The sequence below is a fragment of the Pogoniulus pusillus genome, chromosome 13 (genome assembly GCF_015220805.1).
Source record: "Pogoniulus pusillus isolate bPogPus1 chromosome 13, bPogPus1.pri, whole genome shotgun sequence".
In the NCBI taxonomy this organism is placed as follows: Eukaryota; Metazoa; Chordata; class Aves; order Piciformes; family Lybiidae; genus Pogoniulus; species Pogoniulus pusillus.
Window position 1 is genome coordinate 21,952,092 of NC_087276.1, and position 109,503 is coordinate 22,061,594.

The following is a 109,503-nucleotide window of genomic DNA, read 5'->3' on the forward strand; positions in this document are numbered from 1 at the left end:
GAGCTTTGAGTCCTCTTTCTCCTACTTTGCTCTACCCAAGACCTCTGCCATCAGCCAGTCTCCACCAGAAAACCTGCTCTCCAAACTGCATGGCTGCTTCTTCAGCCTCAGCTGACCCCCAAGCCTCCATGGAGCTTCCCCTTCCTGTTGCACCATTTGGCCAAGTGTTCCCCACCTCCCCTCTTCTGCCTGAATCCCTGAAAGCAGCAAAACATGCCCAAGCCTTTGGAACTAGAAATTGGCAACCCCAAGGCTGTCTCCTGCTGTCCTTGCTTTCTCCACCACCTGCAGTACTTAAGACTTGCTCTGGCCATCTCCTGTGCCTACAGAGCTTGCAGCTCCTTCAAGCTCTTTATTGTCTTTGGTGTTTCCCCTCCAGGGTAAATATCTTGAAACCTTTGTGCTCTCAGATAGACTTTTGTGGGTTGTGTTTGCTCTGAGAGAGAGGAAACAATCACAATTGCTGTGTGGAGAGTCTTGGGTTCCACCTCTTTCGGAAAGCCACTCACTTAGAGAGCTTGGCTTTGGCTTGATTGCCAAGGAGGAGCCTCTGAATGGAGGTGAGATGAAGGAGTTTGCCACCTTGGAATCTGGTAGCTTCTAGATAAGGCTGATGATAAAGAATAAATTGCCTGCCTGAAATGACTTCCAGGCTCTTCCTTGTCAGGCCAAGTAGATTTTGCTGCCTGTGCCTTTGCTGGACCCTTGGTGAAGAGCAGAATGGAGGGTCCAAATCTGGGCTTGTCAAGAGCAGTCAGCTGCTTTGCGTGGCCACTCTGCAGGGCAGCTCCTGGCTGGCTTCAGGAGCCAGGAAGTGGCCTGGAGGTGCCATCAGAGGGGTTTTCCCACCACAGCTGTGCACAGGACTCAGGTGCTTACTGTCAAAATCTCCCTTCCCAAAGGCAGACAGGAAAAACAAAGCTGGTGAGGGGTCTGCAGAACAGGTCTGGTGAGGAGCAGCAGAGGGAACTGGGGGTGTGTAGTCTGGAGAAGAGGAGGCTGAGGAGAGGCCTCATTGTTCTCTACAACTCCCTGAAAGGAGGTTGGAGTGAGGTGGGGGGGTTGGTGTCTTCTCTCTGGCAACAAGTTATAGGACAAGAGGAAATGGGCTCAGGTTGTGCCAGGGGAGGCTTGGGTTGGGTATTAGGAAAAAAATCTTGGCTGCAAGAGCGGTCAGGGATTGGAACAGGCTGCCCAAGGAGGTGGTGGAGTCCCCATGCCTGAAGGTGGTCAAGAAGCCTGTGGCCATGGCACTTGGGGACGTGGTCTAATGGCCATGGTGGTGTCGGTTCCATGGTTGGATTATCTTAGAGGCCTTTTCCAACCCAAACAGTCCTCTAATTCTCTTCTATCCAGCAGCAAAGGACCCAGTTGCAAGGAAATCGTTGCCTTTGTCGCCCCAAACTGCTCCCTGCTGTGCAGGAGCAGCCTTACATCCTCATGAAACAAAGCAAGGTCTTGCTCATTGTATTTTCTGGCCATCTAGAAAGAATTTTGTTTGGCCTCTTCTTTGGGTTCTTGAGGGGGAAGCTGGTGAGTGTAGAGCCCTGCACGGTTCATTGCTGAGGGGTTTGAGAGGGCAGGTGTCACCGGGAAATGAAAGGGCAGGCAGGGCTGAGCCTCAGCATGTGGGCTCCAATCATGATCATGATTCCATTTAGGTTTCAACAGAGAAGAAAGAAAGAGGAGGATGGAGAAGGTGGTTTGATCACACGGAGCCCATCAGCCAAGCCAGAACCTGAGGCACACTAAAGGTTCAGAGAAAAGTCAGGCTCTCCAGGGCTCCAATTCCTGCACTGTCTCCAGGCAGCAGGAGCTGCTCTGAGGGAAGAGCTGCTGGTCCCCCTGGCTGGGGATGGACAGAGCACAGGGCACTGGGAGCTGAGTCTCCATCCTGTACTTCCAGCTGAGAAGCTTTGGGACTTCTTCAGTTGCAGGAATGTGTTTGCTCATCCTTTCCTCCAGCAGCAGGGGCATCAGCATCTCCCACTGATTTCTGAGCATGAAAAGATTGGTTAGCTACCAAAAATCCATGTAGTGTGAAGTGTTTTCTCAGAATCACAGGACTGTTTTGGTTGGAAAAGACTTTTAAGACCATCAAGGCCAACCATTCTCTAATCCTACCAAGGCTGGGGCTAAACCATTTCTCTCAGCACCACATCTCTGCAGCTGAGGAGATTTAACCATCTCCCTGGGCAGCCTGTTCCAGTTGTTGAGAACCCTTTAAGGGAAGAAATTTCTTCTAATGTCCAAACTAAACCTCCTCTCTTTCCTCTTGTCCTATCACTTGTGCCCTGGGAGAAGAGACCAACCCCCACGTGGCTCCAACCTCTTTTCAGGGAGTTGTAGAGAGCCCAGAAGGTCTCCCCTCAGCCTCCTCTTCTCCAGACTAAACAACCCCAGTTCCCTCAGCTGCTCCTCACCAGCCCTGTTCTCCAGACCCTTCACCAGCTTCATTGCCCTTCTCTGGACCTGCCTCAGTACCTCAGTGTCCTTCTTGTTCAGTAGGTGGGACAGAGCAGGGGTTGGTATTATCCAGCACATGTTAAGGTGCCTCATTTGTGCTTTAGCCATCATCAGGCTGAAAACATCATTTGTGCTTTAGTCTTCATCAGGTTTTGGAAGCAGTGTGATCTCAGCCCAAGCTGCAGGCAACTCCAACAAGCACCTCCATGCAGTATATAGTATATGTTCTCTTCATAGCATTGTTTCAGCTGGAAAAGGCCCCTAAGATCCCTGGCGGGGGGTTTGGAACTAAATGATGCTTGAGCTCCCTTCCAATCCTGACAATTCTGTGATTCTATGGTTCTGTGATCATCGAGTCTAACCCCACCATGGCCATTAAACCGTGTTCCAAAGTGCCATGGCTGCACATTTCTTGTACTCCTTCAGGGATGGTGACTCCACCACCTCCCTAGACATCCTGGTCCAACTCCTGAAACCCAACACAAGCATCCCTTAACTGCACTTCAGGTAGCAGCAAGTGACCCAGTGACCTCCCAAACACCCAGGGATGATAAACAGTGGGACCAGGCTGCTTTACCAGCATCATCCTAATAACGATATGATAAGAGTGTTCCTTTCCTCCCCAGCTGGCTGGACTCTGCCCTGGCCACCTGCACTGGGACTATTTGCATGTCAGAAGCAGCAAGGTAGGGAAAAGGCATGCGGTAGTTTGCCAAATTAGGCTCCTGCTCCTGGGCGGAGGAGGAAGCCCTGCAACGTCTGAGCCCTGCCTCCTGCTCCAGGCTATTTGAGCTGCGAGTCCTGGCAGGAGCCACATCTCTGCCCAGCAGCTCAAGGAGGAAGAAAGAGCAGGCTGGGGAAGATGAGCTGCTGCAGGTACCCCGTGGACGTGAAGGCTGTAGGCTTGATGCAGTGTGGGAAGCAGAAGGTACTTTAATGCTGCTGCTGCTTCTCCTTCCTCCTCTTCTTAGTTTTCTTCTTCTTAGTTTTCTTCTTCTTAGTTTTCTTATTATTATTGTTCTTCCTTTTATGTTTCTTCATTTTCTTTTACTTCTTTTTCTTATTTTTATCTTCCTTCTTTTCTTTCTCTTCTTTTTCTTTCTCTTCTTTTTCTTTCTCTTCTTTTTCTTTCTCTTCTTTTTCTTTCTCTTCTTTTTCTTTTTCTTCATCTTTTTCTTTCTCTTCTTTTTCTTCTTTATGTTAGTAATAATGATAATAACCATAATGATGAAAACAATAACTATAATGATGATCATGATTGTAATAATAGTAACTTCTCCTTAAACAAATCAGAAAACTCTGGAGCTCACTGAGTTGCTCTTGAGTCATGGAATCACAGAATCCAGGAATCATAGAATCACCCATGAAATCATGGAATGATAGAATGGTTTGGGTTGGAAGGGAATTTCTCCCTGGTCGCCAATCTCAGTCTCCCCTGCACTAGATTCAAACTGTTGTCCCTTGTCCTATCACCACTACCCTTACAGGAGTCTGTTTGCTCCTTTCCCCTCAGTGTTGGGATTAGAGTCTTGTGATCTAGCAGAGGACTCTTGGACTTGTTATTTAACAGTCTTAATGTCAGAATAAAATGGTTCTCTTGGATGTAGAGTTGGGAGCTGGCAGTGTTCAGCCTGGAGAAGAGAAGGCTTCAGGGAGACCTCAGAGCAGCCTGCCAGTACCTGAAGGGGGCTCCAAGAAGGCTGCAGAGGGACTGTTTGCAAAGGCCTGCAGGGACAGGATGAGGGCAATGGTTTGGAATGAGAGCAGAGCAGATTTAGATTGGATGTGAGGAACAAGTTCTGCAGCATGAGGCTGCTGGAACACTGCAAGAGGTTGCCCAGGGAGGGAGTTAAGGTCCCATGCCTGGAGCTATTGAAGGTGAGGCTGGAGAAGGCTCTGAGTAACCTGCTGTAGTGGAGGGTGTCCCTGCTGGTGGCAGGGAGATTAGACTGGATGACCTTTGGAGGTCCCTTCCAACCCAAACCATTTTATGGTTCTATGATCTTAAAGATCTTTTCCACTCAGTGACTCTGATCCTGTTGCCTTTCTCTTCAGTGATGTAATTTTCTTCTGGTTTCCACAACGATCATCTCTGTGGTGCCCTAAAACTAAGGAAATATTTGTGGAGTTCTAATGCTCTAATTAATATCAGTTGTGCAGCCTGAATCCAGAACCAAACCACAGGTCCTTTCAAAGCTGATTGCTTGAAAGCATCCAATATTGATCATTGTAATTAAAACCTCCACTTTCCCCCTTTTCTCTTCCCAGAGCTACATGATGGTTGTGTCCTGGTCAGATCAGAACAACATTCTCATCTACAGGACATTTGAAGACTTTAAGAAGTTCCATGTAAGTGAACACCTCCCTGAAAACAGGATTCTGAGGGTGGAGGGAATGGAACCCAGCTTTGTGTCAAGGTTGTGAAGCATCACTGATCTCTTCTCACCTTTAGAAGCAGCTGAAGAGAAGATTCCCCATTGAGAGCAGCTCAGTCAGGAAAATCCCCAAGTTTAAAGGTAAGGAGAGCACATCTCTGGTGGACTAACACAACAGAGCTGTTTGGGACAGCTGCAGCAGATGACACAGGCTCTGAATCTGACCTTGCTCCCACGACAGAGCTGTTGGGGACAGCTGCAGCAGATGACACAGGCTCTGAATCTGACCTTGCTCCCATGACAGACCTATTGGGGATAGTTGTAGCAAATGACTTAGGCTCTGAATCTGACCCTGCTCCCATGACAGAGCTGTTTGGGACAGCTGTAGCAGATGACATAAACCCTGAGCCTGACTTTATTCCTGCTCCCAGGGTGGTGCTGCTGGGTCACAGCAACGTGCTTGGGTCTGCCACATACTTAACCCAGAAAGGGGTTTTTAAATAGATAATTGCATCTTACACTTCAAACATTGACCCTGAGCTGCTGGCAACACTTAAAAGTGAATGAAGGTCAATTTTAGATATGAAAGACTTGTATCAGGTGCTGTTAAAAATGATAGGGAGGGAGAGGGAGCTGCTGTTGAGGCTTCTTACGGTGGGTTTGGACAGAGAAGGGAGGTAGGTAAGGGCACCTCTGTGTCCAGACAAGAGAAGCTGCTCCCAAGGCATCCAGATCTGTTGTAGCCTTACATCAGCTTTGCTCTTGTTACCTTCAAGATGCAAATGTGAAGCACAGAAAGAGTGGGAAGCCAAACAGGTGCCTGGAGGTACTGAAAGTGCTGGAAACTTATTCCCAGAAGCTGCTGAAAACAGACACTCAGATCTCTCAGGGTGAAGAGGTGATTCACTTCTTCAAGGCACAGACTCAAGACCTAGATCCCTCCTTTCCTGAAGACAGGTAAGAGACCACATCTGACATGAGATCACAGCCAGATCTTAGATAGCTCTGCTTTGTGTTTGTGCCTTGGTGAAGCAGAAATGGCTAGAAAAGAAAGGGTGGAAGAGCAGGGAAGCTCTGCTGAATGCTCCTGATCCCAAAGCTTTTCTTAGCCCCCCCCCAACCCAAGTCAACACTGAACTCAGCCTTCCCTGTGAGTTTTTCAGTGGGCTGATGTTTATCTTCACTTTTCCAGCCTTGTGATCATGCCTTCAGAAATGGGAGGAGGAAAGAAAGACCAGACCTGGCAGCAGCTCCCTCCCATCACACCCCCCCAGGCAACCCAGAGCTACAGGTGCATTGAAACCTTCGAAACCAAAGACACAAAGAACAAAACTTTCCAGGTCACCCAGAAGGAAATCGTTGAAGTGTTAATGAAGGACATGACTGGTAGGTGGGACAGGGAGGAAGAGTGAGTGGGAGTTTGGTAAATGGCAAGTTGGGAGCATCAGAGGTGGGGTGGGTGGCTGTTGTGTCAGCACAGCATGGGCCAGCTGCTCTGCAGAACACCTCTCCTGCCTCTTAGAGCTCAGCTGCCCCCACCCAGGGACTGCCAAGTGCTGGGTCACAACAGCCCTGTGAATACTCCAGGCTTGGGGCAGAGTGGCTGCAAACTGCCCAGCAGAAAAGGATTTGGGAGGGTTGGTTGGCAGCCAGCTGAAGATGTCAGTGTGTGCCTGGGTGGCCAAGAAGGTTACCAGCATCCTTGTTTGGATCAACAATGGTGTGGGCAGCAGGAGCAGGAAAGTGATTGTCTCCCTCTGCTTGGTGCTGCTGAGGCTGCAGCTTGAGTCCTGTGTTTGGTCTTGGCTCCTTATTGAGGACATTGAGGGGCTGGAGCTGGGCCCAGAGAAGGGCAGTGAAGCTGGGGAATGGTTTGGAGAACAGGGCTGGTGAGAAGCAGCTGAAGGAGCTGGGGCTGTTCAGCCTGGAGAAAAGGAGGCTGAGGGGAGACCTTCTGGCTCTCTACAACTCCCTGAAAGGAGGCTGGAGGGAAGTGCAGGTTGGTCTCTTCTTCTAAGAAAAACAAATGACAAGGTAAGAGGAAATGGCCTCAAGTTGCCCCAGGGGAGGTTTAGGTTGGATGTTACAAGAAAGTTCTTCCCTAGAACAGTTCTCAAAGACTGAAACAGGCTGCCTAGGGAGGTGGCTGGATCCCCATCCCTGGAAGGTTTTCAGAGCTGTAGAGATGTGGTGCTGAGGGCCATGGTTTAGCCCCAGCCTTGGCAGAGTGAGAGGTTGGTTGGACTGGCTGATCTTCAAGGTCTTTTCCAACTAAAATCGTTCCCTGTGACTCTTCTGTCTGCTTCCAGGCTCTCAGAAGCCTTTTTTTTCTTCCTACTGTTTGCTGCAGGGTGGTGGCTTGTGGAAAATGCAGACAAGCAGATTGCCTGGTTCCCAGCCTCCTACTTGGAAGAGATTGATGTCCACAGGGACATCCAGAATGCCTTGACCTCCAAGGAGGAGGGTAAGTCTGCTTCTGATCCCTAGGACACCAACACTGCTTCAAGAAATGAACTCTGAAAAGCCCCCATCCCTATAACCATTGCTGGGGGCTCCTGCCTGCAGCTCTTGCTGCAGCTCTCCCATTAGGGTCTGTGAGGAGCTGAGTCACAGGGACACTGCCCTGCTGCTGCTTGTTGCCCAGGGCTGCAGCCAAGATGCTCTGGCCCAGGGCTGCAGCCAAGCTGCCCTTTCTGTCTGCAGGCAGCCTGTACTACGTGGTACGAGCCTACGAGTCGCAGAAGGCAGATGAGCTCTCGCTCGGCTGCGGCGTGGTGGTGGAGGTGCTCAGGAGGTCTGACAATGGCTGGTGGCTCATCAGGTGAGGAGACTCTTCCAAAGAGAGAATAAGTATCTTTATTGATAATCTGGACCAGAGGATTGAGTCTATCATCAGTAAGTTTGCAGATGACATCAAGTTAGGAGCAGGTGTGGATCTGTTGCAGGGCAGGAGAGCCCTGCAGAGGGACCTTGACAGGCCAATGGGATGAGATTTAACAAGGCTAAGTGCAAGGTTCTTCACTTTGCCCACAACAACCCCAAGCAGCACTAGAGGCTGGGGACAGAGTGGCTGAGAGCAGCCAGGCAGAAACAGAGCTGGGGGTGCTAGGAGAGAGGAGCTGAAGATGAGCCAGCAGTGTGCCCAGGTGGAACAGTGTGGCCAGCAGGACAAGGGAGGTTATTCTGCCCCTGTACTCAGCAGTGTTCAGGCCACACCTTGAGTACTGTGTCCAGTTCTGGGCTCCTCAATTCAAGAGAGATGTTGAGGTGCTGGAACATGTCTAGAGAAGGGCGATGAAGCTGGTGAGGGGCCTGGAGCACAGCCCTGTGAGGAGAGGCTGAGGGAGCTGGGGGTGTGCAGCCTGCAGCAGAGGAGGCTCAGGGCAGACCTCACTGCTGTCTACAACTACCTGAAGGGAGGCTGTAGCCAGGTGGGGTTGGTCTCTTCTGCCAGACAACCAGCAACAGAACAAGGGGACACAGCCTCAAGTTGTGGCAGGGGAGGTCTAGGCTGGATGTTAGTAGGAAGTTGTTGGCAGAGAGAGTGATTGGCATTGGAATGGGCTGCCCAGGGAGGTGGTGGAGGCACCATCCCTGAAGGTGTTCAGGCAAAGCCTGGCTGAGGCACTTAGTGCCATGGTCTGGTTGACTGGACAGGGCTGGGTGCTAGGTTGGACTGGTTGATCTTGGAGGTCTCTTCCAACCTGATTGATTCTATTCTATTCATGCTCCCAGGGCAAGTCCTTATCTCCTTCCCCCAGCTGCTCTGCCCCTTCCCCTTGCTGTGAGCTGGGGGAAGGCTTCTCCTCACTCTTGCTTTTCATCCTTCCCCCTCAGATACAATGGCTGCACTGGCTACATGCCCTGCATGTGCCTTAAGCCCTACAAGAATCCTCACCACAAGCTCCAGACCGTCATTAACTGTGGCCTCAATGTCTCCACCCCAAACCTCTGCTCCTCCCCGGTGGCTCCCCAGCCCCAGGGTGAGGCTGCAGGACACCACAGGGTCCAGGTTTGCTCTTCCCTTGACCAAACTGAAGAGGATGTGAGCTCTCAAAGGGGCAGGTCAAAGTCTCTGCCCAGAGCCAGCTCCACCCCAGAGCTGGAGCTGGACAGCTTGTCCCTCAGCTCTGGGAGCAGCGAGCAGGACAACCGCCTCAGCTGGAAGCCCAGCTTGTCAAGATCTCTGCCTGAAGTGGAGCAGGCCAGGAGCTCTCCCCTGGGCCACATCTCAGCTGTGCACAGCAGCAAGTCCCCACGCCTCACCCACAGGGACAGGAACGATTCTGGCTTTGTGGAGTCGTCTGCAGCTGACCTGAGCTCTCCCCTCGCTGCCCCTGACTTGGCCACTTGCGTGCCCAAGGTGCCTGCGCGCCCCTCAGCCCACGAGATCCTCCAGAAGTGCAGCACTGTCACCAAGCGTGCCCTGCAGCAGTCCTCCTCCCCCCGGCCAGCCCTCCAGGCTCTGCTCCCTCTTCCCACCGTGCACTAGTGCCCCTCAGGTGGGCACGGGCCCAGCCCTGAGGCTCCACCGTGATGGAGAGCCGAGCACCCTCCTCAGCAATGCCCTGCAGGAGCCACGGGCAGCAGCATTGGGGAGCGTCAGGGCTTGGGGATGTCGCTTCTCAAGGCCATGGTTACATCCTGGTGGCACAAGGTGCAGGTGCTGGGGAACACCACTCGGTGCTGCAGCTCCACCTGGAGGTCTGGGAGGCAGGAGGGGTCTCACTGGAATTAGTGGTTTAACTTATGGGGGGGGGGGACACTACTCAGAGGTCACTTCAGGTGCAGCAAATTCTCCCTCGGGCAGGTTTTTATTCGCTCTGCAGTGTAGGATGTGAACATTTCAAGGTCATAGAATCATAGAATGGTTTGGGTTGGAAGGGACCTCCAAAGTCCATCCAGTCCAACTCCCTCTGCAGTCAGCAGGGACATCCTCCACTAGATCAGGTTGCCCAGAGCCATGTCCAGCCTCATCTTCAATAGCTCCAGGGATGGTGCCCCAACCACCTCCCTGGCCAATCTGTTCCAGTGGTCCACTGCTCTCCTGGTAAAGAACTGGTTCCTTGTGCTTGTCCTCATGCTGCTCCCCACATCCTGGACAGAGGGGCAGAAGCACCCCCAAATCCAGAGCTACAGTGGGGGATGGGGAAGGATGGGGCTGGACAGGGCCCACTCTAGTGCAATGTGTCCTCTTCACATGGCAGAGGGGTTGGAACTAGATGATCAAGATGCCTTCCAACTCCACCTATTCTAGGATCCCATGCCAAGGTCATGTATCTGAACCCCTTATTTCATAGATTTTTGTAAACTCTTTAATTTTGTAGCATTTCTTAGGGAGGGAGATGGTGAAGCTTCTGTTTTAAAGTTAGATCCAGTTGATGTTAGGCCAGATGATGTTTTTGATGACCACATCTGCTGGGAGAACCAAGGAACTAAGGCTAGAAGCTCTCAGCTCTGACCATTCCCTACCAGGATGTCAGTGTAGGTACAGAAACAAGAGCAGCTGTAGCACAAGCTCTCAGCTCTGACCATTCCCTACCAGCATGTCAGTGTAGGTACAGAAACAAGAGCAGCTGTAGCACAAGCTCTCAGCTCTGACCATTCCCTACCAGGATGCCAGTGTAGGTACAGAAACAAGAGCAGCTGTAGCACAAGCTCTCAGCTCTGACCATTCCCTACCAGGATGCCAGTGTAGGTACAGAAACAAGAGCAGCTGTAGCACAAGCTCTCAGCTCTGACCATTCCCTACCAGCATGTCAGTGTAGGTACAGAAACAAGAGCAGTTGTAGCACAAGCTCTGAGCTCTGACCATTCCCTACCAGCATGTCAGTGTAGGTACAGAAACAAGAGCAGTTGTAGCACAAGCTCTGAGCTCTGACCATTCCCTACCAGCATGTCAGTGTAGGTACAGAAACAAGAGCAGTTGTAGCACAGCTCATAATTATGGGGGCAAAAAGGGGCAGAGCTCCTTTTCAGTAGCAAAACAGCTCCCTGGAAGGAGGTCTGATAAAGCTCACAGCAACCCTTACCCTCAACTCAGTTGCAGAATTGAGTTAGGAGAAGTACTTCTGGGAAAACTTTTCTCTGGCTTGCTCACTTGTGTTGTTCTCCCAGATCTGTGAAGGTTATTTGTTGTTCCTTTGGTTTTTTGCACCAAGTTGGAGGTGCTGATGTTGTTCTGAATTTTATATACACTTAGGTCTTTTAAAATAAAAATCCACTGAAATATCTCCAAGACTGGAATCTGCAGTTCAAAAACCTCCTAACTAGAGAATTGGAATTGTCTTCATCTCCCTCCCTGGTGTTACCATTTGTGGTAGGCACAGGTGAAACCAACCTGGCTTGGCTCAAGTTATGTTTTGCTCAAGAAAGGGCAATACTGGGGCACGGTTCAATGGCCTTAGTGGTGTTGGGTTGATGGTTAGACTTGATGAGCTGAAGGGATCTTTTCCACTCAAAACAATTCTGTATTCAGCAACCAGGCCCTGGCTGGGCTTTGGGATGTGATAGGACCTTGTCAGTAGTGCCTCTCAACTCTAAGTTGTCTTTAAATCCCTATAAAACCCCAGTTGCCAGAGCCAGGTTCTTCATTTGGTTGGTCTCTTCTGCCAGGCAAGCAGCAACAGAACAAGGGGAGAGAGTCTGAAGTTGTGCTGGAGGAAGTCTGGGCTGGATGGTAGGAGGAAGTTGTTGGCAGAGAGAGTGATTGGCATTGGAAGGGGCTGCCCAGGGAGGTGGTGGAGTCACCATTCCTGGAGGTGTTGAAGCAAAGCCTGGCTGAGGCACTTAGTGCCATGGTCTGGTTGACTGGCTAGGGCTGGGTGCTAGGTTGGACTGGCTGAGCTTGGAGGTCTCTTCCAACCTGCTTGATTCTATGATTTTTTTTTTTTCTCCATAAGTGGTGTTTAAATGCCAGGGCTTGAAAATCCAGAGGGTGAAAATCTCAAGGGAATCCAGAGTTTGGCCAAAGAAAGGTCCCTCCCTCAAGTTAAACCCAAAGGAGACCAAATGTTGAACTTGTTTTACAAATTCAAGTGTTATAAATGTATTATAAAATACAGGAATAGTCCAGTTGGCACAGCTGGTTGCACAGCAGGTCACTGTCCCCTCTGGAAAAAGCAGCTGGTGGGAAGAGGGTCACAAAGTCATGTCTTCCTGCTGGGACACCTCAGCCAGCTTCATGTTCTGCCACATGAACTCGATGAACATGGAGGCCTGCAGCAAGCGGCTCAGCCTCTGGAAGTGGCGCTCTGCAAAGAGAGGAGTCGTGGAGTTACAGACTGGACCTTAAAGCACATCCTGTCCAACCCCCCTGCAGTCTGCAGGGACATCTGCAACTACAGCAGGGTGCTCAGAGCCTCATCCAACCTGACCTCGAATGGTTCCAGCAATGGGGCATCTCTCACCTCTCTGACGACCTTTGGCCACTCTCTTGCCACCCTCATGTCAAACATTTCTACCTTCCCTCCAGTCTCCATCTCCCTCTTTCAGCTCAAGCCATCACCCTTTGTCCTGTCACCACAGCCCTTGCTCCAAAGTCTGTGTCCAGCTTTCTCCTCAGCCCCTTGAAACACTGATAGGCCACCAGAAGGTGTCCCTGGAGCCTTTTCTTCTCCAGGCTGAACAATCCCAACTCTTTCAGCCTGGCTTCACAGCGGAGAGCTTCTACCCTTGCATCACTGCTGTGGTCTCCTCTGGCTATGCTCCAACAGGTCCCCATCTGTGCTGTGCTGGATTCCAGAGCTGGGCCCAGCACTGGAGTAGGGTCTCAGCAGAGCACAGCAGAAGGGCAGAATCCCCTCCCTGCCCCTGCTGCCCACAGTGCTGGGGATCAGCCCAGGACAGGCTGAGGCTGGGCTGGCAGTGCTCAGTGACAGCTCACCTCCAGCTTCTCACCCACCAACACTCACAAGTCCTTCTCCCCAGGCCTGCTCTCCAGCCTGGACTGATACCAGGGGTTGACCTAACTCAGATGCAGGACCTGGCACTTGGTCTTTTTGGACCTCATGAGGCTTACACAGGCTCACATTTCAAGGCTGCCCAGGTCCCTCTGGATGGCAGTGCCACAGTGAGTGTCACAGGAGAGACAGCTCAGCAGAATGGGGTGGGGTGGACAACCTCTCTGCTCTTTAGAGCAAGGCAGAGAGGGAACATTCCCAGCACAGGAGGACCATGACTCACCAGTGTAGGGCAGCAGGGACTCCACAGCAGATTTAATGCCAGAGTACTGCAGGAGGCTGTCAGGAGCTTCGTGCTTCAGCAGAGTCTCAATGACAGCCTGGGCCTCGTGGCAGTTCCTGGAGTTCGTGTTCCACGTCACCAGGAAGCTCAGCACTGCCTCTAGGGAGAGAGGAAGTTTGGAGACCACAGCTGTGCCACAGCTGCTTCCACACAGGAGACACCAAGTCAGAGAACATCTCTTGTGCCTTGCAGAGCAGGTCAGCTCCTGCACACTGCCAATGAGGAGCCGACAGGGGCAGAAAATCCATGGGCAGACCCATTTCTTGAGCTGTCACTAAAAGCTCCAAACCAATGGGGTGGTAAAGGCCAGAGAAAGCCAATCACAGAAGTACAGAGCAGTTACTGATGTGCACCAGCAGAAGCTGGCCCTGGGCAGCTTGAGGGTGGTGGGAGCTCAGCAGTAAGGGCTGAGCCTGGGGAGGATCAGCATCTAGCAGGGATGAGGAGAATGGGGACAGGCTCTTGTCAGTGGTGCTCAAGGACAGGACAAGGGGCAGAGGGCACAGACTGGAACCCAGGAGGTTCCAGCTTAACAGGAGGAGTAACTTGTTTGGTGTGAGGATGCTTGAGCCCTTAAGCAGGCTGCCCAGAGAGGTTGTGGAGTCTCTTTGTCTGGAGAGCCTCCAAACCCAGCTGGGCATTGTGACACTGGGCAAGCTGCTGTGGGTGCCCTGCTTTATCAGGGTGGGTTGGATTGGATGGGATGATCTCCAGAGGTGCCTCCCAACCCTCAGTATGCTGGGATTCTGTGAGAGTCTTCTTTTCATTTCAGCTGAAACCCAAGTCCCTAAGCTGAAAGATCTCAGCACTCAAACCACACTGCAACAAACCTTTCTGATCCTTCCGCAGCCGAACGATGTTCTCTTCCAGGTGCTTCTTCCCATCAGCTTCCTTGAGGATAGCTGTAGAAAGGAGAAGTGGAGAGACCATGGAGACCCCAGCCCACACAGCCAGGCTGACAGCAGGGAGAACATTTATCATCTGGGGGAGTTTTATTGGGGAAGACAGGGATCACAGAATGCCCTAAGTGGGAAGGGACCTTTAAAACCCATCCAGCCCAATGCCCCTGCAGTCAGCAGGAACATCTGCAACTATAGCAGGTTACTCAGAGCCCCAGACCACCTGACCTGGGATGGTTCCAGTCATAAGGGAAATCTGAGACTCTGAGGCAATCAGACTTTGCAAGTCTTTGTCTGCCTGGAAGAGAGGTTGTGGAAAGCAGAGGGGGCAGAAAAGCCCCTTCAGAGCCCATGCTGGACTCACCTTTGACCACCGTCAGCACCGTGTGTGGGCGATCCAGGGAGATGGCCAAGCCTAAAGCTTTGAGATACCTCTTCTCGTGAAGCAGGTTAGAAAGCTCTTGCTCTCTGGAAAACAAAAGAGGGTCAAGAGAGCAAGGCAGAAAGTTGGCTGATGTTAAAAAACCCCAAACACCATAAAGAAAGCAGCAGTGGCAATAGCAGCACGGAGTGGTCTGCCGAACGGGAGTTCAGCCTGGTGGCCAGTCAATGCCTCAGTGCCCAACTGCTCAGTGTTGGCTGAAGAAAAGTGAAAGCAGGTTTTGGTGCCTTGCTTTTGCTTGTTCTAGCAGTCAGTGAACACCAAAAGTGAGCAACTGTCAGCCTGACAGCGCCACTGCAAGGCTGCCACAGTCACAGGATGGCTTAGGCTGGGAAAGATGTTATAGATCAAGTCCATCCCTGACCCCAGCACTGCCAGGTCACCACTAAACTACAACCCTCAGCACCACATCTCTATGGCTTTGAAACTCCTCCAGGGATGGGGACTCCACCACTGCCCTGGGCAGCCTGGACCAGACCTTGACAACCCTCAACAGGAAGAAATTGTTCCTCATGTCCAACTTGAACCTGCCCTGGGGTTAACTTGAGGCCATTTCCTCTTGTCCTGTCACTTGTTCCTTGGGAGAAGAGACCAATTCCACCTGTCTCCAACCTCCTTTCAGGGAGTTGTAGAGAGACAGAAGGTCTCCCCTCTTCTCCAGACTAAACACTCCCAGTTCCCTCAGCTACTCCTCACCAGCCCTGTTCTCCAGACTCTTTACCAGCTTGGTTGCCCTTCTCTGGACCTGCTCCAGCCCATGTCCTTGGAGTGAGTGGCCCAAAACTGCATCAGGACTCAAGCTGCAGCCTTACTGGTGCCCAGTACAAGAGGACAATCACAGCCCTGCTCCTGCTGCCCACACTATTGCTGATCCAGGCCAGGATGCTGAAGGCCACCCGAGCACACCTTGGCTCAACTTCAGCTGCTGTCAACCAATAAGCCTCAGGTTCTTTTCCCTGGGCAGTTTCCAGCCACTCTGCCCCAAGCCTGAAGCAATCATGGGGCTGTTGTGACCCAAGTGCAGGACCCAGCACTTGGCCTTGTTGAACCTCATCCCATTGGACTCCTATGCCTTGACAGCCTCTCAGTAACTAAGTGATGTAATACCGAGATCAGACAGAGTTGGATGGTTCTGGGTGCAGAGAGCTTCCTCAGACACTTTACCTTTCACAGCTCACCACTGCACAAGATCAACTTACTTTAAGATCTGCTCCTCCTGTTTAGCTTGCTCCTCCTTCTCCTCAATTTCAGTGACATCCTAAAAAACACCCAAAAATAGAACTTTGGTCAGAACTTGCTTTAATAATTAGAGAAATGCCCTCAAGTGGTTAGGAGACCAGCAGCAAGATCTCTAAATCAAGTAATTTAAGTGTTAAACCCAGCAATTGTCAACTTCCTTTCCCAACCACCTTTAGAACACCAGCACTGGGCATCTCCCTCTGCAGAAACACAGGATCCCTCCCCCCTGCCAAGATCTGCCTTTTTGACCCAGCTTCAAAGTGGAAAAAACGAGGAGAGCCTGTGTCCTGCTGGATGGAACAGTGAGGAACAGGCTACTGAGCTCCTGAGCTCTCCAGCTGCACTCAGATATCCTACCCAGAGGGGAAATACAGAAAGACCTCACTTGGTACCTTCCAGATCGTGATGCAGGAGTCGCTGGATGCTGTCACCACCATATCATCTTGTTTGTTAGAGTGCAGACCCCAGATTTTATCCTCATGACCATCTAATGTCTTCACACACTCGTTTGTTTTAATTGTCCAGAGTTTTAAGAGGCCATCAGAGCCACTGTTGGAAGAGAAACACAACAAAGCATCACTGGATGAGGCTGTAGCCAGGTGGGGGTTGGTCTCTTCTGTCAGGCAACCAGCAATAGAACAAGGGGACACAGTCTCAAGTTGTGCCAGAGGAGGTCTAGGCTGGATGTTAGGAGGAAGTTCTTCACAGAGAGAGTGATTGGCATTGGAATGGGCTGCCCAGGGAGGTGGTGGAGTTACTGTCCCTGGAGGCGTTCAGAGGAGACTGGATGAGGCACTTAGTGCCATGGTCTGGTTGACTGGGCAGGGCTGGGAGCTAGGTTGGACTGGATGAGCTTGGAGGTCTCTTCCAACCTGGATGATTCTGTGATTCTATTCTATGGATAGATCCAGCCTCACTCTGGCCCACCTCAAAGATCAGATTGACTTGGCTTGTTCCAACCCCTTTCAACCAGGAGAAGAAAGGGCACTTCCCTACCTGCTTTCCCAATCTAAACCCACTGCACAAGACTCTTTCCCTCTCGCTGCTGGTATCAGCTAAGGTCTCTCTGTTGGGCAGGTTTTTGCACCTTCTGTGGTCTCCTGATGGAGGCCCTTACCCACTGAGCAGCTGCGTTCCTCGGCTGACAAAAATGACCTTCAGGATGGAGGCATCGTGGCCTTCAAAGGTCTGCAAACAGAAAGAAGGCTCCAAAGGGTTAGAACCACTCCAGCTATTTGGGTGAAGAGATCTTTCAGATCAGATCATCCACTCCAACCCTCATGGGCCAATGGCTGGACTCAATTTTAGAGGCCTTTTCCAACCCAAACAATTCTGTGATGCCATAGATGGTGGAGAACATGGCTAGACTTGGAGAGCTCTTCCTCCAGCACAGCCACACCCCTGCATTCCAGCTGCCCACCTTCATGAAGCAGCCTTCATCACTGCCCGCAGCACCCAGGGGCTGCCTGCAGCCAGGGGAGCTCTGAGCTCCTTACCTTGAGGCAGCTGAAGTCCCTAAGACCCCACAGCTTCAGGGTCCCATCTGCTGAAGAGGTGGCCAAGATCTGATCCACTGGGGAGAACTGCACACACCAGATGCCACGCTTGTGCCCAGCAAAGACACCCAAGAGAGAGCAGTCAGCAGAGGACCACAGCTTGGCCAGCCTGTCCTGCGAGCCCGTGGCGATCAGCTTGTCGTTGGGAGACACTGCCACACTGTTCACATCCTGCAGGCACAGAGTCAGGCAATGGCTGAGGTTGGAAGGGACCTCAGAGGTCATCCAGTTCCACTCCCCAGCCACAGGCAGGGACACCTCCCACTACAGCAGGTCACTCAAGGCTTCATCCAACCTGGTCTTGGACACCTCCAGGGAGGTTGTGGATCATAGATTCTGTGCTACACAACCTCCCTGGGCAGCCTGTGCCAGTGTCTCACCACCCTCACTGGAAAGAACTTCCTCCTAACATCCAGTTTAAACCTCCCCTCTGCCAATTTAAACCCATTCCTCCTCATCCTGTCATTACAAGATCTTGTCAATAGTCCCTCCCCAGCCCTCCTGTAGCCTCCTTCAGATACTGGAAGGCCACTCCAAGGTCTCCTGGAAGCCTTCTTTTCTCCAGGCTGCACAGCCCCAACTCTCATAGCCTGTCCTCACAGCAGAGCTGCTGCAGCCCTCTGAGCATCTTGGTGGCCTCCTCTGGACTCAGTCCAACAGTTCCATGTCCTTCTTGTGTTGCGGGCTCCAGAACTGCACACAGTAAAGTGTACACAGAAGGCCCACAGGGAGCAGAGCAGCTTCAACCCCTGTTCCAGAGGGCAGGCAGAGAAGAAATTAAGAGCACAGAGAAGAAATTAAGAGTGCAGAGGAGAAACAAAAAAAAAAACCTACAGCACTGAAAGCAACTTCAGCCTGGAGAAGGCTCCAGAGAGACCTTAGAGGAGACTTCCAGTACCTGAAGGAGGCTGCAGGAGAGCTGGGGAGGGATTGTGATAAGGGCTTGTAGTGACAGGATTAGAGGCAATGGATTTGAGCTGGAAGAGAGGAGATTGAGACTGACTGTAGAGAAGGAAGAAATCCTTTAGAGGGTGGTGAGTCACTGGCACAGGTTGCCCAGGGAGGCTGTGGCTGTCCCCTCCCTGGAAGTGTTCAAGGCCAGGTTGGATGAGGCCTTGAGCAACCTGCTCTGGTTGCCCATGGCAAGGGGTTGGAGCTAGGAAGGTCTCTGCTAACCCAGCCCATCGTAGGGCTCCAAGATGAGGTGGAGCTTTACCTTGTTATGACCTCGCTCTGTTACTTTTGCACGAAGGGTTTCTGGGCTGGAGATCAAAGCAGCTTTTGCTTTGGAAGTGAGGGATTCTGGGATGTCCCAGATCTTGATCGTGCAGTCCTGGCTGCTGGTTACCACGAAGCTTTCTTTCAGTCTGAAAGAAGAGGAATGCCAAGTGTAAGGAAGCAAAGCAGTGGCTTCCCCTGCACAGAAATGTCCTCTCCTTCCCTGCTGGGACCTACAGATGGTTGCTCACCCTGCTGGAGTGTGACCCAAAATGCTTTAGTGTATTTTTTTGAGGCTGTCTTTCACTTTATTTAGGTCCCTGGGATAGTTTCCAGCAAGTCAACCACATGCCAAGAGCACTGCCAACTCTTTCCATCCACAGCCACAGCTCTGCTGCAGCTCCTGAAGAGCCAAGCTGGGCTTCCAGGCTGTCATGCAGCACGAAGGAAGGAGAGCTGATAAACAATCTCTTCAAGCAGCACCTTAAAGAGACATTCCCTCTCCTCCCCTCTCTCCAGATTACTCAAGCTTTACCTGGCAACTTCTCTCTTCAGAGAGAACAGGAGTTAGACTGACAAAGACATGCAAACTGCACAGCTTCTGCACACACAGACATGTGGCCAGCAAAGCCAAATATCATCCTTCAGCCTCACAGCACCAGGGCAGGCTGCAACCAGGAGTGAGGAACAGCATGGCTCAGAGGCAGGCACCCAGCAAAAGACTCACCCTGAGGAGCAAAGCAGCACACTCAGCTGACTGTCATTACCTTGAGCAAGAGACAGCACCCACACCGTGTGCGTGGCCCAGGCCCTGGGCAACACAGGTCACCCTCCTGTCCTTGGTCATCCGCCAGATCCGCAGGCTCCTGTCCTGTCGTGGAAGACATCTCCTTTCAGGCTAACCAAACACAATCAATCTCACTTCCCAAGGGACAAGGGATAGTGGAAGGGACAGGAAAATCATCATGGGGCTGGAATACCTCTGCTATAAGGACAAACTGAGGGAGCTGGAGTTGTGCAGCTTGGAGAAGAGAAGGCTCTGGGGAGACCTTAGAGCAACCTTCCAGAACCTGAAGGCTACAGGAGAACTGGGGAGGGACTTATGACAAAGGCCTGCTGTGACAGGGTGAGGGCAATGGTTTGGAATGAGAGCAAAGCAGATTTGGATTGGATGTGAGGAACAAGGTCTGCAGCATGAGGCTGCTGGAACACTGCAACAGGTTGCCCAGGGAGGGAACTGAGGCCCCAACTCAAGGTGAGGCTGGACAAGGTTCTCAGCAGCCTGATCTACTAGATGTCCCTGCTGACTTCAGCGGGGGTTGAAGTGGATGGCCTTTGGAAGTCCCTTCTAACCCAACCCATTCTATGGTTCTCTGTGAGGGATGCAGCAGACAGAAAGCCCATCTGCCTGAAATGCCTTTCTGGATTGCCAAAAAAGGAGTACAACTGCCCAGGAAGATGACCAGAAATAAAGAGGGCCATTACATGAAGACAAACTACCAGACCTTAGCACAGCTGACAAACATCAGGCCTTTTCTGAAGACATCCAGAGCAAGAATTGATTCTAAAGGGAAGAAAAAAAACAGTTGAATGCAAACAAAGTACTGCTGCAATCAGACAACAGCAACCTGGGAATGGATGAGCCTGCTCACAACTGTCTGGGGGACACCTTCAGGACACAAAGAAGAAATGCCCATCCATGTCCCGCCCAAGCCAGAGCTGAGCACACACCTGTGTGGCCATAGAGGATCTGGCAGTGTGATGTGGCCAGTTCAAAGACTTTCAGCTGAGGGCTGTTGGTAGCCACAACGATGTGAGAATCACCTGGGCCAAGGAACTTCACATCTAGAACCTCATCGTTGTAACCTGCAAGCTGAGAATGGCAGAACAGGAATAATTGATCTGGTTAAAGAGAGACAGGGAACTGCTGCAGAGAGTCCAGTGGAGGCTCCAAAGATGCTGAGGGGCCTGGAGCAGCTCTGTGAGGAGCAAAGGCTGAGAGCCCTGGGGCTGTTGAGCCTGGAGAGGAACAGCCCCAGAGGGCATCTGATCAGTGCTCAGCAAGAGCTACAGGGTCAGGGGCAAGAGGACAGGGCCAGACTCTAGACAGTGGTGTTCAGGGACAGAACAAAGGGCAGTCAGCACAATCTGGAACCCAGAAGGTTCCATGTGAACTGGAGGAAAAACTTGTTTGGTGTGAGGGTGCTGGAGCCCTGGAGCAGGCTGCCCAGAGAGGTTGTGGGGTCTCCTTGTCTGGAGAGCTTCCAATCCCAGCTGGGCATTGTGACCCTGGGCAAGCTGCTGTGGGTGTCCTGCTTTAGCAGGGGGGTTGGACTGGCTGACTTGCAGAGGTCTCTTCCAACCCACACCACGCTGGGATTGTGTGAGGTGTACCAGATGGCCTCCTGCTCACTGAGGCTGCATTACTGCTGTTTCTTTTCATTTGATGCTGCATGTAAAGATGTTTTTTTTCTCTAACATGCAAGCTGGAGCACCTGGGGGATTTCTGGCCTGCTCTGCTTTCTTTTTTCCTGTTTCCTCCAAGCAGCCCCATCAGTGAAATTTGGTTTCTGGCTTGTAACCAGGGAACCATTCAAGTACAGGCAGGAGGCGTGGACATCCCATGGCAAAGCTTTCATGGATAAAGAAATAGGAAAATGGTGGTTAAAGGTTGTTACCTGCTTCTTGAGCTCAAGAGTTTGAGCATCATACAGAACAATGTTGTGCTCCACAGACACAGTGACAATTTCCTTTCTCTCAGGCACAAGCATGCACTGGGTGAGGCTGCGCTCGCTGGCCTCCTCCTTCAGCTCAAAGGGCACGGGCTGGGTGTACACACAAGCAGCTGTGGCAGCTTCCCAAACCTTCAGGATGCCTAAAAATGAGGATAGACATTGTCTGTCAGAGCTGTGATTGTCCTGAGGCTATCAACCAAACTCTGTCCTTGCCTCCTGGCAAAACTACGCAGCTTTAAGGCAGGACTGGGCAGAGATCCAAAGTGAAGTGACATGTAGGGCCAACAGGTTTTGTTTCTTCAGCTTAAATCAAACCTCACTGCAGTCTGAAAGCACAGAAAGCTCCACAGCACACCTGATCCATCCTGCTCATGCACTACTGGCAGAAGGACCAAGGAGAAGGCTCTGCTCTCCTGCCCCCAGAGTTCAGCCCAAGGCTTCCACCACACAAAGCACCCACACCCCAGAAATACATCTTAAGACCTGTCCTTCCTCAGCCTCCAGATGTGGCAGCAGCATGCCAGGACACTCACCTTTGCTGCCAGCTGTGACAAAGTGCAATCCTTGTTTCTTGACACCCAGATGAGAGAAATCTCCCTCCTGGGGCAACAAGACAGCAGCTTCCACGCTCTGCAAGAGAAGTTAGTCAAACACCAGCTGAGCCTGAGGGACTGCAGCCTCATTTCAGCACCCAGAGCTGTGCAAACTGACCAGGCAAGGAGAGGAAGACACCAAACAGCTGTAGACAGAGTTTTAAGCACTCTGGAAAGGAGAAGGAAGAGAAATGGGATTTCACAGTAGACAAGAACCTAAAGAAGGAGAGGTTCTGTAGGATCATGACCTAGAAACTGCCCCAAATCTCAAAGGAACACAGGAAATGCAGCTTCACCTCATAGATGGGCACAGTCCGTTTGCTCTCTCTGCTCTTCAGGTCCCACACCATGCAGACTTTGTCACGGCCAGAGCTGCAAGGTAAAAGAGCAGTTTCAATGCTCAATCCATCCAAGCTCTGAGAGCAGATTTGGAGCTGGGGAGTTCAGCACTTCTCTAGAGGCCCATGTGAAAGAAAGAACCATGTGGCAGCAGAAACACAGCTGCTGGCATCCTCAGTTACTCCCTTGCATGGTTAAACAGAGACTGAACACTTGCAGCAAACCCTCTCCTCCCAGCAGAACCTTCCCAGCCCCCAGTGAAACACCCAGGCTGTGGCAGGAGGCAGGGGAAGAGGAGAAAGGCAAAGCCTCTGCAAGGTTTTTACCTAAGGAGGGTGTTTCCATCTGCAAAGGCCAGGGAGGTGACAGCACTGAAGTGCCCATCCAGCATGGCCACACATTTGCTGGACTTCAGGTCCCAGATGCGGATTTTGTAGTCGATTGAGGAGGAGAAGAGTTGAAGACAGGAGATATCAGGGTGGAACTCGACCAGGCTAGACAGAAGGAGATGCACTTGAGCAGCACAGGAAGGAACCTTCTGGCATCAGCACAACATGTAAAAAAATACTCATTCTACACAGAGTTTTGACAGATTAACTGATGCTAACTTCTAAAAGGACTCTTTAGGTCTTCATTTTCTCATCTACAACTGACCCCCTGCCAGCCTTTCCATGTTCTTGAAGTACATCAGTGGGCAAGCAACAGAGTTCCTCACCATTAGAGTGGTGAAATACTGCAACAGGTTGCCCAGAGATGTGATTGAGGCCTCATCTCTGGAGCCATTCAAGATCAAACTTGATGGTGCCCTGAGCAACTTGCTCTAGTTGGTGGTGTTCCTGCTGACTGCAGGGGGGTTGGACTAGATGACCTTTGAGGGTCCCTTCCAACTTGAGGCATTCTGTGTGACTCCAATCCCAGCAAATTTCTTAACCAGTTTCCTCTCCAGCCTAAGGCTGCTCCTAGCCCTGCTCCTTTTCCAGACATCTCAAAAGTCAGGAAGCAGAAGAGCTCAGAACCTCCTCAGAATGGGCCTTCATATTGCATCAACTCAAGGTATTTCACATCAGTCTCAGCACCCAAAGACCACACTGGCAAAAATGACTAATCCTTACTGGACAACTCCTGAAGATCCTCTTAGGTTGTGTGTGCAGTACTGTTTGATCATATCCCAGATCTTAATGGTGCTATCACAGCCACCTGGGAAAAGAAAGACACTTAAGAACCACAGAGCAGGTAGAAACCAGATGTCCAACACATCAGCAACTCTAAAACTTCCTGGGCTGCTAAAGCAGCAGAAAGAAAAACTAATCCAGTCAAAACCTCATGCCAAGAGAAGCTCACAGAGCACTTTAGGTGTTGAAAGCTGGGCAAAATCCAACTGATCACAGTAAAACCTGAAGTACAGCTAAATTACAGGTCATGGCTGATGTCCATCTCGTGGACCAGGGTGGCTATGGCACAGTCTCTTCTGGGTACCTGACAGTTATCAGCACTTCATTAAGTGTATTTGAGGCAGAATGTTGAAAAGGATCACTTGTTGTCTGTCAAGATGTTGCTTCTATCTTAGTAAAACCTCTTCTGATGTTGTTTGAGCTCCACAGACCATCTCAGCCTAAGTTATTCAAGAGCAGGGCTGCTTGGTGTCATTCCCATTCCAGCAGTGGAATCTCAGCACAGTGGAGAGGACCTCTGGAGATCTTTAGATCTTGTTGAGCATTAAGATCTCCTCTCAGGCTGTTCTTCTCCAGGCTAAAGAGCCCCAGGGTCTCTCAGCCTTTCCTCCTCAGAGATGCTCCAGGCCCCTCAGCATCTTCATAGCCTCCACTGAACTCTTTCCACTAGTTCCCTGTCTCTCTTGAACTGGGGAGCCCAGAACTGGGCTCCAGCTATGGTCTCACTAGGGCAGAGCAGAGTGGGAGAAGAATGTCCCTCAGCCTGCTGGCCACACTCCTCTTAGAATCACAGAATCAACCAGGTTGGAAGAGACCTCCAAGCTCATCCAGTCCAACCTAGCACCCAGCCCTAGCCAGTCAACCAGACCATGGCACTCAGTGCCTCATCCAGGCTTTTCTTCAACACCTCCAGGGATGGTGACTCCACCACCTCCCTGGGCAGCCCATTCCAATGCCAATCACTCTCTCTGCTGAGAACTTTCTCCTAACATCCAGCCTAGACCTCCCCTGGCACAACTTGAGACTGTGTCCCCTTGGTCTATTGGTGGTTGCCTGGCAGAAGAGGCCACCCCCACCTGGCTACATCCTCCCTTCAGGTAGTTCTTAATGCACTCTAGGACATCACTGGCCTTCTTGGCCATGAGGGCACACTGCTGGCTCACAGGCAGCTTGAGCACCCACACTCCCAGGTTCTTCTACACAGAGCTGCTTCCCAGCAGGTCCTGTACCAGTGCAGGGAGTTATTCCTCCCCCACTTGTCCTTGTTGAACTAGGCCCATACCTGTGGCTAACAGGGTCGAGGTGGAGTCGAAGGCCATGCTGGCCACCGGCGCCGTGTGCACAGCTTTCCAGGTGCGGACACATTTCTCCTCTGGCCAGTTCCACTGCTTCAGCAGCAGGGCTCGGCTCCCTGTCACCAGCATCTGGGCAGCAGAGGAAGGGCAGCACCATCAACTACTCATTACATTTCATTCTCTTTCAGTGCACACACACAAACCACAGGCATGACAGCTCTGTGACACTCCTGAAGCTCAGTCTTTCAGCATTGCTCTGACTCAAACCCAAAAGGGGAGACAGATGGAAGCTCCAGAGAAGACCCCAACAGAGCTCTCTGGAAGTGCAACATAATTCCAGGTGAAACAGCTTTCACTGTTCACTGGCTTTACCAGAGAGCCTGACAGAGCAGCACAGAAAACCACAAAGCAAACATATACCTCATCATCAGGGCTGAGAGCAAAGGAAGTGATGTCCTCATCTTCATCCTATGCATGTGGAAAGCAAAAAGTCCACAGTTAAACCAGGCCTGGAGTGCTCTCAGAGCTCCCTCCTTGAACTTGAGTTCAGGGTACTGAACGTGGGTCAGGGACAGGACCAGGGTCAATGGCTTTAAACTAAAAGAGAGAGACTCAGCCCAGAGAGAAGGATGCTCTTCACTGAGGGTGGTGAGAGCCTGGCCCCTGGATTCTGTGATTCTTCAGGCGGTTTGCTGACACTGAGCGCAGGCAGCATCACTCATCATATAACACAAACAACACCTGACTGTGTTTGGAGCCACTCTCCTCCCTCCCTTCACTCCTCACTCACAGGAGCTCTCGAACAACAGCTGTAAAGTGCCCCAAGAGCCCTGGAACACCCTCAATAACTCCATTCCCAGTGAGCAGAGGGTGGCTGGCTGTCCTCACCTGCTGCAGGCTGCGCAGGGCTCCCGTCTCTACATCGATGATGTTCAGCTTGGTCCCGCAGGGGCAGAACATGAATTTTCCATCGCGGTTTAGCTGGAGAGAAAGGAAACGAAACCCAGGAACGCTGCAGAGCCGGGAGACGGGGCACCTCCGAGCCCGCTCTTCGCTGCCTGCAGCGGAGCATTACCTGCACTCTGCCTCCTTTGTAGAAGGGCTCGATTCTCCTCGACACGGCGTAGCTGGCAGGAACAGACAGACACGCGTGTACCGGCGGTTAAATCCCACCCGCCGTGGCCTGCTCGCTCCTGCAAGCGAAGCTGCAGGGCAGCGCGGCCCACGCTCACCCAGCCCCGTCGCTCCCTCATCCCCAGCCCGTCCCAGCCGCTCCTCACTTGCTCTTGAAGCGCACAGGGCTGGCCGCCGCCGCCGCCTCCATGGCTCACACCGCCGCGCTACGCGTGCCGCCCGCTTCCCCCTGCCGCAGGTCATGTGCGTCACTTCCGGCGCGGCCCAGTCACGCAGGAGACCCCCTTCTCCGCCATATTTACTACGGGCAGGACGGTGGCATCGGCGTGGCGGACGCACGCCGCCGGCCGCGCGGGAAAGATACTCCTGGTGGCTCTGCGCCGGCGGGGCCAGAACGAGTCCCCGCTGTGCTTCCAAGTGCTCCAGAGCGCCTGAGAATCACAGAATCAACCAGGTTGGAAGAGACCTCCAAGATATCCAGTCCAACCTAGCACCCAGCCCTAGCCAGTCAACCAGACCATGGCACTAAGTGCCTCATCCAGGCTTTGCTTCAACACCCCCAGGGACGGTGCCTCCACCACCTCCCTGGGCAGCCCATTCCAATGCCAATCACTCTCTCTGCCAACAACTTCCTCCTAACATCCAGCCTATACTTTCCCCTGGCACAACGAGACTGTGTCCCCTTGTTCTATTGCTGGTTGCCTGGCAGAAGAGGCTTCAGGCGGAGCATTCCCTCCCCTACATTGTTCACCGCAAAGGTGGGCTTTCCCAGCTCCAAACACCGGGAATTTCTAGCCAGCAGAAATGAAACCCAGAACTTGACCAACAGGCTTTCAAATCGTTAATCTTTATTGCATAGGAAAGCATAAAAAATTCAAAGCGTCCCAGCTGCGAATACTCCATTACCATCCATTGCAGCAGCTCCTTCGTCTGCTCGCTTTCAGCGCCACGGAAGAATCACTCAGGTGTAGCACAGGCACATGGCAGCTCTCACTCGGACAGGCGAGGCCGAGCCCTGCTGCCCGGGCGGATCAGCCCCACCAGACCGATTCTCTCCACACCAAGCACTCAGCATTCCCGGGCCGCGCTCAGTACCTGCTAACAAAGGGTAAAGGCAGCTTTGAGAGACAGCCTCAGCACGCACTGATCTCCACGACTCACCCCGCACAGGCGTTATAGGAACATGGGTTTCATTCCCCACACTTTCCGTGGGCAATAAGCTTAATGCTCCCGATGCTGTCGGCACAGTTATCTCACCAGGGACCACAGGAGACCCCAAGTGATTTTCAGACTGTGCCCGATACCCACAAGACGGCCGAAACCCCTTCCCGAGACCCTGTTCGCCACAAACACACAAAACCCCACCCCAGTATTGACCTTTGAAAGCTCAGAGAGCGCGTAAGGCCGCGGACAACAACACCCGCCCTCACTAACCAACACCCTCACTTACTGTCGCGCCGCTGCAGACGAACCCGCGCCGCTGCGCGCCCCTGATATAGCAAGCGGCCGGGCTGGCGGCGCACCCGCCCCGCAACCTGGATACGCCAGCAGAAAGCGCTCCCCTTCGCCGCTGTGTATTCGGCATTCAGCGCGCAGGGCTCTCCGGGAGCAACTCTCGCGATACTCACACACTATAAATAGACGAGCGCCGCCCAGGCGCGGCCTTTCACTACACAGGATCACGTAAGTGTGTCGTGTGGGAGCTATGGTGCAGCCGTGCGGCCTGCGCCCAATCCGTGCCCATCGGGGCTGCCGGGGGCCCGGACACGGGCGTTCCCGGCAGCGTGGGTGACAGTCCTGCCTGACGCGCCCCTCTTTGCTCTAGCAAATGGCGGATGACGCCGGTGCTGCGGGAGGTGCAGGAGCGGCCCGAGGGGGCTTCCGCGGAGGCTTCGGGACAGGGCTGCGGGGCCGCGGGCGTGGCCGCGGTAGGGGCCGAGGAAGAGGTCGCGGGGCCCGTGGAGGCAAGGCTGAAGATAAGGAAGTAAGTGCATCCCGGGGCTGTGAGGGCCTGTACTACCGTGCTGAAAACTGCAGTGGAAAGGGAGCTCGCTCCCGTAGGATGCTGGCAGCCTGTGCTGCCGGTGACCCTTCTGCGTGGGTTTCTTCCCTAGTGGATTCCTGTCACCAAACTTGGTCGCCTGGTCAAGGACATGAAGATCAAGTCTCTTGAGGAGATCTATCTCTTCTCCCTTCCCATCAAGGTAAGTGGCCGTGAGCGGCGGTGTGCAGCAGAACCCTCAGCTGAGCTGCAGAGCAGAGAGCAGTTGCGGTATTTACTGCTTGAAGAGTTCAGATCAAGTGTGCTTGAATTCGAATCGTTCGCTAGCAGAAGCTAAAGACAATGGAGTTACCTGTAGTGAAACTTGGTGGTCTTTGTGCGTTGCCCTCAGCCTCATGGGGAGATGGCAGCAGGGTATTGAAGAGTTTCCCTCATCAAGCAGGTTGAAAGAGACCTCCAAGCTCAGCCAGTCCAACCTAGCACCCAGCCCTATCCAGTCAACCAGACCATGGCACTAAGTGCCTCATCCAGGCTTTGCTTCAACACCTCCAGGGACGGTGCCTCCACCACCTCCCTGGGCAGCCCATTCCAATGCCAATCACTCTCTGTGAAGAGCTTCCTCTTAACATCCAGCCTATACTTTCCCCGGCATAACTTGAGACTGTGTCCCCTTGCTCTATTGCTGGTTGCCTGGGAGAAGAAACCAACCCCCACCTGGCTACAGTGTCTTGCTCTGTTGGGTTACTGAGTCACCTCGAGTAGATCTGTCTCTAAAATGAAACATTTAAGTGTTACTTTAAGTAGATGGGAGTAAGTTTGTTGTGTGAGCTTTCTGGGCTGCCTTGCTTTCACTTAATGTCCACATGTGGTGACCCAAGTGACTTCTGCAGGAGTCAGAGATCATCGACTTCTTCCTGGGTTCTTCCCTGAAAGATGAGGTTTTGAAGATCATGCCTGTCCAGAAACAGACTCGTGCAGGTCAGCGCACCAGGTTTAAGGTAACCATCTTCATCCGTTTCCTCAACGCTTGAAATTTGTGCTCTTTCCTGCTTTTCTTTTGGGTATCACAGCAAAAAAGTAGTCTGAAAATATTTATTTCCTAGAGTCCATTTAAAGTGCCTTGGTAGAGAGGTCAGTTTCTGTCCTGACAGAGAAACCGTTTTAACTGTGAAAGCAAAAACTGCGTCTGAAACAATGCCAGCACAGAATGAAGTTGTGCTTGTACAGCAGTTGGCTTCTCAGGGGTGATGGTGGAAAGAGAAGCTTGGGGTGTAAAGGAGGAGTTCTGCTTGGAGATCACCAGAACCTTCGGCCAGCCTGAGGCTGCAGAAGGGATTTGAATGCCAGTTCTTCCACAGTTACCTGGCTGGGACAGAAAGATGAGCTCTGAAAAATGGGTTTCCTGAATTAGGCCTGTTTGATGCTGTGGGATTCTCCTTGCTGAGGCCATGGTGGATGATCTCCTTTGAGGGTTCTACTCCATAACCGCTGAGGTCTTCTCTTTTAATCCTAGGCTTTCGTTGCCATTGGGGACTACAATGGCCACGTTGGCCTTGGTGTGAAGTGCTCTAAAGAAGTTGCCACTGCTATTCGTGGGGCAATCATTTTGGCCAAACTGTCCATCGTGCCAGTACGACGGGGCTACTGGGGGAACAAGATTGGCAAGCCCCACACCGTGCCTTGCAAGGTGAGGACACCTCTCTGGTGCAAATCTTGGTGGTCAGGTGGTGGTGGTGCTGCGTTGTGGGTAACCTGTTGTGTCCGTGCAGGTCACTGGCCGGTGTGGATCTGTTCTGGTGCGCCTGATCCCGGCCCCCCGTGGCACAGGGATTGTGTCAGCTCCTGTCCCCAAGAAGCTGCTGATGATGGCTGGTATTGATGACTGCTACACCTCGGCCAGGGGCTGCACTGCCACCCTTGGAAACTTTGGTGAGCCATGGGTTAAAACCTGAAAACCTAGGGTTTGGATTGGTAGTTTGGTTTCTGCAGGTGGAGGGAAGGACATCTGAGATCACACCTGTAGTGCTGGGGCTCTGGAGTCCTGAGGAGCACAGGAGACCCATGAACCTGTTGGAGTGGGGCTGGAGGAGGCCACAGCAGTGACTGGAGGGCTGCAAGCCTTCTGCTGTGAGGCCAGGCTGAGAATGTTGGGGTTGTTCAGTCTGGAAAAGAGAAGGTTTCAGGGAGACCTGGTGACTTTCCAGGAATTACAGAGGCCAATTGGAAAGCTAGAGACAGATTTTAGAGCAGGGCCAATTGTGACAGGATGAGGGGTGATGGCTTGAGTTAAAAGAGAGATTCAGATTGGAGATAGAAGGAATATTTTATGCTGAGGATGGTGAGACCCTGGCCCTGGTTGCCCAGAGAGGTGGGAGATGCCTTATCCCCAGAACTACTCCAGGTCAGGCTGTTTGGTGCTCTGAGCAACCTGCTGTACTTGGAGCTGTCCCAGCTGACTGCATGGGGCTTGGACTGGATGGGCTTTAAGATCCCTTCCCACCCAAAGCAGTCTGGGATTCTCTGATCACGCATTTTTGTCATCAGCTAGGGCACGATACCCATTTCCATAGGGCGTTTATCTGTGTTAGATCAGACCAAGAGTCATGCAGAAGCACACAGACTTCTGCTCATCTTTTTGCAGTGCACCTTAGTCCTGCTGCAGACGGTGCTGAAGCTCTGTGGTCGTTCTTTCCCTGCGTGTGTGCTATGCAATCTCCCTTTCTGCGCGATTGCACTTGGCTGAAGTAGTGCAATTGTCGTATATGGAGAGAGAGAGAAACTTGAATTTCAGGGGTGTATCAGAGAGACCTGATGTGGCCTCTCTGTGCCATCCTAAGTTCTACACTCCTGAAGCTGCCTGGGTGGGTCCTCATGAGTGGGTTTTCATAGCCAGGATGTAAATGTTCACCCTCTACTTGCAGCTAAAGCCACCTTTGATGCCATCTCCAAGACCTACAGTTACCTGACTCCAGACCTCTGGAAAGAGACTGTGTTCACCAAGTCTCCTTACCAGGTAAGAGCATTGCTGCCATCTGCAGCTCAATTCTTCCCCTTCCTCATCCTTCAAGCAGAAATTGAGAGGAGAGCTGCAGTTAGAGCAGGCCAGAGAAAGTGGCACTTTTGAGAGCATGGTTTGGCGTGATGCTTAGGAACAGCAAAGAAAATAAGAAAGCTTTGAAATAGGAAGTAAAAATGAGTTGAAATTGGCCTTTTGCAGGCACCAAAAAAAAAAAGAAAGCTTTGAAAATGAGTTGTCTGAACTCCAACCCCCGTGTAACTTGTGTTGGAACAGGAGCACTGAGTCTAACAAAAAGGAAACAACCATTTTTATTAATACTATTTTTTTTTTTCAGGAGTTCACTGATCATCTGGCCAAGACCCACACCAGAGTCTCTGTGCAGAGAACCCAGGCAGCTGCTGTGGCAACAACGTAAGTGGGTTTTGTACAAGAGAATAAAAGGATCAGTGAACAAGAAACTGGTGTGGTGAGATTCAATCTGCTGGGCACTTGGGTAGCTTCAGGTCTGTGGGCCAGTCTGAGCATCTGGAATGAAGTCATAGAAACGCTGGATTGGAAGGGACCTCTGAAGATCATCTAGTCCAACCCTGCAGTGTCTTATGGTGACCCTAAATCATGTATTGATGGGGTCCAGAAGCAGCTCTGAAGATGATGTGCTGTCCTACAGCGTGTTATCTTCACCATCACTGAGAGGGATCTCTGCTGGAGCTGGGCAGAGCAGTGTTTTTCTGTTGGTTTATTGAGCTGGGAGAAAGCAACAGGGAAAATCCTCGTTGCTGGAGCACTGGTCTGACTTTGGTTCAGAGGGTGGAATTCTTAGATAGAAAAAAGAACTCTCTCAAACCTCTCCAAAGAATGAATCTCAGAGTCTGGCTGCATGGCAGAATGTGGGGCAGCACATTTATTTAGAGGTACAACATGCAGTACTGGACACAGGCACCGTGGACGGAGATGCTGACTGCTTCCATCTACTGAGATTCACTTGCTTGTGCTTTCCTCTCCTCCATCATCCTGTGCTTCTGCTTCATCAGGCATGTCCTTGCGTTTCCATGGACACCAAGATCACCATCTAAAGAGAAATTAAAGGTCTAAAATCTCTTCTAAAAAGAACCTTTGGTTTCCATGTGGAGTTAGGGATGTGGCTCAAAACCATTCCCCACGTGCTGTCAGAGGTGCGTGGGCTGTTGTCCTACTCACATCTGTCCTGGTAGGCCTTGGTGACCTGTGCCAGCAGCTCCATCTCCTTGGCACAGTTCTGGAAATGGTTGGGTCCTTCCCTGTGCTTGCAGGCACCTACCCTTTCCCGGATGATCTCTACAATTTGCTGATCAACCAGCCTGTGGAAAGACGATAATGAATAACCATAGCTGAGGGATGCTAGAAAGCTGAACAAAGGGGTGATGATCCCCTGGTGAAGGTCAGCTCTCATTTTTTTACAGGACCTACAGCAGTGCAGAAAGATGTGCTTTAACCCCACCCTGCTCAGCTAAAGGGTTCTGAAATCGGTGTCCTGTAACAGGGTGGGCAGGAGGTGCTGCTACATCTCAAACCCCATGTTAAGTGCTGGGTTCAAGCCCGGGTTAAGGAGCAGCATGGCCTCGTCTGGGGACAGCCCTGTTGACAGCCATACCTGTCCCTCCTCCACTGTGCTTCAGCCTCAAAGTAGCAGAGATAATCCCCCTCCAGACACTCGCTCAGGTCGGGCACACGGCGGAACTTCTGGTGGTAGTAGTAGAACTTGTTCTTGGCTTGCTGGCGCTCGATCCACTCTGCAACGACAGCCTGCAGTCAGGCACGCCTGGCCCACAGCCAGCGCCTGCGTGCACCCAGTTCAGCGTTCCAGCCCCTGCACACCCTGCGTTCTTGTGTCCCACGTCCCTGTGTCCACTGTTCATTTTTGTCTGTCTGTCAATCTCTGCTTGTCCTGATGTCCACACTGGGGTCTTACCTGTGTCTTTGTGTCTGTCCCACACCCCCGTGTCTGTTTCCATGCTGCGTTCCTGTGTCCCATCTCCTTGTGTCCATCCCGGTATCCATGCTGTGTCCCACAGCCCTTTTTCCCAGTGCTCAGGTCGTGTCTGTGTCCCATCTCCCTGTCTGTCCCAGTGCCCATGCTGTGTCCCACAGCCCTTTTCCCCAGTGCCCGGGTTGTGTCTGTGTCCCATCTCCCTGTGTCCATCCCGGTATCCATGCTGTGTCCCACAGCAAGGGGACACAGTCTCAAGTTGTGCCAGGGTAGGTCTAGGCTGGATATTAGGAAGAAGTTCTTCACAGAGAGAGTGATTTCCCATTGGAATGGGCTGCCCAGGGAGGTGGTGGAGGCACCGTCCCTGGGGGTCTTCAAGAAAAGACTGGATGAGGCACTTAGTGCCATGGTCTAGTTGATTGGATAGGGCTGGGTGCTAGGTTGGACTGGATGATCTTGGAGGTCTCTTCCAACCTGGCTGATTCTATTCTATTCTATTCAAGCGCCTGGGTTGTGTCTGTCCCCCATCTCCCTGTGTCTGTCCCCCATCTCCCTGTGTCTGTCCCAGTGCCCATGCTCTGTCTCACATCCTTGTGTCCTGGCGTTGTCTGTATCCGTGCTGCGTCTGCGCCCTGCACCCCTGTGTCCCCGTCCCGGTGTCCGCACGGTGTTCTGTCCTGCCGGTGACCTCTGTCCCCGTGTCCTTGCGTGTCCCGGTGCCCAGGCTGTGTTGTTAGCTATGTCCCACACCCTCGCGTCTGTCCCAGCGCCCAGGCTGTGTCCCACATAGATGTTCCTGCCCGGGTGCCCGTACCTGTCTCGGTTCCCCACCCCCGCCCAGCGCTCCCGTGCCATGCCGGGGCCCGACTCCCGCAGCCGCCGCGGATCGGCGCTGCTGAGCGGCCCCGACCGCCCTGCCGGTACCTCGGACGAAGGTGATGGGCGCGTCGACCACATAGCTGAAGGCGGTCTGAATTAAGTCGACCGGGTTGGGCACCGATGTGATCCTGTCGGAGTGGGGGGTGCGGGTCGGGGGCAGCTTGTAGGCCTCCCGGTCCGAGTCCTCAGACATGGCTGCGGCTGCTGCGGGCCCGGCGGGCGGCGGGCACGGACAAGATGGAGGCGCCCGGGACACGCCGCGGGGTCAGACGGCGGCGCCGCTCTGCGCCTGCTCTGCCGCGCCCCGGTGCCTGCTGGGGGCTGTAGTCCCAGGCCCCTCGCCGGCAGCTGGCTGTGCCCGCGGACCGGCAGGGAGCGCGGCACGGCACCGCCCGCAGCCAGCCCCGGCACCGCCCGCAGCCAGCCCCGGCCCTGCCCGCACCCAGACCCGGCACCCGCGGCTCGCCCTCGGGCACAGTCACTGAGTCTTTGCCTGGGCTGTGTCCAGTTCTGGGCCCCCCAGTTTAGGAGGGACATTGAGATGCTTGAGCGTGTCCAGAGAAGGGCGACGAGGCTGGGGAGAGGCCTTGAGCACAGCCCTACGAGGAGAGGCTGAGGGAGCTGGGATTGGTTAGCCTGGAGAAGAGGAGGCTCAGGGGAGACCTCATTGCTGTCTGCAACTACCTGAGGGGTGGTTGTGGCCAGGAGGAGGTTGCTCTCTTCTCTCAGGTGGCCAGCAGCAGAACGAGAGGACACAGCCTCAGGCTGCGCCAGGGGAGATTTAGGCTGGAGGTGAGGAGAAAGTTCTTCACTGAGAGAGCCATTGGACACTGGAATGGGCTGCCCGGGGAGGTGGTGGAGTCGCCGTCCCTGGAGCTGTTCAAGGCAGGATTGGACGTGGCACTTGGTGCCATGGTCTAGCCTTGAGCTCTGTGGTAAAGGGTTGGACTTGATGATCTGTGAGGTCTCTTCCAACCTTGGTGATACTGTGATGCTGTGCTGCTGTGCTGCTGTGCTACTCTGGTACGTGCTTCCCAAACTGGCTGAGCCCAGTGGAGTGAGGTTCAGCAAGGCCTGGTGGTGAATTCTGCTCTTGGGTTGCAGCACCCCTGATGAATGTGCCAGATTTGTAACCAGGCAGTGGCTGGGAACTGCCTCGTGGGAAAAGCCCTGGGGGAGTTGGCCAACAGCAGCTGGAGATATGCCAGTGTGTGCCCAGGTGTCCAAGAAGACTGAGAACATCCTGGCCTGGATCAACAATGATGTACCCAGGAGGAGTAGGGAAGTGATTATCCCCTGTACTGGGCACTGGTGAGGCTGCACCCTGAGTTCTGGGTTCAGTTTTGGGTCCCTCATTCCGGGAAGGACATTGAGGGGTTGGGGCAGGTCGAGAAAAGGGCAATGAAGCTGGAGAAGGATCTGGAGAGCAGGTGTGGTGAGGAGCAGCTGAGGGAACTGAAGTTGTTCCACCTGGGGAAAATGAGGCTGAGGGGAGACCTCATTGCTCTCTACAAGTCCCTGAAAGGAGGTTGGAGCCAGGTGCAGGTTGGTTCCTGCTCCCAAGGAACAACTGATAGAATGAGAGGAGATGGCCTGAAGTTGTGCCATGGGAGGCAGATTGGATATGAGGAACAATTTTGTCACAGAAGGGCTTGTGAAGGCCTGGCCCAGGCTGCCCAGGGCAGCGGTGGAATCCCCACTCCTGGAGGTGTTTCAGAGCTGTGGACATGTGGTGGTGCTGAGGGCCATGATTCAGGGGTGACCTGGCAGTGCTGAGTTAAGGGTTGGACTGGATGATCTTACATGTCTCTTCCCACCACCTGTATTCTGTGATTGCCTGATGGAGGCATGTTCAGCCTGCCCCGGTGCAGAGCAGCGTCTGCCCTGAGCTCTGTCCCGAGCTGGTTGCCATATTCACAGCTCTGGGTGATCCTAATTGCTGCCATTCCCATTCGCTTTGTTTAGGAGGGAGAGCAGTAAACTGAAACTGAGAGCCACAGGCAACTGACCTTTATCGCCCCACAACCTGCCAGCTTGGCTGACTGGGATGAACATAGCAAGGGGTGAAGCTAGCAGCTAAATTTGTGTCTTCAGACTGATAGCCATCTCAAGTATTAGACAGGAGAGGCACTTAGCGACAGCCTCCTTCTGCAGCTGACCCTGGTGAAGACGGCCCATGGTTTGTACAGCTCTGCACCGCTACCTTTCCATTGTGTGCGGAGGGACAGTGAGCAGGGCTGGCTGCTGGTAACTGCAGCTGCAATGGGGTCCAGCTCTACTCAGCTCCACCTGGGCTGAGAAGTAAGCTTAGTGGAACGTGTAAGCAGGTGCTGGGACTGATCTTAGCAAGGAAGGAGCTGCAGTGGGTGTAGGTCTAACTCATTGCTGCTTGTGCTGACCCCCGTTTCCCCCTGCCTTGATGCCAGTTGTGTGAGATCTTGCCTCGTGTCTCTGAAGAGCTGTTGCTTTTCTCACTGCCTGGCTCAGCATGACCTTGCAATGGGGGTTTAATATATTTAGCTCTTCTAATTTGGTTTTCAAGGTGCGTTTTTAACCTGCCTATGTTCTTATTACTGATTCCTTTGGGCATCCTTTCCCGTTTCTTTCTTCTCTGCTTGTTTGGGGCCATTTGCCTTGATGATGCAAAGCCCACGAATTCTGAGCAGCCCTTTTTGGTGCAGCAGGATACAAAATAAGGCTTTATAAGTAAGATCACAGAAGGACAGGCTTATTAAAGAACATCTTTTCCCTTCAAAGTCTTCAAGCAGAAGGAAGAAGGTCTTGTTCCAGGTTTTTTTGTGTGTTTTGTTTGTTTGTTTGTGGGTTTTTTTGTTTGGGTTTGGTTTGGTTGGTTTTTATTGGCATAATTTGTCAAAAAGCTTATTAAATTCTTCCATGCACATGATGGGAACTTGAACAAAATCCAGCCCTATCTGTGTACCTCTTCTTGTGTTGGAATTCAAGGGACAATGGTCTGAAACTAGAGCAGGAGAGATTTAGATTGGATGTTAGGAAGGAGTTCTTTACTGTGAGGGTGGTGAGACACTGGAACAAATTGCCCAGAGAAGTTGTGGACTCCTCACCCCTGTTTAAGACCAGGCTGGATGGGACCTTAAGCAACGTGGTCCAGTGGGAGGTGTCCCTGCCCATGGCCCAGGGGTTAGAACTAAATCATCTTAAAGGTCTCTTCCAACCCAAACCTTTCTGCGGTTCTGTGGTAATTTAGGTCCAGAATTTCTCCAGCAGTCACTGATGTTAGAAGTGGACATTTCCAGTTGTCCTTTGGGCCTCAGCCTCTTCTAGGACCTGGAAGTGAAGCTGCTCTTTCTTGTTCTTCCTCTTTGCAGTCCCACCGCAAGTTCTCTGCTCCCAGGCATGGCCACCTGGGCTTCCTCCCCCACAAGAGGAGCCGTCGCCACCGAGGGAAGGTGAAGTCGTGGCCTAAGGATGATCCCAGCAAACCAGTCCACCTGACAGCTTTCCTGGGCTACAAAGCTGGCATGACACACACTGTGCGGGAGGTGCACAGGCCTGGGCTCAGTAAGGCTGATGGGAATTGGGAGCCAGATCCAGGAGGGAAATGAGGCTTACTGGTGGGAAAAAACTGCTCCTGGGAATGGGTGGTGGAGCACACAGCTTCCAAACTGTCTCCTGTCATGCCACGTGGATCTTGCATGGCCAAAGGCTACCATAAAAGGTGACTTTGGGGGTACCTGGTGTGGTGATTGGTGATTGGTTGGATCCTACAGGGAGATCACCTGGCAAGTCCTGGGCTTGGAGCATCTTGCTGGGCAAGTTTAAAACGTTACCCTCTGTGATAGTCACAGGATTAGAGCCAAACTCCAGGGCAAGAACCATCCCATGTGCTGGGGAAGTTGGGTTAAAGGCTGCTGGCCCACAAAGTCTGACTTGCTCAGTGCTTGGGGAATCAAACTCTGTGTGGTCCTTCAGCTGGTGGGAGATGATAGAGACTCCATCCCTGGAAGGATATAAAAGCTATGGAGGTGTGGTGCTGTGGTGAGCTGGCAGTGCTGGTTTGACTTGATCATCTTAGAGGCCTTTTCTAACCTAAATCACTCACTGAGGCTGGCTGTGAGTAGAGTCTGACCTTGCCCCCAGCACATTGCTGTGACAGTCCTGGACCATGAGTGATTCCAGGCAGTGATCCGATCCTAGACGATGCTGAGCACCATTTCCCTTCACTGTTTTGCAGAGCTCTCCAAGCGAGAGGAGGTGGAGGCTGTGACCATCGTTGAGACCCCCCCGATGGTGGTGGTGGGGGTGGTGGGCTACATAGAAACCCCAAAGGGCTTGAGGAACTTCAAGACTGTTTTTGCTGAGCACATCAGTGACGAGTGCCGGCGGCGCTTCTACAAGAACTGGTACGGACCTTGGAGGAGGGATCAGGGCTCTGCAGGGCCCTGCCAGGGTCTGTAGGGTCCATAGGGGATTGTAGGGGTCTGCCAGGGTCTTTGGTGGTCTGTAGGGGTCTGCTGGGGGCTCTAGAGGGCTCTAGGGGAGACTGAGGAGGATGGTTTGGGTTGGAAGGACCTTGGTGAGGACATACCTCGAGTACTGTGTTCGTTTTTGGGCACTGCAATACAAGAGAGATGTGGAGGTGCTGGACTGTGTCCAGAGGAGGGCAATGAAGCTGGGGAAGGGTCTAGAGAATAAATCTTATGAGGAGCAACTGAGGGAGCTGGGAATGGTTAGTCTGAAAAAGAGGAGATTGAGAGGAGACCTCATTGCTGTCTCCAGCTACCTGAAATGACAGTGCTGATCGCTCCTCACAGGTAATTGGAGAGAGAACAACGGGGAATGGCCTCAGGCTGAGGCTGGGGAGGTTTAGACTGGACATTAGGAAAAAGTTTTTTACAGAGAGAGTGGTCAGGGACTGGAATGAGCTGCCCAGGGACTGGAATGAGCTGCCCAGGAATGAGCTGCTGTAATTGGAGACAGAACAAAGGGGAATGGCCTCAAGCTGAGGCTGGGGAGGTTTAGACTGGACATTAGGAAGAAGTTTTTTACAGAGAGAGTGGTCAGGGAGTGGAATGAGCTGCCCAAGGAGGTGGTGGAGTCACCCACCTTGGATGTGTTTAAGGGTCATTTGTATGTGGTGCTTGGGGATATGGTTTAAGGTGAGTCTTGTAGAGTAGGGTTCTAGGTTGGACTTGGTGATCCTGAGGGGCTTTGCCAACCTGGGTGTTTCTGTGATTCTGTGATTAAAGATCATGCAGTTCCAGCTCCCCTGCCACACCTTCCACTAGACCCCATCCAACTTGGCCTTGAGCACCTCCAGAGAAGGGTCATCCACAGCCTCCCTGGACAAGATGTTCCAGGGTCCCTTTCAGATTCCCCCTGAGCTTCTGCAAACAGCTTAGGTGCCAGCAACTGGCTATGGGGTAGGGTGAAGCTGCTGCTTCTTTAGTCACACATGGAGATGCTGCAGACAGCTCAGTGCTGAGAAGCAGCACCTATGGATATGCAAATTTATTCTGATGGCTGAACTAAGTTACCACTCTCCAGGATATCATGTGGCAGTGGGTGCTGCAGGTTCATTTCTTGTGCTGCAGGTCAGACTCTCCACCTAATCCACTCTCTATTAAAGAGGAATACTTGAGCTGAGGCACCAAATTAAAGGACTAAACCCAGATTTGTCAGGGTGGTGACAAACTGATGCAGAATGTGACCTTGTGAACCTCAACAGCCCAAATCCCACACTGGTGGGGAAGAAAATGGAGATGTGAATTGCATAACTGCAGGAATCGTGTCTCCTGCCGTTGAGATCCACCCACCACACTCCTCTGATCCCTGCTGGAGCCTGTTTCCTCCTTTATCTCTTTAGCTCTGATTCTGTGCTTGTATTTTTGATGGCACTTGGCCAATTGGTGGGAGACAAATGGATTCCTCACACTAAAACATTTCAGTTGAATAAGGTCTGAGAGTCCTGGGTTTGTTCAGCTTGGAGGAGAGAAGGCTTAGGGGAGACCTTATCACCATGTCCCAGGACATGAAGGCTGACTACCAAGGGGATGGAGACTCCCTTTTTACATGATGGAGACAAGTTAGTGCTGGGGAAATTCCCATCCAGAAGAAAATGTTTCCCTGCTTAGACACTGGAATCATCTCCCAAGGGAAGTGATGATTCCCCTACACTGGACAGCCTGAAGACAGGGTGCTGGGCCAGCTTATTTCAACTTTACTATTACCTCCAACCTGACATTCTGTGATTCTGTGATTCCTCCTCTCACATCAAAATGTCCTGGCCCTAGAGTCAGGTGAGGTTCAGGTATCCACATGTTCCTTGTGCCCACAGGAAGGTGCCTGGTGGGGTGATCCCTCTCCTGACACTGCCCTGTCTTTGGGCACAGTAAGAGGCAGAACTCATCACCATTCAGCTCTGCTGCATGTTTCATAGATCTATAGATTCATAACATGGGATGGGTTTGAAGGGACCTTAAAGATCATCTAGTTCCACCCCCAGCCATGGTCAAGGACACCTCCCATTTGAGCAGGTTGCTCAAGTCCTCATCCAACCTGGCCTTGAACACCTCCAGGGAGGGAACATCCACAAGCTCCCTGGGCAACCTGTGCCAGTGTCTCACCACTCTCACTGCAGAGAATGTTCAACCCTTTTGTTGCAGGCACAAGAGCAAGAAGAAGGCCTTCACCAAGTACTGCAAGAAATGGCAGGATGAGCATGGCAAAAGGCAGCTGGAGAAGGACTTTGCAGCCATGAAGAAGTACTGCAAGGTCATCCGTGTCATCATGCACACACAGGTCAGAGCCTCACCGTGGGAGCTCAAGGAGCTACTCTGCTTGGGAGCATGGGAAGCACCTGTGAGCTAGGATCACAGGAGATTGAGCAGGCAGGTGCTTGTCAGAGGGTGTCAGACAGGGTGTGCAGGTAGTGGGACCTGCTGACTGACCTTTCTAACTCCCTCCTGCCACCTGCCCTGTCCCTTTGAGCTGGGGAAATGCTGCACGGGGCTGTGACTCAAGCACACTGAGGAGGCCACGCACCCATGGAGGAGAGCAGGCTGCCCAGAGCCTCAGCAGGTGGTGAGCCCTGTGTCAGCAGTGGACCTTAGGCCTCATGATCACCTCAAATTAGCAACTGGTGTCAAATGGGTTTGGGTAAAAATAACCCGGGGCAGGCACAGTGTTGCCAGATGCTGATTGCTGGATACACAGGGCTCCTTTTCATGCTGGTGCCTGGTCTTAAGGGCTGCTTTGGAGCATGGGGCAGAACTAAGGCTTCACTTGGAGCTGGCACACACCCTCAAACTTCTTCTGTGGTGATCTAGCAAGGAGTTGGGGCTGGGAGAGAGCAGAGGCACCTCTTGGAAGGACCTAGAAATAGCTGCTCAGTCTGGAAGCAGAGGTGGATCACAACCAAAGGACTCAAGCAGTGCTCTGGTGATGAGCTCCTCTGGATCGTTTACCATGACTAATAACCACAGTGCTTAACTCTTGGGGTAGGATAAGGCTGATCCTGTGCTCCTTGAAGGGAGGGTGTGCCTCAGCTCCTTCTTGGAATGGGAGCACTGGGAGATGGAAGAACAAGGAGATATGTAGGCATGCTGGCTGGTTATGAAAGAGGTTGGCAATGTGGTAGGAAGGGATGGTGAAGAGCTGGCCCTGCTCACCCCCTGAAGCCCTCACAAGTGGTGAATGATCTGTCTGATGTAGATGAAGCTGCTCCCACTGAGGCAGAAGAAGGCCCACGTGATGGAGATCCAGCTGAATGGAGGCACAGTGGCTGAGAAGGTCGACTGGGTTCGTGAGAGGCTGGAGAAGCAGATTTCTGTGCACAATGTCTTCAGCCAGAATGAGATGATTGATGTCATTGGTGTCACCAAAGGGCATGGGATGAAAGGTACAAAGCAGGGAATGTCTTGCAAGGGGCTTGTTTCTGTCCTTCTCATGTGGCAGTGTGGGAAGAGGAGTGTTAGCTGTGCTGAGAGCACACCAACCTACTGCACAGGGAGTAGCAGAGTGCCTCCAGAGCTGAACCACAATGCACAGTTCCATTGTGGCAGGCATTGGTTTCCTTAACCTTGGCAAAGACCACGGTGGGAGCTGTGCTGAGTCCTTCCATGAGGCTCAGAGGCACTGTGAGCAGTTGAAGCCACTGCACTTCTCGCAAGTGCCCTGTGTGTGCAGCTGTGGGGCTTGCAGTGCGTGGAAGCACTCAGCACAGTCATAGAACCATGGAATAGTTTGGGCTGGAAGGGACCTCCAGAGCTCATCCAGTCCAACCCCTCTGCAGAGAGCAGGGACATCCTCCACTAGAGCAGGTTGCCCAGGGCCTGGCCCACCCTCACCTTCAATAGCTCCAGACATGAGGCCTCAGCTCCCTCCCTGGGTAAACTGATGCAGTGTTCCAGCAGCCTCATGCTGCAGAACTTGTTCCTCACATCCAATCTAAATCTGCTCTGCTGTCATTCCAAACCATTGCCCTCATGCTGTCCCTGCAGACCTTTGCAAACAGTCCCTCTGCAGCCTTCTTGCAGCCCCTTTCAGGTACTGGCAGGCTGCTCTGAGGTCTCCCTGGAGCCTTCCCTTCTCCAGGCTGAATGCCCCCAGCTCCCTCAGCCTGTCCTCAGAGCAGAGGTGCTCCAACCCCCTGAGCATTTTCATGGCCCTGCTCTGGACCTGCTCCATCAGGTCCATATCTGTCTTCTGCTTTGATCTGCAAAGCTGACGCAGCACTGCAGGTGAGATCTCAGCAGAGCAGAGCAGAGAGGCAGAGTCACATCCCAGGCTGGTCAGATCCATGGGAAGTGAGAACAGTTCCCTGTTCTGGCCTCTCATGGTGTGACAGCCCTTGGTCTCCTTCCAACACGGTGTCTTCTGAGCACTGCAGAAGTGTGACGAGACTCTTCCCTCCCCAGCACTCAACACCAGCTGCAAATCTCATAGAGCCATAGGACGGTAGGGACTGGAAGGGACCTCCAGAGGTCATTGAGTCCAGCCCTGGGCCCAAACTGTTCTCGCTGTCCTCTCTGGTGACACGTGCAGGGGTGACCAGCCGTTGGCACACCAAGAAGCTGCCCAGGAAGACACACAAGGGCTTGCGCAAAGTCGCCTGCATCGGGGCCTGGCACCCGGCCCGGGTTGGCTACTCCATTGCTCGGGCTGGCCAGAAGGGCTACCACCACCGCACGGAGCTCAACAAGAAGGTATGGCCCAGCTGGGCTTCCTCACAGCACTGCTGCACCTTCCTGCCTGCCTTCCTCCTGTCCTGTCACCATTCTTCTCTGCAGGGTGCTCTCTGCTCCCTCCCAGATTCTCAGGTCTTTCCCAGCACTGATGTTCTCCATGTCTTTCCTGATGCTCCTTCCCTGCTTGAGGGACACTTCACACAGGGCATGTGGTAGAGAATCATGGAATAGTTTGGGCTGGAAAGAACCTCCAAAGGTCATCCAGTCCAACCCCACTGCAGGCATCCTCCACTACAGCAGGTTGTTCAGAGCCTTGTCCAGCCTCACCTTCAATACCTCCAGGGATGAGGCCTCAACTACCTCTGTGGGCAACCTGTTGCAGTGTTCCAGCAGCCTCATGCTGCAGAACTTGTTCCTCACATCCAATCTCAATCTGCTCTGCTCTCATTCCAAAGCATTACCCTTGCCCTGTCACTGCAGGCCTTTATCAGAAGTCTCTCTGCAACCTTCTTGCAGCCCCCTTCAGGTACTGTCAGGCTGCTCTGAGGTCTCCCTGGAGCCTTTTCTTCTCCAGGCTGAACACCCCCCAGCTCCCTCAGTACTCCAGCCCCCTGTATATTTTCATTGCCCTCCTCTGGACCTGCTCTATGTCCTTCTGTGTTGAAGGCTCCAGAGCTGCTGGTGAAAGCTATGTCATCCTGGTGACATCCCTCAGTCAGAGGACACAAAAGTCATCATCTTTGTTTCCTCTCTGCTCCTAGATTTACCGCATTGGTCGTGGGATCCACGTGGAAGATGGCAAGGTGGTGAGGAACAATGCCTCCACCAACTATGACATGACAGAGAAGACTATCACACCTCTGGTAAGGGCTGAGGAGACCATGGAGCCATGAATGGCCCTGCCCACAGGAATCTGAGCCAGGAAAGGAATTCCTTGGCTTGGAGGCAGCTGCACAGGAAATGATCTGAAGGAAACTCACTGAAAGGAATGGTCTCTCGTGTTGGACCTGGAATATCATCTCCATGAAGTGATTTTTCAGGCCCAAAACATTTAACTTCCAATTGATAACTTGGGCAGCAGCTGAGAACTTTGTTTGAAAAGCAAAGGAGGTCTGAATGGTACTAGAATCCTGGCACAGATAAATGTTTATCTGAAAAATTCATTTTTCTTATTAAAAACTCCTAACTGACAAGTCCAGCCAGCTCCTCTCTGTCACTCGTGTCCTACAGGGAAGGAAGCCCAGGCCTACTGCTTTCTCAGCTCTTAGGAGGTGCTCCTTAGCTAGGGTGGTGCACTCAGTGTGGTTGCCATCCTCTGATGGTCCTGAGAAGACAACCTTATGGGTGCAGAGTGCTGTTAGCTGGAAGGTCTGTCAGTCACAACCTTCTCCATCCTTAGATAATGCCACCTGAGGACATATCTGCTGCCACTCAGCTCTCCTGCCTGCCAACCCTCTCTCTGTCTCTCCCCACAGGGTGGCTTTCCTCACTATGGGGAGGTCAATAACGACTTCCTGATGCTGAAAGGCTGCGTGGTGGGCACGAAGAAGCGTGTGCTCACCCTCCGTAAGGTGAGAGCTCAGCTGGTGCTGGGGAGGGGTGGGCTGAGCTCTCCAGGAGCTGCTTTCACCACGTGGAGAACACTCCTGCCTCCAAATGCTGGCCAGGGATGCTGATTGGGTCCTTGTCACTTGTGGCCATGAGTGTGGTGCTCAGTGAGACCCTCTGCAGTGAGAACACAGAACTGTAGGGGTTGGAAGAGACCTTGAAAGATCATCTGGTCCAACTCCCATGCCAGAGCAGGATCACCTAGAGATGTTTTGTGGCAGTTGGATGTGCTTCTCTACAGACAGAAGCTGTGAGGGCTCAGGTAAGCGGTCCAGGACTGGAAATGAAGTCCATGAGGAAATGAAATGCTTAGTGGGGAGAGGTTCATGTTGGAGCTGCTCTGCAATCCAAGACATCACCTGAGCACCAGGGGGTTTCTTAGATAAGGCAGACTTTTGTCAAATGGATGCACCTAGGATATCTCTCCCTGCTTCCATCAGAGCAGAGAGACCTTCTCTCTGTCTACAACTCCCTGAAAGGAGACTAGAGCGAGGTGGGAGTTGGTTTCTTCTCCCAAAGAACAAATGATAGGGTAAGAGGAAACAGCCTCAAGTTGTACTGGGGAAGGTTTAGGTTGGACATGAGGAACAATTTCTTCCCATCGAGGGTTGTTAAGGCCTGGCCCAGGCTGCCTAGGGCAGTGCTGGAGTCCCCATGCTTGGAGGGCCTTTGAAGTTGTGTAGATATGGTGCTGAGGTCCGTGGTTTGGTGGTGACCTGGCAGTGCCAGGGTAAGGCTTGGACTGGCTGATCTTGGAGATCTTTTCTGACGTAGGTGATTTCATGAGGGACACCGTTTAGGACCAGACTTGGTAGTTAGATAATGGTTGGAGCAGATGATCCTCAAGGTCTTTTCCAACCCAAATGCTTCCCTGACTCCCTTCTCTGATTCCCTTTTCTGCTACAATAAGCCTGCTGCAGTGTGACTTTGCTTTTGCAGTCCCTCCTGGTCCATACGAGCCGCCGGTCGCAGGAAGCCATTGAACTCAAATTCATTGATACCACTTCCAAGTTTGGCCATGGCCGCTTCCAGACAGCTCAGGAGAAGAGAGCTTTCATGGTGAGTTATGCTCTGCACCAGCTCCAGCTCCCAGGGTGTGCTCCCAGCTGAAGATAAACCAAATGGTCAACTCCAACCAAGCACCTGCTTCTTAATTTCATGACAGCCAAAGGAAGGATCAGGACCATCCTGCATGAAAGACAGGCAGGAGTTCAAGTCATGAAATGGTAGGGGTTAGAAGTGCCCTCTGGAGATCACTGAATTCAACTCTCCTACCAAAGCAGGATCACCTAGGGCAGGTCACACAGGAAGGCATCCAAATGGGTCTTGAAAGTCTCCAAAGAAGGAGACTCCACCTCTCTGGGCAGCCTGCTCCAGGGCTCTGTCACCTTCCCACTGAATAGGTTTTTTCTTATGTTGAGGTGGAACTTCCTAGGTTCCATTTTGTGTCCATTGCCCCTTGTCCTATCACAGGACACAAATGAGAAGAGCCTGGCCCCTTCTCAGGCTGCCCAAGGTTAAACAGCCCCAGGTCTCTCAGCCTTTGTTCACCAGACAGATGCTCCAGCCCCTCCATCATCCTTGCAGCCTCCATTAGACACTCTCTAGTAGATCCTTGTCCCTCTTAAACTGGGGAGCACAAAACTGGACCCAGTACTCCAGATGTGGTCTTACCAGGGCAGAGTAGAGGGGGAAGAGAACCTCCCTTGATCTACTGGCCACACTCAGTGCACCCCACTGGCCTTCTTGGCCACAGGGGTACATTGCTGTCCCATGGGTAACTTATTTGCCATCAGGACTCCAAGGTCTTTCTCTATGAAGCTGCTTCCCAGTGGATCAGCCCCTGTATCTATGCTGGTGCTAACATGATGGTTGTGAGAGTGATCCAAGCCAATCCAACTAGCAAATAACCCACCAGATGGCCAACCAGTTCCCATTCCCCATGGGATTGTTTTCAACAAGCAGTTAACTTGGCAGGAGCTGCTTGGGGACATATGGTTCCTTTTACCCCTGAGCTTGCATGGCTGCTTTGATTTGTTTTAGAAGATTTGTAACTTTCATGTTCTTCAGAGGGAAAGTTTGGGTCAAACTGGTGGTTCTTCCACCAGGAAGCTTTCAGAGGCCAAGCAGGGTATTTTCCTTTAATCCAGGGTATAAATATACTCAGATAACTCCAACCCAAGCAGGCTTTCTTGAATAGTTTGGCAGCTCCACCAGGCTGGTGCATCAGCCTGGATGTGAAATGGAGGAAGCATTAAGTAAGCCAAAGCTTCACTTGGAAAGAAACAACTGCCTGGATACCATGCAGACCTAAAGTGGGTCTGCATCCGGCCTGTCAGCTAGAAATCCCACGTGGAACTGGCTAAGCCTCCTTAGCCTCGGGCAGGGGGATTGGCTCTGCAGTGCCTCTGCAGAGCTCTTTAGAGGTTAAGCTGATTTCCTTTATCTCAGGAGCTTGTACTGTCTTCTGCTCTTGCTGTCACTGCAAGTCCTGAGGAGCTCTGATGTGAATCTTAGTGACAGGAGGTGGTTTTACCTGCTTGCAGCTTTTTTCTTTGCCATTTCCTACTGCAGGGTGAGACTTTACCCTGCATGTGCTGTGTCTGTGAGTAGAGGGACAGAAGTAATTGTCGTTTGCTCCCATAGGACCCATTTGGTCTGGGGCAACTCCATGCCTTAGCTGTTGGAAACCCCTCAGGCTCTGCTGAGGTGGCTGATGAGCATCTGTGCCTTTGAGTGAGACCCCTCCTCTCTGCTCTCTTCCAGGGCCCTCAGAAGAAACACTTGGTGAAAGCAAAGCCAGGGCCACAGGAAGAGATGTAAGAACTGGGGTTTGCAAGGTTACCTAACTAAGCACCTTCAATAAAAGGGCTTCTCAAGCCATCCCTGCTGCCTGTCTTCCTTCTGGAGGGGCGTCCTACCTGTGCTCAGTGCTGCCTGTGCCACAGCAGCATGTCCTTGAGGCTCCTCAGCAGGTGGGGATGGGACAAATAGCACCTGGGGCTGGCCCATGTGGGACTAACTGGGCCAGCCACGTTTCTTCTATGCCCCCTGTCCCCTTTGCTTTACTCAGGGATTTTTTTTCCCCAATGCCTGCATTCACTCCAGTGAAGAGTCCTCTTCCAGAGGAGGTAGCAGTACTTTTGGTGTAGTTTCCACTGGCAACAGAGGACCTCCCAGACACCTGCCTCTGCCCAGTCTTACCCAGCATCTCTCCTTTCACCACCTCTCACACAGACGCCCAAACACGCCTTGTTTTGAACTGGAAGTGTGACCTGTGGGCTTCTCTCTAACCAGAGGTCCTCAGCAGATGTGGGGGCAGGTGTACAAGAAGATGGCTGCTAGGTAAGGCTGGGCAGGGATGGATTTATTCACACTTTGGACTCATTCCCACCCGTCTTTTCCTCGCAGTCCAGCTGCCTGTGATGTGCCTTGGAGCTATGATGTCTTGGATCAACAATGATCATGACTCCTCCAATGCAGAACCCATCTGGGCATCCTGCACCTGCTGTGGGAACCAGACAATGGGAAGCTCAGCCCTCCACTGATCCAGAGCTGCTCCCCTTGACCAGGAGTCCTGAGAACCTGGTAGGAAGGTGATGAAGTTCTTGAAGTCCAGCAGATCCTTTGCCCTGGGTCTGATTCTGCTCTGAATGTGTGCTTGCAGTATGTAAGGAGCAGGCTCATCTGCAGAAGCTCTGAGGATGAGATGACCCAAGAAGCTGAGATCCCACTTGTAGCCCTGGGTGCATTTACTGGCCAGGTCCTGGCTGTCCCCATGTCCCAGCGAGGTCCCTGAGCTCTCTGCAGCGTCTCTGTCCTGCCCATGGGGCTGCACTTTAGAGCCTCTTCTCTCCTTTGGCTGCTAGGTCCCTGGGCAGTCCCACTGTGGGTGGCTGAGGATCCAGGCCAGAGCTCATGATGGGAATGATGAGATCGTCCATGTTGGGCATCACCAAAATTTTCTGAAGAGAAGAATCACAAGAGAATGGTTTCAGAATGCCACTGCCTGCCTGGTGACACATCTCCTGGGAAGTGGCCTTGGCAGGAGCCGGAGGACCTGCAGTTAGAGGTCAGGATTGTGAGCAGAAGGCTCTGAGCTCACATCCTCTCGTCAGCAGCTGACTGCATCTAGTCCTAGAGGATCACCAGTTCTGGTTATCTCTGTGTGGAGACAAGCAGGACCAGCTCTTATTTGCCCTGCCTACATGAATGGCTTCAAGAGTGGTCATGGCACAGGGCAGGAACCAGACTTCAAATAGGGGGAATTTGGGTACCTAAATATCTGTGAGGACATTTCTGCCTTTTGACCAGAGGTTTGAGATGAGGCAGAAAACAAACCATCAGGTACTTTGGGATGAGAGGCTGCTGACCTTGGGATGGGAAGCTGCTGACCTTGGGATAGGAGGCTGCTGACCTTGGGATGGTGCATCTCCCAAGCTTGCTGATGCTCCTCATCCCCCTGCTTGGAGCTGCACTTACTGAGAGGAAACCACTTCTCCTCCAGTGCTCAAAGCACCAGTCCTCAGAAGTGGTTCTTTAGACTGTGTTTCTTCACTGTCCAAAGCTGGACAGACCAGACCATGTCAGGTGCTGGCTTTAAGCAGGGAGAACCCAAAGTGAGGTGTGGTTATGCTGTGCTTCAGCAGGTTTTGCTGAGCCCTTTAGCAGAGCAGGCACCTGGAATTCATGCTGCAGCTTCTTCTCGATCCACTCGGTGACGTGCAGGAAGGTCACCTCCCGCTCGCCCAGCTTTGGGCGCACCTTCAGCTCCAGCTGAGGTGGGACTCGGAAGCTGTACCTGTGAGGAAAAAGGGAAGGCAGAAAGCTTCATGTCCTGGAGGCCCAGAGCTGGCCTGGCTCCTTGGCTGAGCTTCAGGCAACAACAGGAGCTGGAGGGAGTACAGGAGGAAGAACAACTGGTACCAGACACGGTCCGTCGGTGGCGGTGGAATGTTCACAGCCAAGGTGCCTGCCAGCTCCTGCACCTCCACAGTCAGCAGCAGTGGTGTGTTGGAAACCTCCTCTATCTTCTTCTTGATGAACTCATTTTCAGTGGCCTTCTGGAAGTACTTGGACTTGGCAATTTTATCCACGAAGCGCAGGATCTTACGGCTCGTGCTGTTGCCGCTGACGTGGCTAAAGCAAGGAGACTCTCAGCCCTCACTGAGATTTGGTGTGCCACAGCACCCAGCAGGGAGAGTGGTCCCCTTTGAAGGTCTGTCACCATGTGCCTGGGGTTCCTGCGTGTGTCTCCCCAAGGCATCTATCCCCAAAGCCCTGCTCTGGGAACACTATGCCTCCCATAGTGTGATTTGAAAATAGAGCAGGGGAGATTTACATTGGACATTCTTCACTATAAGGGCAAATGCAGTGGGTTGCCCAGAGAAGCTGTGGTCACCTCATCCATGGAAGTGTTTAAGACCAGACTGGATGAGGCCTTGAGCAAGCTGATCTAGTGGGAGATGTTCCTACCTGTGGCAGGGGGGTTGGAACTGGATGATCTTTGAGGTGCCTTTCGACTCAAGCCCTTCTATGATCTCCCTGTACACCCCATGGCAGACCGCAAGCAGTCCCTTACCCCTCGGTGCCAGGTGGAGGGACCCTCTCCCCCAGGGCTCCCATGGGCTCTGCAGCAGCAACATCTTCCTCGTCAGAGGAGCCAGCGCTGGAGGACTCAGCGTCGCTGTCTGCCAGCAGGATCAGCCGTGGCCTGGCCCTGCGAGTGCCCAGGAGCATCACAGGGGTGCCGTGGGGTCAGCACCCTCTCACCTTGCTCGGCAAGAGAAGGAGGAGGATGGAATCTATCCAGGCAGAGTCTCCTCACCCCTCTCTGCCTGCCTCTGCTGGGCTGCTCTCCTCCGCAGCACTTTCCTTCCCCAGCTTGCAGAGGTTCATCTTTGTCTCCAGCGTCATCTGCAGTGAGCCGCTGTAGGTGACCTCCATGTCCACCCAGAGCCCTGCCAGGGAGAGGGATGGGACAAAGCCCTGTCAGCACCGCAGGGGCAGAGCGCTGCTCAGGGACCAGGGTGGCACCTTGATAACAGCTGGTGGGGAGCCAGCGCTGGGATCCCTGCTGCTCTGCAGGGCTCTTACCTCGGTCGTTGATGGTGGGGCCGGAGGCGCTGAGGACTGAGGGGATGGAGGTGCCCATGTCCAGCTCTGTCAGCGCCAGCTCATTCATAAAGTATGGGAGCTGATTGAGGGGAACCACAAAGGGATGGTCACCACAGCCTGACACCTGCCGTGGGGCCTCAGGGAAGGGGCTACGCTGGGTGCTTCGATGCTCCTGCCTCTCACCTTGATCTTGCTCAGCTTCTTCTGGATCTTGCTGGACACCTGCTCGGCCCAGTAGGGCTCCCGGAGGAAGTCCCAGAAGATGCGCCCCACCAGCGCGTTCATCCAGGCCAGGCAGCCCTCGCTGCGCCCCACCGTGTCCTCGCCCAGCTGTGGAGGGGCAGCAGCCACCAGCCCCTGCAGCGAGGTGGCCCCATCAGTGGTGGGAAGTGCTGGCTGGGTGCTCCCCTCCACCGTGGTATGGCTGTTCTGGGAGGAGATGAGCCACAGGAGTGGAAGTGGCTGCACACAAGGTCCATCAACCTCTGCTCAGCTCTTGTGTCCCTCTCCCAGTGCTGGATTTCTCCCACTCACCTTAGCGGGCGTGGGGCTGCTCAGTGCTGCGTGAGAGGGGCTCTGGTCCGGGCTGCTCCCTGCCTGTGCTGGCACGAATCGGGCCATGTAGTTGCTGTAATCCAGAAAGATCTCCTGCTGGATGCTTCCTGCCAGGTCCTTGGGTGGCACTTCAGAGGGAATGTCCTCAGTGCTCCCTCCACTGCTGCTGCCACTGCTCTGAAGAGCTGGTGCCATGCCTGGGGACATGAGTGGGTCAGGCTGGCATGATGGCAGTGACATGCCACCCACCTCGCCCTGGTAAGGGACACAGATTCTTAGAGTGGTTTGGGTTGGAAGGGACCTCAAAGATCATCCAGTTCCAACCCCCCTGCCATGGCCAGGGACATCTCCCACCAGACCAGGTTGCTCAAGGCCCTGTCCAACCTGGCCTTGAAGACCACCAGGGAGGGAGCATCCTCCAAGCTTTCCCTGCTGCTGCCAATGCTCTTGGCTCTGGGCTCCTCCATTGCCTGCCATGTTCACTGATGCTTACCGAGGGCTTGTCTGCCTGGCATACGTTCAGGTCCCACCCAGATCAACCCTGGCATAGAGCAGAGCTCATGGGAGCTGCTTCTCACCTGTCCTGGCTTCGCCGTGGCTGCTGCTGGGTGTCCTGCGGGAGGCTCGCACGAGGTGCTGGTACCACTCCTCCTTTTCCCTGCCTGTCCTCCCAAAGAGGTACAGACACCTCTCCCTGCTCTCCCCTGGCATGTCCTGCCCTGCCATTGGAGCCTTCTTCATCCCTTCATCCCTCTGCTGCTCCATGTCCTGCTCCTTGCTGCTTCTACACTCCACCTCTGCCCGATCAGAGAGGAGGACACAGATGGGGTATTTCTTGTTCCACGTCCGCTTTCGGGCCAGATTTGGGGGGCAAAGGAAGACCTACAACACCATGAGCAGTGGTGAGACCAAGGCTCCTGCAAGAGGAGAGCTGCCTTCTCCTGTGGGATGCTCCTTGGCACTGCTAGGCTCACCTTGGCATCGGTCAGGTCGTAGCAGCGGTGGCTGATGAAGGTGGTATCGAGAAGTTCCTCCTCGAAGGTGGCTCTCCGTGGGATGTTGCTCTTGGGGTAGGAGAGCTTGAGGGTGGCCCCATCCAGCGTGGCAAGCACCGAGTGCGTGAGCGAGGGGTGGAAAAGCTCGGGGTCGTAGACGTGCAGCTGGTTCATCCAGCCCTGGGTGGGAGGGATGGAGCTGGCTGCTTCCCACTGTGGGCTCAGCACCTCCTCAGTGCTGCCCAAACTTGGAACTCCACGCCAGCTGCCCCCCAGCACTCCATCCAGCCATCTCCTAACACCTTGTCCAGCTGCCCCCCAGCACCTCTTCCAGCTGCCCTCTAGGATTGCATCCAGTTGCCCCTCAGCACCCCATCAGGCTGCTCCCCAGCACCCCTTCCAGGTGTCCCTCAGCACTGCCAGCCCTCTCCTACCTGAAGGTGGTGGGTTTCCAGTGGCTCCCCCAGGAGCAGCTTGGGGCGGAGGCGGCCCCACGGTCCCCGTGCTGCTGAAGGAGCCCTTGGCAAGAGGAGGAGGATGGTGAAGAAGCCCAGCACCAGCCCACAGATGAGCCCCAGGCAGAGGCCAGCAGCATAGGGTGGCAGTGGCAGGATGAAGTAGCCATAGGCGAGGAGGGCGATGGAGGTGAGGGCTCTGCCCGGCACTGTACCTCCTGGGCGTGCCGGCGGTGGCTCCTCAGGGGGTGGCAGCGGAGGTTCAGCATCCTGTTGTGCCACCTCCACCACCTGGATCACGTCCCCGTAGGAGCAGATCTCGTAGCGGCAGTTCTGGGTGGGCTCCCAGGGGCTCCAGTCCCGTGCCTGGTGTCCCCCAGCCCCATGGCTCCCCACCTGCCCAGGGCTGCCCCCCACCTCCTGCCCCCCAGCACCCGCCTTCACCCAGGGCGCTGGGCTGCTCTCCTCGGCCATGAGGCGGCTGAGGCGGTGGAGAGGCTCCTGCATAGCCTCCGACAGCCTCCTCCTGGTGTCCTCCAGCCTGGCCTCCCGCAGCCGGAGCAGGGCGGCTCGGCTGTCGGATGGGGACACGCTGGGGGAAGACGGGGCCGTGCGGGACTTGGCCGGGCTCAGCCGGGGCTGGGGGGCCCAGGGGAGGTCAGCCAGGAGCATCCCCCCGGGTTGGGGTGAGGAGGGACGCTTTGTGTCCCCGTCCGTGGTGAAAACGAGTCCGCAGCCGTCCCGTCCAGCGCTGTCCTCTCTGGTGCCGGTGGAGCGGGACGTTAGGCCGTCGTTGTCCCCCTGCTGAGGTGAGCCTGGGCATGGTGCCACGGCTGGAGACGCCTCTGCTGCCACCGCAGCCTGGTCTGCCATGGCTCGCATCGCCCACGGGGCTGGCGCTGCCGAGAGAATGCAGGGAAGCAGCTCAGCTCCGCGTCCCCTCCGCGCACGGCACGTCCCTGCCGCCGCCCTGCCTTCCCCGCCGGCAGCACCGCGATGCATGCAGCCATGCAACTGATGGTTCTGTGGCCGAGGCACTGGAGTGGCTCCGGAGAAGGGCAAAGCTGGTGAAGGGTCTGGAGGACAGGGCTGGTGAGGAGCAGCTGAGGGACCTGGGGTTGTTCAGCCTGGAGAAGAGGAGGCTCAGGGGAGAGCTCCTTGCTCTCTACAACTCCCTGAAGGGAGTTTGGAGTAAAGTGGGGATTGGTCTCTTCTCCCTAGCAACAAGTGACAGGGTGAGAAGAAGTGGCCTCAGGTTGCACCAGGAGAGGTTTTGGGTTGGACATTAGAAGAAAGTTCTTAACTGGAAGTGTTCTCAAACACTGGAGCAGGCTGCCCAGGGAGGCATTCCCATCCCCAGAGCTGTTTAAAAGAGGCAGAGATGTGGTGCTGAGGGCCACGGTTTAGCACCAACCTTGGTAGAGCTAGAGATGGTTGGACTGGGTAATCTGAAAGGTCTTTTCCAACCAAAACAGTTCTTGAGACACTGAGCAGGGTGTCCCCAGGGACCCCATTACCCTCTGCTTGGCACCTTCCAGCCCATTTTGGGATGCCTTTGGGGCCATGCAGCTGCCAGCAGACTCCTGGCTCTCCCTTCACTTCCTGGCAGGGGTGGATGGAGAAGTGATTGCAGTGAGATGAGCTCAGTGGCAGCATGTGGGGAACCACCCATGTAAGGAAGGTGGACCTCAGCCAGACCATTATCAATGGTAGCTCCAGGAACCTGGAGCTGTGACTCAGGTCTTAAGCAAAACAGGGAAGGTCTTTCCCCAGCAGGAAGGTCCCAGTGCAAGTGTGGGGGTGTCAGTGCTCAGCAGGAGCTAAAGGGTGAGGGGTGAGAGGATGGGGCCAGACTCCAGGCAGTGGTGCTCAGGGACAGGACAAGGGGCAGAGGGCACAAACTGGAACCCAGGAGGTTCCACCTGAACAGGAGAAGAAACTCGTTTGGTGTGAGGGTGCTGGAGCCCTGGAGCAGGCTGCCCAGAGAGGTTGTGGAGTCTCCTTGTGTGGAGAGCTTCCAACCCCAGCTGGGCATTGTGATCCTGGGCAAGCTGCTGTGGGTGCCCTGCTTTAGCAGGGGGGTTGGACTGGATGATCCCAGAGGTCCCTTCCATGCTGGGATTCTATGTAATGCCAGTGGGCAGGATCCTGACTCCTCCGACTGTTCCTTGCTTAAGCAATAGAGATCTGACCCTCACTTGGTGCCTTGCCTGAGCCTGAAATGAAGCAAGCCCAGGCTGCAGCCTCCTTGCAGCGTGAGGATGCTCTGGAAGCAGGGGCTTGGGCATCTCTGCTTTTACTGGAGGAGCACAGAAGTTTTCTAATCACATCAAGCTTCCACAGCCCTGAGAGTGTTCCTGGCCACGGTAAAGTGTTTGTCCTGTCCCCAGCAGCCACTATGATCCCTCTGCTGCTGCTCTCCTGCCAACGCAGCAGGGCTGCATGATCCTGGGAGGGAGCATGGAGGCTGCAGGACAGGCTCTGCAGGGCCATTGCAGAGCTGAGCTCAGCACCCAGCAGGTTCGGGGTGGGGGTGGGGGGCTTAAGTTCCTCCATCATCCTCTTCCCCTCACAGCATCTCTGTGACAGGAGCAGGGGATCCGTGGCTGAGCAGGACCCTTCCTCCAGCAGGTGCTGCTGCTCAGGCTGTCTGACACCCAGATCCACATCACCCTGGATCTTCAAAGGGCTTCACTCCAGGAATTCGTCTCTGGGTTCAGCCCTGGCTGTGCCGCAGCTGCCGCCAGCACCCTTTACATAACTCCACACTTCCTGGCTTCCACTTTGCTTCTGACTTACACCAGCCACTTGTCAACCTCAGACTAGCCCGTGTGCTACCCAGCCCCCAGCAGCCACCCTGCTGTCATCCAGCCTGTGGGCAGGGCTGCTGGCACTGCTGGCACCTTGCAGCAGGCAGGGTGCTCCAGGGCACCAGGCAAAGCACCCAAACAGCTACAACAGAACAGGGCCTGAGACCCTTCCCCAACACCTCCCAGCCAAGCATGGCAAGAGGATGGATTTAGATGATCTTTAAGGTCCCTTCCAACCCCAACCATTCTGTGATGGCAGCCAAGAGCCCTGCTTGGCCCTCATCATGCAACTTTGTCAGTGGTCCCATGTCACAGCCATTCTCAGTGCTGCCCATTGCCCTCCCAGGCTTCTTGCCTGTGCCTACCAAACAGCCCTGGGGCTGGTCCTTGGATGGTCCTGCCTGGCTCCCACTCCCCACCCTAGCTGAATTAGGAGGATCCCAGCTCCCCAGAGCTTGGCAAGGGCTTGGGGTTCTGCTGTGCCTGGCTGTTCCTTGCCACCTCTCTGGGATCTGTGGGTTTTAACAGCTAAAAAAAAAAAAAGGAAGGGAAAAAAAACCCAACCCAGGAGACTGTTTCCTGAGAGACCATTAGCAGAGTGGAAGACAGAGATAAGAATAGCCTGGGTCTGTATGGGGGTTTTCATCTGGCAGGGATGCCAAGAACAGCAGGGGCTTTGGAGGTGCTGCTGAAGCTCAGCCACCACCTCTGGGCAGCGTGGGTGTCAGGGAGGATGGGAAGCACCGAGGGTGGACCCTCTTGGGTGGCACCAGCATCCCAAGATGGAGGGCTCCCCACAGAGCAGCCCTGCTGAAGACTTGGTAGCTGAGTCAAGTTTCAGAGAGCAAAGATCAAGGTTAGAGGTGGCCCCTGAGGTGGCTCTCAGGGTCAGCATGAACTCACCTTCCAACCCAGGGCTTGTGCCTAGCCTGTGCCCACAGGGATGTGCAGGGTCAGGGGCATCTTCCTGCTCTTTACAGGGTAAACTGAGTATGAAGGTCCTTGCAAGTAGCAGTGTGGGAATGGCCAAGTGATGGAGCAATGGGGATAACAATGGCTCCAGAGGCATGAGCAGACAGCTCTGAGGGGATGCTCCTCACAGCCTCCACGCAGCACCTGGCTTGCCCAGACCCAGTAGCACCCAGAAGGAACCAGTGCTGGGTGGGATGTCCTCCTGAGGACACCCAGTCTGGCAATCTATGCACAGCATTGAGAGCTGGGCAAGGGACATGAGGTCCCTTCTGACTGCTGCTCTTGGAAACACCAGAGCCAAGGATCTGGAGAAGAGCTCTTATGAGGAGCAGCTGAAGGAACTGAGGTTGTTCAGCTTGGAGAAAAGAAGGCTTAGGGGAGACCTTCTGGCTCTCTACAGCTCTCTGAAAGGAGGTTGGAGCCAGATGGAGGTTGGTCTCTTCTCCCTAGTAACAAGTGATAGAGGAAGAAGAAATGGCCTCAGATTGTGCCAGGGGAGGTTTGCATTGGACGTTAGAAGAAACTTCTTTGCTGAAAGGGTACTTGAAGGCTGGAGCAGGGTGCCCAGGGAGGTGGTTGAATCCCCATCCCTGGAGATGTGTAAAAGGCACAGAGATGTAGTGCTGAGGGACATGGTTTAGCAGCAGACTTGCCAGAGCTAGTTGGCCTCAATAATCTCAGAGGTCTTTCCCAACCAAAGTGCCTCTGTGACTCTTTAAACCTCAGACAGCATCTTGACTGTACACAGGCTTCAAATTCCCACTCCTTGCTCTCAGCTTGGGTTCAGACTCAGGGCTTGGAGCTGACCTGACACAAGGACAAGATGTGGACTGGACCAGGCTGGTGTCTTTGAGGATCTTTCCCCAAAATGCTCCTGAGGCAGCTAGAGCCTCCAGAGTGTGGTGTTAGCTCACCCTGGGGTGCAGTACCTACAAACCACCTGGCAAGAGAAAATGTCCCTGTGCCATGGGCCAAGTGCCTGGAGCCACCAGCTCCCAGGAGGGCACCACTCCTCTGCTCCTTGCTTTGGTTGTAAGATGAGGGAGACTTCATTCACAAATGAATTATCCAGCAGCCCTCTCCAGTTAATTAGGAGGTGTGGAAGGCTGGCACTGCTGGCAGGACTGGTGGCATGGCTCTGCCAGGGAGCAGAAGAGGCTTTCATCACTCAGCCAGATGAGATGGAAATCCCTCATCAACTGTCTCCAAAATGTATCACTGCAGAAACCTCATTGCTGGTTATCAGCACAGTAACTGGAGAGGTCTGGTTGGGCTGGGGTTGAGGAGCACTGGCTTGGTAGGAAGTCTCACTGTGACCTCCAAATATAGCTTTGGGTGATGGGTAGGGCAGCATGGGGTCACAGAAACCCAACATGGTGGGGCTGGGGGGCACCTGGGAGATCATCCAGTTCAACCTCTTCACTAAAGCAGGGCACCCACAGCAGCTTGTCCAGGATCACAATGACCCAGGGGGGTGGAGTAGAATATCTCCACAGAGGAAGACTCCACAACCTCTGTGGGCAGCCTGCTCCAGGGCTCCAACACTTCACACCAAACAAATTCCTTCTCCTATTCATGTGGAACCTCCTGGGTTCCACTTTGTTCCCACTGCCCTTTGTCCTGTCACTTGACACCACTGACCAGAGTCTGGCCCCATCCTCTTGTCCCACACCCTTCAGCTCTTGCTGAGCACTGATCAAGATGCCCTCTGGGGCTGCTCTTCTCCAGGCTCAACAGCCCCAGGGCTCCCAGCCTTTGCTCCTCACTGAGATGCTCCAGGCCCCTCAGCATCTCTGTGGCCTCTGTTGCACTCTGTCCAATAGTTCCCTGTCTGTACAGAACTGGACCCAGAACTCCAAATGTGGTCTCCCTAGGGCAGAGTAGAGGGGAGAAGAACCTCCCTCAACCTGCTTGGCCACACTCTTTTGCATGCATCCCAGGAGACCATTGGCCTTCTTGGCCACAGGTGGGATCCCAGCTCCATCCTCCACATCCACCCTTCTCTGAGGGTTTACCAGGAGATACTGGGGCCCCATCTCTTGCCACTGGGAGAGCAAGGAGCTTGAGTGTCTCTGGAGCACTTCCTGCTGCCTCGTTTGTCTGATCTGGTTGGATCTCTTCTCTCAGGTGGCCAGCGCCAGAACAAGAGGACACAGCCTCAGGCTGTGCCAGGGGAGATTTAGGCTGGAGGTGAGGAGAAAGTTCTTCCCTGAGAGAGTCATTGGACGCTGGAATGGGCTGCCCGGGGAGGTGGTGGAGTCGCCGTCCCTGGAGCTGTTCAAGGCAGGATTGGACGTGGCACTTGGTGCCATGGTCTGGCCTTGAGCTCTGTGGTGAAGGGTTGGACTTGATGATCTGTGAGGTCTCTTCCAACCCTGATGATACTGTGATACTGTGATCACAAAGGACACTTTCAAACCACCACATCCCCCATTCCATGCCCGGTGACACCCCGTGGTGACACAGTGTGTTCTCATCTCCCTGTCACCCCGTGGTGCTGCAGCCAGAGCTCTCCTCCTCCCCGTGCCCAGGCATCTGCCATGGATCATCAATCCCCAGGGCTGGAGCTGGGAGCTCAGCCCTGCCCGGGATGAAATCCTGACCTAATTCAAAGCGGCAGCGTCCAGCGGGCAGGAGTGCAGCCAGCACTGGCCTCACGCCGGGGGTTCCACACTGGGCACAGCCTCGGGCAGAGCTCCTGGCTGAGGGACAACAGGCAGCAGGGATGCACCGAGGGCTCTGCTGTGGGTCACTTCCTTGGGACAATCTCCAACTTGTGGTCAAAAGGCAGCAGCATTTTTTGCTCTCACACCATGGAAGGTGCAATTCCTGTGAGATCCCATTGGATGAGGGCTCATGGAATCATGGAATCAACCAGGTTGGAAGTGACCTCCAAGCTCAGCCAGTCCAACCTATCCCCCAGCCCTATCCAGTCAACCAGACCATGGCACTAAATGCCTCATCCAGGCTTTGCTTGAACACCTCCAGGTGACTCCACCACCTCCCTGGGCAGCCCATTCCAATGCCAATCACTCTCTCTGTGAAGGAGGCCCTCAGGTATAACTGGGGAAGAATCACAAAGTCAGTTTGGTTGAAAGAGACCTTTAAGATCATGAAGTCCAACCACTACCCCAGCGCTGTTAGGTCACCACTAAGCCGTGGCCCTCAGCGCATCTCCACAGCTCTGAAACCCCTCCAGGAATGGGGATTCCACCACCGCCCTGAGCAGCCTGGGCCAGACGTTGCCAACTCTTTTGGGGAAGGAATTGTTCCTCCTGGCCAACCCAAACCTCCTCTGGGGCAACTTGATGCCTGGATTTTTGGAAAGAAGCAGCTGCATGCAGCTCCTCTCCCCCTGGGGCTGCCTAGGAGCTGTCTGCCTGCGGTTCACCTTCAGAGCTCCTACCTTGCCACGTGCCAAGCTGCTGCCTCCTCCTCTTCCTCCTGCTCCCAGCCCCACACACCCCACAGAGCTCAGATCCCACATCGCCTCCCCGCACTGCCCTCCGTGGGGCAGTCCCCACGGATGTCCTCATCCCATCGCTGCCATGGTGGGATGGGTGGTCCCCACCGAGACCAAGCTTGTGCGTGGTGGAGACCTTCCTCCCTAGTTCACCCCCAGAGCTGCCCAGTCTCCATCAGCCCACCCCGGGCAGCACTGCCAGGGGTCCTTGCCCACTCCCGTGGTCCTCCCCACCCTGTTCCCGCAGTGCTGGTACCTGGGCCAGGAGAGCTGTCCGGGTGCACCGGGAAAAGGTTGGTCCCGATGCTGAGCAAGAACGAACGGTCCCGGTGCTACCGGGAAGATGGACTGGTCCCAGTGCCAGGGAAGAACTGGTGCTGGGGAGAACGACAGGAGGGGCAGTCCCGGTAGCGGGGGAGGAGCGGATCCTGCGCCGGCAAGGAAAAGCCAGTGCTGGGATCCAAGGAGAGATGCCGGTGCTAGGATCCGAGGAGAGATGCCGGTGCTGGGATCCAAGGAGAGATGCCGGTGCTGGGATCCAAGGAGAGATGCCGGTGCTGGGATCCAAGGAGGGATGCCGGTGCTGGGATCCAAGGAGAGATGCCGGTGCTAGGATCCGAGGAGGGATGCCGGTGCTGGGATCCAAGGAGGGATGCCGGTGCTAGGATCCGAGGAGGGATGCCGGTGCTGGGATCCAAGGAGGGATGCCGGTGCTAGGATCCAAGGAGGGATGCCGGTGCTGGGATCCAAGGAGGGATGCCGGTGCTAGGATCCAAGGAGGGATGCCGGTGCTGGGATCCAAGGAGGGATGCCGGTGCTGGGATCCAAGGAGGGATGCCGGTGCTAGGATCCAAGGAGGGATGCCGGTGCTGGGATCCAAAGAAAGATGTCAGTACTGGGATCCAAGGAAAGATGCCAGTGCTGGGATCAGAGGGTCTGTGCTGGTGCCGGTATGCAAGGAGTGATGCCGTTGCCAGGACCGGAGGGTTGGTGCCAGTGCCGGTGCTGGAGAAGAGGAGCCGGCACCGGTGCTGAAGGAGGCCGTCTGGTGCCAGTGCCTGTATCCAAGGACCGGTGCCGGTGCCGGGAAAGAAGGATCTGTGTTGGTGTAGGTGGTGAGGAGCCGGTGCTGGAGGCAGCGGCTTCGTCCTGATCCCGGTACCGGCTGCGGATAACCAATGCCGGGAGGGGAGAGTGTAGCTCACCCAGTTCCACCCGGAGATGCCGAAGCATCCGCAGCACCGCTCCGGGTCCCCCGCTCCGCCCCGCTCCTCCCCTCCCTCCCCCCGCTTCTCCCGCAGCACGCCGGGGCTGTCCCCGCCGCCTCTCCCCTCCCTTTACCGGGGGGACATCATCCGGGGTGGGGGCTGCGGGGACAAGTCCGGGGTGTCCCACGGGGGTGAGGTCTGTGTGTGTCCATTCCCTGTGTCCCGTGTCCCAGCTCCTCCTCCCCCCGTCACCTTTCACCGGTACCGGGCCCCCCCCAGACCGATGCCGGCTGTCCCACAGCGCCCCCTGTCGGCCGCGGGGAGGCGTCACGGAGGCGGGACCGGGGCAGGGCCAGGGCGGAGGCGGAACCGGGGAGGGCGAGCGGAACCGGGGAGGGCGAGCGGAACCGGGGAGGGCGAGCGGAACCGGGGAGGGCGAGCGGAACCGGGGAGGGCGAGCGGCACCGGGGAGGGCGAGCGGAACCGGGGAGGGAGCGGTGCGAGCGGCACCGGGGAGGGAGCGGTGCGAGCGGAACCGGGCCGGGGCGGCGGGTGCGGCGGGTGCGGCCATGTCTTTCTGCTCGTTCTTCGGGGGAGAGGTCTTCAAGGATCACTTCAAACCGGGTGAGCGGGGCCGGTGATGGCCCCGGCGGGGGGCTGTGAGTAGCCGGTGGGGTCGGGTCAGGGTGGGGTGGGCAGGAGGTGTCTCCCGAAAGAGAGGAGTTCCTCGTGGTGGGTAGGGAATGGGGGGGGGGGGGAGGTGGTGGTGGTCAGGAGGTGTTCCTCACGTGGGGCGTCCTCCAGCCGTGGGGACTGGGCTGGGGTCCTTGCTGGGGATCCCCTTTCTGGGGGGAGGGGGAGGTCGTGGGAGATTCCTCTCTCCATGGATCTCCTTTTTGAGGTCCTTATTGTGGTCCCCTTTCTAGAGATCACTTCTCTGGGGTCCTTGCTGGGGATCTCCTTTCTGAGATCTCTGCTCTGGGGTCCTTGCTGGTTAATTGACCTCTTCGAGATTTTTGGTAGAAGATCTGCTCTTTGGAGGTCTTCTTGCTGGGTGGGGGCCCTGTGAGGAGAGGCTGAGGGAGCTGGGGGTGTGCAGCCTGCAGAAGAGGAGGCTCAGGGCAGAGCTCATTGCTGTCTACAACCGCCTGAAGGGAGGCTGTAGCCAGGTGGGGTTGGGCTCTTCTGCCAGGCAACCAGCAACAGAACAAGGGGACACAGTCTCAAGTTGTGGCAGGGGAGGTCTAGGCTGGATGTTAGGAGGAAGTTGTTGTCAGAGAGAGTGATTGGCATTGGAATGGGCTGCCCAGGGAGGTGGTGGAGTTCCCATCCCTGGAGGTGTTTAAGAGGAGGCTGGATGAGGCACTTAGTGCCATGGTTTAGTTAATTAGAAGGGTTAGGTGATAGGTTGGACTTGATCCTAGAGGCCTTTGCCAGCCTGGTTAGTGGTGTGGTTCTGTGTGTGGCTCCTGCCCCACATTGCTAAAGCTCCTGCTCACCTGCCTGGCACTGAAGGTCTGGCAGCAGCAGCTGGCAGTGGCCCAATGGCACAAAGTCCAGCGTGGGTGGATCCCCTGACGCCCCCAGCACTGACCCTTCTCCTGCCCTCCCCAGGCATCTACGTCTGTGCCAAGTGTGGCCATGAGCTGTTCTCCAGCCGTTCCAAGTATGAGCACTCCTCCCCGTGGCCAGCGTTCACCGACACCATCCACCCGGACAGCGTGGCCAAGCGCCCGGACCGGCCCGGGGCTCTAAAGGTGCTGCTGCTGCTGCTGAAACCTCTGGGGAGCAGCAAAACCCCAAATGCTCCACCAGGCACTTGTTCCCTGAGCCTGTCTGCTGAGGGGGACCTCTTCAATCCTCTCCTCTTGCACTTCCAGGTGACTTGTGGCAAGTGTGGCAATGGCCTTGGCCATGAGTTCCTCAACGATGGGCCCCAGAGGGGGCAATCCCGCTTCTGAATATTCAGCAGCTCGCTGAAGTTCATCCCAAAAGGTACAGACTGCAGCTTGTTTGACCTCAGGTTGCACCAGGGCAGGTTTAGCTTGGAGATGAGGATCGTTGTCTTCACTGCAGGAGTGGTCAGGTGCTGGAACAGGCTGCTCAGGGAGGCGGTGGAGGCACCATCCCTGGAGCTGTACAAGAAATGTGTGGACACAGCACTTTGGGAGATGGTTTGATGGCCATGGTGGTGTTGGGTTAATGACCTCAGAGGTCTCTTTCAATCTCTATGACTGTGTGATTGCTTCAGCCCATGCAGTTGTTTTGGAGAAGCAGCTGACAGCCAGCCCAGGCTGTCTGTGAAGTGCTGCTTTGGGTGGGGTGTAGCTGGCTGTGCAGATAAGCCACATGCAGCCTAAATCAATCTCAGCCTGCCTCAATCTGCTCAGCTGGTGGTTTGGTGGCAGCTCCCTGCCCTCCCACGCTGAGATCTGGAGTGTGCAGCAGCTCCTGGGTGCATCCTTAGATCTCTGTGGATCTGGAAATTGTAGAATCATAGAATTGTTTAGGTTGGGAAAGACCTTTAAGATCATCAAGGCCAATTGTTGACCCAGAATGGATGAGTGTTGGTGCTGGTGGTACAGAGTGAAGGCTGGGAGCTCTTGTGGGTCATTCCATGGAGAAATAGCATGGGAGCTCTGGATATTGCAGATGCCCTATGAGCAGAGAGCAGGCCTGTGGGGAAAGGCAGGTCCTGTTGTCCTTGTTATCCTTCTGTCCTTGTAATCCTTCTGTCCTTGTTATCCTGCTGTTTGCTCCCCCCGAGTCAGCAAAATGCTTTGGGAGCTCAGGTTCAGAGCAGGACCCTAACCATGACTTGCTGTCCCACCTGCTGGACTGTAGTGGCTGTGAGATCTTCTTTGCACATAGCAAAATAACCCTAGGGAAGGGGCTTGGAGGGGTTTTGTGGCATGAAACATGAGCCCTGACTTCTCCTTCCCCCTTGCAGGCAAAGCAGACACGGACCTGAAGGAGAAGTAAGCGAGCTGCTTGACTCGGCACACTGCCCTTGGCCTCATCCTGCCTTCACACCTTGGGGTGCAGCATCTCTGGTCAAAGGGGCATCAGGAGCAAGAGATACCCCAAAGAAGCTCCTGGTTTCCCTGAGCTGGTTCCCTCTCAGGGCTGCTCTGGTTTGGGATGCTGGGAGGAGGACAGGGTAGGTGAGAGGCAAACAGCGGTGCTGAAGCTGTGTGCCTGCTGCCTGGGGGGTCGTGTGACCTATGCCTGCGGGTGTCTCACCCACCCTCACCCCCTCCCCAACCATCTCTTCTCCCCAGCATCCTCCTGCTGGGACCAGCTGCTCCTGAGCTGGATTTGACCTTTAAAAGCAGCTGCTGTGCCTGTGGCCCTGCCTCTGCTGAGCTCTGAGGGGGTTTTGCCGCTGACTTCAGCCGAGGCAGGACACTCTCCAGACGACAGCCAGGAGAGGGCGGTTCTGGCACGGCGCTGATGCCATCCAGAGTCACTCCACTGGCATTTCCAGGGAGCAGTGCTGGATTAGCTGAAGTCAAAGGCTGGGTTAATCTCTGGAGCTATTCTGGGCTCATGGTATGAATTGTCCTACATAAACCCTGCCAGGGTGCTAGGGCGACGATGATGTTATGACCCTGTTAGGCAGCGTCCAGGAATTTTCCCTCTCTGCCCATCTCTGCACGCAGTAGACACGGTTCTGGATTTCCCTCCAGGCTTCATTCTGACTTGGCCTTGCACCAGATTTATCACTGTGCTGTAAATCCAGTGGCACTGATGGTTCCTCCTTGCTCTGGTCTGGTGCAGGCATGGTCAGCATCAGGCCCGTGGGCTGCACTTTGCACAACTCACAGACTTCAGGAATCACTTCTGCGTTCCCTCCGTGCTCCTAAGGGTTCTGACACTGATTTACCCTCACTTCACCACCTGATCCATGGCCTTCCCTCTGTCCCACAAACCAAATCCTCCTCCAAATCAACCCACAGGGGTTTTTGATGATGATATCTCTGGTACAAGACAGGGAAGGGGTGGGTAAAGCTGTGCTGCTGGTGGAGGCTTTTCTCCATGTGCATTTTTGCCTCAACCCCACCAATTACAAGGACACCAACCAAAAGTGCCATGCACCAGCTGGTTACCTGGAGCTCACTGCTGGTCTGGTACCACTTCCAATGCTGAAAATAAAGCACTGATTCACTGTGCTGAAGAAGCAGCCTCTGTTTTTTAAAGCACTGGTGATGGCAGCTTGGTGCATCAGCTCTGGGATTCCTTCTTTGCTTGGTTCTCCTGGTTTTGGATGTGAGCATGAGGGGGCTGCCCTGGATGGGGTGTGTGTGAGGCAAGTACAACCACAGCATGGGTTTCTGTGTCTCTAAAGCTCTGGCCAGAAAGCTCAGAGCAGATCTCAGCTGATGTCTTTGTCTCCAGACCTGCATCCTTAGATGTGGGCCCACAGTGTCCTGCATCCAGCATGGTCTCACAGCCCAAGGGCTTGGCTTGAGGTTGCTGTGTGTGGAGTTTCATCTTCCATCTGTTCCTGTTACCCCAGGTTTTGCTGTGTGAAATGGGGATGCTGATGCCTGGGAGGCCTTTGGCCATTCCTAGGATCATTCTTTGAATCACAGAACTGTTGAGGCTGGAAGGGGTCCTTTGAGATCATCAAGTCCAATCACTTGCCTAGAGCTCACAGTCCCACCACTGCTGTTGAGCCACTACTGTGTCCCTCAGCACCACAGCCAAGTCTCTTGTGTCTTGCCCAGCTGAACCTGGGTTTAGCTTGTTCCATAGTGTGCCATTGGTACCTTCCAGGCTGGCAGGGCTTTCTGGGCAGAAGAGGTCTCAGTTAATCAGTGTCTCACCATAGTTACCCTCTTGCAGGCTGTGACAAAACTGGAAGCAGCCTTTGTCTGCCTCCCAGAGATCCCTTTGCCCTGTCAGGGTTGGTCACTGAGTTCATGGAGGCTGGAGACATGAGCTGGACTTTGCTGGGCTCCAGCTGCCTCCTCCAAGGAGGTAAAGTCCACTTTGGAGCACAGAAGCCAGCACCATGTCTCTACCCTGCTGCTTGCTCATGCCCTGTGGCATCTCCCTGCCCTATGCACAGATGGGTTGACCTTTGGCTCTAATTACTGAGCAGGCTCCAGGCTGAAGGTTGAAGCTGCTTTTCCACCAGTTAATCCCATGATCTGCTGCCTCGCCTCTGCTCTGATCACCTCCATACCAACCAAGGAGAGCAAGACCTGCTCCTTTGCATCCCACCTTGGAGTACCACAGGACCACCCATCCCTGGGACATCTCCTGCCCTGCTGCCCCTTACCCATTGCCAAGAAGAAAGGTGGGTTTAGGGTGGTTTTCCCTGAGATGCTGTGATGGAATAAAACCTCCTTGTGAGTGCCAGCAGTGAGGGGAGGGTGATGATTCCTCCCACTCGTGGGCTGTCCAGTATTACCCAGGCACACTTGCATGCTGCCTTGCAGTTCGTGGATGCAGACACAGGAGGGTGCAAGAGCTTTGCCTAACCCTTCTCCAGGCACTGCAAGGAGGGAAGGATGCTGCTGGGCTGGGCACGGCGTGGACTTGCCTTCCTGTGGGTCCACCCTGGAAGCAGCAAGAAGGGACATCACCTGGAGCCAAAACCCCCTCGGGATGGTTTAAATAGGAGTGGGGACTACTTCCTGGACATCTGGCTGGAGTCACCAGTGCCAACAGCTATTTTGCTGGAAGAACTCTTCCTAACTCTTTCCAGACACTTCAAGGAGGGAAGGATGCTGCTGGGCTGGGCACGGCGTGGACTTGCCTTCCTGTATGTCCACACTGGCAGCAATGAGAAAGAAAATTACCTGGAACCAAATTCCTCTCAAGATGGGATGTATTCCTGAAAGTCTGGCCAGAGCCACCCATGCCAGCGGGGATTTTGGGCAGGGATATTGGCAGTGCCTGGTGCTGAGGGTGCAAGGATGCAACCTTATAGTGCCAGATCCCAGCCCTGCTCCTTCCCAGCTGGCCAAGCACAGCCATCTCGGGACACTGGGGGTTGCTCAGGGTTGGATAGAACCATGGAGTCATAGACCTGCTGAGGTTGGAAGAAACCTTTGAGGTCATCAAGTCCAACTGCTTGCCTCAAAGCTCACAGTCCCACGACTACTGCTAAGCTGCTGCCACTAAACCACAGCCCTCAGCACCACACCCAGGCATCTTTTAAACACCTCCAGGGATGGTGACTCCAGCACCTCCCTGGCCAGCCTGTTCCACTGCCTGAGGACTCTTTATGGGAAAAAGTTGTTCCTGATATCCAACCTGAACCTCCTTAGTGCAGCCTAAGGCCATTTCCTCTTGTCCTGTCACTTGGTGCATGTGAGATGAGACCAAGCCTCACCTGGCTCCAGCCTCCTTTCGGTACAAAGTGAGAAGGTCTCCCCTCAGCCTCCTTTCCTGAAGATGAAACAACCCCAACTGCCTCACCTGCTCCTCACAAGACCGTGTTCAAAGCCCTCCACCAGCTTGGCTGCGTTCCAGCACCTCAATGTCCTTCTTGTAGTGAGAGGTCCAAAACCGAACGCCAAAGGATGAAGCCTGCCCTGCCGCTCCCTTCCTCCTTAGCCCCGGGCATCCCCATCACCTCCTCCCGCCCTTCCCTTCCCCCATCCATCCTCATCTGATGACTCCACTAACGACCATTCTGCCTTAATGAGAGGATTTTGCTTAGCTGGGCAAAGCCAGCCCCACGCCAGCCCCACGGCTCTAATGGCAGCAATCGAATTACCCTGGCAGGCTGGCGCAGACTTCCCGGGCTGTTCCAAAACTCATTCATTTCCTCCACCCTAGCCTCCAGCTGACCCCTGCTTTGCATTTGGTCATGTTTTGATTTGCATGCCACCAGGCAGAGCTGCCTCTTTGACCCTCCCCAGGATGGCTCCAGTGACCAGAGCACGGCGAGCTTTGGATTAATTCTCCTAATCAAGATGAGAAGCCCCTGGAGAAATTGTGTTATGGCAAGGGGGGGAAATAAGCAAGAGTCCTGGAGGCATCAGGGAGCTGGAGTTGAGTCTGTTCCTGGGGGCTAGTGCTGAGGGAAGAGCAAGCTTATAGTGGCCTTCCAGGATCTGAAGGGGGCCTACAAAAAAGCTGGGGAGGGACTTTTTAGGCTCTCAGGGAGTGACAGGTCTGGGGGGAATGGAGCAAAGCTGGAGATGGGTAGGTTCAGGCTGGATGTGAGGAGGAAGTTGTTGAGCAGGAGAGTGGTGAGAGCCTGGAATGGGTTGCCCAGGGAGGTGGTTGAGGCCCCATGGCTGGAGGTGTTTCAGGATGAGGCTGTGGGCAGCCTGCTGTAGGGTAGGGTGTCCCTGGCCATGGAAGGGGGGGTTGGAACTTAATGATCCTTATGATTCCTTCCAACCCTGACTGATTCTATGATTCTAAGCTGTCTGGGCACGCAGTGAGATACTCATTCATAGAACTATAGAATCATAGAAGTGCCTTGGTTGAAAAAGACCTCTGAGACCATCGAGTCCAACCAACAGCCTAACACCACCATGGCCATTAAACCATGTCCCCAGGTGCTGGGGCTACACATTCCTTGGAAACTTCCAGGGATGCTGACTCCACCACCTCCCTGGGCAGCCTGCTCCAATGCCTGACCGCTATTGCATCAAAGAAATCAGCCAATCCAAGCCCTCTGCTAAAGCAGGGCACCCACAGCAGCTTGCCTGGGGTCACAATGCCCAGCTGAGGTTGGAATCTTTCCAGACAAGGAGACTCCACAGCCTCTTTGGGCAGCCTGCTCCAGGCTTCCAGCACCCTCACAGCAAAGGGTTTCTCCTCTTGTTCAGGTGGAACCTCCTGGATTCCAGTTTGTGCACTCTGCCCCTTGTCTGGCCCCATCCTCTCACCCCTCACCCTTTATCTCTTGCTGAGCATTGCTCAGATGCCCTCTGGGGCTGCTCTTCTCCAGGCTCAACAGCCCCAGGGCTCTCAGCTCTTACCCTTCACAGAGCTGCTCCAGGCCCCTCAGTGTCTTTGTAGCCTCCACTGAACTCTCTCCAGTATTTGCCTGTGCATGCACCAAGACACCAAAGCAGCTCTTGCTGTAGTCTCACCTTGGGGCAGGGAGCACAGCCTGATTTGCAGGTGTTCTTGCAGTCTGCTTGCAGCAAATGAGTGCCTTCAGCCCTAGCTGTGCCAGGCTCCCATCACTGTGAGGGGCTTTGGAGCCTCAGTTTGCTTGCAAGGGATTATTTAGTTCATTTTTTTGCAGCTGGTTTTGTGTCAACTGAAACAAACAAACAACCAATTGGAGCGATGCTAAATAAATAACAGCTCCACGCCCCTAATTTGCCCAAGATGCAGGGGGTGAGGAACACCCCCAGGAGTTCACCTGTCCCTCAGCACATCCACTGGCAGCTGGAGGAAATTAAAGGCTTATTCCACTCCAGTCACCAGCAAAAGCTTCATCTCCCCCCATTCCAAGCTGCATCCCACTCTGGGACACCATGCCGAGGGTGGGGAGCAATCAGTGACCTTCTTCCTGGGGTTGGTTTATTCCCTTGGCAGGAGGTGGGGAGAATTGTTGGTTCGTGGTGGGTGTTAATTAGGCAGATAATGACTGCAATGGTTCGGGGCAAGTCTGAGCAGGCCTGAAAAATGCTTAGCCCAGGGAAAATTTAAATCTTTCCTTTTCTTCCTCCTTCCCTGCCCGTTGAGATCTGAGGGGTTTTTAAAGGCAATTAGTGAGGGTTTGTTTGCTAATCAGACTCACTTCTGTCCTTGCTTTGGGGCCTTATCTCACACTCCCCAACTGGACACTGCTTCTCATCATGACTTTTGGTTTTCATGTGGGAGATACTTAGAGTCATAGAATTGTTTTGGTTAGAAGAGACCTCTGAGATCATCAACTCCAAACAGTGACCCAACTCCTCCATGGCCATTAAACCATGTCCCCAACTGCCATGGCCACAGGTTTTTTTACATCTCCAGGGATGATGACTCCACCACCTCCTTGGGCAGCCTGTTCCAGTCTCTGCTGTCATAGTCCAGCCCTGCACCAGCCTCCCTCCAGTCCTGTGAGCATTGGTCACAGGATGTTAGGGGTGGAAGGGACCCAAAGAGATCATCAAGTCCAACCTCCATGTCAGAGCAGGGGGTCCAGCCATGACAGCATCACTCTAACCCTGCAGCAGAATCAGTCCAGCTCTGTCAGTGCCTGTCACTCCAGCTCCACACCAGCACTGCTCCAGCACTGGTCCAGCCCTAAGTGTGTTGGTCCAGCCATGCACCATGACTCCAGCCCTGTCAGCATCACTCCAGCCCTGCACCAGTGTCACTCCCATTCTGTATCAGCATCACTCCAGTTCTGTACCAGCATCATTCCAGCCCTGCAGCAGCATCACTCCAGTTCTGCAGCAGTATCACTCCAGCCCTGCAGCAACATCACTCCAGCTCTGCAGCAGTATCACTCCAGTTCTGCAGCAGCATCACTCCAGTTCTGCAGCAGTATCACTCCAGCCCTGTAGCAACATCACTCCAGTTCTGCAGCAGTATCACTCCCATTCTGCATCAGCATCAATCCAGTTCTGTACCAGTGTCACTCCAGTTCTGTACCAGTGTCACTCCAGTTCTGTACCTGCATCACTCCAATTCCATACCAGCATCACTCCAGTTCTGCAGCAGTATCACTCCAGCTTTGCAGCAGTATCACTCCAGCTTTGCAGCAGTATCACTCCAGTTCTGTACCTGCATCACTCCAATCCCATACCAGCATCACTCCAGTTCTGCAGCAGCATCACTCCAGTTCTGCAGCAGTATCACTCCCATTCTGCATCAGCATCAATCCAGTTCTGTACCTGCATCACTCCAATCCCATACCAGCATCACTCCAGTTCTGCAGCAGCATCACTCCAGCTCTGCAGCAGTATCACTCCAGTTCTGTACAAGCATCACTCCAATCCCGGACCAGCATCGCTCCAACCCTGCACCAGCATCTCTCCAGTTCTGCACTAGCATCACTCCAGCCCTGTCAGCACCACTCCAGCACCATAGCAGCTCCTGTGACCACCCCAATGGGCCACAACCCCACCACTGACCCACGGCAGGTGATGCCAGGCCAGGTCTCTCCTCTCGATGATCCTCATGCTGAGCTCTTTTAAGCTCTCCCCATTGCTGTCTCCAAAAATGATTTGTTGCCTGTAAACCCACCATGATTAAGTACAGTTTAGCCTCCTGGTTTCATGTCTTATCATGTTTCATCTCACACAAAAGACATTTACAGTCTATTTTCAACTTCAAAGCAAATGCTCCTTGCGTGAGCATTAAGGAAGGCAAATATTTAAGCAGAACCTGTATGGAATTAGTGTCTCTTGATGTTCCCTGCTGAGTGAGGATTGATGGCTGCCTCCAAAGGCAGGTTTTTCCTATTGTTTTATGCACTGGTGATTAATATTTCATGTTCTCACTGTTATATATTTGCTGGCTGGCTCTGGTCTACCCTGACAGTGCTCTCTTCATGTCTCCCATGTCCAGCTTTTATGCACCTCGATGTAGGAAGTGTGACTCTTGGCAGAGTCCTTTGGTCTTATTGAAGCCTCCTGCTTGAGTTTTTCCTATTTAAGTTCAGCTTGATGGTGTTAGGGCTGGTGGTACCTTCTCCTCCTCCATCAATACCTCTGTCCTGTCGTCTCACACAGAATTGCCTGGTTGGAAAACACCTTAGGATGATTGAGTCCAACCAGAACCTGTACACAACTCAGGCTGTACACAACTCTTAGACAATGTCCTCAAGCTCCTCAGACTATGTCCCCAAGCTCCTCATCCAAACATCTTTGAAGGGATGAAGACTCTACCAGTGCCCTGGGCAGCCTGGGTCAGTGCCCCATGACCCTTTAGGGGAAGAGATTCTTCCTAACATCCAACTTAAACCTCCCCTGGTCCAGGTTGAGGCCATTTGCTCTCCTCCTGTCACTTGTTACTTGAGAGAAGAGGCTGGCCCTCGCCTGGCTCCAATCTCCTTTCAGGGAGTTGTAGAGAGCCAGAAGGTCTCCCCTCAGCCTCCTTTTCTCCTGGCTGAACAGCCCCAGGTTGTAAATGGTTTGGGTGGGAAGGGATCTGTAAAGTCCACCCAGTCCAACCCCCTGCAGTCAGCAGGGACAGCTGCAGCTGCAGCAGGTTGCTCACAGCCCCATCAGATTTGACCCTGAATGTCTCCAGAGATGGGGACTCCACCACTTCCCTAGGCAGCCTGTTCCAAGGCTTGACAGCCCTTCTGGGGAACAAATTGTTCCTCCTGTCCAACCTCACCCCCCATCCTGGTGCAACTTGAGGCTGTTTTTTCTTGTCCTTCTTTTTTTCCCTTGAGGGAACAGACCAGTCCTCACTGGGCTCCAACCTTCTTTCAGGGAGGTGTAGAGAGCCAGAAGGTCTCCTCTCAGCCTCCTTTTCTCCAGCCTGAACACCCCCAAGTCCCTCAGCTGCTCCTCCTAGGACTTGTGTTCAACACCTTTCACCTCATGGTGCTCTGCCCATGCCTGGACCCCTTTGTTGCCCCGGTTTTTAGGTGGCTGTTGCAGGCTGTGTCCCTCCTGACCTGGATGGGGATGGTGAGGATGACACCACAGGGATCAGATCACAGAATCATAGCCCTCCAGAAAGGAGAAGATGTGGACTAGGTCTTTGGTGCCATCTTCTGCACAGTGCCCATGTGGCACCAGCTTTACCCTGAACTCATCCCAGCACTGCCAGACCCATCCAGCACCAGCTGTGCCATCACAGTACAGCTTCCACTCCTCTTCCTCTGTCCCACAATCCCTGAGGGTCCCTTGGATTCCTCAGCCAGCCTTGCCAGGGCAGGGTGAAAGCAGCCCAGCAGCAAATTCCTCTGCTTTGGAGGCTATGCCACCCATGTGTGCTGGCCTGAGCACTAAACATATTAAGAGCAGGAACTGTGAGGGACCTCTCTGCTGATCCTCCAGCTGGGGCTTAATGTAACTCAATTAGGCTGAGCAGTAAATAGAGCTCTATTTAACTGGGCTGGGAGGGGCTGCTGTGGCTGCAGCCTTTCAGACCAGGAGCAGGGAGGCTGTGGGAGCACTGCCAAGAGTAAGTCTCTGCAAACTCCACATCTCCAGGGCTTCAAATTCTCACTGTGGGTGCTCACAGAGGATGCTACTGAGAAGATCATGTGTTTGGAGAAAGCAGCTGGTGAGAGGATCCCCAAACAGGCCTGGGAGGATCTGATGGGTTTGAGCTATAACCTTTTTAGGTACAAAACTTGTATGTCTGTGTGGGCCCTCAGCCAGTTTGCTGATGGTACCAAACTGGGAGCAGTGGTTGACACCCAGACAGGCTGTGCTGCCATTCAGTGAGACCTGGACAGGCTGCAGAGCTGGGCAGAGGGCAGCCTCAGGGAATTCAACATGTCCTGCACCTGGGGAGGAACAACCTCCTACACCAGCACAGGGTACAGGGTGACCTGCTGGGAAGCAGCTCTGGGGAGAAGGACCTGGGAGTGCTGGGGGGCAACAGGTTCGCCATGAGCCATCAATGTGTTCTCATGGCCAAGAAGGCAAATGGGAAAATCCCAAGGAAGGGATCAAATGAGTTATCTTGGATGAACTGAAGCCAGTGGCTCCATTGGGTGGAGCACTAAGGTGAAGGCAGGGGTGTAATGCAGGCAGGAGGTGGTGGATCTCCCAGCCATGGCCCATGTCCATCCATCTGTCTGTCCTGGCATGGGGACATGGCATGCTGCTCAGTGGCTGCCTGGTTGAGCCCATGAGGAGTGGTGGGGCCTGGCTGCTTGCTCCCATGATGGATGGTGGATTCCATGGTGAAGCCTCTCAGCAGGGCTCATCCATGACCTGCCCAATGCACACCTGGGGTGGTTTATGGGTACGCAGGCTGACAGAGAGCTGTGAGCCTGAACAGGACTTTGCTGGGAAACCTCTTTACTGGAGCTTGTGTCCAGCCTTGCTGAAAGTCACATGGATAGGGATGGGCTGGCAGCAGCTGTTGAAGAGGGGGCTGCAGCAGAAGAGACCTTCTGGCTCTCTACAACTGTCTGAAAGGAGGTTGGAGCCAGGTGGGGGTTGGTCTCTTCTTCTTAGTATCAATCACACAGTATCACAGTATTATCAGGGTTGGAAGAGACCTCACAGATCATCAAGTCCAACCCTTCACCACAGAGCTCAAGGCTAGACCATGGCACCAAGTGCCACGTCCAGTCCTGCCTTGAACAGCTCCAGGGACGGTGACTCCACCACCTCCCCGGGCAGCCCATTCCAGTGTCCAATGACTCTCTCAGTGACAAACTTTCTCCTCACCTCAAGGCTAAATTTCCCCTGGTGCAGCCTGAGGCTGTGTTCCTCTCGTTCTGGTGCTGGCCACCTGAGAGAAGAGAGCAACCTCCTCCTGGCCACAACCTCCCCTCAGGTAGTTGTAGACAGCAATAAGGTCTCCCCTGAGCCAGGGTCAGGAGGAAATGGCCTCATGTTGCACCAGGAGAGGCTTAGGTTGGCCACGAGGAACAAATTCTCCCCCAAAAAGCTTCTTAAGACCTGTCCCAGGCTGCCCAGGGCAGTGGTGGAGTCCCCATCCCCGGAGGGGTTTCAAAGCCATGGAGATGTGGTGCTGAGTGCCACAGTTTAGTGGTGACCTGGCAGTGCTGGGGTAAGGGTTGGACTCATTGACCTTAAAGGTCTCTTCCAACCCAAACAATTGAACAGTCCTGGAGCATTTCTTGTTTCTGAGGCATCTGTTGGCAACTGGGTGGACACCTCTGCTCCAGCACAGGTTAAAGTGGGAGAAACAACCCAAGGCTGTAGCTGCCAGCAGGCTCTGAGGGGCGAGACAGATCCTGCCTTCAATTACCGCCGCTCACGTGTGCCGGTCGCCAAAATATGCTAAGCATTCACTTAACTCCTGCATCTGAGCCCAGCGCCGTGTCCTGATGCTTATCAAACCCCTGCCTCGGATGGAGGCTCAGGGGAGGAAACATGCTCCTGCAGACAGCCCTTGTCAAGCCAAGATGCTGCTGAAATCCCCCCAGCCCAGATTGAGCCCAGACTAAAAGAGGGAGGTTTGGACTGGACAGAAGGAAAGAATTTGTGATGTTGAGGGTGGTGACATCCTGGTCCAGGTTGTCCAGAGGGGTGGCAGATGTCTCATCCCTGGAACCAGTCCAGGTCAGGTTGTTTGGGGCTCTGGGCAACCTGCTCTAGGTGCAGATGTTGGAGTAGATGATGACCTTTGAGGTCCCTTCCCACCCAAAGCAGGCTGTGGTTCGGTGATGCTCTGCATGGCTTTGGGCAGGTTGCTGTTGGAGCAGGATCGTTTTTAGCCAGGATCTGAATTCCTGCCCTGCATGACACCACTGGGGGAAATTCCAGATCCCAGCATCCTGGGGAGGTGGGAGCACCCGAGGGAAACTGTGACCATCCAGAGCTTGACCTCATTCAGGCTACAAATGCTTCTTTGATGCTGTCTCCAGCATCCTGGGGTTGGCGTCAGGCATCCTGCTCCACTTCTAGCCCTGCTGCTTGGCATTCCCGTGGGATCTGCTGCAGAGCCATCCTGGTGCCCACTAGGAGAGCTCTGCCTGCAGGGATCCAGCCTATGAGGAAGGTGAAATCACTGCCAACCATAGAGAAGTCTATAAAATTAGCAGCCCCCACGAGAGTGCATCCTGCCACGCTGCAGGCATGGGTGCATGTGTGACACTGCTTTGCTCCCCAGCCTGAGGCTTTCTGCTTGGAGCCCAGAGCTACTGTCTTGGAACTGCAAAATTAGGGCAACCCAAGTGATTTGTTGCTCCAAACGTTGAGAACAGATGGAAACAACTCCCAACAGAGCTCTGGCACAGCAGGACCTCTGCCTCCTGGTGCTGTGGTTTGCAGGGGTGCGTGGCAGGAGCACGGCCACGGCCCTGGCTCCAGGAGTTGGCAAAACCAAACCCAGATCTCTGCTATCTTGCTGCATGTGTGGAGTGCAACACATAGGGAGGGAGGGATGGATGTGGGCTGGTGCATGGCCTGGTGTCCTCTACCACAAAGCTTTCTGTCCCTTGCATGGAGTGATGAACTGGCACAGACCCCAGTGAAGGCTCTCAGTGCCTCTGCTTGGCTGCTGGTCAAACATGAGTTGGTGGGGTGGGTGAAGTGGGTTTGCAGGGTTGGTGTTTCCTCTTCCCACTGCTCTGATTGCAGACAGCCCCAAGCTGCTGAGTCCAGGACTGCAAAGCATTTGCTGTAGAATCTGAAGAATTTGGAGTGAAACCTCCAAAGAAATTAAGGACAGATGACTTACAGGGGGGGAAGAAGAAACCCAAATTCTTTCTGTTGCTCAGTGCCTGCCTCTGAGGCAGCTCCTTAATACTGCTGTGGCTCTGTGCTGCCCACAGTGCTGGTTGGGCATCCCTCTGCATATTGGGAGAGGATGCAGAAGGATGCCCCTCTTGTCTCCCTGGGGTTGGAGCTCTTACAGCAGCGAGGACCATCCCCATAGCTGACTTTTGCTGCTACCCTGGTGGTGATCCAGGAGGACTTGAGGCTTCTATGTCTCTCCTGTGATGAGGTCTCCAGAGCTGGACCCACCTGCTGTGCTGGGTCCAGCTTTGGAGGTCCCCAGCACAGTAGAGACATGGACCTGTTGGAGCAGGGCCAGAGGAGGCTACAGGATCAAGTTTGTTTGGGGCTCTGACCAACCTGCCTTAGTTGCAGATGTCCCTGCTGACTGCAGGGGGGTTGGACTGGATGGGCTTTAAAGGCCCCTTCCAACTCAATCCCTTCTGTCACCCCTCTGGAGAGCCCCCGTATTGCCACCCTGCAGCAGAGCAGAGCCCTCAGGGAAGCATCTTGGAGGAGCAAAGTGCAGTGAGAGACACGTGGCAGGAATTAACCTCCTCTGCCCTAATTAGCAGCTCCTGGAGAAGCTCCAGGGCAAAGCCAAACCCGCCAGCTCCAGCAGCCTAGGGCGTGAGCCCCATCCCCACGTTTATGGGCCGTGATTGCTGGGATTGGGAGTGTTCTGCTCGGGCTGGTGCTGGCACCGTGCCGGGCACCGCGTCAGCTCCAACACCTGGTGCTGACTTCAGCACCTCGCCGAGCTCTGATGCAACTGTTTTTCCTGAGCGAGCTCAGCGCTGCCGAACGTGTTAATGGGCAGAGATGAAGCATAATTGGTCCTTTGTGCCAGCAGAGCAGCAGCTTGGCTGCGAAAACAGCAACTGCAAACAGGTTGGGGTGTGACCCGCCTGGGCTTCGCTCCGTGCTCATCGAGGGGGCAAACCCTCCTCCCGGGAGAGCAAACCTTCTCCTATGGCACAGAAGTTGCCCCAGAGGAGGTTTGGGTGGGACGTAAGGAACGTTTGCGTCCCCGAAAGGGCTGCCAAGGTTGCCTGGGGCGGCGATGGAGTCTTCATGGCTGGAGGGACTGAAAAGATGTGTCGATGTGGTGCCCAGCTCCTCCTTCCCTGCTCTCTCCCTCCTCCAAAGAACGGGAGCTCAGGACCTGGTTCCATCCCTCTCCCACGGAAGGTGCTGCGGGTGGTTGCTCTTGTGCAGGGCTCCGTTTCTCAGGCTGTTGGATACTTTCCTCTGCACCAAGCCATGGCAAACAAGATGCAGCTGAAGCCAGTGCTGGCACTAAACCGCAGCCAGGCTGAGAAGGGGAAGGAGGAGGAGTGTGTGGATGCGGCTCCCCAGATGCAAACAATAAGGCCAACGGATCTTGATTTCATCTGTCAAGTAATTGGGCTGGAAGCCTCTGCATGCTAATGACTCCACATCAAGCAGCTCGCTGCTCAGATGTGACCCATCCCGCTCCGCGGGGCGGGTGGGGGGCTGCAGCCCGCGGTGGCCCTGATGAATAGCCCCCAGATGTTATCCCAGAGGGGAAGCCAGATCCACATGGATGTTATTAATAATGCCAAAGATCTGAGGTTAAAAATGCCCGCGGGGCGCTCACAGCAGCCCCAGGAGGCTGGGTCCTGCGGGCTGGTCCTGCCGCGGGGGGCAGTGGCTTGTGAAGGGAGGTCTGGCCTCACGTCTTGGCTCTCTGCTCTGGATGGGGTGGGTGAGTACTCCCAGCACCCAAGTGCTCCCTGGCTTCCGAGTTGCTCCAACAGCTGCAGGAGGTAGAGGTGGAGGTGACACCAGGGATGCAGGGAGGCTCCAGAAGACAGAGTCAGGCTGGAGCCAGCAGCCTCCTGAATTTCTTCTTCAGTGAAGAAATTGTTCCTAATATCTGGCAACCTGAGCCTGTTTCCTCTTGTTCCATCACTTGTTACTTGCTTGAACAGACCAGCCCCCACCTCTCCACAATCTCTGGCATTGCAGTATCTGAAGGGGGCCTACAAAAAAGCTGGGGAGGGACTTTTTAGGCTATTGAGAAGTGACAGGACTAGGGGGAATGGAGCAAAGCTGGAGGTGGGGAGAGTCAGAGTGGAGGTGAGATGGAAGTTGTTGAGCATGAGAGTGGTGAGAGGCTGGAATGGGTTGCCCAGGGAGGTGGTTGAGGCCCCATCCCTGGAGGTGTTTAAGGCCAGGCTGGATGAGGCTGTGGCCAGCCTGATCTAGAGTAGGGTGTCCCTGCCCATGGCAGGGGGGTTGGAATTGGCTGATCCTTGTGGTCCCTTCCAACCCTGACAGATTCTAATCTCCTCTCACCATACTTTACAAATTAGCTGTAGTTTGATGGAGAGGCATATTCTTCTGCTCCTTATTGCTTCATCCATCAGGTCTTCAAACTGAATATTCTTGGGGCACTACTGGCTTCTGTTTGCCACAGAACCATAGAATTGCCTGGTTGGGGAAGACTTTAAGTTGATTGAGTCCAATGCAAGTGTTGAAGTTCATTGAGTCCAATCACAACCTGTCATGTCCCTGAACACAGCTCTTAGACCATGTCTCTAAGCCCCTCATCCAAAGGGCTTTTAAATGCCTCCAAGGATGGCAACTCCACACTTCCCTGCTGTGTGTGTGTGAGCTGGGAAGGAGCTGAGGGAGGCAAGCTCCAAACCCCACTGGGACGCGTGGGCAAGTGCTTGCAGTGCCCCAGCACCTGCGCTCCGCTGGTGCGGGAGGCAGCACAGCCCCAGGGCAGTGGGAACACTGCTGCACCCTCTCCCAGTCTGGAGCCTTTCCAGCCTTTCCCCACCGATCACTTCAACATCTGCATTGCAGATGATGAGAGATGAGTGGGATCAACCCTTGCCTGCTGGGCAAGGCACGGCAGGCAGGGCTGGACCCTGCCCCTACACCGGCAGCAGCAGCTCCTGGCAGCAAGCGATGCTCACTCACCTCTCCTTGCTCCCCAGATCCTACTGGCAAACAGGGATTTTGCACCCAGTGAGCTCCCCATGCCTCTGATCCACTCACCTCTCCTTGCTCCCAAAATCCTGATGGCAAACAGGGATTTTCCACCCAGTGAGCTCCCCATGGCTCTGATCCACTCACCTCTCCTTGCTCCCAAAATCCTACTGGCAAACAGGGATTTTCCACCCAGAGAGCTCCCCATGGCTCCACTCCACTCACCTCTCCTTGCTCCCCAAATCCTACCAGCAAACAGGGATTGGGTTTTACCTGGAAAATGTTTGGGGATTGATTGGTTTGGTTTTACCTGGAAATTGTTTGGGGTTTTTGTTGTTGTTGTTTGGTTTTACCTGGAAATTGTTTGGGGGTTTTGTTTTGGTTTGATTTGGTTTGGTTGAGTTTTATCTGGACAATGTTTGGAGTTTGTTTGCTTTGATTGAGTTTCACCTGGACAGTGTTTGGGTTTATTTTGTTTGGTTTGGTTATGTTTGGTTTTACCTGGAAAATGTTTGGAGTTTTTTGGTTTGGTTTGGTTTTACCTGGAAAATGTTTGGAGTTTTTTGGTTTGGTTGAGTCTTACCTGGAATATGTTTGGAGTTTTTTGGTTTGGTTGAGTCTTACCTGGAATATGTTTGGAGTTTTTTGGTTTGGTTGAGTTTTACCTGGAAAATGTTTGGAGTTGTTTGGTTTGGTTGAGTTTTACCTGGAATATGTTTGGTTTGTTTGTTTGGTTTGGTTGAGTTTTACCTGGAAAATGTTTGGAGTTTTTTGGTTTGGATGAGTTTTACCTGGAATATGTTTGGTTTGTTTGTTTGGTTTGGTTGAGTTTTACCTGGACAATGTTTGGGTTTATTTTGTTTGGTTTGGTTATGTTTGGTTTTACCTGCAAAAAGTTTGGGGTTTCTTTGATTTGGTTTGGTTGAGTTTTACCTGGAAAAAAATGTTTGGGTTTTTTTTTGTTTGATTTGATTTGGATTGGTTGAGTTTTACCTGGAATACATTTGGAGTTTGTTTTGGTTTGGTTTTACCTGGAAAATGTTTGGATTTGTTTGATTTGATTTGATTTGGTTAAGTTTCACCTGGAAAATGTCTGGTGTTGGTTTGGTTTGGTTTTACCTGGACAGTGTTTGGGGGTTGTTTGGTTTGGTTTGGTTTTACCTGGAAAATGTCTGGTGTTGGTTTGTTATTACCTGGGCAATGTTTGGAGTTTGTTTGGTTTGTTTGGATTTTACCTGGAAAATGTCTGAGGCTTTTTTGTTTGGTTTGATTTGGTTTGGCCCAGGAAGCAGGCTCATAGCACCCTTGAAACAGACAGCTCTGGAGTGCCCTGCTGGCTGCTCAGGCTTTGCTTTTTGGCAGCTGTGATTCAGGAGTGAAGGTGAAGCATGCTGGGGTGGGGGAAGGAGAGTATTAGCTCCTTATGCTCATTACCCCATTCATTATCTGTTAATTAGCTGCTCTTAATGGTGCAATATTTTGCTGTCGTTAGGGTTTTGCAGAGTTAAGGCTGGAACTGATAATGAAAAGAGACAAAGAAAGTGCATCCTCCCTGGAGATGACTTAAATAGCCTTGGTGGGGGCCATTTGGGAGCCAGTCAGACGGGGGCACCTCTGCCCCGCTGCCCCACACCAAGGGCTGTCAGATATCACCCTGGGGATGCAGGGGAGACATCTGGGCTGGTCCAGGTACCATCCCTATCTTGTAGGGGCTAAAAGTCAGGATTCTGGCCCCAAGTCACAGCCTGATCCCTGTGCTGCTGCTGCAAACGCTTGGGGTTTGCCCTGTTGAGCTCTGAGATCCGCACAGCTTGCAGCAGAGCAGCAGGTTTGCTGCGGGTGTAGCTGCCCAGGGTTTCATCCAGTGCTTGGTTTTATCAACACCCTGTTGTTTTTTCCCCTCCCTGTTTCCAAACCCAAATATCTGACAGAAAGACACTCTTATCTCCCTCCTTGCTGGGAGCTCTTTGAACTCCCACTGCCCCCCCCCCCCGCAGCTCTCCATCCCTTTTCTTTCAAAGGTTGCTTTGCCTTATTGCTCAGCTCTGCTCCAGATGTTTCAATCCCTGAGCCCACACCTTCTTCTCCCTTTGGCCACCAAATATTTGGCTGAACCAGAGCCAAATACAAGCAGCCCCCCTACCTGTGCATGGAATTAGCTAGAGCTTCAGAGACTCATAAATGTGACCATCTGCACCCCATGACAGTATTCTCTTTAGAGCAGGTGCCCCCCTTCCCCCTTTCCCAAATGGTTTTGGACTTCTTTTGTGTGTGTGTTTTAAGAGAGAGGAAACTTGTAAATGGGTTTGCTTGGACAAAAAATGGCTCCTGCAGAGCCTGTGGAGCTCACTGGTTGTGACTCAGGGAATCACAGAATGGCTTTGACTTGGGAGGGACCATGAAGGTCATCCAGTTTCAACCCTCCTGCCACAGGCAGGGACACCACTCACTAATTCAGGTTGCTCAAGGCCTCACCAGCCTGATCTTAAAGGATGAGAGGCCAATGGGATGAGACTGAACAAGGCCAAGTGCAGGGTTCTGCACTTTGGCCACAACAACCCCAAGCAGTGCTACCGGCTGGGAACAGAGTGGCTGAGAGCAGCCAGGAGGAAAGGGACCTGGGGGTACTGGTAGACAGTAGCTGAAGATGAGCCAGCAGTGTGCCCAGGTGGGCAGGAGAGCCAATGGTGCTGTGTCCAGTTCTGGGCTCCTCAATTCAAGAGAGATGTTGAGGTGCTGGAACATGTCCAGTGAAGGGTGACAAAGCTGGTGAGGGGCCTGGAGCACAGCCCTGTAAGGAGAAGCTGAGGGAGCTGGGGGTGTGCAGGGTGAATTTAGGGGCCCAGAACTGGACACAGCACTCAAGGTGTGGCCTGACCAGTGCTGAGCACAGGGGCAGAATAACCTCCCTTGTCCTGCTGGCCACACTGTTCCTGATCCAGCCCAGGATGCCATTGGCTCTCCTGGCCACCTGGGCACACTGCTGGCTCATCTTCAGCTACTATCTACTGGCACCCCCAGGTCTCTTTCTTCCTGGCTGCTCTCCAGAGAGTTAGGACCACACATTTCTTGAACACCTCCAGGGATGGGGACTTCATCACCTCCCTGGGCTCCCTGCTCCAATGCCTGACCAGGCTGCTGGTACAACCTTCCAGGCTCCTCAGTCCCACAGCAGTGCTGTCCTGCCACCTTTGGTGTGGATCTCAGGTCAACAGTGGGGAAGATGCAATGGGGACACAACCTGAAGGTAGTCAGCTCCATGACCAGGCTGAAAAAGTGGAATTAAACCATGTAGTGACCCTGCTGTAGGTGCACTTTAAAACAGAAGTCTGAGCCTGGTGCCTATTTTATCTGCCAGACTGACCCCATCCTAACTGTGTTGCTACTGGGGCTGATGGATTTGGAGCTGCTGGTGGTACCATGAGTCAAGTCTCACCTACTGTGTCCAGGAGAGGTTGCCCCATGTTTCCCCCCCTCCCTTGAAGCTGCATCTTCCCCCATCCCAAATGGATTGATGCTATTGATTTAGACCTTCAGCTGAGCACTGGATGGTGAAACTCTGGGCAGGAGGAATGGCTGTGCTCACGTAGATATTGATGGGCTGCTCAGGGCCTTTACTGGGATGCTTCCAAGCAAATTAGAGATACATCTGCTTGGCATGTAATTAACTCCAAACGAGATCAGCAATGAACATGTGATGATGGTTCCACTGAGCTTGTAAAGAGCAGGTAAGGAGCTGTCAGGATAGCCCTGGCTGGTCACTCAACCACTTGACCTGCAGACGGATGGAGCAGAGATGCAGAAATTACTGCAAGAGGTGTGAGGAGTGTCAGGGAGGCTGATAACGAGGTAGAAACTCAGACCTTGCTCCCTCCCTGCCCAGGAAAGGCAAAGCTGCTGCCAGGTCACCTTCAGGCCACGGTGCTGGTAAACCTGTAGGGACTTCGCCACCTCCACAGCACCGAACCCACTTTCTCCTCAGGCCTTTTGTTGTGCAAACCCTTCTCTCCCCGGAGCAGAGCTGTCTCCAGCCCTCTGGTATTGTCACAGCTCTGGGTAGCTCTCCCAAGTTCTGCAAAGCCATATTAAGAAACATCTCGCCCGGGCGCTGCTGGCTCTGCTCCAGGCTGGAAATTGCATTCCCCCTGCTTGAAATTCCTCCCGGAGTTTCAGATGGAGAATGTACAACTTCACTTTCCATCTCGAGTTGCTTGTCACACATTTTAATAACAGAGGAGCTGTGCTACACCCCAGAGGTGGCCACGTGCCAGGAGTTTGAAGCTGAACCCGTTGGAGCGGTTGCGGTGAGGGTTTGGATGGACGCGGTGGTGCTGGGGCTGTGGCTCAGCTCCAGCCTTGGCCCTTCCTGCTCTACCTCCCCCCCCCCCCCCCCCCCCCCCAAGCCTGGCTCAGTCTCTTGGACCAAGGATGGAGTTTGGGTTCATTTTTCATCCCCTGCATGAGTGAGGTGATGAGTTTGCTGGTGTTTGTTTTGCCCTAGGTGATGGGAAAGCTGGTCTGGAGGGGAGCAGCTCCACCACAGCACCCATGATCCCAATTGGAGAGGGACAGCACAGGATGTTAGGGGTTGGAAGGGACCCAAAGTCCAACCCCCCTGCCAGAGCAGGACAATCCTATCTAGCACAGATCACAGAGGAGCACATCCAGACAGGCCTTGAAAGTCTCCAGAGAAGGAGACTCCACAACCTCTCTGGGGAGCCTGTGCCAGTGCTCTGTGACCCTTACAGTAAAGAAGCTCCCTCTTGTCTTGAGGCAGAGCCTCTTTTGCTGCAGCTTACACCCATTGCTCCTTGTCCTATCGCAGTGAGCAGAGCCTGTCCCCCCCTCCTAGCAGCCTTCAGATACTTATAAACGTTTATCAAATCCCCTCTCAGTCTTCTCTTCTCCAGACTAAACAGCCCCAGGTCCCTCAGCCTCTCCTCATAAGCCATGCCCTCCTGCCCCCTAGTCACCCTCCTAGCCCTCTGCCCGACCCTCTCCAGCAGATCTCTGCCCCTCTTCAACTGGGGAGCCCAAAACTGAGTGCAGCATTCAGGATGAGGTCTCAGCAGGGCAGAACAGAGGGGCAGGAGAACCTCTCTTGATCTGCTGGACACACTCCTCCTAATACACCCCAGGAGCCCATTGGCCTTCTTGGCCACAAGGGCACATTGCTGTGCCATGGGGAACTTGTTATGCACCAGGATTTGTTTCTCCTCCTCTCTGCTCAAATGCAGCTTGGCTGCTCCAGGCCCCTCAGCTTCTTTGGAGCCTCCACTGGACTCTCTGCAGCAGTTCCCTGTCTCTCTTTAACCAGCTGAGTTATTCCTGCTCTGCCATTCTCAGCTTGCAGGTTACAACGATGAGGTTCTGGATGTGAAGTTCCTTGGCCCAGGTGATTCTCACATCGTTGTGGCTACCAACAGCCCTCAGCTGAAAGTCTTTGAACTGGCCACATCACACTGCCAGCTCCTCTATGGCCACACAGGTGTGTGCTCAGCTCTGGCTTGGGTGGGACTTGGATGGGCATTTCTTCTTTCTGCTGGCCTCTCCCCGGTGGTTCTCTGTCTCTCTTGAACTGGGGAGCCCAGAACTGGACCTAGGACTCCAAATGTGGTATCCCTAGGGTAGGATAGAGAGGCAGGACAGCCTCTCTCTACTTGCTGGCCACACTCTTCTTCATGCACTCCAGTGGACCTTGGTCACAAGGGCATGTTGCCAGTGTATGGGGAACTCGTTGTCCCCCAGCAGTCCCAGGTCCCTCTCCCCAGAGCTGCTTTCCAGCAGGTCACCCTCTGAGCTGTGCTAATGCAGGAGGTTGTTCCTGCATCCTGAGGGATGGGGAGGTGTGGTTTGCCTCCTTGCTTCTTCCCCAGGTCCCTTTTCATGGCTTGCTCTTTGAGCTCGAGGAGTTGTGCTGGATTTGTAGGACACAGCTCCCTAATCAGGCAACAGCTTCCCTAATTGGATTGGGCTGGCTGGGGGGAAGTGACAGGTTGGGAGCAGCCGTTTCAAATCATTCCTGGAGAGCTTCACTTTGCACAGCCAGCTCTGGAGGTGACCTCTTCAACAATCTCCCATGTTTCTAAAGGGGGTTGTTTTTTCCATCCCCACTGATCCCTTGAGCCCCTTTTTCTTGCCTGCTTCTTTGCAATAACAAACCTGGGCAAGTCTCACAGCCTTCCTGCTGCAGCTCCTGCCTGTGGTGGGCAGAGGGAAGGGCTCTGCAGGAGGGGCTGGGGTTGGCTGGTCAGGATGTTCTGCTCATGAATAGTTTGGGAAGGGATCTGTAAAGTCCACCCAGTCCAACCCCCTGCAGTCAGCAGGGACATCTGCAGCTGCAGCAGGCTGCTCACAGCCCCATCGGGTTTGACCTTGAATGTCTCCAGAGATGGGGACTCCACCACTTCCCTGGGCAGCCTGTTCCAGGGCTTGACAGCCCTTCTGGGGAACAAATTGTTCCTCCCATCCAAACTAAACTTCCCCTGGTGCAACTTGAGGCTGCTTTTTATTGTCCTGTCTTTCTTTCCCTTGAGGGAAGAGACCAACCCTCACTGGGCTCCAACCTTCTTTCAGCGAGGTGTAAAGAGCCAGAAGGTCTCCTCTCAGGCTCCTTTTCTCCAGCCTGAGCACCCCCAGGTTCCTCAGCTGCTCCTCCTAGGACTTGTGCTCAATACCTTTCACCTCATGGTGCTCTGCCCATGCCTGGACTCCACTGTGGCCCCAGCTTTTCGGTGGCTGTTGCAGGCTGTGTCCCTCCTTTTCTCCAGGCTGAACACCCCCAGTTCCCTCAGCTGCTCCTCACAAGACCTGTGCTCTAGACCACCAAGAAGAGCCTGGCCCCATCCTCCTGCTCTCTACCCTTTAGCTATTGATCAGCATTGAGGAGATCCCCTCTTGGTCAGCTCTTCTCCAGGCTAAACAGACACAGCTGGGAGAGGGGGAAGGGGTTAGCAGATCCCAGGGCATCCCCAGCATTGAGGATGAGGAGGGTGGTTGGGCTGTGCTGCCCTCTCCACCCTCCCTGCCCCAGCCCAGACTGGGAGCTGGAGCTGTTCCCAGGAAACCCGACAGGAGCTGGCAGGTTGCATGCGGCAGAGTTGGGAGGAGTTTAGCAAACTGCCCCTGAGAACAGATTGCCTTCTTCCATGTGGTCCTTCCTCCTCCTCCTTGTTCCCTGGGGATCCTTCCCAAGCCGCCGGGATCGCTTGGCTCCTCTCCTGGAAGAGCTCCTGTGTAGCTCGGGCTTGCAAGCACCAGCCACGAGAGGGCACAAAGCCCCATCCTGCTGCCACCCTGCAGCCTTGCTACCCTGCAGATCTGCCAACCTGGAGCTGTGTCACCCTGCAGCCCTGTCACCATGTATCTGTGCCACTCTGCAGCTGGGCTACGCTGCAGCCCTGCCCCCCTGAATTCCAGCAGCCACACAACCATGTACCTGTGCCATCCTGCCACCCTGCCAGCTTGCAGCCATGCTAGGGTGTAAGCATGCACTGGTGCAGCCTTGGCAGCTCTGCTCTGGTCTCAGACCATGGATCTTCTCCTCCTCCCCACTAGGGACTCCAGGGATCTAATTATAAAAAGAGCTAATTACATTAATTGGTTAATTAAGGCACTGATGCTTCCAGATAGAAAGAGGAAAGCTTTAGCACAGGAGTGGGAAGCATCCTCAGTGTTTGGAGGCGTGGGGCAGGGGAGGTGAGGGATGGACCTCGGAGAGCCAACGATGTGCCCTGGTGGCCAAGAAGGCAAATGGTCTGCTGGGGTACATGAAGAAAAGTGTGAGCAGCAGGCTGAAGGAGCTGCTTCTGCCCCTCTTCTATGCCCTGGTGAGGCCACAGCTGGAGTCCTGGGTCTAATTGTGGGCTCCCAGCTCATGAGAGACAGGGAAGTACTGGGGAGAGTCCAGTGGAGGCTCCAAAGATGCTGAGGGGCCTGGAGCAGCTCTGTGAGGAGCAAAGGCTGAGAGCCCTGGGGCTGTTGAGCCTGGAGAAGAGCAGCCCCAGAGGGGATCTGATCAATGCTCAGCAAAACCTAAATGGTGGGGGGCAAGAGGATGGGGCCAGACTCCAGGCAGTGGTGGACAGGACAAGGGGCAGAGGGCACAAACTGGAACTCAGGAGGTTCCACCTGAACAGGAGGAGAAACTTGTTTGGTGTGAGGGTGCTGGAGCCCTGGAGCAGGCTGCCCAGAGAGGCTGTGGAGTCTCCTTGTCTGGGGAGCTTCCAACCCCAGCTGGGCATTGTGATGCTGGGCAAGCTGCTGCGGGTGCCCTGCTTTAGCAGGAGGCTTGGTCTGGATGATGCCCAGAGGCCCCCTGCAGCCTCACCATGCTGGGGTTCTTTAAAACTGCTGCTTTGGGGGTTAATTTGGGAAGGTGCAGAGGAATGGAATCCAAGAACTGTCCTTCCAATCTCAAAGGATAAATCCCTGCGTGTGGGGATCGTTTCCACGCTTGCAGCAGGATCTTGAGCAGCCTAATTAGCGCTGCCTCTCCATTTGCTAATTGCATGGCGCTGGTGATGTTCATTAGCCCCAGCCCAGTGCCCGCCCGGGATCCCTGCAGCCTCCCTTGCAAGCCACCAATGAGAGCTCTGGGAACTGTGAAAAGAAGAGGGAAAAGAGCAAATTAGGTGAGAAAAGCTGGGAAAATGTGGACAAATACGTAAAAACGTGGGAGGACATGGAGGAGAATACCAAAAAATGTGGGAAAATCCAGGGAAACACAGGGAAATGCAGGGAAACATGAAAAAGCATGGGAATGCCTGGAAATGATTGGGAAAAGGGGAGAAAAGGTGGGAAAATGTGGAATTGTGGAATAACATGGGACAAAAGTGTCACACAATGGGAAAACATGAGGGGATTGGGGAAAACACAGGAAAATATGGGGAAGATACTTTGGAAAAACATGGGGGAAATATAGCAAGACATAGGAAAACACAAGAAAAGCTGGGAAATGCAGGGAAATGGGGGAAAGCAGGGTTAAGGTATATGGAAAAACATGGGGAAATGTGGGAAGATGAAGAAACAAATGTGGGAATATGGGAAAACATGGGAAGACACAGGAAAAATGTGGGAAAACATGGGGATACAGAGGGAAATGTAGGAAAACACAATAAAGTGTGGGAAATATACTTTATGGCATCAGGGAAGAGACCTTCAAGCTCATCCAGTCCAACCCTGAGCCCAGCACTGGACACTAAACCGTGCCCCTAAGTGCCAGGTCCACACACTGCTTAGAACATCTCCAGGGGTGGTGACTCCAGCGCTGCCCTGGGCAGCCTGCTCCGATGTTTGAGAACCCTCTCTGTGAAGAAACATTTCCTAGCATCCAGCCTGAACCTCCCCTGGTGCAGCTTGAAACCATTTCCTCTGGTCCTGTCGCTTGCCACCAAAGAGAAAAAACGTGGGAAACCAACGCGAAAATGCGGGAAAACTGTGGAAAAAACGTGGGAAAAGGTGAGAAAAGATGGAGAAATACAGGGAAGTGTTGGAAAATGGGGAAGAAGGGGGGGGGGGGGGGTGGGGGCCGTAGGAAACATGCGAAAATATGGGACAATAAGCGAAAAACACGGGAAAACTCATCACCCCCACCCCGGCTGCGCTGAGGTGCCTGGTCCGGGCTGGGGTCCGGGCAGAGGCTGCCCCGGGGTACCGAGGGAGGATGGCGCAGGGATGCCCTCTTCTCCCAGGGGTATTCCGGCAGTGCTTTCCCCCCGCACACTCCCCACATCCCTTCCCAAATTCTCCACCCCCTCCATCGCCCCCCCTCCCCATCGGGGCGTTGCCGGGGGTGTGGAGCGGGAGGGGGCGGTGCGGTGCGGACGGGCCTGGGTGGGCTCGGGGAGGGGTCGGGGCGGCGGAAGGGAGCGGAGAGGAGCCGGGGGTTGAGTTGGGGGTGGGTTGTTTTTTTTTGGGGGGGGGTAGGTGGGTGGTGTTGCAGGGATGCTGTGCCCGGCGGGGCCGGGAGCGGCCCCCGATGGGATGTAGCGGGCGGTTGGTGGGACCCGTCGGGGGCCGCCGCGCCTCGTTGCTCCTCACCATGATCTTCTTCTTCACCTACTTCTTCTACTGCCTGCCGGGACCTTGCGAGCCGCTGCCCCCCCACCCTGCTGCTGCCGCCTCCCGCTGCTCTTCCCGACGGCTCCGAAATGGGGCTGGGGTTACCCGGAGGGGACCCGGGGGTGTCAGGAGGAAGCAGAAGGTTCCCCCAAGCCATCATCGTAGGGGTGAAGAAAGGTGGGACCCGAGCGCTGCTGGAGTTCCTGCGGGCGCACCCCGGGGTGCGGGCGGTGGGCGCTGAGCCCCATTTCTTCGATAGGTGCTATGAGAAGGGACTGCGATGGTACAGGTAAGGATGGGATGGCTTGGGGGGGTGGCTCCTGTAATTAAACCCTAAGCTGTGTTAATTGCCTCCCGTGGTCCTAATGAGGTTGTTCCGCAGCAAGCGTGTCTCCGGGGGGAGGAAATGGAGTTTTAGTGGTGGGGCTAAGGTGATGGAGGAGGATGAATGAAGGGTGGGGGGGGTCGTTGGGAGCAAAGCTGGAGGTGGCCGAAGTTCGGGGGCGGCCAGCTCCGAGCGTGTGTCCGGCCAGGGAGTGGGGCTGGTGGCCGGTTTGGTGGGGCCGCTGCTGAAGTCGGGAGAGGTAGGAGCTGGTTCTTGTGGTCTCCGTGCCCCGTGCGTTCCGCGTCCCCGTGTCTCCGCGTCCTCCTTGTCCCGCGTGTCCCCACCGTGTCTCTGTGTCCCCTCTGTCGCTGTGTCACTCTGGCCTCCTCCCTATCTCTTTGTGTCTCCCCACGTCCCTTGTCCATCCTGTCCTCTATGTCCCGTCTGTCTCTTGTCTCCCCGAGTCCTCCTTGTTCCTCTGTTCTCTCGTTGCCTGTGTCCCCGTGTCCTCCCTGTCTCCATATCCACCCGTGTCTCTGCATGTCCCAGTGTTCCTCTTTTCCCACCGTGTTCCCCATTCCCTCTCTATCTACCCCCGCTTTGCCATGTCCCTTATGTCTTCCCTATCCTCAAATCCCCATCTTCCTGTTGCCCCTGTCCCCACATCCCCCATCCCAGCCTGTTGTGGACAGGTGGCCAGCAGCAGAAATTCCCTTCCCCCCCCCCATTACCCAATCTTTGCAATTTTAACCTTTAGGATTCTTTTCCCCACTGTTTCTCCCCTCTCTCTGGGTTTCCTTAGGCATTATTTTAGTTGAGTGGCTTATGAAAATGAGAGGAGCTCAGCTTGTGGGGCTGGATCCTGGCTCTGAGCTGGTGCAGGGAAGGGCAGGGAGATATCTTTGGATCCCTCAAAGTGGGTTTGTGTCAAAGGGCAGAGCCGTATTGATCTGGGGAGAGGGGGAGTTGTTTAGTTTTGAGGGTTTCAGTGGGATTGAACTCTTGAGGCCATAAAGCATTCGGAAGAGCAGCTACTGTGCATGTGGTGTCTATTAAACCCCCATCTCCCGGCCAACTCCGGCACGGCTGGGCCAAACGGAGCCGGGAACGTCAGGAGCGCCGAGTCCCTCGGAGGCAAGGGAAGGAATCTGCTCTGGGAGTTTGAAGAGAATCCAAATGTGTGGATTTCTCAAAGCTCTGCGGTGTTCTTAGGGGAAACATCTGAAAATAATAAAGGGAGCAGCCCTCCCTGTCCTTCCCTGCTCCCCATCCCCGCGGGAATACTGCGTTTCTGACGCGCTCCTCCTGCTTCCTGATGTCTGGCTTGGTTGGTGGGGGGATGCTGAGATCGTGTCTATCCTGCCCGTGGCCACCTGTGAAAAATCAGAGCCTTCAGTGGGAGGTGGCACTTTGAGTGGTAATTTAACCCGTGGAGTTGCAGCTCCTTGAGCCCACATTTGGCCTCTCCACTTATTTTCTTAAGGCACCTTCCAAGGCAGTAAGTCAGAGTTCTTCTTCTGGCTACATCCATCCCACCATGATTTATTGGCTCAGCTCTCTAGAATCATAGAATCGCTTCCTTTGGAAAAGACCTCTCAGATCATCTCTCAGCTCCCCTCTGTAGCTGCCCTGCTCTAAAACTGTAGATTCATAGAACCGTTTCAGCTGGAAAAGACCTCTAAGGTCATCAAGTCCAACCAGCAACAAGAACGATGATAACTACAGGGTTATTTTTTCCCCCTCCTTGAGATGTGGATTCCAGTCGAGATCTCCCTTGGCCAAATGGGAGTTTAATGACTGTGAGCACATAATTAAAGCCTGGAAAGATTGAACGTTTTCATCTCTCTCGCCCGAGCCCGGCGAGACCCTGGCGGGGTTGGACCACAGCGAGAGCAGGAGGAATAAATCTCGGGTTTAGGTTTGCTGTGTTGTGACTTTTTAGTGCTCTGTAAGTGTTCGTGGAGAGTACCAGGGAGATGTTTAAAGATGGTTCTGGTGGATTTGGAGGAAAGGAGCAGGGAAGGGGTTTGGTGAGGCCGGGTGGAGCCTTCGCTGTGCTGAGAAGCTGCTTCCTCTTTAGTGAGAGGAGGGGGGAATCAGTAGATGCTTTGCTTCAGCTCTGTGTAAAGGGTGTTTTCAATCACACACACAACTCTCCTCCTTAGTTTCCTCTTCTTGCTTCTTGTTTTGTCTTGTTACCAAGCCCTTGCTACACCGAGGGACTTCTATCGTAGGAAAGCCAGACAGATCTAAATGTTTAAAGTTGGGGGGGGGGGGGGGGGGGGGGTGTGCTGGAGTGGAGGAGGGGGAGAAAAAAAAAGAAGCTAGACCAAAATTGAGGCTTTTCCAAGAAATATCTCACAGTGATGTAAACATTTTTGAGATAGTTGAACTTGCTGGGAAACTAAAATGACACCAAGTGGATCTCACGCCAAGATATTTGGCCTGGAGGCACCTGCAGGTCGTAGCTTGTCTTAAGTCAACCTGGAAGGGGGGGGTGGGTGGGGGGAGAAAAATCCAACTCCCTTGGAAATGTCATCACAGAATTATTTTGGGGGTTGCAGTTAAGTCCTGTAGTGATTCTGTTGGTGCAGTAGGAGTTTCTGCTGGTGTGGATGTTGTGTTGATGCTGCAGAGTATCTGCCGAGTAGTTTACCCTGTGATGCGAGTCACTGGCTATAGAACCACTTACTAGGGAGTGTTTCATTCAGGAGTTGGACTTGATCTTAAAGAGCTTTTCTAGCCTAAAGGATTCTTTGATTCTGTTTAAATCTGAAATAGCCTAAAATCCCTTTTCTTTCTTTCTTTCTTTCTTTTTGAGTAGCTCATTTTTGCTAGTGAAATCAAACCCCCTTCTGCCAAAGCAGCAAGGACCTCATACACAGTTCTTTGGGTTGCTACAGGTTTAGCTAATTATAAGGAGATTAAACACCTCTTGTAGGCTGCACCATAAATTACCTAATGGAGGAGCCAAGCCTCAGGTGATATTTTTATCCCAAAGCCAAACTCTAATATTTTAATTGATTTTGTTGTTGTTGTTTGTTTTGGCACTTGCTGCTGCTCGAAAGTAAAAAGCTCAAGAGAATGAAGGGGTGGTGATGGTGTCTCTGCTCTGCTCCTGCCATGCAAGTGTCCTGCTTGTGTGTCTGTCTGTCTGTCATCACAGTATGGCTTGAGTTGGATGAGGCACTTAGTGCCATGGTCTGGTTGACTGGACAGGGCTCGGTGCTAGGTTGGACTGGATGATCCTGGAGGTCTCTTCCAACCTGGTTGATTCTATGACCTTAAAGATCAGCCAGTTTCAAACCCCCTGCCTTGGGCAGGGACACCTTGCACTAGACCAGGTTGCTCAGGGCCTCACCCAGCCTGCTCTTTAAACACTTCCAGGGATGAGGTGTCTAGCTGTGTGCTTTATGGGATGCAGATGAAGCCAAAGGTGAAGAACTTAACTGAATCTGAAGTGTTTGCTGGTGATCTTTAGAACTTCATCAGCAAAATGTGAGGAGATGCTCTTCAACATGATGGTGTGAGGCCAAGTCACAGAATCCTGCCCTTTGCTTATGTGAGATCACAGAATGGCAGGGGCTGGAAGTGACCTCCAAAGCTCATCCTGTCCTAACCCCCTGCCAGAGCAGGATCTCCTATACCAGACCACACAGGAAAGCATCCAGATAGGTTTTGAGTGTCTCCAGAGAGGGAGACTCCACAGCTCCCCCTGGGCAGCCTGTTCCAGGGTTCTGTCACCCTCACAGGGAAAAAATTCCTCCTCATGTTTACATGAAACTTCCTTTGCCTCAGCTGCCACCCATTGCCCCTTGTCCTGTCATCAGGCAGCACCTGGTTGAGAAGGACTGAGTTGCTGTGGGGTGTAAGGGTGTAACCTTACTGTGGCTGCAGAGCAGCACCTGCTAGAAGGTGAAGTGCAGAACTGGGGTCACATCTGGGGTGCTCAAGAGGTTTGGATAAGCCCAGGGAGGTGTTGGAGTCACTTTCCTTGGGGTTGGTCTCTTCTGCCAAGCAACTAGGAACAGAACAAGGGGACACAGTCTCAAGTTGTGCCAATGGAGGTCTAGGCTGGATGTTAGGAGGAAGTTGTTGGCAGAGAGAGTGATTGGCATTGGAATGGGCTGCCCAGGGAGGTGGTGGAGTCGCTGTCCCTGGAGGTGTTTAAGAGGATGCTGGATGAGGCACTTAGTGCCATGGTCTGGTTGACTGGACAGGGCTGGGTGATAGATTGGACTGGGTGAGCTTGGAGGTCTCTTCCAACCTGCTTGATTCTGTGATTCTATGAAATGTGTGGATGTGACACTTCAGACTGTGGTTTAATGGCCATAGTGGTGTTGCCTTGATGGTTGGACTTGGTGATCTTAGAGGTCTTGTTGGACTCAGTGATCTTTGAGGTCTTTCCCAACCATGATTCTGTGTTATAGAGTGCCTGTGTAAATGAAGCTGTGGGCTCAGGACTGGGGTTGCTGCTGCTCTGTGGGTGATGTTTCAGGAGTGTAGCTGAGGTCTTTGCATGGGTTGCTCCCTTTTTGGTTGCCAGAGCTGGGCTGTATTCCCACCCAGTCACCTGATGTTCCTCAAAGCTTCAAACTACTCCACCTTAACTCAGTGCAGCCTTAGCATGCTGGTGCTGGTGAGAAAAGGGATGGGGAAACTTTGAATAATGGTGGCTTTGGAGCAAGGTGATGCAGGGAAGAGTCTCTTGCCTTGCATGAGAGGGAGTTTGGGAGAGTAGAGCTTCTGCAAGTTTCCTTGTCTCTATCCCCTGAAACTTTGCAGTGACACCAGCTCAATGTGCCACTGTTCCTCTTGTATTTCCTTCTCTGAGCCATGACCTGAGCCTATGTTTTCTATCTCCTCTTCCTGCTTTTTTTCCAGTAGAGTTGCCCAGGAATGGGGCTGAGCCAAGGCTTCCAGCCACCTTTCACATCCTTGAGCAGCTGTGAGAAGGCAGCTGCTGGCATTGTGCTCTGTGAGCCATCCCCTGGGTGATGCTGCACATGGGGTTTGGGGGGAATTGTAAAGAATTCCTTATTTTCTTACAGTTTAGGATGGGGGGGGGGGGGGAAGTTTGGAATGACTCCTGGGCCAATGCTTCCTGGCGAGAGGCTGGGCTGGAGCCCTGCAGAGCATCACCACTAAGCATCTTCCAGCGCTGCAGAGCCAAACCAGGACTCTGAATCCCATCAGAGGCTGAGTTTAGCTTTTTTATTGTCATTTCCCTTTTCTAGGCAGGTTTGCATGTGAGGAGGGGGGAAACTTTTCCTGTGGCTCCTCATGCATTGCACAGCTCTTGAGTTCATGAAGGAAATGATACTGGGGTGGGAAGCAGGGGGGCAGTATCCCTGTTTGGGAGCATCTGTGGGTGCCCAGAGAAGGGGGAATGATTAGCAGTGAGTTGCTAGACACCATGTATTTGCAGGTTGGTTGTTTTTGTTCCCCCTCTTTCCCCTCCTTCAAACCCATTCAGGAGGGCTAATAACGTTCTTGAAAGGCATCCAGGATTTCTTGAGCCAGACTTTATTATCTCCCAACCTCGCAAGCCCAAAGCCTTTGAGCGGCAGGGAAAGGGACGCGGCTTCGGCGCTGCTCTTTTGACTTCTGCTGGGAGCGTTATTGGCAGTTGAAAAGGTAGAGCTAAGTCGATGCCTTGAGGGTTTTGGGTGGGTTGTTTTGGGTATTTTTTTTTTTGAAGGGGTGAGTTGTTTCTGGTTTGTGGTTTTTGTTTCTTTCTTGTTATTGTGTGTGTACAGCCAGCTCAAGACACTCTATAGCCCCTGAAAGCCGCTGAATAAAACCCGACGTTTTCAGCTACCCCCGGGCTGCATTTTGGCACCCAGCTCCTATCCCCTTCCAGGGAGAGCTTTTCACAGCCTCCTTTAAAGAAACACATAGGTGAGGGAGGAAAAAAAACCACCCAACAACCAACAAAACCAACCCAACAAAACTAACAAGCCACAAAAGCCTCTTTGCCAGGAGTCAGATGGCGATGCACCCAGACCTGCTGCTCCGGGACCTTATCTTTATTCATTGACACCAGCTAATCTCTTCTCCTGATGGCCTCGAGTTTCAGCTCTCCACGCCTGAGAGCAGCCCTTGTTTTGCTTGGTGCATTTGCAGAAACTCAAGTCCTGCAGCCTGCCTCTTGAGTTTAGTGCTTCACAATCTCCTTGCTGGTTTGTTTTCTTACCTTGCGTGAAGGTTTGGGTGTTACCTGCCCCCCCCCCCCCCCAACAAAAAACTCAGACTAGACTCAGCTGAGATGGAAATTGAAGAATGAAGCTTTATATTTACAGCTTAGCACAATATACAGGTGTGATGGTTTGGGGGTTACCCCGCCCCTCCCACACTTTTGAATTTGCCCCAGCTAACTCAGACGGACCCTGGGAATATAGATGAAGCAATTTATTTACAGCTAGCAGAATTTACAAGCAGCTATTTACAATATATACAGTTATATACAATTATATACAGAAATATACAAAGGATAAACAATACAAAAGCACAACTCCCCTCCCAGAAACCTGAGTCCCCAGGAGGGGCTCTCAAACCACCCCAACACCTCCCCCCGTCCCTCTCAACCTTACCCCAGTCCTCAGGAAGAAGAGAGGTGCAGCCAAGAGGTTAGGGAGCAAGGTTAGTAGGAGCAGGGTTAATGAGATGTGACCAGGTCTAAGGCAAAAGCAAGAGTGAGAAACAAAATGGAGAAAAAGTCTTTCTTCTTCCCAAAGTTCTCAGCGTGACTGTGAGAGAAGTAGACACAATTGTTTTTCATTTCACTGCCCGTTATCTAGTTCTTGTACCAAAACATTCTAGCTTGCTTCAAACTAGCACAATCCACCCCTGTCTACTTCGCTCAGAGTATCGCTGAGAATTATCCAATCTAACCTAAATCAATATTTACACTAAAACAATATATACAAGTTCAGTTCACACTTCAACCAGATGTAGGTGATTCAAAAGCTCAGAACAGGGACTCCCAGGTGATGTTGGGTTCGTGCTCACGTACTGTAGATTCTATCGTAGATTCTCTCAGTGTTGGGCGCCGATGTTACCTGGAATAGAAAACTCCTAACAGCTTGAATTTAAACTCTTTCAGCTAAAGTTAAATTTCTCTGTGGAATACACTGGATTTCACCATTCTCCTGCATTACCCAATATGTATGACCAGGACCTTCAGCAGAAACCACCCCTCGGACAGGTTTCCCTTCGCCCGAAGGAGAAAATACCCAAACAGTTTTCCCTAACAGATTCTTTTCACGTACAACAGGAACTTTATCACCGTCTACTGTTTGGACCAAATCTGATTGTGCAGGTCCTGCTCTGTTTACTGAACCTCTACTATTTACCAACCAGGTAGCTTCTGCTAAATGTTTGTCCCAGTTTTTCAGAGTTCCACCCCCCATGGCTTTTAGGGTGGTTTTCAGCAAACCGTTGTAGCGTTCAATCTTCCCTGAAGCTGGTGCATAGTAGGGTATGTGATAGATCCATTCAATACCATGCTCTTTGGCCCAGTTTTTCACAAGATTGTTCTTGAAATGAGTGCCATTGTCTGACTCGATTCTCTCTGGAGTTCCATGTCTCCACAAGATCTGTCTCTCCAAACCAACAATGGTGTTACGTGCAGTAGCATGTGGAACTGGATAGGTTTCCAACCATCCAGTGCTGGCTTCTACCATCGTTAACACATACTGCTTGCCAGAACGAGATCGAGGTAAAGTGATGTAGTCAATCTGCCAGGCTTCACCATACTTGTACTTTGACCATCTCTCACCATACCATAAGGGCTTGATTCGCTTAGCCTGCTTAATAGCAGCACAAATGTCACAGTCATAGATGACTTGGGTGATAGCGTCCATGGACAAGTCAATTGACCTATCACGAGCCCATCGGTATGTTCCATCTCTGCCTTGATGTCCAGATGAGTCATGGGCCCACCGAGCTAAGAACAGCTCACCTCGGTGTTTCCAATCAAGGTCAATGTCAAGTTCAGAGTTGGTATCAACTTGAGCAATCTTAGCAGCTTGATTAGCTTCATCTTAATTCCCAGAGCTAATTTCCACTCACTGAAATATCTAGCCCCACGTTGGGAAAGCCAATTAAAAATGTGATGGTTTGGGGGTTACCCCGCCCCTCCCACACTTTTGAATTTGCCCCAGCTAACTCAGACGGACCCTGGGAATATAGATGAAGCAATTTATTTACAGCTAGCAGAATTTACAAGCAGCTATTTACAATATATACAGTTATATACAATTATATACAGAAATATACAAAGGATAAACAATACAAAAGCACAACTCCCCTCCCAGAAACCTGAGTCCCCAGGAGGGGCTCTCAAACCACCCCAACACCTCCCCCCGTCCCTCTCAACCTTACCCCAGTCCTCAGGAAGAAGAGAGGTGCAGCCAAGAGGTTAGGGAGCAAGGTTAGTAGGAGCAGGGTTAATGAGATGTGACCAGGTCTAAGGCAAAAGCAAGAGTGAGAAACAAAATGGAGAAAAAGTCTTTCTTCTTCCCAAAGTTCTCAGCGTGACTGTGAGAGAAGTAGACACAATTGTTTTTCATTTCACTGCCCGTTATCTAGTTCTTGTACCAAAACATTCTAGCTTGCTTCAAACTAGCACAACAGGCAGGCATTTACAGCTATGGGCAAGTTCAAAAGCAATACAGAAACACAACAGCCCTCCCAGAAACCAGAGTCCCCAAGAGGGACTCCCAAACACCCTTCCACTCCTTCCACCTTCTCCCCACCTCTCTACCTTACCCCAGACTTTGCCTTATGTTCAAGGTGAGTTTGGAGAATCAGCCAGGGAGGTTAGGAAGCAGACAGGTTAGTCACAGAGTGTGCTAGTTTGAAGTGAGCTAGAATGTTTTGGTGAGAGGGATTAGATGACAGGCTGTGAAAAGGAAAGAGGTGATGGCTGCTTCACTCAGAGGCTTGCTGAGATGGATAAGAACAAGAATACAAACACAGATAACTGAGTCTCTCTCTTTCTGGCTTTTGGGGCTGCATGAACTTCTCTCTCCCTAATGTGGGGCCACAAAGATGCTCAGAGGGCTGGAGCACCTCTGCTTATGAGGACAGGCTATGAGAGTTGGGGCTCTTCAGTCTGGAGAAGAGAAGGATTTGAGGAGACCTTATAGTGGCCTTCCAGTGTCTGAAGGGGGCTACAGGAGGGCTGGGGAGGGACTATTGACAAAGTCTTGTAATGACAGGACGAGGAGGAATGGGTTTAAACTGGCAGAGGGGAGGTTTAAACTGGATGTTAGGAGGAAGTTCTTTCCAGTGAGGGTGGTGAGACACTGGCACAGGTTGCCCAGGGAGGTTGTGGCTGCTCCCTCCCTGGAGGTGTTCAAGGTCAGGTTGGATGAAGCCTTGAGTGACCTGTTCTAGTGGGAGGTGTCCCTGCCTATGGCTGGGGGGTTGGATCCTTGAGGTCCCTTCCAACCTGGACCATTTTATGATTCTATGATTCTAACTTGCTGCCTGACTAATCCATCTGCTTCCTAACCCCCCTGGCTGACCCTCCAAACTCACCTTGAACATAAGGCAAAGTCTGGGGTAAGGCAGAAGGGTGGGAGGAAGGTGGAAGGGTGGTTGGGAGCCCCTCCTGGGGACTCTGGTTTCTGGGAGGGCTGCTGTGTTTCTGTATTGCTTTTGAACTTGTCTATGTCTGTCTGTAGCTGTAGATACTGTAAATATCTGCCTGTGTCCTGTGCTAAGCTCTAAGTATAAAGCTCCATTCAATTTTCCAACTCAGCTGAGTCTAGTCTGGGTGATTTTTCTTAAGTGGGGGGAACAGGACAGGTAACACTCAAACCATCACACACAGTAAGAGAGAGAAATGCATGCAGCCAAAGCCCAAGAGCAACTGTGTTTTCTGTATTTATGTTCTTAGACACCTCAGCAAGCCTCTGAGTGAGGCATCACCATCACCATTGTCTCCTTTTCACAGCCTGTCATCTAATTCTTCTCACCAGAACATCCCAGCTAGGCTCAAACTAGCACACCTTGCCCTTTCTCTACCACTTCCCTTCTTTTACCTCCAACTCGTTTGGGGAAGAAAACCTGACACACAAAAGACCAAAAAAGAAGCAGGAAACCTGAATTTGTCATTGAGAAGAGGATCTCCTGATGCTTTATTTAATGCATCATGCTTTGGGCTTGCTGTTAAAGACAGAAAAAAATGTGTCCATGCATAGAGGTGCTCCATGTGCCACTTGTACCACTGCCTGCTTATGCAACGTTTCAGTCCCAGCTTTATGTTTAGGACAGGGTCTAGGTGCTCTGTGTGCTCCCCTCTACACCAGCCAGCCAGGCCTGCCCCAGGGGGTGTGCCCCCATTAGAATCATAGAACCAACCAGCTAGGAAGAGACCTCCAAGCTCATCCAGTCCAACCTAGCACCCAGCCCTAGCCAGTTAACCAGACCATGGCACTAAGTGCCCCATCCAGGCTTTGCTTCAACACCCCCAGGGACAGTGACTCCACCACCTCCCTGGGCAGCCCCTTCCAATACCAATCACTCTCTCTGCCAACAACTTCCTCATCACATCCAGCCTAGACCTGCCCTGGCACAACTTGAGACTGTGTCCCCTTGTTCTGTTGCTGCTTGCCTGGCAGAAGAGCCCAACCCCACCTGGCTACAGCCTCCCTTCAGGTAGTTGCAGACAGCAATGAGCTCTGCCCTGAGCCTCCTCTTCTGCAGGCTGCACACCCCCAGCTCCCTCAGCCTCTCCTCACAGGGCTGTGCTCCAGGCCCCTCACCAGCTTTGTTGCCCTTCTCTGGACATGTTCCAGCACCTCAACATCTCTCTTGAATTGAGGAGCCCAGAACTGGACACAGCACTCAAGGTGTGGCCTGAGCAGTGCTGAGTACATTTCACAGCTCCCCACCCACAGCAGCACCCATCTGCAGTGTGCTGTGCAGAGTTTGGTCTTCTGCAAACTGCTTTCACGTGGGATTAAAAATAGCTTTTACTGCCACAATGAGGAATTAACATTTGAAACCATTTAAAGGGCTCCTGGGGAGATGTGATGGAGGGCAGAGAGAGAGAGAGAGGCTGTGCCTGCCTTATTCTTTTTTTTGGGGGGGGGGGGGGGGGGGCGGGGGAAGCACTGAGTCTGCAATGGGGCAAAGAGCACGACTTGGCCCTCCTGCCTCAAAATTCCTGCTGATGTTTTTCCCCTCTCTCCCATGTGGCAGCTCCTGAGTTTTGTTCTGCAGCCAAAGCCCCACCCCTCCCCCCCCCCACCCCATGCTTCTTGCTGATCCAAGCAGGTTTGGGAGGAGGGTGGATTTTTAAGCCCAGCTCAGCTGCAAGGCAAACCCAAGCTGGGTTATTCCGTGCGTTGTTCTGCAGAGAGCATCAGGCTGGTAAGTGATTAAAGCTGCCTGTTGGTGTTGGCTGTGAGGTTTTGGGGATGGAAAGCTGTGATTTGTGGAGTGGAATGAGTCAAGGGCTGCCAGGCTGAGGAAGGATTTCTGTGTTGCTGTCTCTTCAGTAAATGCTGGCTCTGTACACAGGCTGTGCAGTGAGGTGTGCAGAAGTAACCTGAGTTAGAATCATAGAATCAGTCAGAGTTGGAAGGGACCATAAGGATCAGCCAGTTCCAACCCCCCCTGCCATGGGGAAATCCTACCCTAGAGCAGGCTGCCCACAGCCCCATCCAGACTGGCCTTAAACACCTCCAGCCATGGGGCTTCAACCACCTCCCTGAGCAACCCAGTCCAGCCTCTCACCACTCTCATGCTCAACAACTTCCTCCCCACATCCAGTCTGAATCTCCCCACCTCCAGCTTTGCTCCATTCCCCTCAGTCCTGGCACTCCCTGACAGCCTAAAAAGTCCCTCCCCAGCTTCTTTGTAGGCCCCCTTCAGGTACTGGAAGGCCACAAGAAGGTCACCTGGGAGCCTCCTCTTCTCCAGACTGAACAGCCCCAACTCTTCCAGTCTCTTTCAGTTCCTAAAGGCTTTCCAGCAAGCCCAGACTGCTTACATCAGAGACTCGACCACAGAGCAGTTTGGGTTGGAATGGACCTTAAAGATCATCTAGTTCCAACCCCCTCTGCCATGTGCAGGGACACCTCCCACTAGAGCAGGTCACTCAAATGATGGCATACTAGGTTGGAAGGGACCTCAAGGATCATCTGGCCCACTCTGTCGAGGTGAGAAAATAAATCCATGAATCTGGGCATGTAGGGATCAGGAGGCTGGCTTAAAAGTGATCAATAGGATGCAAGTCGATACCTTTGGAAACGCTTTAGCCGTGGCCTTTGAATCATCCCTGCAGCCTCAGGGATTTAACCATCTCAACCTGGACAGATTTGCATCACTTCCATGGGGCTCCAGCATTCCTGAAATCATTACATTAGAGAATTGTTTTGGCTGCAAAAGCCTTCTAAGAGCAGTGAATCCAACCATCAGTCCAGCACCTGCATGCCCACTAAACCATGCCCCCAGGTGCCATGGCCACAGGTTGCTCGAACACCTCCAAGGATGGGGACTCCATACAAACCTTGCTGGTCTGTATTAACTGGGACCATTCTGGGTGGCAAACTGGGAGCGTGTGAGTGCATGGATGGCTGTGTGGGGATGATGGCTCTGCTTTGGAAGCCACTTGGTCTGTGGGGCATGTGGCCAGGGGGTTCTTGTTTCATCAAACTTGGGGTTTGAGGGCTGGCAGCATGGGGTGGGTGAGGCTGACCAAAGAGCAGAACCCAAGGGTGAGGTGTGTGCTGCAGACAGAAAATGGTCTGCAGGAGTTTCCAGGTTCAGAAAGACTCAACCCCCACAAATGCCAACAGCAGGTTTGAATCAGAGAGTCATAGAATTTTTTGGGTTAGAAAAGACCTCTGAGATCATTGACTTCAACCAGCAACCCAACACCACCGTGGCCATTAAACCATGTCTCAAAGTGCCATGGCCACAGGTTTCTTGAACACCTCTGGGGATGGGGACTCCACCACCTCCCTGGGCAGCCTGTTCCAATCCCTGACCACTCTTGCACCAAAGAAATTGTTCCTAATCTCCAACCTAACCCTCCCCTGGCACGATTTCAGGCTATTTCCTCTCCATCACCTGATACTATTGAGAAGAGACCAACTCCCACCTGGCTCCAACCTCCTCTCAGGGAGTTATGGAGAGCAGTGAGGTCCCCCCTCAGCCTAATAGCACTTAGGCTAATTAGCATCCTTCCTCCAGGCTAAACAACCCCAGTTCCCTCAGCTGCTCCTCCCCAGCCCTATTCTCTAGACCTTTCCCCAGCTTCATTGCCCTTCTCTGGACCTGCTCCAGCCTTACAATGTCCTTCTCGGAGTAGGTGGCTCAAAAATGATGTCAGATATCAGGAGAAGGTTCCAAATAGCAGCAAAAGCTGCAGGGTTCCTGTTTGTTGGATTCTTGAGGAGCTGTAAAGAAAAAATAATCACAGAATGGAAGAGAGTTTGGGCTTCTCTTCTTGGTAGTATGATGGTTGGGTTGGGTTTTGGCAGGGTGTAGGGATTTTTTTTTCCCCTTCCTCTAGATTATTTTTAGCTGCAGACAGTGACAGAAGGTGGAAAAGGCTGGTGGATTTAGAGGGTGCTTTTATGCAGGGAGAGACTATTAGTTAAAGGAGTTCAAAGCTTATTTATAAAACAGTAATTACCCTCCCCTGAGCGGGATGTGGGCAGCTCACGTCGGGTCGAGGAGGGGGATCCAAGAGTTAATTGGCAAATATGCTTAAAAGCTTCTTCCTGACCTTTTAAACAAACTTGCTGCTGAAACAGGCTGGGGCAGAGATTGCAAAGCTGAGTAATGAAAGGCCAGGTTTAATACCAGGACTTAGCTCTAAATGGCTTTTCAAAGGGCTTTGGAAATCCTCCTGCTTAGGGAGCTGGCTGGCGTCGGAGGGATGCGCCCATCTCCTGTAGGATCGCACTTTGCCCTACAGCAAGAGCTGGAGGAGCTGGGTGAGCTCCCAGCCTGGTGGCCTCTGTCCCACATCCCCAGGTTTTGGCATAGCCAAGAAGGCTTGGCCAGGCTGGCATCACCTGGTCATCAGCCTGGAGCACCTCAAGATGGTCTGCAACCTGGACCCCTGCGCAGACAGCAGGATCAGGGCTGAACAGTGTGGCCAGTAGGACAAGGGAGGTTATTCTGCCCCTGTACTCAGCACTGCTCAGGCCACACCTTGAGTGCTGTGTCCAGTTCTGGGCTCCTCAATTCAAGAAAGATGTTGAGGTGCTGGAACATGTCCAGAGAAGGGCAACAAAGCTGGTGAGGGGCCTGGAGCACAAATCCTATGAGGAGAGGTTAAAGGATCTGGATGAGGGCATCGAGTCAGTCATCAGCAAGTTTGCAGATGACACTAAGCTGGGGGCAGATGTGACTGAGCTGGAGGGCAGAAGGGCTCTGCAGCGGGACCTTGACCGCCTGTACAGATGGGCAGAGTCCAATGGGATGGGGTTCAATAGCTCCAAGTGCAGGGTGCTGCACTTTGGCCACAACAACCCCATGCAGAGATACAGGCTGGGGTCGGAGTGGCTGGAGAGCAGCCAGACAGAGAGGGATCTGGGGGTACTGATTGATACCCGCCTGAACATGAGCCAGCAGTGTGCCCAGGTGGCCAAGAGAGCCAGTGGCATCCTGGCCTGCATCAGGAGTGGTGTGGTCAGCAGGAGCAGGGAGGTCATTCTGCCCCTGTACTCTGCACTGGTCAGACCACACCTCGAGTACTGTGTTCAGTTCTGGGCCCCCCAGTTTAGGAAGGACACTGAGATGCTTGAGCGTGTCCAGAGAAGGGCGACGAGGCTGGGGAGAGGCCTTGAGCACAGCCCTACGAGGAGAGGCTGAGGGAGCTGGGGTTGTTTAGCCTGGAGGAGGCTCAGGGGTGACCTTATTGCTGTCTACAACTACCTGAAGGGTGGTTGTGGCCAGGAGGAGGTTGCTCTCTTCTCTCAGGTGGCCAGCTCCAGAACAAGAGGACACAGCCTCAGGCTGCACCAGGGGAGATTTAGGCTGGAGGTGAGGAGAAAGTTCTTCCCTGAGAGAGTCATTGGGCACTGGAATGGGCTGCCTGGGGAGGTGGTGGAGTCGTCGTCCCTGGGGCAGTTCAAGGCAAGGTTGGATGTGGCACTTGGTGCCATGGTCTAGCCTTGGGCACTGTGGTAAAGGGTTGGACTTGATGATCTGTGAGGTCTCTTCCAACCTTGGTGATACTGTGATACTGTGATACTGTGAGCTGGGGGTGTGCAGCCTGGAGAAGAGGAGGCTCAGGGGTGATCTTATTACTGTCTACAACTACCTGAAGGAGCATTGTAGCCAGGTAACCAGCAGTAGAACAAGGGGACACAGTCTCAAGTTGTGCCAGGGGAGGTCTAGGCTGGATGTTAGGAAGAAGTTCTTCACAGAGAGAGTGATTGGCATTGGAATGGGCTGCCCAGGGAGGTGGTGGAGGCACTGTCCCTGGGGGTCATCAAGCAAAGCCTGGCTGAGGCACTTAGTGCCATGGTCTGGTTGATTGGATAGGGCTGGGTGCTAGGTTGGACTGGATGATCTTGGAGGTCTCTTCCAACCTGGTTGATTCTATGATTCTATGATTGTCCCCCTGGACTAGGCACTGGTGAGGCTTCACCTCGAATGCTGTTTTCAGTTTTGGGCCTTTCACTCCAAGAAGGACATTGAAAGGGTGGAGCAGATCCAGAGAAAGGCAATGAAGCTGGGAAAGGGTCTGGAGAAAAGGGCTGGGGAGGAGCAGCTGAGGGAGCTGGAGGTGTCCAGCCTGGAGAAATGCAGGCTGAGGAGAGACCTTGCTGCTCTCCATAACTCCCTGAGAGGAGGCTGGAGCCAGGTGGGAGTTGGTCTCTTCTTCCTTGTGTCAGGTGATAGAAGGAGATAGCCTGAAATTGTGCCGGGGAGGGTTAGGTTGGAGATTGGGAACAATTTCTTTGGTGCAAGAGTGGTCAGGGATTGGAACAGGCTGCCCAGGGAGGTGGTGGAGTCAGCATCCCCGGAGGTGTTCAAGAAACCTGTGGCCATGGCACTTGGGGGCATGGTTTAGTGGGCACGGAGGTGCTGGGCTGATGGTTGGACTTCATCTGAAAAGGCTTTTCCAACCAAAACAACTCTATGATTCTCTGGCCTCAGCTCAGCTTCCTTCCTGCCCCTGTTCTCATGCTGTATTTCAGCCTGTCAGTGAGGACCATGGTAGGGACCAGGATGCTCCAGATCCCCCCCCAGCACTAAGCAAGCAAAGCAGAGCTGGTTGCCCCCACCTGTGAGCCCTGCCTGTGGCACAGAGCCATGCCAGGCACCTCTGCCAGCTGTGCCCTCCTTGGACATCTCATCTACCTGAGGATGGATGTTTGGGCAGCCAGCAGAGCTCTTGCCTTCTCCCTCTGCACCTCCCACCAGGTTTTTCTGCTGGGTTTGTTTGGAAATGCATTGAAGTGAGGAGCAGAGGGATGCTCGGGGTGGATTACTCCAAGTCTTTGACAAGCAAGCCTGGGAGGTACAGGGTGGAGGCTGCCTGGCCAGGTCTTGGCCAGCCCAGGTGATGGTTTAAGATGAGTCTCTCATTGCAAGAGGAGGTAGGGGCTGGATTTGGAATCAGTGATGGGGGCCTGTGGGGGGTGTTGTGTGTTGTTTTCACAAGTCAGGGTTTGTAGGAGCCAGCTGGGATCTCTCTAGCAGGTTGTCTCACCCTGAGCTTGTCCATCTTAGACCCCAAGCACGAGGTGGAGAGGCCAGCTGTGCTCAGTGGCAAGGCACTGGCTGATGTTCAGTGCTGGCACACCAGAAGCACAACACAGCTGTCTGCAGATGTGCTGAGAGGCCAGAGAAGTGCAGGTCTGATCCTGCACCGCCCCAGTTAGTCACTGAGGCTCTGCCGTGTGGCTGGCACTGTGTGTCCTGGGCTAGAGGAGGAAACTCATCTGGGCTGGGCTGGAGCTGACCCCCTCAGCAGAGTTGGTGCTCAGGGCATGAAGTTTTGCATGCTGCTCTGTGGTGGGGATGGTCCTGGGTGGGAAAACCCTAGCAGCTGGAGGAGGAAACTCATCTGGGCTGGGCTGGAGCTGACCCCCTCAGCAGAGCTGGTGCTCAGGGCATGAAGTTTTGCATGCTGCTCTGTGGTGGGGATGGTCCTGGGTGGGAAACCCGTGGCAGCTCCTTTGCTTTCACCTCCTTTTCCTCTCTGCTCTGAGACAGCTGGCAGATCACAGAAGTCTTCAGAATTCTTCATGCATCTCCTAAGTGAGTCACTCTGGAGCTGCAGAGTCGTTTGAAATGCAAATGAGCAATATCCCAATGGGTCAGGCCACTGGGGTGGCAACCAGGGCACCGAGGCAGCCTGCCTGGCTAACTGAGTGCGACCCAGCAAGGCAGCACCACGCCCAGGACTGGAAAATGCCCAACGCTGGTATTTATGGCTAGCAGGGGTGGCTCTGCCTGCTGAGCTCCCAGGCTTTGCCACAGCCACGGTGCTGCAGAGCCATGGGCACAACACACTGCTTGCTTTGGGGGTGCTGGGTGGCACTGGTGCTCAGCAGCACGCAGGATGCTGGGACCAGCATCACCTCTGTTCCTGGAGGTGTTCAAGAAACCCATGGATAGGGCACTCTGGGACATGGTTTAATGGCCAGGGTGGTGTTGGACTGGATGACCTTGGAGGTCTTTTCTGACCAAACCCAAATTCTGTGCTTCTATAATTGCAGGAGTTTGGGGTTCTGAAATATGGGGTGACTAATGATGGGGTTGTGAAATGTGGGGGTGAGATGCCTGACATTAGCTTCTCAGAGGCAGCTGCAGAAACCTGCCCCTGTCTGAGCCACTAAAACACCGGCATAGGGAATGGTCTGGGTGCCCAAGGTGGGGGACAGCAGCACTTTGGGAATGGGATGTGCTGCTGGGCTCCTCCTAGGAGGCATTTTGTACAAGCAGCCCTGCTCTGCTGAGGAAAACCTCATCCCAGCAGGAACACAAGGGGATAAATCTCCTCTCTCCCAGCCCAACCAGCAGCTCCACAGCGCTGGGGGGTGACACAAAGCATCCCAGGTGGCCGAGCTGGCTGTGCATTTTAACACAGGACATTGATTGGGAGCAGGAGAGAAGCACATTAATAGAGTCACTTGTCACTGAGCTCTTATTGGTAATCTCCACTCATTAGTCTGCAGAGAATAAGGATGTGACCTTCGGACTCGTCCTTGCTGGGGGGAAGGTTGACCACCTTGACTGATTTATGACTTGGTACCTGAAGAGTGTCTGTGGCCATGGATGTGGGCACAGGTGGGTGCGTGCAGGAGGTGTTCCTAAAGCTGGGGTGAAGAATGGAGGAGGCTGAGGGGAGACCTTAAAGCTCTCTACAACTCCCTGAAAGGAGGTTGAAGTGAGGTGGAGCTTGATCTCTTCCCCCAGGGAGCAAGTGACAGGACAAGTTGCACTGTGGCAGGTTTAGGTTGGAGATTAGGAACGGTTTTGTTTGCTGCAAGAGTGGTCAAGGCCTGGAACAGGCTGCTCAGGGAGGTGGTGGAGTCACCATCCCTGGAGGTGTTCAAAAGAAATGTGGCCATGGCACTGTGGGACATGGTTTAATGGCCATGATGGTGCCACGTTGGACTTGATGGTCTTAGAGTTCCTTTCCAGCTGGAACAGCTCTGTGATTCTTTGCCTGCCACTCTGCATCCTTGGGGCTGGTGAGTTGGCTGCTGCTCTCAGTGAGCACTGCATTGTGGTTGGTGCTAATGATTGATGGGAAGGGACAAGAAAAGTGACAGATCCCATCCCTGGAGCCCACATCATGCTTCTGCCTCCTGCCTGGCGCTGCGTGGTGCTGCTCAAAGGGGGTTGGAGCAGCCCCTCCTGCACACAACCTCCCCCCCCCCCCCCCCCCAATCTCCCAGCTGCTCCAGAGCCCCTAGCATACCAAATGATGTTCCTGGGAGGCCTGGGATGTGGGCAGGGCTGGCTGACTGCCCCACCCTACTCTTGAGCTCTTGACCCCAGCACCCAGCTGAGGGCAGAATGGATGCTCTGCAAGCAGAGTCTGCTTGCTGTGGGTGAAGTCAAGCCCCTGAAGCAGCTCCCAGCTGTTATCAATCCCCCAGAGCAAACCCTGGCACATCTGGGAGCTGAGCCCTGCCTCTCTGCTATCCCAAAATGTCTCTACCACCTCTGCAGCCCTAGATCAGATTAGTTTAGTTTATTTTCCCCACTCTTGAGCTTGGCTGTTGGTGTCCCAAAGCTTTCCCCTGCCTCCACCTCCCTTGCACCCTGTGCCATTGTTCCTGATGTCTGTGCCCCCCCCCCCGAAATTCTAACAGACTTGTCACCCTCGTGAAGACTCTGCCAGGGAGGAAAGGTCAATAAAAGTGGAAGGGAAAGAAATCCTTCAATTACCATGAGCATGAAGGGGGCTCAATAAGTGGCATTGATCAGGAGACTGTCAGTGCAATCCCTCATCAGTGCCGCCTGTCAATAAGTGCTGGGAGCAGGACTGGGAGCTGCTTGAAAGCAGCTCTGTGGAGAGAGACCTGGGAGTGCTTGTGGACAACAAGTTGCCCATGAGGCAGCAGTGTGCCCCTGTGGCAAAGAAGGCAAATGGTGTCCTGGGGTGCATGAAGAAGAGTGTGAGCAGCAGGTTGAGGGAGATTCATCTCCAGTTCTTCTATGCCCTAGGGAGGTGACCTCTGGAGTCCTGCAAACAGTTCTAGGCCCCCCCAGTTCATGAGAGACAGGGAACTACTGGAGAGAGTCCAGTGGAGGCTCCAAAGATGCTGAGGGGCCTGGAGCAGCTCTGTGAGGAGCAAAGGCTGAGAGCCCTGGGGCCATTGAGCCTGGAGAAGAGCAACCCCAGAGGGCATCTGATCAAGGGTCAGCAAGACCTAAATGGTGGGGGGCAAGAGGATGGGGCCAGAGTCTGGTCAGTGGTGCCCAGGGACAG

General features: G+C 53.6%; 7 protein-coding genes, 1 long non-coding RNA gene and 1 other non-coding gene across 11 annotated transcripts; 4 read left to right on the plus strand and 5 right to left on the minus strand.

The window, feature by feature from the left end:
• The first annotated feature begins 3,307 nt into the window (after positions 1 to 3,307).
• NOXO1 (NADPH oxidase organizer 1) lies at positions 3,308 to 11,364 on the plus strand. Its single transcript, XM_064152695.1, has 8 exons — positions 3,308 to 3,394; positions 4,735 to 4,815; positions 4,919 to 4,982; positions 5,618 to 5,798; positions 6,034 to 6,227; positions 7,192 to 7,305; positions 7,545 to 7,662; positions 8,679 to 11,364. Exons 1-8 carry the CDS (start codon positions 3,329 to 3,331, stop codon positions 9,331 to 9,333), a joined length of 1,473 nt encoding a protein of 490 aa, XP_064008765.1. The 5' UTR covers positions 3,308 to 3,328; the 3' UTR covers positions 9,334 to 11,364.
• Positions 11,365 to 11,861: 497 nt separating this feature from the next.
• Positions 11,862 to 25,936, minus strand: TBL3 (transducin beta like 3). Of its 2 annotated transcripts, XM_064153497.1 has the most exons (22): positions 25,854 to 25,936; positions 25,649 to 25,700; positions 25,462 to 25,554; positions 24,994 to 25,041; positions 24,561 to 24,702; positions 23,219 to 23,303; positions 22,433 to 22,600; positions 22,064 to 22,139; positions 21,708 to 21,804; positions 21,118 to 21,314; positions 20,171 to 20,312; positions 19,945 to 20,003; positions 19,207 to 19,310; positions 18,438 to 18,588; positions 17,162 to 17,392; positions 16,783 to 16,853; positions 16,058 to 16,214; positions 15,626 to 15,684; positions 14,349 to 14,452; positions 13,916 to 13,987; positions 13,026 to 13,184; positions 11,862 to 12,094 (listed from the first exon to the last, which is right to left on the minus strand). In XM_064153497.1, exons 1-22 carry the CDS (start codon positions 25,895 to 25,897, stop codon positions 11,982 to 11,984), a joined length of 2,424 nt encoding a protein of 807 aa, XP_064009567.1. In that variant the 5' UTR covers positions 25,898 to 25,936; the 3' UTR covers positions 11,862 to 11,981. The 2 variants fall into 2 exon arrangements, with proteins under 2 accessions (XP_064009567.1, XP_064009568.1); XM_064153498.1 differs by lacking the exons at positions 23,219 to 23,303; positions 25,462 to 25,554; positions 25,649 to 25,700; positions 25,854 to 25,936.
• A 599-nt stretch (positions 25,937 to 26,535) lies between these two features.
• Positions 26,536 to 27,388, minus strand: LOC135180761 (uncharacterized). Its single transcript, XR_010304553.1, has 2 exons — positions 27,158 to 27,388; positions 26,536 to 26,805 (listed from the first exon to the last, which is right to left on the minus strand). It is a non-coding gene; the product is annotated as an uncharacterized LOC135180761 (long non-coding RNA).
• LOC135181003 (small nucleolar RNA ACA64) lies at positions 26,879 to 27,002 on the minus strand. The gene has a single exon (XR_010304643.1). It is a non-coding gene; the product is annotated as a small nucleolar RNA ACA64 (small nucleolar RNA).
• Positions 27,389 to 27,453: 65 nt separating the features above from the next.
• RPS2 (ribosomal protein S2) lies at positions 27,454 to 31,186 on the plus strand. The gene is made up of 7 exons (XM_064153499.1): positions 27,454 to 27,691; positions 27,822 to 27,911; positions 28,600 to 28,707; positions 29,223 to 29,396; positions 29,479 to 29,638; positions 30,631 to 30,722; positions 31,063 to 31,186. Exons 1-7 carry the CDS (start codon positions 27,536 to 27,538, stop codon positions 31,141 to 31,143), a joined length of 861 nt encoding a protein of 286 aa, XP_064009569.1. The 5' UTR covers positions 27,454 to 27,535; the 3' UTR covers positions 31,144 to 31,186.
• Positions 31,187 to 31,602: 416 nt separating this feature from the next.
• Positions 31,603 to 33,827, minus strand: NDUFB10 (NADH:ubiquinone oxidoreductase subunit B10). The gene is made up of 4 exons (XM_064153500.1): positions 33,619 to 33,827; positions 32,359 to 32,497; positions 31,926 to 32,065; positions 31,603 to 31,797 (listed from the first exon to the last, which is right to left on the minus strand). The coding sequence occupies exons 1-4, from the start codon at positions 33,764 to 33,766 to the stop codon at positions 31,697 to 31,699; spliced, it is 528 nt and encodes a 175-aa protein (XP_064009570.1). The 5' UTR covers positions 33,767 to 33,827; the 3' UTR covers positions 31,603 to 31,696.
• A 1,227-nt stretch (positions 33,828 to 35,054) lies between these two features.
• On the plus strand, positions 35,055 to 47,223 carry RPL3L (ribosomal protein L3 like). Its single transcript, XM_064153503.1, has 10 exons — positions 35,055 to 35,118; positions 36,921 to 37,113; positions 37,787 to 37,955; positions 40,218 to 40,353; positions 41,266 to 41,452; positions 42,598 to 42,758; positions 43,502 to 43,603; positions 44,216 to 44,311; positions 45,288 to 45,407; positions 47,115 to 47,223. The coding sequence occupies exons 2-10, from the start codon at positions 37,074 to 37,076 to the stop codon at positions 47,169 to 47,171; spliced, it is 1,068 nt and encodes a 355-aa protein (XP_064009573.1). The 5' UTR covers positions 35,055 to 35,118; positions 36,921 to 37,073; the 3' UTR covers positions 47,172 to 47,223.
• Positions 47,224 to 47,694: 471 nt separating this feature from the next.
• On the minus strand, positions 47,695 to 60,059 carry LOC135180763 (testis-expressed protein 2-like). 2 transcript variants are annotated; one of them, XM_064153502.1, is made up of 12 exons: positions 59,972 to 60,059; positions 52,450 to 53,369; positions 51,995 to 52,195; positions 51,599 to 51,902; positions 51,000 to 51,217; positions 50,649 to 50,822; positions 50,445 to 50,544; positions 50,176 to 50,308; positions 49,930 to 50,067; positions 49,275 to 49,487; positions 49,029 to 49,149; positions 47,695 to 48,313 (listed from the first exon to the last, which is right to left on the minus strand). In XM_064153502.1, the coding sequence occupies exons 2-12, from the start codon at positions 53,350 to 53,352 to the stop codon at positions 48,188 to 48,190; spliced, it is 2,631 nt and encodes an 876-aa protein (XP_064009572.1). In that variant the 5' UTR covers positions 53,353 to 53,369; positions 59,972 to 60,059; the 3' UTR covers positions 47,695 to 48,187. The 2 variants fall into 2 exon arrangements, with proteins under 2 accessions (XP_064009572.1, XP_064009571.1); XM_064153501.1 differs by having other exon boundaries at positions 50,649 to 50,894.
• Positions 60,060 to 61,421: 1,362 nt separating this feature from the next.
• Positions 61,422 to 65,103, plus strand: MSRB1 (methionine sulfoxide reductase B1). Its single transcript, XM_064153504.1, has 4 exons — positions 61,422 to 61,547; positions 62,538 to 62,680; positions 62,804 to 62,918; positions 63,874 to 65,103. The coding sequence occupies exons 1-4, from the start codon at positions 61,493 to 61,495 to the stop codon at positions 63,903 to 63,905; spliced, it is 345 nt and encodes a 114-aa protein (XP_064009574.1). The 5' UTR covers positions 61,422 to 61,492; the 3' UTR covers positions 63,906 to 65,103.
• Positions 65,104 to 109,503: the final 44,400 nt, after the last annotated feature.

What these genes read in the sequence shown, in the direction of transcription:
- NOXO1 (XM_064152695.1), top strand. Translation starts at nt 3,329, where the DNA reads ATGAGCTGCTGCAGGTACCCCGTGGACGTGAAGGCTGTAGGCTTGATG. An exon ending in TGCAGTGTGGGAAGCAGAAG is followed by an intron (nt 3,395 to 4,734) that starts GTACTTTAATGC and finishes TTCTCTTCCCAG; the next exon opens with AGCTACATGATGGTTGTGTC. An exon ending in CTTGACCTCCAAGGAGGAGG is followed by an intron (nt 7,306 to 7,544) that starts GTAAGTCTGCTT and finishes TTCTGTCTGCAG; the next exon opens with GCAGCCTGTACTACGTGGTA.
- TBL3 (XM_064153497.1), bottom strand. Translation starts at nt 25,897, where the DNA reads ATGGAGGCGGCGGCGGCGGCCAGCCCTGTGCGCTTCAAGAGCAA. An exon ending in CCTGCATCACGATCTGGAAG is followed by an intron (nt 15,685 to 16,057) that starts GTACCAAGTGAG and finishes GGTGTTTTTTAG; the next exon opens with GATGTCACTGAAATTGAGGA. An exon ending in GCTGCGGAAGGATCAGAAAG is followed by an intron (nt 13,185 to 13,915) that starts GTTTGTTGCAGT and finishes CTCTCTCCCTAG; the next exon opens with AGGCAGTGCTGAGCTTCCTG.
- RPS2 (XM_064153499.1), top strand. Translation starts at nt 27,536, where the DNA reads ATGGCGGATGACGCCGGTGCTGCGGGAGGTGCAGGAGCGGCCCGAGGG. An exon ending in TCTTCTCCCTTCCCATCAAG is followed by an intron (nt 27,912 to 28,599) that starts GTAAGTGGCCGT and finishes TGACTTCTGCAG; the next exon opens with GAGTCAGAGATCATCGACTT. An exon ending in TCACCAAGTCTCCTTACCAG is followed by an intron (nt 30,723 to 31,062) that starts GTAAGAGCATTG and finishes TTTTTTTTTCAG; the next exon opens with GAGTTCACTGATCATCTGGC.
- NDUFB10 (XM_064153500.1), bottom strand. Translation starts at nt 33,766, where the DNA reads ATGTCTGAGGACTCGGACCGGGAGGCCTACAAGCTGCCCCCGACCCGC. An exon ending in GCCCATCACCTTCGTCCGAG is followed by an intron (nt 32,498 to 33,618) that starts GTACCGGCAGGG and finishes CTGTCGTTGCAG; the next exon opens with AGTGGATCGAGCGCCAGCAA. An exon ending in GCACAGTGGAGGAGGGACAG is followed by an intron (nt 32,066 to 32,358) that starts GTATGGCTGTCA and finishes GTCTTTCCACAG; the next exon opens with GCTGGTTGATCAGCAAATTG.
- RPL3L (XM_064153503.1), top strand. Translation starts at nt 37,074, where the DNA reads ATGACACACACTGTGCGGGAGGTGCACAGGCCTGGGCTCA. An exon ending in GTGTCATCATGCACACACAG is followed by an intron (nt 40,354 to 41,265) that starts GTCAGAGCCTCA and finishes TGTCTGATGTAG; the next exon opens with ATGAAGCTGCTCCCACTGAG. An exon ending in AGAAGACTATCACACCTCTG is followed by an intron (nt 43,604 to 44,215) that starts GTAAGGGCTGAG and finishes CTCTCCCCACAG; the next exon opens with GGTGGCTTTCCTCACTATGG.
- LOC135180763 (XM_064153501.1), bottom strand. Translation starts at nt 53,352, where the DNA reads ATGCGAGCCATGGCAGACCAGGCTGCGGTGGCAGCAGAGGCGTCTCCA. An exon ending in TGGAAACCCACCACCTTCAG is followed by an intron (nt 52,196 to 52,449) that starts GTAGGAGAGGGC and finishes CCTCCCACCCAG; the next exon opens with GGCTGGATGAACCAGCTGCA. An exon ending in ACGACCTGACCGATGCCAAG is followed by an intron (nt 51,903 to 51,994) that starts GTGAGCCTAGCA and finishes ATGGTGTTGTAG; the next exon opens with GTCTTCCTTTGCCCCCCAAA.